At 41.9% G+C, this 144,179-nt stretch overlaps 1 protein-coding gene across 3 annotated transcripts; it reads left to right on the top strand.

Annotated features, from left to right (window-relative positions):
• The first annotated feature begins 24,528 nt into the window (after positions 1-24,528).
• MDFIC (MyoD family inhibitor domain containing) lies at positions 24,529-103,549 on the top strand. 3 transcript variants are annotated; one of them, XM_070754747.1, is made up of 4 exons: positions 24,529-24,929; positions 51,812-51,943; positions 95,571-95,837; positions 96,567-96,756. In XM_070754747.1, the coding sequence occupies exons 1-4, from the start codon at positions 24,839-24,841 to the stop codon at positions 96,575-96,577; spliced, it is 501 nt and encodes a 166-aa protein (XP_070610848.1). In that variant the 5' UTR covers positions 24,529-24,838; the 3' UTR covers positions 96,578-96,756. The 3 variants fall into 3 exon arrangements, with proteins under 3 accessions (XP_070610848.1, XP_070610847.1, XP_070610846.1); XM_070754746.1 differs by lacking the exon at positions 96,567-96,756 and adding an exon at positions 96,244-96,481; XM_070754745.1 differs by lacking the exon at positions 96,567-96,756 and adding an exon at positions 103,001-103,549 and having other exon boundaries at positions 24,530-24,929.
• Positions 103,550-144,179: the final 40,630 nt, after the last annotated feature.

Below are 144,179 nucleotides of genomic sequence, written 5' to 3'. Positions count from 1 at the left end.
TACTCAGGATATCACGCCTACTCTACAACCATTAACTAATCAGCATACCTCAGCTACATCAACGACCCCAATTGTTACCCCACTGACTCACCAGGAAGTTTCTACACAGCAGGCAATTGCTGAGCCATCAAACCACACCCAGCCACCAGTATTTATAGAAGGAAGGCAGCTCAGGTCTCGCAGTGTTCGCCTGAGAACAAGGACAGAAACACCAGCCTGAAGATGACGAGTGAGACCTCGTCGAAACGTCGCCAGAAATTTCCAAATATACGTCATATATATATATATTTGCAGAATCCTAAAATGAATATATTATTTTTCTTATCCTGTTGTAATTTAAATTTGCTAGTTAGAACATTTAAACCAATATATTAAAATGCTCCAAATAAAAACATAAGAAGCAGAATAAGGAAATTGAGAAATTTGTACAATTTGCTTAATACAGTGGAACCCCGACATAAGAGCTGCTCTACTTAAGAGCAACTCGAGATAAGAGCTGGGAGGGGAGAGATATTTTTGTTCTACTTACAAGCCCAAATTCGAGATACAAGCGCCAAGGAGCTGTCTCCTGAAGCCAAACGCTAACTTCCGCGTTCGGCTTCAGGAGACAGCTGCGAAGCGGCGCGCGTGTTTTAAAAGGTTGCAGCCGGCCTGGGGGGCTCGGGGGGGGGGTGCTTGCAGCTTTCTTTCTTGCTCTTTTTCTTTCTCTCTTTTACCTTCCCTTCCTCTATTTCTTCTTTTCTTTCTCCTTCCCACCTTCTTCCCTCCCTCCCTCCTTTCACTCATTCCTCTCTTACTCTCCCCTTTCATAAGTTTCCTTGCTTCCTTCCTCTGTTCCTGTCCCTTCCCCCTTTCTTTCTTTCTTTCTTTCTTTCTCTTTTTCTTTCTCTCTTTTACCTTCCCTTCCTCTATTTCTTATTTTCTTTCTCCTTCCCACCTTCTTCCCTCCCTCCCTCCCTTCACTCATTCCTCTCTTACTCTCCCCTTTCATAAGTTTCCTTGCTTCCTTCCTCTGTTCCTGTCCCTTCCCTCTTTCCTTCCTTCCTTCCCACCCTCCGTCCATTCATTCACCCATTCCTCTCTTGATCGCTTAAAGCCGGTCCCTGGTGCAAAAAGGGTTGGGGACCTCTGTCCTACAGGATTGGGTGGCAGAGAAGTTGAACATATGTAAATTTAAAAGTTTAAGAAAGTTTACAAGTTAAGTGAAAGAAACTTCATTATTCATTTATATGTACATGTACATTTCTTCATTAAAAACATGTCTTTCTGCATAATTTAGACTAACTTTGTGAGTTTTTTGAGGGCTGGAACCAATTAAAATTATTTACATTAATTCCTATGGGGAAAAGTCGTTCGAGATAAGAGCTGCTCGACTTAAGAGCCCAGGTCCGGAACGAATTAAACTCGTATCTCGAGGTACCACTGTATACTAAATTTTACTTGTAACCATTTCTTTTTCTAATTGTGAATTCTGAAAGTTATCTTTCAGATAGCTTTTTCTATATCACTGATAAATGGTTATGCTACCAACATAGTATTTCTAGTAGTATATAATTACTTTTCATTAGGAGAAGACCTTCTTATAATCATAAAACAACAGGTAAATTTATAATTGTACTTATAAATGCTGTTAAGAAAGATTGACACCACTTTATATTTTTCTTTCTTGCTTGCTGTGACTTCTAAGCTGGGAGAGTGGCTCCAGCAGATTCCCCTCCACCCCACCCCAAATATCAGAACTTTCTTTCCAGGAACAGGAACTGCTAGGAACAGCTAAGATTCTGTGAAACTCCCAAGCCTCTGATTGAGGACCCAAGATTGAGGAAGACACATACCACCCATAGGCCTGAGAAGAGAATTTCTATCATTCATCCTTCCTTCCTTCCTTCCTTCCTTCCTTCCTTCCTTCCTTCCTTCCTATCTATGTCTGTCTGTCTGTCTGTCTGTCTGTCTGTCTGTCTGTCATCTATCTGCCTGCCTGCCTGCCTGCCTGCCTGCCTATCTATCTATCTATCTATCTATCTATCTATCTATCTATCTATCTATCTATCTATCTATCTATCTATCATCTTCCTTTCATTAGGTATCTTCCTGTGTCTAGTTACTATATTACAAACCATTAATTCTTTAGACAGCAAGATGTATTTACGGTACTTACCGATTTATAAATGTTAGACTGTTGCTTTTTGCACATTGCCATTAATAAGAGTTCATTTAAGAATTCAGTTAATTTAGTTTCTATGAAGTGACTGCTAAATGCTTTCAAATGATGGTTTTGACAAGTGACAACTTCAATTTGCTCCTTCACTAGTTTTAGAGCCTAGAAGATTTTGGTTATTACGTAATTTTGAATTAGTAAATAATTGCATATAAGTTTTAAGCATGCATTCAGGCCTATAGAAAGAAACAGTATTTAATTTGTTAATTTTCCCCCACTCCTCCTTCTTTAAAACCCAAGAAATTTGGGTCTGAGCCACTTGTCCCACTCATAACCCATTCTGGAATAAGATGTACTTTATTGATCTTTCCCTTGGCTGCATCTCTTTTCTCTATCTTCCAAAATCATCCCCTCATCCCACTATATCTACTCACAAAGTACTGGTATCCTAAACCAGTCTATCGCTGGCCATTATTTACTTGAATAAAAAATTCAATTCTTAGAACTTCTGCAGATTAGGCTCTGGTTCTAATAATTTTAGACACCAGAAACTATAATTCCAGGTTCTGTATTTTATACAAATAAATGAATTAGAAGATGTTTTAATATTAATATTAAAATATTAAAATATTAATATTAATATTAATAATTTATTAGATTTGTATTAGTTAAATTCCTCGGCACTGCCCTTCAAAGGCTCCCCAACTCCCCCCTGATTTAGAAGGGAGCGGATCACCCTAAACAGAGCGGCCTGGCGGGATTCTGCTGATGCAATCAAGGCGGCATGGTATGCGCATCTTGCCACCTTGAGCACCACTTTGTAGGTCTTAATAAAAGCTCTTACAAGTAGCGTTCCCCGTAAGCTGTGCGCTTGTGCACGCGCGTGCACCAAAATACCCCCCTGCACACCCTTTTTCACAGGCGCGCGCTCCCCATCCCCCTGCCAGCCCGTGGGGGGACGGGCGGGGAGGCGCGGGCAGTAGAAGGGAGCCGCGGCCGCCCCTGCCTCTCCATGGTGCCTCTGGCCCCCTCGCGTCCCTGGCCTCTCAGCCCTGCCCCCCGCCCACTCGATCCGCCCCCTCCCCTCTTCCGTCGCCTTCTGCCTTGGGCGAGACTTCTCCCTCGGCGGTGGCTGCAGCTTCTCCTCGTCCTGATCCGCGTTCCTGGCAAGAGGGATGCAATTGGCCAGGACGTGGCAGCCCCACTCTTTGGGAGGGCGGGGCTGGAACAGAGGGGCAGCTGCGATGGGGCTGGTTCGGCAAAAGTGCTCCCAACGAAGGGGCTGTGAAAGGGTTTTCTCCGCGCGCTTCAGGGATGCCCACCCCGCCCCTCTTGTGGCCCCCTCACTGGGAGCACTTTTGTCCCGGACTTTCAGCAAGGGGGCTGCAGTAGAGGCAGGGCAGGCGTTCCCGAAGTGCTCGGAGAAAGCGCTCTCGCAGCCCCCTCGCTGACACAGAGGGAGAGAGAGGGAGAGAGAAAATAAGTGAGAAAGAGAGAGAGAGAGAGAAAGGGGGAAGAGAGAGTTAGCAAGAGAGAGAAGAGAAAGCAAGCAAGAGAAATAGAAAGAGTGAGAGAGAGAGAACGCAATAGAGAGAAAGAAAACAAGAGAGAAAGAGAGAGAGAGAGAGCAAGAGGGGGAGAGAGAGAAAGAGAGGGAGAGAGAAAGTGAGAAAAAGAGAGCGAGAGCAAGAGGGGGAGAGAGAAAGAGAGAGAAATGACTCTTGATTTAAAGCATATAGTGAAAAGCACGCAAATAATAACAGAGAAAAAAAAACCCAGCCTTGTGTGTGTGTGAACTCTTGGACCATTTCCAATAGCTCACCTGTTATTGGAAATGGTTCAAGAGTTCGCACACACACACAGACACACACACAGAGAGACACACACACACACATAAAGGAGGAGGAGACAGGGATGGAAAAAGAGGAGAAGATAGTAATAATAATAATAGATTTTGGTTTTGTTTTATTATTAATTTCTTTTAATAAAAAGGGAATTTTTTTCTTATTTATTTATTTATTTATTTATTTATTTATTTATTTATTTATTTATTTATTTATTTATACTTCTATGCCGCCCAGTCTGAAAGGGACTGCCGCTCAGACACTATACTTTTCCACGCACACCGAAAAAAAATTAGAGGGAACATTGCTTACAAGTGTTTGATCGGATTTGGACTTACTCTTCCTCCATCACTTCTCTAGACGTCTCTTCTGGCGTTTCAACTCCTGGAGTTCCTCATTGAACCATGGAGCTCTATGGGGTCTAGTGCCACAGAGAGTTCACAACGGCGCAATTCGGTAAAGAGCCTCCGCTGCAGCTTTGTTCCAGGCCTCAGCAAGAGACTCTGCCAAGCTGTGGACGAGTGAATCTGGTAAAACCCCAAGTGCCCTCTGAATGCCCTCAGGGTCCATCAGGAGTCTGGGGCGGAACCTCCTAATTGGTTCCACCTCCCTGCGGGGGAGGATTGGAGCCAGAAAATCAAGCCGTAGTAGAAAAAGGTCTGACCATGACAAAGGCAATGCTTTTAAGCCCCTTAGTCTCAGTCTATTACTCAATTGCTCTGAGAGGAATACCATGTCAGGTGTGTGTGTCCCCTCGTGAGTCGGACCCTGAACTACTTGAGTCAGGTCCATGGCTGTCATGGTGTCCATGAACTCCTGTGCTAATCCAGAGGAACCGCCGAGTGCAGGGCCGATAGGCCGGTACTACTGGGACTGGCGTCGGGGCCCGTCCAAATTGAAAAATGGGGGGGCCCGGCGCCCGCCAAAAACTCTCCAACCTCGATTGGGATGGAAAAAGTGCGCCAAGGCGAGTGAAAGGACCAGAGACACCTCACTGAACTCCGCCTCTGCGGAGCTTCTCCAACCGCGGCCCGCACCTTCATCCCACCTCCGCCACGAGGAAAGAAGGCAGGGAGGCTGGCAGATAGGCAGGGAGCCCTGATGGCAGCCGCAGAAGGAGGATTCACCGTGGGGGTGGCTCGGCCCTCCGGAAGCCAAGTCGCGCTGCTGGGGAAATGCAATTGGGGAAGCCGGGAGAAGGCTGAGCCCGGCCGGCTTCTCCGCTGGCCTTGTGTTCCCCCGAGGATTGCGAGGGCAAGAGAGCCGCGCCTTTCGGCTTCCGGAGGTGCTGGGCCGGGGGTTCGGGGCCCCCTGAACACTGCCCGCCGCCCGGCGCCAATGGCTTCTTTTTGGCATGTGCCGGCTTACTCGCTCGCCTTCCTGCTGCTGGTGCTGGGAGCAGGTAAGCGCGCGCGGGCGGCCGGGTGGGAAGGGCGAGGCGCGAGGGGGAGGCAAGTGGAGATCCCGCTCCCTCTTTTCATGCATCCGCTCAGTGAGCCTTTCTTTGGAGTTGCCTTTCTTCCTTCCTTCCTTCCTTCTTTCTTTCCTTCTTTCTTTCCTTCCTTCCTTCTTTCCTTCCTTCTTTCTTTGCTTCCTTCCTTCTTTCTTTGCTTCCTTCCTTCCTTCCCTCCTTCCTTCCTTCTTTTTTCTTTCTTTTTTTCTTTCTTTCTTTCCTTCCTTCTTTCTTTCTCTCTCTCTCGCTCTTTCATTCTTTTTTTCTTTCTCTTTCTTTCTTTTTTTCTCTTTCTTGCTCTTTTTCTTTCTCTCTTTTACCTTCCCTTCCTCTATTTCTTCTTTTCTTTCTCCTTCCTACCTTCTTCCCTCCCTCCCTTCCTTCAGTCCTTCCTCTCTTACTCTCCCCTTTCATAAGTTTCCTTGCTTCCTTCCTCTGTTCCTGTCCCTTCCCTCTTTCTTTTTCTTTCTTTCTTTCTTTCTTTCTTTCATTCCTCCCTTCCCTCCCTCCATTTCTTGCTTTCCTTCTCCTTGCTCCCTTCTTTCCTCCCTCCCTCCCTTCTTTCACTCCTTCCTCTCTTACCCTCCCCTTTCACACCTTTCCTTGCTTTCTTTGCACCCTTCCTCTGTTCCTGTCCCTTCCATCTTTCCTTCCTTCCTTCCCACCCTCCGTCCATTCATTCACCCATTCCTCTCTTGATCGCCCCTTTTACAATTCCTTCCTTTCTTCCTTCCGATCTGGGCCCGGGCCGGCAGAGTAGTTTGCTTTTGCACCCGTCTTGAGCTCCGTTGGTGCCAACCTGGCCCTCCCCACTTCAGAGAGAGGGGGGGAGAAAGAGAGAGAGAGAGAAAGGGATAGAAAGAAAGGGAGAGGGAGGGAGGGGGAGAGAAAGAGAGAGAGAGAAAGAGAGAGATAAAAAGAGAAAGAGAGAGGGAGGGAGAGAAAGAGATAGAAAGAGAGAGAAAAGGAGATAAAAAGAAAAAGAGAGAAAAAGAGATAAAAAGAGGAAGAGAAAGAGAGAGGGGGAGGGAGAGAAAGAGAGAGAAAGAGAAAGAAAGAGAGAGAGGGAGAGAAAGAGATAGAGAAAGTGAAAGAGAGAGGGAGGGAGAGAAAGAGATAGAAAGAGAGAGAGAGGTTGGGAGAGAGAAAAAAGAGAGAAAGAGATATAAAGAGAAAGAGATAGAGAAAGGGAGACAAAAAGAGAAAGAGAGGGAGAGAAAGAGAGAAAGAGAGAAAGAGAGAAAAAGAGAAAAAGAGAGAGAAAAAGAAAGAGAAAAGGAGAGAGAGAGAGAAAGAGATAAAAAGAGAAAGAGAGAGAAAGAGAGAGAGAGATAGAAAAGCAGGTGGGGGGGCACACCTATTTTGCCAGCCCTCGGATGGGCCATAGGGATCCGGTGTATGTGGAGGGAGAGGTCCTCAGCTTCTGTTCTGCAGAGGGGAAGCCAAAGCCCCCGCATGAGTTATGCAGAGTGCCAGTGTTTGGGGCAAGGTGGGGGGTGGGGGTCTTCCTTAACCCCCATTTCTTTGGCGGGGCTAAGAGGCCTGCCCAGCAGGGCTGATGTGTTGCTGAAGGTCTTGTCGAGGGAGACCAGCCCCCCCGCTCCCATCCCCAGGGAAGGGGGTTCTGGCATCACTGCCACTGGCTTTGGAAAGAAGCCCCCGGCCTCTTCAGGGGGTGGAGGGAGGGGTCCGTAGCGCAGGGCTGGACAATGGCTGAAGACAGTTGACTGCAGCTTTCAGAATTCCTCAGCCAGGAATATGGAGAAGACAGTTTGAAAATTTAAAAGGGAAGGAAGGAAGGAAGGAAGGAAGGAGGGAAGGAGGGAAGGAGGGAGGGAGGAAAAGAAAAAGAAGAGAAAAATGAAAGAAAGAAAAAGAAAAAAGAAAGAAAGAATGAAAGAGAGAAAGAAAGAAAAAGGAAGGAAGGAAGGAAGGAAGGAAGGGGATGGGGAGGGAGGGAGGGAGGAAAGAAGGAAGGAAGGAAAAGAAAAACAAAAAGAGAAAAAAGAAAGAAAAAGGGAAGGAAGGAAGGAAGAAGGGAGGGGGCCCCAGACACTTAGGCTGTATGGGGCCCCAAAATTCCTGATGGTGGCCCTGGCCGAGTGATGGCAGATTGAAGTCCCCCAGGACAATGAGTCCGGGGAACTCCACCGCCAACCCAGCCATCTCCTCAAGCAGCACAGGCAGGGCTGTTGACACGCAGCTGGGAGGCAGGTACATGAATAACAAGCCCACCTGAACCTCTAAGTCCAACTTCACAAGGAGTGACTCACAACCTGCAATCTCAGGGGCAACGAGTCTACGCAGGCGAAGGTTCTCCTTGGCTACAATAGCCACTCCTCCCCCCTTTCCCTGGGGTCGAGGCTGATGCCATACCTGAAACCCAGCTGGGCATATTTCTGAGAGAGGAACTCCTCCCTCTGGGCCCAGCCAGGTTTCAGTCACATATGCCAGATTGGCCTCCTCATCCAGGATCAGATCCCGGATGAGGAGAGCTTTGTTTACGACTGATCTGGCATTGAGCAGCAGCAGATTGAGCCCAGAGCCCGGATTACACTCGTCACCAGGACCCCGGGTTGAGCTCACAGGGCCGGAACAAGGGATTGCTTTTAGGCAGCGATCTCTTTTTCCTCCAGAATGACTCGCCCCGTGACTCCCATCATATCTACCTCTCCCCAGCACGACTGGAATGTTCTGGCCCTCTGTCACCCCGGAGATAGATATCCCCATCCCTCCTGTCTCTCTACTGCCAGGTAGGCTGAATTCTACATTCATACTATCTCCATTATTCCCATACATGCCATCCCACCCACCCCACTCATTCATATCATAAAAATTACACCACCCACTCCATTTGGAGAGGAAAGGTGGTTTTCTGAATTTTCTTACTAATTGTTTAGATGGTATAAACTGAATTTCACTGGGTTGCAGAAGCATGACAGAACAACTGCTTTGTGCATGAATAAGAATTTCTTTTTATACTGTTAAAGATTTAACCATGGGTTCAACATAGTGGACTCATAATATGCAAACACATTCTCCTTTTAATTTGTATTCACAGCATACACACTCAAAATTTTCATGAGCTGTTACAAGATATGCACTGAATATATATTAAGAACAGTACATAATATGTAACTAAAAACGTGAGGTATAATGAATCTATCATGTAGAAAATAATAATATGCTATATTAGTTCAGGATGAACTTAATATTATAGATGAATGGATTAAGTATCTCATAGTACAAATCTTGCCTGAATCTTTATAGGTTTCTTTTTCTGATAAGAGTAATTTTTTTCTCCCAAATAATTTATGGTCAGTCATTGTAGAATCTAGGGGTTAATATATACTTGGGGGAGAATAAATAGTCAATTGTTTAATCTATATAATGATACTAAAATAATAATAATAATAATAATAATAATAATAATAATAATAATAATAATAATAATAATAATAATATTTGTATGCTGCCCCTCTCCGAAGACTCGGAGCGGCTCTACATACAGAGATCATAGCTCAACTAATTTGTTTTGAATTTGGTTCTCTCTCTCTCTCTCTCTCTCTCTGTGTGTGTAATGTTTGTAATACTTTTTCTTATACTTGAGCTAAATAACAAATTCTGGTAGCTTAAAATGTTACAAAAGTTTTGTCAATATAATGAAAGGATTGAGGCAGCATATGAAGTAGAAGTCTTTGTATCATACCATTCATTATTTGAAGAACAGAAATATTTACTATGTTAGAAAGCAGTAGAAATTAGGCTTTTATATGGAAATCATTTTTTCATGAAAACATGACAAGAAAACCTATGATATCTCCATCTAACAACAAAATTTATACTTTAATACTGTTGAGCAAATGCAGTGATTGCTTACAACTATCTACAAATATATATAAAATATAGGTTTCAAACAATACTAAGCGGAAATACTACTTACTTACAAAACGGAATGAAATATTGTAATCTGGAAAAATATCATTTTTCTTCTCAGTTGCATATTTCCTATTATATGTACAAATAACACCTGAAATGACAGTAATTGAAATACACTAATGTGATAAAATTGTTTCCATTTATCCAGTTTGTTTACTCTGTATATCTCATAGCACGTTTTGTTCAGCTGATATCACTATTTGCTAATGGTGATTGGTATTTTCCACGTATGATTCCTCTTCCACCAGCAATTTCATGCTGATACCATTCAATCTACTTTGCTGGAAATATACTTATAAACAAAGGTTGGTCAAAATCTCTCTAAACTTATTTCTTTTTCATATGTGTATGTGTATAATCTAGGACAGTATTTTATGTACGTGAGCATTATAATTAGGATTTAGTCCATAATGCTCTTAATTGGAAAAAAAATTAAGCTGCTTTTTTTATGTATTAGACTCTTGAGTTACAATGTGACTCTCAGCAGAGCTGACTCTTTTCATCCTTGTTATTTAATTTGATCTTCATATCTTCAGCTATTATTGTAATATTTAGAGATCATGGGTATTATTTAGGTGGCCTGTGAGCACAGATTATTTTATATTCTGTTTTATATGCCATTTGGATTAAATATTGTACTTCCATGCCTAATTTTATACAGGTAGTATTGCAAAGTATTCTGGCTGTTAAATTAAGTGGGACAAATATTGTCTGCTTTCCTTAGGTCTGTGATGGCAACCTATGCCACGCATGCCACAGGTGGCATGCGGAGCCATTTCGCCAGGCACGCCAGGTGGCGGTCATGAAACTTCTAGGTTTCTGGCATACATGCAATAAAGAGAAAAGGGAGGAGCAGCTGTCAGACCCGCAGAAGCTGCTGACTGGTCTGGCAGCCACATGCACCAATGGAGGAGTCCCGGCACTGGATGAGCAGCTGGAGGAGGTAGGCGCACTCCTGCCACCACCACCCCTGCAGCATGCCCCCACGTTGCCTAACCTGTTTCTGAGGATGGGAGAGAAGTGGGTGAGAGCCCAGGAGAAGCTTCCACCGGTGGACCAGAGCTGTGCAGGAGAGGTGACTGGAGCTCTCTTGTGCAGCTCCAGTCTGTTTTTTAAAAGAAATACTTGAAAAGATAAAGAGCAAAGTGGAGAAGGAACTGACTCACTCTCTTGCCATCTCACAGCACCCGTCTCTCCTTCTCACCTCCTGTATCAAAGACCAAGGAAACTTTTCTGCCTCCCTCCATGCATGCCTTCACACACAGACACACACACATGCAAAGGAATCGGGAAGCTGCCATCTGCATGGGTGGGCCCACGTGGAGGGTGGCAGCAGCTGTGGTGAGGGAGAAAGGAAAGTTTGCTTGGCCTTTGACAGAGGAGGCGAGGAGGAGAGCTGGGCACTGTGAGAGGGCAGGTGAGTGAGTCAATGCCTTTTCCACTTTGCTCTTACCTATTCAAGTATTTATTTAAAAAAAAAAACCAGATTGGAGCCACGCAGGAGAGGCGGCTGGAGCGCTCCTGCACAGCTCCAGTCTGATTTTTAAAATAATTACGGATAAAGGGCAAAACAGAGAAGGCACTCTCCTGCCCCCTCACAGTGCCCAACTCTCCTCCTCGCCTCCTCTGTCAAAGGCCAAGCAAACCTTTCTGCCTTCCTTGCCACAGCTGCTGCTTCTCTCCACGCGTACCTTCACACACACACAAAGGAATTGGGAGGCTGCTGTACTCTGCAGGCATCTTCACACACACAGGCACACAGGCACACATGCAAAAGGAATCAGGAGGCTGCCGTGCACATGGGCATGGTCCTGGCCTCCAGCCGCCTCTCCCATGTGGCTCCGGTCTGCCAGCAAAAGCTTCAGCCAGGCTGTCCTCCACTTCCCTCCCATCCTCAGAAATGGTCTGGTCCCTTTTAGTAATACTTGAACAGCAATTTTTTCCAAATGTTAAAAGTCTAAAATTTGAAGCATGGGGTTTCAAATTATAACAGCTTGCCACAATTGTATGGTTTGATATTTTGATAACTAAAGAAGGCAGTGGGGTTAAGCGTAAGCCATCACTTATTTATACAAATGGCTTTTTCTACCACATTTCCCTTGCAGATAGTACAAATGTAGCAGATGGATGGCAGGGAGGACTTCAGCTCTGGGAAAGGATCCAGTTCTGCATACCCCTTACACAGATCTTGCATGCTGTGTGTGTGTGTGTGTGTGTGTGTGTGTGTGTACAAGCATGTCCACTCCTCTTATTCACTCTCCCTGCCTGCCTTCCTACTTTCCAACTTCTTTCTCCTTCTCTCGCCCCCTTCCCCCTTGCCACCTTGCAGTTATCCTTGGCCCCTTCAATGGTAGCTGATCTTTGTCAATGCATCCTGCTGCAGCACCGAAGATATGGCTGGACTGGTTTGGATGGGGAAGGCAAGTGCACGGCTCCCTTCCCCAGCTTGCCCCAGGATTCCAGCTGCCGTCATCTTCACTGGGAGGCAAGGGGCTGGGAGGAGGGGCAGTTGTTTGCTGACAGAGGTGTAGAAGGAGAAGAGGATGGCATTGCCTAAAGCCACACACTGGCAAGAGAGTGGAATGGTGAGAAAGGTGATCACCTCTCCACACCCAAAGCCACTTAGAGCTACTGGTTGGACAGCAAAGATTTGGCATGGGCAAGAGGGGGAAAGAGGAAAGAAGCTGGCCTTTTCAGGCACTTGCTTTATCTCCTTCCCCACCCCCCACACCCATCCACAAGGTTCCTCCCTCAAGCTGGCTGGCGACAAGAGAAAAAAGTGAGAGGTGGCTGTGGAATTGGGTGGCATAGAAGTCAAATAAATAAAATGAGAGAGGGGCCGGACTCTCCCTTTATGTCATTTTATGTGATGTAAAAACTTTGCTGGATGAGAGATTCTGGGAGTTGAAGTCCTTAAAGTTGCCAAAGTTGGAGACCCATGGGCTAGCCAGTTCCCCTTGAATTCCCCTCAAAAACATCCCCCTCCTCTCTCTGTCTCTGTCTCTTTCCCCTCCCTCCTTCCCTCCATGAATTTATCCAACCCGGTATCCTAAATGAAGCGAGATGTAGGTAGGCTGCCCACCCAGGGCTCCAAATTTAAAAATCCCTGGTGGTTATCTGCTCTAGAAAATGCAACAGACTAAATTTGATTTAAGAGATTTCAAAATGTATTTTTGATGACAGAGGCTGCTGTTCATGCTGTGGAGTGCAGACCACATCTTCTACTCCAAAGGGTCCTATGAAGTAGAGACTTGTTTGCTGAGATGGGTGGTTATAGAAATCAATCAAATAAATTTCCAAATACATATACAAAGATTTGCCCATGACACGAGAGAATTCAAGAGCCACAAGCTAGTGGATGCCAAAAAGTTGACCATGAGCCATTTACCAGTATTTGAGTGGAATGGGAATCTGTGGTCCTGCAGATATTATTGAATTAAAATGCCCAACATGGCATCAACTAGCTGGAGCAGAAGGGACTTGAAATTCAGCAATTTCTGTTGGCCAGTGACTTTCTAGCCCATGTATACCTGCTTGGTAGGCTGCAGCATACTTCATATTTGAAATGTATGACAAACTTGTATGACATTTTCTAAAATTGGCAATGAAAAGAGTTTATTAGTTCAATTGGCAGCCTTTTTAATCAGAAAATGAGATGGAAGGAAATCCCTTTAATCAACTATTATTTGTTAAGCTCATCCTCTAGCCCTGTGATGGCAAACTTATGGCATTGAGTTTTCACAAAAACCGGGATGTTTGTGCCTTCCCTGAGTCCTCAGAAGCATTCTGCAGACCTCCCAAACCCTCTGTGTGCCCCATTTTTCAAAATGGGCGATTTTCACTCATTTTTGTGAATAGCTGGGTGTGCAAAGGGTTTGAAAGGCCTGCAAAGTGCTCTGGGGGGGGGGCAGGAAGTACAAAAACTTTTTTCTTACTTATCTCTTCACAATCTTGGTGTGTTGTATAGTCTGAAAAGTATGGTAAGTAGCCCTATTGGCACTCAGTGATAAATACGTGGGTATTGGATTGTGGTTTCGGCACTTAGTCTCACAAAGGTTCGCCATCACTTCCTTAGGCTCTAACATATCAATATAGTTATAAAATAATTGAATATTGTTATTTTCACTGAGCACATAGCATTCTTGGGATGTTATATTCGCCAAAGATTTTATAAACACTTAGAAATAAATATATTGAAAATTAGAAAAGAACTAATTGGATGTAAACAGATAGATTAAGATCCAATTATGTCTCCGTGGTAAAATGTTAATATAATGAATATTATCTTCTGTTTGATTTTTGTCCTTCAAAGCATCCCAGTGTAAATACCAAATAAATATTTTCATCTGATTGATAGTTTATTTAGGCAATTTACTTGGGATAGTCCATCAAAACCTCCATATCAGGGCTACCTCTGATCAATCCTGAAGAAAGAAAACTTTTGACTTCCTAGAGTCAGAGAAAAGGTAGTTTTACTAGGAAAGAACTGATTGCAGCAAAAGCCAGGCAAGGTCTATAACAAAATGTGGGCAAAGAGACAAATTGAAACTAACCCCAGAACCTACTCCCTCAGTAGCCAAGCAACCATAATTCAATTATCAGCCAGGAAGAGTTTTTTGGGGAACATTTCTGATCCAGGTACATCACTCCTCCATGCATGCCCTTCCCAGGTGGTTGGTCTTGAAGATGTTAGACAACTCAAGCTGGCCTCTCCGCATCCAGGCCTCCCAATAGTTTCTCAGAAATTCAAGTTTCACCTCCTGCATGCTTCTCCCTCCAAATACCCATTGGTTATTCCCCCACTGTTTCCATGGCAACTGGCAGCAAGCTTGAAGGAAAGTGAAGATGTCCAGGCTGACACTTCATTAGCTAAATTGAGAGTACAACTTGAGGTGTTTCTTTGATTCAGCTTTTTTGCAAAAGGGCTTATATTTTATCAGCCATAAGTATAGAATGAAAAGTTAATACAACCTCATCCTTTATGGACCATTTTTGCAAAGTCCTATTTCTTGTTTTTTAATCATGGCAAGTTCTAGCACATGTAGTAGTAAAGGTATTTTATTTCTTGGAGTTCTTGTGATGAGAAATCTTTAGGGCAAAGAGAATAGAATAGAATAGAATTCTTTATTGGCCAAGTGTGATTGCACACACAAGGAATTTGTCTTTGGTGCATATGCTCTCAGTGTACATAAAAGAAAATATACATTTGTCAAGAATCATGAGGTACAACAATTAATGATGTCATAGGGGTCAAATAAGCATTCAGGAAACAATCAATATTAATAAAAATTTTGAGGATACAAGCAACAAGTTACAGTCATTCAGTCATAAGTAGGAGGAAATGGGTGACAGGAATGATGAGGAAAAAACTAGTAGCAATAATACTGTAGACTTAGTAAATAGTTTGACAGTGTTGAGGGAATTATTTGTTAAGCAGAGTGATGGCGTTCAAGAAAAAACTGTTCTTGTGACTAGTTGTCTTGGTGTGCAGTGCTCTGTAGCAACATTTTGAGGGTAGGAGTTGAAACAGTTTATGTCCAGGATGTGAGGGGTCAGTAAATATTTTCACAGCCCTCTTTTTGACTCATGCATTATACTGGTCCTCAATGGAAGGAAGGTTGGCAGCAATTGGTTTTTCTGCAGTTCAGATTATCCTCAGAAATCTGTGTCGGTCTTGTTGGATTGCAGAACCAAACCAGACAGTTATAGAGGTGCAGATGACAGACTCAATTATTCCTTTGTAGAACTGTATCAGCAGCTCCTTGGGCAGTTTGAGCTTCCTGAGCTGGCACACAAAGAACATTCTTTGTTGTGCTTTTTTAATGACATTTATTATGTTAGGTGTCCATTTTAGGCCTTGAGATATGATAGAACATAGAAACCTGAAAGTCTCTATTGTTGATACTGTATTGTCTAATATTGTAAGAGGTGGTAGTATGGGAGGGTTTCTCCTCCCATACTACCTGTGTGACTGTATGACTGTAACTTTTTGAGTGTGTTCAGTTCCAGATTGTTCCGGTCGTACCATGAGATTAATTGTTCAACCTCCCATCTGTATGCAGATTCATATTGTCTTGAATGAGACCAATCAATGTTGTATTGTCTGCAAACTTCAGTAGTTTAACAGGATTAGTTAGTTAAAAGAATGTCCGGTATCATAGTGTTGAATGGTGAACTAAAGTCAACAAAGAGGACCCTGGCGTAGGCCTTTCGAGATTCAAGATGTTGTAGGATGTTGTAGAATGTAATGCAGAGCCATATTAACAGCATCACCTGTCGATCTATTTGCTCGGTATGCAAATTGCAGGGGATCTAACAGTGGATCTGTGATGGTTTTCAAGTGGGATATCACTAGCCTTTCAAAGGTTTTCATAACTACAGATGTTAGAGCAACTGGTCTATAGTCATTCAGTTCCTTGATGGAGGACTTCTTCAGCACTCTAGTAATTTATTGAAGATTTATGTGAAGATGGGGCCAATTAGTCAGCACAGACTTGTAAGCAAGAAGGAATTATCTTTTCTGGGCCTGGTGCTTTTCCAGGCTTCTGTCTGTGAAATAGATCTTGCACTTCTTTTTCTGTGATCACCCGGGGTTTTAAACCCAATGGGATAGGCTTTATTGGTTGGGTTTTGATAATAATACTCATGAACATTTAAGTATTTGGAAAAATTCAAAACATCCCAAATGGCAATATATTCCATATGCTGGGATTTCTGATTTTTACCAATTTATGCAATGCAAAGAATAAGGTAAGGGAGAAGATTGTTTATTTGGTCTTGCAAGTTGTGATGAGTGAATATGTTCTTTCATATAATGTTGTTTCAAATGATTTAAAGCTTCAAAAATAAGTGCCATCAGTTTGAAGTGGACTAAAAAATGTACCTGCAGAGAAAATTGCATATTGGTGATGTTTTTAACCTAAACATCTGAAGACTTCTGTCAATGGTTTTACATAGATGCTGAAAAAACACATGAAGGAATAATATAGGATTTTATTGTCAACATGTGACCTTGTGTCTTGAAACTCTGCGGCATCCTAGAAGTATAATTAAATATTGAATGAAATACTCAAGAGCATATCAAAAAGTGAAGTTGTTTATTTATGCTGTGCAGTGCTGGGCGAACTGGTAGCAGTGGTGGGAGGCTCCATTCACCAGTCTGGACATCATCAAAAATAGTCTGCACATGCACAGGTTCTGCACATGTGCAGAAACATTGTACATGTGCAAAGCATGTGCACATGCATGCTCCCATTTCCGAACCATAGCAAAGGTAAATGAAACCACCACTGGCTCTAGGCCCATAGGCATAGGATATAATTTCCTGAACTGATATTATCATAAAAAAACTGCAAGTACTCTGCCTTCTAAACCTAACACAACCAAGTCAGTCGTGGGTTTGACTTATCTTTACTACTGGTTCAGGAACGGGAGCTTGCGGCTGCGCACTTGTGCTTTGCGTGTTCACAACACTTCTGCGCATGTGCAGAACCTTCTGCACATGCACAAAGCATTTTTGATGATGTAGCAACCCACCACTGAGCCAAATGGTCCAGAAGGGAATGTTGATACTGAAATACACTGACAGAGCTCTCACCATTTCTTTTTAACCGCTTGAAAAGTTAGGGTGGATCCTTCCTTCCTCCGCTCCCCTCCCCTCCCCTAATACCAATATCCTTAGTTATTTTGTTTGGAAGGCTAGGTCGCCATTTTCACAATGATGTAAACTACAAGATTTGATGAGCTTAGCTGTAAAAATACTGAATATCTTAGCCCCTCCCATTTTGTCTTTACTCTGTATATGCAGCAAATAAATAAAAACAGAGACACAGAAAATAGTTATTGGTTTAATAAATTGTAAAATTTATATGGAAATGACAGAGTAGATCTTTGTTCTGTCATATATTAATTTTTCTGAATTCTGTGATGAAGGAATGAATTCAAACAGGCATTTAATTAAGTTACGTTTACTCCCTTAGGATACCAAAGCAGAATACAAGATCAATAGATCTCTTAAAAGGTAAATGGCAGAAAGTAGCTTAGTGGGTAATATGTTAGTAGTATCTGTTTCCTCAAAACAAATATATTTTCTAACCTTTCCTCTTTTCTTACTGAAGATTTCCTACTAATTGTACATAATAGGGAAAAAAACAAAGTAAATAATAAAACGTCAAATCAATATTTGGATCAATGTAATTTTTAACATTCTGATACAATGTCTAACATTCCAGTACAAGTAAAATCTCATTTTTTGAGAACAGGAAGACTTAAATAATCCAAATTATTTTTAGATTTAAAGGTTTTCCCCTCTTTTTTTTCTTCCTGGAGTTCCACTAGTGAACTACAAATACAACCTTTCATTCTCAGTACCTGTCTTAGGGATAGTTGAAGGGATTTTAAAGTTTTTTTTACATTGCTCTGTCAGCAAGGAAATGTTAGGGAAAAAAGCCATGGTGAGGGCAAACCCAAATTTTAAGGAAGAACAGCAGTGTCTGGAATCAATGTTTCCTCTAATGTGCTCAGTGCCCTGGGGCGCAGGCAAAAACCAAGCTCAGTGCAGAGTTTTCCATGCCAGCGCGATCGAGCCGGCGCTCCATGGGCTCTAAGCCCCGCCCGGCTTCTCCGGCTCTGTTGCTGTGCGCCGCTTCCCCGGGTGGCCTTGATGTCAGTGGGCCCCTGTGCCGCAGCGGGGTGGGTGGGGGGAGGCCGCATGCAAGCCCCTTGCCTCCACCACCTCCTCTTCCACCACCCCGCTGCCTGAGCCCATTTACAAGGGGCTGGTGGAAGATTCGATGTCGTTTTTGCTCCTTTTTTTGCCTACCTTTAACAAAAGCGACATCGGGTCTTCCACCAGCCCCTTGGAAATGGGCTCAGGCAGCGGGCGGTGGAAGAGGAGGCGGTGGAGGCAAGGGGTTTGCAAGCGCCCCCCCCCATGGCAGAAGGCGAGCACGGCAGTCAGGGCAGCAGGGACCCCCTGACGTCAAGCCCTGCCACAGCCAGTAAAGCTGCTTCCCTGGGCAGCTGGCTTTGTTCGCCACTGCCGGGCTTGACGTCAGGGGCCCTCTGCTGACAGCAGCCAACCAACTGCTGTGCTTGCTTTGTGCCGGGGGGGGGGGGGTTGGGCCGTCCCCAGGAACTGCGCTTTTTGCTGTGAAGGAGACGCAAAAGCCTCCTGAGAGGGTTTAAAGCAGGGTCTGGAAGATTCCCCCCCCCTATTTTGAAATGGAGAATCCAGCAGTCAAAAGAGACGCGAGCAGTCCATTGTGAGCGCTGAGACAATGGGAGGAGTTGTGAAACTTCGGAGAGGGGGGTGGGGGTTGGAGAGGGAGGGTGAAAAGGCAGGAGGGGCTGGAGCCGAGTGCCTGGCAGCACATCTCTTCCCCAGCCTGTTTCCCTCCAACACGGCCGGGTTCCCCCCCCCCTTTTGGAGCCAATGGAATCTGCTCCGGTATGATCCTGCCTTTATTTCTTTATTGGCCAAGTGTGATTGGACACACAAGGGAGGAGAGAGAAACAAATGAGAGGGTAAAGGGGGGGAGAGAGGGAGAGAACGCAGGAATGAGAGAGACCTGGAAGGAGAGAATGAGAGAGAAGGAAAAGAGAGAGAAAGAAAGAAAAGGGAAAGAGAGGGAGGGAAAGAGAGAAGTAGGGAGGAAGGAGAAATGGAGGGAGGAAGGAGGAAGAATGAAATGAATGGAGGGAAAGATAGTGGAAGGACCTTTTTTGGGGGGTAATTTTTAAAAAAACTTTCTCTCAACAAACATTCAGACAATACAGTGTACCATCTAATTTTCCATGAGTAAAATGCAGTATTTTCTTAGTAACTAATATCAATCATTCCAAAAGTTGCAAAAGTTTTTTTTCTAATTTTGTCAGTTACATACATTTTCTTTTAGTTAAATTCCATCCTTAATGTTCCTTCAAAAAGTACACCATTATACAGTGATCCCCCGTTTATTGCGTCCCCAACCATTGCGAACAGGGTACTTCGCTATTTTTCAACCCGGAAGTCAAAAATACCATCTACGCATGCGTGCCGGGCACGCATGCGTAGATGGCAGCGGCTTCCCTGGGTCTTCCCCCTCTTGCTGGCGTCAGCGAGGAGTTTCCCCACCGCCCACGCAAACTCCTCGCTGCCGCTCGCCCGCCCTTCGCCTGCCCACGCCGTTCGCTCCCCCCTCTTGCTGTCGGGAGGGCGAGAAGCCCTCCCCAGCACCCGCTCGCCCGCCCTTCGCCCTGGCGGAGAAATTCCAGCCCCCACCTGGTCCCGCCCGATCCTCCTCCCTGAGGCAGCTCGCCCTCCCATGGCCGCTTCCTCCACCCTCTATTGCAAGCCCTCGCCACCGCAGCCAACGCGCGCTGCGATCTTCAAGCCCGGCTCCTTTCGGCCCAGCATCCCGGGCCAAGCAGCTGCCTTCCGTGACTGAGCCTGGCTGGCCCGGAAGATCGTAGCGCGCGTTGGCTGCACCGGCGGCGACATTGCTGCCGGCTTGGCTTCGCTCGCTGCTGCAGCCAACGCGCGCTACGATCTTCCGGGCCAGCCAGGCTCAGTCACAGAAGGCAGCTGCTTGGCCCGGGATGCTGGGCCGAAAGGAGCCGGGCTTGAAGATCGCAGCGCGCGTTGGCTGCGGTGGCGAGGGCTTGCAATAGAGGGTGGAGGAAGCGGCCATGGGAGGGCGAGCTGCCTCAGGGAGGAGGATCGGGCGGGACCAGGTGGGGGCCAGATCGTAGCGCGCCGGACGGGGGTCTCCCGGGCTGCCCGATGCGACGGCCGCCCAGAGCGCTTGGCCAAGGGGGCTCCGCTCCTTCCTCTGCCAAACAGCTTCCCCCTTTGCATCCCGGGCCAAGCGGGGTCGCCCGGTAGTTTCCGCGCAATTAGCTCCAGCCGATTAGGCTAACGAGGGGGACGCGCACAGACACGCACCGCGCAGGCAGGTAGCGAAGGAAGGAAGCGAGCGAGCCGGGGGCAGCCCAGCCGGAGCTCCACTTCAGGTGCCGGCGGAAAAGCCCGGCAGCCAAGCCGGCGTCTTGCGATCGCCGCCTGCCCGCTTCGCCCGGCTCCTGCGGGTCACTTCAGGGGCTCTTCCTCCCTCGGGGCGCAAATAAAAAACCCCCAGCCCTGGAAGTTCGCCGCGTCTGTCAACGCTTCTCTTCCCCTTCCAAGCGCCCGATCGCAGCCTGGCAAAGCCGGTGCAGACGGGGATAAAAAACACCCCCCCTAAAAAAGCCCGGGGCGCCACGCGCAACCACCTGCCTGCGTTCGCGGGGGGAAGATCCCCGCTCGCCGCCAAGGATGCCGAGGCCGCCCGGGAGAGGTCAAAGCAAGCCGGGCCCGGCGGGCGCCCTGGAGCCGCCGGCAAACAAAGGAATAAAAAAGGAGGAAGCCGAGCGCGGGGAAGAAGCGAAAGCGCCAATTTGCACAACTCGCAAAAGCGCGTGGAAAGATCACAAACACACACACACAAAAGCCGCGCGGGATCTGCACGCGGGGCTGGGAGGGAAAAAAGCGCCTCTTTGCAAAGCAGCAGCCGCCCGATCCGGGGCGCGGGACCCCAGGCTCAGTGACGGAAGGCAGCCGCTTGGGCCGAGAGGAGCCGGCCTTGATCCGCCAACGCGCGCTACGATCTTCCGGGCCAGCCAGGCTCAGCGGATCAAGGCCGGCTCCTCTCGGCCCAAGCGGCTGCCTTGATCCGCTGAGCCTGGCTCGCCCGGAAGATTGTAGCGCGCGTTGGAGACAGGCTTTGAGTTTTGGCTGCGGGGCGAGGGAGTTAGGAAAGTCCTACTTCTCCCCCCGCAGCCAAAACTCAAAGCCTGTCTCCTGCTGCCCGGTTTAGCCAGGACACGAGCGGCGAAATGACTTGGAGGAATGTGAAGCTGAAACCGGCCGGTTTCATCTTCACATTCCTCCAAGTCATTTCGCTGCTCGTGTCCTGGCTAAACCGGGCAGCAGGAGACAGGCGGTGGGCTGGGAGCCGCAGGCGAAAGGAGCTCGGGCATTGTTCTCCGGACCCCGCCCGCAGCCTGGAGAGGGAAAGGGCCGCCGCGGGGCTGAGCGGGCGGGGTCCGGAGAACAATGCCTGGCGCCGCGCTCCGATGCCCGAGCTCCTTTCGCCTGCGGCTCCCAGCAGCACTTTGAATCCAGCAGCTTCTGCTGGATACGGGCGGTGGGTGGGACGAGCAACGCGGAAGCCAGGGGCTGTGGCAGCTCGCCCCCCCATCGCCCGTATCCAGCAGAAGCGGCGGGATTCAAAGGGATTCAAGGCTAACTTCTGCGCTTGGCTTGAGGACTCAGCTCGGAAGCTGCACGGGTGTTTTAAAAGGTCTCCGCCGGCATGGGGGGCTTCCTACCACCTCCCGAACCCCCAACTCGGGTTTGGGGGGGTGCTAAGAAGCCCCCCATGCCGGCGGAGACCTTTTAAAACACCCGTGCAGCTTCCGAGCTGAGTCCTCAATCTTCGGCTCCTCGCTAGCGCTGCGGAAGTAAAAATACCATCTGCACATGCGCAGATGGTGTTTGTACTTCCGCAGCGCTACTTCGCGAAAACCCGCTCGTTGCGGGGGTTCCTGGAACGGAACCCTCGCAACGAGCGGGGGATCACTGTATTTCTAACTTATTAACCATTATGCCAAAGTGCTAAATTCAATTCCATTTATGCATTAATCCAAATCAGTATCACCTACTGCATATCTTATTATAATCAATACTTCTAACTTTATTAAAACAGATCAGCAATTCCTAAATTCATATATCTAAATATAAAAAATAATTGAAGTTAAAAAAAGAGCAAATAAAACAATACTCCAAGCTTAATCAACCCTTCTCAAACTCCAATTTCTTTAATCTGAGCAGAACTTTGAACCAAACCCTTTTATTTTTTATTTTTTTGTACAGTGATCCCTCGAGTTTCGCGTCCTCGAGCATCGCGAAAGGGCTATATCGCTAGTTTTCAACCCGGAAGTAAACTCCACCATCTGCGCATGCGTGCCTTTTTTCTATGGCCACGCATGCGTAGATGGTGGAGTTTCCCGCTGGGCAGATAAGCTGCTGGGCGGCTTCCCTGGGTCTTCCCCCTCTTGCCCCGGTAAGACCCCAGCGGCGGCGCGAGCAACAGCGTGGGCGGGCGGGCGGTGCGCGCGGGCTTGGGGAAACCCCAGCTCCGCTTCCCAGCTGGGAAGCGGCCCCAGCAATGCGCGCGGGCTTGGGGACATCCCAGCTCCGCTTCCCAGCTGGGAAGCGGCCCCAGCAACGGCGTGGGCGGGCGGGCGGCACGCGCGCGGGGAAACCCCAGACGCGAGCAACGGGGTGGGCGGGCGAAGGGCGGGCGGTGGTGGAAGTAAAAATACCATCTGCGCATGCGCAGATGGTGTTTTTACTTCCGCACCGCTACTTCGCGAAAAATCGATCATCGCTTGGGGTCCTGGAACGGAACCCTCGCGATGATCGAGGGACCACTGTACAGTGATCCCTCGATTAGCACGGTCTCGATTAGCGCGAAACGCTGCAACGCGGTTTTTCAAAAAATATTAATTAAAAAATAAGTTCTCTCTTTCTCTCCCTGTTGCCGGCGTGGTATATGAGAGAGAAAGAGAGAGGCAGAGAAAGAGAGAGGCAGAGGTCGGGCGCATTACCGGGAGGTGGAGGCGGCGTGGGGACGCTGGGTGCCGGGGACACCGAGGAGGGGGTGGACGTGGCCTCTCAGCTGCAGAGCCGAACAAGGGCGGAGGCAACGGCGGAGTCCGGCGCTGGGGCCATGCGGGGCCGCTCATCCAGGGGGGCGTGGACTGGCAAGTCGCCCTCCTTTCTCTTTCTTTCTCTCTCTTATACCACACCGGTAACAGGGGGAGAAAGAGAGAGAGCGGAGGGCACCTTGCCGGTCCACGCCCCCCTAGATGAGCGGCTCCGCATGGCCCCAGCGCCGCCCAGGCAAAGGGGAAACCCCAAGATCGCTTGCCGCTTGCCGTATTGCAGCGAAGGAGGCGAAGCAAGGCTCCAAGCTGCAATACGGCAAGCGGCAAGCGATCTTGGGGTTTCCCCTTTGCCTGGGCGGCGGGAAGACCAAGGGAAGGTTCCTTCAGCCGCCCAACACCTGATCCGCTCCGCAGCGCGGCAGCAGCGAGGAGCCGAAGATGGGGTTTCCCCTTTGCCTTTACCCCATCTTCGGCTCCTCGCTGCTTCCGCGCTGCGGAGCAGATCAGCTGTTGGGCGGCTGAAGGAACCTTCCCTTGGTCTTCCCCGCCGCCCACACGCAAACTCCACCATCTGCGCATGTGCGGCCATGAAAAAAATGGCGCGCATGCGTAGATGGTGTTTTTTACTTCCGCACCACTATAACGCGGAAATCGATTAGCGCGGGAGGTCTTGGAACGTAACCCCCGCGCTAATCGAGAGATCACTGTATTCCCTTTTAATCCCCTTTTCCATTTTATTCTTTCTATTCTTCCTTCTAGGAAGAAAGGATTTTATTAGAAAAATAAAGGGGTTTTATTGAATCAAACTTTGGACACTTGACAAGTTAGTTGTGATGGTGGCCATGTCCCAGGGTTATGTGAACATCTCAGCTGCAGGGATTCACTTAACGACTGTGGCAAGAAAAGTAGTAAAGTGAGGCAGAACTCACTTAATAACCGTCTTACTCAGGAGATAGAAACGTTGGCCTCCATTGTGGTGAGAACAGAAATCGAGGATTATCTGTCTCACCAGTGCACTCTTTTAGAAGCAGATCAGGAGTCCATTTTGAAGCTCCATAGAAAACATCTAGGGCGGGACTTACAAGGGTTCATTTACTGATCGTTCAAAGTCACAACGTCCCTGAAAAAAGTGACTTATGCCCCTTTTTCACACTTAGGACCTTCCGGATTCTACTTATGTTATTTTGGGACAAAGCTAGAGAAATATTAAAGTTGAGAAAAAATTGTAGCGGGGACTTTCCATTCTGCGAGGTTGTGTCTGGGCCCACCCAATTCACCCAAGAGATTGCCTGGAGGAGATGAGGAAGGTTGCTGTACTCGAAGAGTAGCAACAACGGGGCGGCACGGGGGCAGAGAGAACTGCTTCCGCAGTTTTCCTTCCCAAGCTGGTGGGGCGGGAGAAGAGATGAAAAGAGAGAAGGCGGGGGGAGAAGAGACGACTAGACGTCCCAAAGTTTGTCACAGTAAAGATATTTGGGGGAGGCGATGGTTATTTTCAACGTCTATTTTACCTCCTTAGGAGCCTGGTTCTGCGCGTTTGGGATCATTTGAAGTCGGTGACCAACATGCGCCTGCCCTTAAGTTGCCGGGGGCGGAGGGATCTTTTTGGCAACAAATATTTCGCCTCCTGCGAGTAAAACGTGGGTGGCGTGTCAGGGTGCCTGGGACCCATTGGAGACGCACCACTTCGTTATGATTTCGGGATTATGCTCTAGCTTTGCGGAAAGGGAAGGACTCGGCGAAAAGGACTGAGAGATGTCCCAAGCAAGAAAGCTTCCTTCGGGGCCTGATGGGCCAGAGTACGCCGCTTCGGCGGAAAGCAACTGCCTGACTTTGCTCCCTTGCGGTGAGTTCCTGGGATGTTTTCTTAGAAGTACGGCGTCGGCGATCAAAGCGGAACTGCCATGCCCGGGTTTGGATTGGGGGTTTTCTGCTCCTCGGAAACTGGCCTCTCTCTGCCTGTCCCGCAGAAACTGAAGGACGCTTCGAGCACGAGACAGATTAGTGTTCCACGTGTCGCTTCTTCTTCTGCGTGCCTTTTCACTTGCACTTCAAAACACCACACGCACTTACAAAAAACTCGAGTTCCTCCGTCGGTCCTATTTTCCTGACCCCTTTGATTATTGCGATGCCTCCCACATTCCTAGGCGGGCTGAGGAATGCAGAAGTACTTCACTCATCTAATTACTGAACGGGCTGGGTGGAAAATTGTAATAGGCTTGTTTTCTCTCCCTGGCCGCCTTCCTGCAAGTATGTGCTTGGGTAGCTGATCCGGAATGCAGTATCGATGCCTTGAAATAAACGTTAGTGATTGGTTTTCATTCATTGGATTAGATGCTACGTTTGTCTGAAAAATAAATAGTTGAAGCAAGAAGGATTAGAAAAGGTTCCTAATGATAACATTGCCCTGGTGGTAACTTACAAGGTAAGATAGATTTATTGATTTTATCAACAGAAAAGTCTATTAGAATAGAGCAGGAAGGGACCCTATACCAGTGATGGCAAACCTTGTTTTCCTCGGATGCTGAAAGAGTGCATGCATGCGTGCTATCGCACATGCATGAGTGCCCACACCCATAATTCAATGCCTGGGAAGGGCAAAAACAGCCCCCTGCTAGGCTGTCTGGAGGCCAGAAATGGCCTGTTCCCCAACTTCTGGTAGGCCTAGTAGGCTTGTGCTTCGCCCTCCCCAGGCTCCAAAGGCTTCTCTGGAGCCGGGGGAGGGTAAAAATACCCCCCCCATCCCTCAGAAGCTCTCTGGAAGCAAAAACGCACTCCCAGAGCTTCTATATGAACCAAAAATCAATTGGCCGGCACACACATGCACATTGGAGCTGAGCTAGGGCAACTGCAGATATGGCTCTGTGCGCCACCTTTGGCATCATTGCCCTACCATTCAGGTTTCTTCTTAATGAATCACCCACAACATCTGATGCCAAGCTATTCCACTGGTTAATTGTCCTGGTTAATTGTCCTCACTGTTAGGAAGGTTCTCCTTAATTCTAGGTTGCTTCTCTCCTTGATTAGTTTCCAACCATTGTTTCCTGTCCTGCTCTCTGGTGCTTTGGAAAATAAGTTGATTCCCCTCCTCTTTGTGGTAGCCTATCAAATACTGGAATACTACCATTATGTCCCTCCCTAGTCATTCTTTTCTCTAGACTAGCCAAACCCAAATCCTGTAACCCTTCTGCATATGTTTATTCTCCAGTCTCTTAATCATCCTAGTTGCCTTTCTCTGCACTTTCCCAAAGTCTCAACATCTTTTTTGCAAGGTGGTGACCAAACCTAGATGCAGTATTGCAGGTGTGACCTTACTAAGGATTTATGAACCGGTACTAATACTTCATGTGATTTTGATTCTATGTGTCAAACCAAGGGTTGTATTAGCTTTTTTGGTTGCTGCTGTACACTGCTGACTCATATTTAAGTCATTGTCCCTCTCACAATTACTGTTTTTGAGCTAGGTTCCACCTAATCTTTACTTGTACCTTTGGTTTTTCCTGCCTAAGTATAAAACCGTTCTTTCCTCCACATGAAATTTCCTTTTATTGGATAAGGCCCATTGTTCAGGTTTGTCTAGTTCTTTTGGGATTCTGTCTTCTGGGGTATTGGTTATTCCTGCCAGCTTAGGCTATCTTCCTTTTTTAGTTTGATTTTATATTGATTTTCATTATTTTATATGTGGCTTGGATTTAAAAGAGACTTAGTTATGCAACTTACATTTGAATAGAAAAGAAATAGTGCTCTACAACTATAGTGAAAATCTCCTTGGGTGATAGCGATGTAGCAGCAAGATAATAATAGAGAAGAATTAATTAAACTTGAAATGCTTGATGATAATACACTTTCTTCTTTTGTGTTTAACTGGATTATCTTTGCCATCTTGATTTCTGAAGAGCTATTTTGTGAGACCTACTATATAATATGGGTCATCCATACACATTAAGTAAGCATAAACTTAAAGCCTCTTCCTTAATTGGCTTTAAGTTCTATTGAATAAGTTGGACTTATTTCCAAGTAAACCATGCATAGGATCCCATGATTGTTACAGTGAGTGCTGCAGAGGTTAATGCAGCTGGCTTTAACATACATACATAGTAGCATTGATTAAGGGTTATTTTAAAAATTAATCCAAATACAGGGAAATCATCCTGATGAAAATGGCTTCTCTTCCATATTTCAATTAGTGGTACAAAAGAGTTCCTTTTGTCTTGACAAAAACTCTTTGTCTTTCATTAATGGACTTACCATATATACTTGAGTATAAGTTGACCTGATTATAAGCGGAGGCACCTACTTTTGCCACAAAAACTGGGAAAACGTATTGACTTGAGTATAAGCCTAGGGTGGAAAATGCAGTGGCTACTGGTAACTTATAAAAATTGAATATTCTTCTACTGTAGCTTCTTAAAATTGTTTTTGTAGGAGAATAAAAAAAACATATGAAGAATGGTTGCAGGAGCTGGCCATGGCTATTTGAATGAAAAGAAGGACCAGGGGAGACAGGAGAGCAGTCGTCCAATATCTCAGGGTTTGACACAAAGAAAAGAGAGTCAACCTATTATCCAAAGCACCTGAGGGCAGGACAAGAAGCAATGGGTGGAAACTAAACAAGGAGAGAAGCTTGAAACTTAGAACTAAGGAGAAAATTCCTGACAACTAGAACAATGAATCTGTGGAACAGCCTGCCATTCCATTTAAAACATATTTCATAAGTTAAAATCATTACTATCTCAATAGATCAGTAAATAACAATTCGGGGTTTCTCAATATTAATTGTAAAATCTTTCTTCTACATGATATTTATCTTGCATAAGGAGAAACCACACTCTAAAAAAAAGATAAATCTATTCATATTAATTCTGTAGAACAAAATTCATACTATTATATTATCCTAACCTTTGAATTGTTTTAAACAAGTCAGCATTAACAATCCTCCTGGGCATGATAAGTATAGTTGGAAGAAAAAGTTTAATTACAGTTATTCCCAGTTATAAATTGTTTCAATTCCTACACTCGAAAAGACGCTAAAGAGCATTGCACGTAAAAGCAGCTAGACACAAGAACAGTTTTTTCCCGAATGCCATCACTCTGCTAAACAAGTAATTCCCACAATGCTGACAAGCTATTCACTAAGTCTGCCTTACTATTACTATTAATCATCGTTCCTATCATCCCTCTCCTCCCGCTTATGACTGTATGAGTGTAACTTTTGCTTTTATCCTTGCGATTTATATTGATTGTTTCCTAGTATGATTTGATTGCTTATTTGTACCCTATGACTATTATGGTATTTGTATATAGTGTACCACATGATTCTTGATGAATGTACCTTATGTACATTGAGAGCATATGCACCAAAAAAACTTCCCTTGTGTGTTCAATCATACGTGGATAATAAATAACTTTTTAATTATTGGATTTGTACTTTGTATTCTTGTTGTGAGCCGCTCCGAGTCTTTGAAGAGAGGCGGCATACAAATCTAATAAATACATAATAATAATAGAAACATAGAAGACTGATGGCAGAAAAAGACCTCATGATCCATCTAGTCTTCCCTTATACTATTTTTTGTATTTTATCTTAGGATGCATATATGTTTATCCCAGGCAAGTTTAAATTCAGTTACTGTGGATTTACCAACCACATCTGCTGGAAATTTATTCCAAGGAACTACTACTCTTTCAGTAAAATAATATTTTCTCATGTTGCTTTTGATCTTTCCCCCAAATAACTTCAGATTGTGTCCCCTTGTTTTTGTGTTCACTTTCCTATTAAAAACACTTCCCTCCTGAACCATATTTAACCCTTTAACATATTTAAATGTTTTGATCATGTCCCCCCTTTTCCTTCTGTCCTCCAGACTATACAGATTGAATTCATTAAGTCTTTCCTGATACATTTTATGCTTAAGACCTTCCACCATTCTTGTAAGGTCTTAAGCATAAAATGTATCAGGAAAGACTTAATGAACTCAATCTGTATAATAGTAATAGTAATAGTAATATAATGATGATAATAATAATAATAATAATAATAATAATAATAATAACAACAACAACAACAGCTGGCATAGTGAACTGAACTCAAGCAGAGCTGGACAACTTGGACAGGAAAACCAGAAAATTAATGATGATCCATCATGCACTACACCCCTGCAGTGATGTTGACAGGCTGTATTTACCAAGGAAAATAGGCGGCAGAGGACTTTTGCAAGTGAAGCAGACAGTGGAAAAGAGAAGCATGCATTAGGTGACTATGTGAAGGAGAACAGAGTCAGCGTTGATGAAGGTCAACAATAGGAAACTTCTCAAGGTGAAGCAAACTAAGGACCAGTACAGAAAAACTGTAACTCAATGTTGTATGGACAGTTGGCGGAACAAAGCATTGCATGCATAGTTCCCTCTAAGCTGAGCAATGAGCAATCGCTCACTTAAAAATCATAATCAACTCAGAGTTTTCCAAACCTGCCCAGAAACCGAGAGGGAAAGAGTGAGAGGGAAGGAGAGAGAGGGGAAGAGAGGAAGAGAGAGAAACAGATAGAAAAAAGAGAGGAAGGAAAAGAGAAAGAAAAAGAATGGAAGTAAGGAAGAGAGAAAGAAAATCAAAATCTAGTTTGAAACTAGCTCAACTATTTAAGTGGCATTTTGATATTGATAGAGTTGCCCTATTATGAGCTCACTGTTATAGACACACAGTACAGTATTTTATTTTGAAATTATCTTAGGCAAAACAGGGTGGGTTTTTTATTTGTTTGTTTGTTTGTTTTTAAAATTTATTTATTATTTCTGTGCCGCGGCGCCCAGTCCCGAAGGGACTGCCGCTCAGACACTATACTTTTCCGCCCCCCCCCCCCCAAAATTAGAGGGAACACTGATTGCATGGCCAGTTCTTGGAGAAGATTGAAGGCAAAGTGGATAAAGAAAAGATCTGGTCATGGCTTCCAAGTGGAACACTCAAAAAGGAGACAGAAGAACTAATACTGGTGGCACAAGAACAGGCCATTAGAACAAATGCTGTCAAAGCCAGAATTGAAAAATCAACAGACGATCCAAAGTGCAGACTCTGTAAAGAAACAGATGAAACAATCGATCACATACTCAGCTGCTGCAAAAAGATCGCACAGACTGACTACGAGCATAGACATGATGCTGTGGCACAGATGATCCACTGGAACTTGTGCCGGAACTACCATTTACCAGTGGCAAAGAACTGGTGGGATCATAAGCCCGAAAAAGTGGTCGAAAATGAGCAAGCAAAACTACTGTGGGACTTCCGACTTTGGATTGACCGAATTCTGAAACATAACACACCAGACATCCTGATTGTGGAGCTGTGGTGAGGGGGGCGTTTGCCCAGGTTCGCCTTGTGCACCAGTTGCGACCCTACTTGGACCGGGAGTCACTGCTCACAGTCACTCATGCCCTCATCACCTCGAAACTTGACTACTTGTAACGTTCTCTACATGGGGCTACCTTTGAAAAATGTTCGGAAACTTCAGATCGTGCAGAATGCAGCTGCGAGAGCAATCAGGGGCTTTCCCAAATATGCCCATGTTACACCAACACTCTGCAGTCTGCATTGGTTGCCAATCAGTTTCCGGGCACAATTCAAAGTGTTGGTTATGACCTATAAAGCCCTTCATGGCACCAGACCAGATTATCTCAGGGACAGCCTTCTGCTGCACGAATCCCAGCGACCAGTTAGGTCCCACAGAGTGGATCTTCTCCGGGTCCCGTCAACCAAAGAATGTCGCTTGGCGGGACCCAGGGGAAGAGCCTTCTCTGTGGCGGCCCTGACCCTCTGGAACCAACTCCCCCCCAAAGATTAGAATTGCCCCCACCCTCCTTGTCTTTCGTAAGCTGCTTAAAACCCACCTCTGCCGTCAGGCATGGGGGAATTGAGACCCTCTTCCCCCTAGGCCTTTACAATTCTATGCATGGTATGTATGGATGTATGATTTGGTTTTTTTTATATTAATGGGCTTTTAATTATTTCTAATATCAGACTACTATTGTACACTGCTTTATTGTTGCTGTTAGCTGCCCTGAGTCTCCGGAGAGGGGCGGCATACAAATCCAATCAATCAATAAAATAAATAAAAAGTAAGTATGGATCATCGACATCGCAATCCCAGGGGACAGCAGAATTGAGGAGAAGCACCTAGAGAAATTAGTGAAATACGAAGATCTAAAAACCGAGTTGCAACGACTCTGGCATAAGCCAGTGAAAGTGGTCCCAGTGGTACTTGGCACGCTGGGTGCAGTGCCAAAGGATCTCAGTGGACATTTGAAAACCATCGAAATTGACAAAATCTCCATCTGTCAATTGCAAATGCTGGTTCACTGGGATCCGCACACATAATTCGCTGCTACATCACGCAGTCCTAGGTGCTTGGGAAGTGCCCGACTGGTGATGAAATATGAAATCCAGCATAGTGATCTTGTTTGCTGAGTTGTATTGACATAATAATAATAATAATAATAATAATAATAATAATAATAATAATAATAATTTATTAAACTTGTATGCCACCCCTCTCTGGAGACTCAGGGTGGCTATGGAAAAAAGGTATCAAGGTAAATGGAGCCCATCAATGCTTGTAGATTACTGTTGGATAATTGTAAGAGACAATTCTTTCCTTGAATACAAAAGAAAAGTCAAGAGAAGCAAAGAGACACAAATTGAAGGCAAGATTAATGAGGAATTTAAACTTTTGAACATTTTAAACTTGTTTACTAATTTAGTTTTTCTTGACAAACATGTACAATGAACAGTTTACATTTTCCAACTACAGGTAATAGGCAAATAATGCACCAAAACCTAACACGTAAACATAAATCTGTATATTTTTATTAAAATTAAGTGAAATATATTTGCAACAGTGAACACATGTTGTACATGTGTTCACTGTTGCAAATATATTTCACTTAATTTTAATAAAAATATACAGATTTATGTTTACGTGTTAGGTTTTGGTGCATTATTTGCCTATTACCTGTAGTTGGAAAATGTAAACTGTTCATTGCATGAAAACTAACAAATTTTATCATCATATTGAATTCAGCTTTTAGTTTCATTTCTGTTCTGCCGGCGTGTTTCAACCGCCCGTAATTACAGGGTAATTAATCCAGGAAGACACACACCGCACGATAAAAGGAAAACCTAAAAGTTTTTATAAGCAGAAAAACAGAAACAGCTCCCCTTTTAAATGTCAAAGGGATTTTCTGGTTCACACAAGGCACAGGTTAAATGCAATCCATTTGCTCACCCAATAACTGGGAAATTGAGTCCAATTCTAAAGTCCAGAGAGTCCCCACACAATGTTAAAACACCAGGTTGCAGTTTTATCTCTGGCACTAATTACAGCAGCCCCACCCTACCACAGATGGCTTCATTTTCTCTTGTAATAATCCTTCAGTTGTTGTCTCCTATGCATCACTCTACACATGCGTGGATGTGTCATTAATTCTTGTTCAGAATCCAAGGATGATACAGATGACTGATCTCCTCCTGGGCTGTCTGCCAAACTCCCCTCTTCCCTGTCACTCACGCTTCCTTGGTCAGAGGAAGCTTCGTCGGCAGATTCCATCAGGAGCAAAACAGGCCTGCGGCATGTGGGTGTTTCCCCCACATCTACCTGCACATTCCTGGGGGCAGGAGCTGGGCCAGAGCTAACCACAACACATTTCTGAAATTTTTTAAAAAATGAAAATTTGTAGAACAGTGATACATTGTGAACACTGATTATAATTAATGGCTTGTGCTAATCAGGCTCTACTGCTGTTTGCTGCAAGAAAGTAAATTGCTGCCCGGCAGAAATCAAAGAGTGGGGGGTGGCTGGGTGGAGCTACATTCGGTGTATAATTGTACAGGTATCTAATGTGATTCTGCTTTGCTTCATCTGCTGTTTCCGGTTTTGTTAGGAAGCTTATGGTCCACTTACAAATGTGTTCTGGTACTGCTAGCCGATTCAGTTTAGTTATAAGAATGTCTGGAATGATGATATTGAATGCTGAACTAAAGTCTACAAAGAGGACCCTTGTGGAGGTCTTTGGAGATGTTCAAGATGATGTAGTGCAAAGCCATATTAACAGCATCAGCAAGCATGTTCATCTGTTTGCTCGGTGTGCAAATTGCAGAGGGACTATCAGTGGATCCATAATGGTTTTCAAGTGGGACAGCACTAGCCTTTCAAAGATTTTCATAACTACAGATGTTAGAACAACTGGTCTGTAATTCAGTTTCTTAATAGAGGGCTTTTTCAGAACTTGGATGATAGTGGAATATTTGAAGCAAGAAGAACATAGCACATCTCTAGTGATTTACTGAAGATTTGGGTGAAGATGGGGATCAATTGGTCAGCACAGATTTTTAAGCAAGAAGGAGATATCTTGTCTGGGCCTGGAGCTTTTCCTAGCTTTTATCTGTGAAATAGGTCTTGCACTCCCTTTTCTGTTATGGGGGCAGTTGTAAGAGGCTTGGCTGTCGTTGGTGTGTCTGAGATGGGGGTTGTGGAGATAGGTGGCTGTAGTTTCCTTTCAAACCTGCAGTAAAACACATTCAGATAATCTGTCAGTTGCTGATTTCATTCCACCTGGGAAGGTGCTTTTCCATAACCAGTAATTTTGGTTCATTTGTTGAGAACTGATTCTTTAGGTTTTCAGGGTAGCTTTTTTCCTTCTCCCTTGTTAGTACATTTCTAGCCTGATTTTACAGTATTCTATCACCTATTCTGTAGGCTTCCCTTTGCAATGATGTAGCTGCTTAAGTTTAGCTGTGATCCAAGGTTTGTTGTTGCTGTATATTCGCAAGTTCCTGGTTAGTATACATAGGTCTTCACAGAAGGTGGCATACGATATTATTGTGACAGTATCTGAGTTCATCCAGGTCTTCAGAGGAATATTCAGAAATAGATTCACCTTGTAACCAGATACAAGGTGAATCATACAATGAACAGATCTCATAATAAAGACCAATATGCATCTTTTATGTTCTGTAGCAATGGTCTAAACTAAGTATTAATGCTTCTAGTAGGACAATTGACATGCTGAAAGTATTTTTGTAGCTCTTTCCTTAAGTTTGCTTTGTTTAAATATCCCAAAATAATGGCCAGTGAATCGGAGTATTTGGCTTCAGCCTCCACAGTCTGATCAGCTAGCATTATTAATGCCTTGTTTACACAGAATTGGGGATGAATATACATCAAATTAGTAGAAATGAAGTAAACTCTTGAGGAGAATAAAAGGGTTTGCAGTTGATAAGTAAGGAGTTTGTTTTCATCACAGAATTTTTTTTATTACAGTTAGGCCCTGAGACCAACTGTTGTTGATATATAAACATAAGCGTCCTCCTTTTTAGATCAGGGAATCCTGTCTGGTCTAAGTGTCTAAAGCCCTGGTATTTCATCCAGCTTTTCATCCTGACACTAAACTCATTATTAAAGAAAATTAGAGCAAACACAGAGATTACAGGAACCAGCATCAGAAAGGAAGAATATAAACTACAGGCGTTTGCTGATGACCTAGTATTTTTTATTGATGATCCAAAGGAGACAGGGCCTATCTTAATATTGGAAATAGAGAAATATGGAAATGTATCAGGCCTTAAAATTAATTAAACAAAAAAGATAGATAAAAACATAACATTAAAACAGGAAAAAAAATTAGAGGAAGAATTGGATTGCAGAGCAAAAGAAAAAGGAATTTGGTTGACAGAGAGGTGTTCCTCGATAAAAGAAGACAACTATGTGAAATTAATACAACAAATAAAATCCAGTTTGGAAATATGGGCATTACAGCTATCTCGAATTGCAACCATTAAGATGAACATTTTACCCAAATTGCTCTATATTTTCCAAACTATACTGTACCTATAAAATTAAATAATATTTTTAGAGATCTGAATAAAAATACTACTGAGAAGAAATCTCATGGATATTTTGATAGACATAAAAAAAGGGAAGCTTTTATACAAATTTGGCAAGAAATGAAGAGAAGGAATTACTGTATATAATATAATAATGCCCAGATGGGTATCAACAATGGAGGCGATGATCTACCTGAATACCCTGAATATAAGTAAAATAATTCAATACAATGAAATTTTAGACAGCCAAGGAATAAATAAATAAATAAATAATATTTTTTTTTTGAAAAATAAATAAATTTGGAAAAAAAGGCAGGAACTGGAAGAACAGGCCATAACTATAGATTGGTGGCCTTACCTTCAAATATAATTGCGGTATGAAAAAGATAAAAATGAGCATGGATTTGAGATGGCCTGGCTAAAACATTGATTAACAAAACTTTATAATTGCTGTACTTATTAGAATTTGGTAGAGCTCTTCTATGACTTGCGGACTTCAACTCCCAGCATTTCTGAGCCAATCATGATGGCTCAGGAATTCTGGGTGTTAAAGTTATCATGTCATAAAAGAGCCAATTTTGCCTATCCCTAGTCTAGGAGAACCTCAAGTTTCATATCAAATCTAACCCACACACCCATAGCCATTTTGTCTTATTGAGGATTCTTTTTCACTTATAGTTAGTTTATTATAGTTTATTAGATTTGTATGCCGCCCCTCTCCGAAGACTTGCATGATGTATTAATGATGTCAGTTTTTTTTTTTTACAGCCAGCCATTATAATAAAATCTGCTTTTCTCAGGTTGTCATTCCATTTGACCCTCTTGGACCCTGCTCATCCGATGTCTTATGTTTATTTTGGCTACAATATGGGTGACAGTATCATGATTGTCTGTCAATGTTTAGTTTCAATATATATGAAGTTATATGGCACGGTAGCAGAAAATAATATATGTTTGAGAATTTAGCCTTGACCAATAGGTAAATTGATATGAATTATTACTTTGGATTACTCCCATTCAGGATGGAGAGGGGCCATCTGTTCGTCAGGCTAAGATGAGTGTCTTATTTTTGGTCTACATTCATGTTACTAGAATATTATTGTTCTTTTGCTCTAAGATGCTGATTTTGGTCATTCATCAAGTTATTTCCCCGATACAATCTTTATGTTGCCTCACTATTATCTTTCACTACAACATCCTGCTTAACCTTTTTCTTATCCAAGATAGAAATATAGCACCTTTGAATATTCTGGAGATTCAGATTCAATAAATTTCAAATTGTTTATAGACACAGATGAGTCTGTAATTATTAAATTCTGTTAAAAGGCATTTGCAAGTATTTTATGTATGTTTGCATCTGGGAGCTAGACCAATAAATATATTTCAGTCTACTGAAAACAAGTAAGTGACTCAGGGATTATAAAATTGCTGGCATCTCTTACTACTTTAAGCGTGTCCCCAGTAAATAATGGTTTTTAGTTATTTTACAATCTCTGGAATTTTCATGACTTTTGCATGGCAGGGCCTTGTCATTATCTTTTCTGCTTAGCTATATTTTTTCCCCCTCTTGGCATTCTCCTATCTCTTCTTTATACTGGGACAACTCTTGGCTAAATTTTTATATAAAAAGTTCATAGCTATTCTTATCTTTAACTTTTCTATCAATTAATGATTTTTTTCAAAAAGAAAAAATATCATTGTCTCAGTTATGCAAAAGTTTACTTGGTTAATATTTTCATAGTATTTGTTGTATTTCCTATGGACTTTTCTGTTATGTCTGAGAGGTCTTGGAGCATCTCCATTGCCATGACTGAGAGCCTGTTTCATATTTAAACTATTGGACAATTATTTTAAAACAGAGAATCAGCTTATAAGAAATGTCACTACTAAACTCAAAAAGTTTATTTGGGAAAAATTGTATCCACATTTACAAAGTTCATTGGTGTTTTTTAATGCCTATGTGAAAGAGATTTAAATTCTTCCAGCCAAGTCCGTACAATTGTCAATGTAATTTTTTTAAAAAAAGTTAAAAAAAAAAGTTAGATAGACTTGTAGCTTGTGGGTCTGGGATTTTGTCTCTTTTTTCTTATTAAAAGCAAAATTTATTATGGAGCTTTCTGATCAATACTATTACAACAACTTTCTGGGGAGAAATTTGCTAATCACAATACATTATTATTTGTATGAACTGTCCCGGGGCCAATTTCCAAGCTTAATTAAAGATGCTTGTCCTTATCTATAAAACTTACAACATTTTATTTGAGAAACTGTTGCTTCCCTTATGAAATTGCTTAACATTTAAGATCTGTGTTAAAGCTATTTTAAAGCTAGATTAGTCATTAAAAAAGAAATAAATTGCAGGGATCAGAACTTCTCCATGTCAACTCTCCATAGCCGTTTTCTTTGTTTACTTTTTGGTGGATTGTTTAACACATTGCATTCTGCTTAACCAGCTCATCTAACCTTTCAAGATTTTCTCCTGCTTTTTATTTTGGTGGCTGATATATCAGAAGTTTGTTAGATATAGAGACCCATGTTCAGCTGTACTCTCAGCTCTAAGTCATCTTGAGCTCTTGGGATAATTGTGAGATATAAATCTATAATAGTTTTAATTGAGTTGCTTTCTTGGGATTTACCAAAGTTATTATGTAAGTTTGACATGGAAAACAGCACTTTGCTTTATAGCTGAGTGAGTCAAAGGAGAGAATTGCTTTCTTTCTTGAGAGAGAGAAGGTAAGCTACAAGGGTTATCCGGAAAGTAAGGTTACAAGGCACATAGTTCTTGCGGAAAATATTTGCGGGGAAAGTTGGTATTACTATTGTGTAGTGGAAAGCTAGCAGAAGAGAATGAGCAGTGCCAGTGGTCAGTAGATCATTGATTGGTGTTGTGGTGAAAGTTAGGGTTGAGTGTCCTCATTCCGTTTCCCTCCAAGTGCGACCTGAATGCTAAGAGCATGTATGCTGCTGTGATGGCTGCCCAAGATTTGTGTGCGATGGATCCCAATATTTTTTTCGCTGATTGCTGAGTTTTATTTTTTGGCTAAAGGAGAATGGGTATGGTGCTACTGCATTGATGTTTGCTCTCTGGAGTATGGTGATAAGCCCAAGTTTCATCTCCTGTTGAAGATGAGATGAAAAGTTGAGAAGGCTTTACCTTCAATCTCAAAATGGTCAAGAAATTCTCAGATGGCACTGACTGTCAATTTTCTGTGCTTCAATAAGCATCTTGGGCATCCTTCGCAGCAGCATCCATACCCTTAGCATTCAGGTAGCGTATTACATCATGCACTTCGCACTTGGAGGGAAATAGAATGAGGATGCTCATCTCTAACCTTCACCACAATGCCAGATCTACTGACCACTGGCACTGCTCGGTAATACCAACTTCTCCCGTGGACATTTATTTATTTATTTATTATTTGGATTTGTATGCCGCCCCTCTCTGCGAGAGCTATGTGCCTTGAAACCTTACTTTCCGGCTAACCCTCATATATTACCATATAATTTTCACTTTCAAGTCTGAAGTGCTGATTTGAACCTGAGTTGAAAATTAGTCTGGAGAATTGGAACAAAGAAGTGGAAAAACACAACGTTTAACTTTTGATTTCTCTTTCTTACCTATTCTTCCTCTCATCAGAAGGTGTTTCTGTTTCCTCTTGAAAATAGTATGTGGAGAAGGGCGGCATACAAATCTAATTATTAATAATAATAATAATAATAATAATAATAATAATAATAAAAATTGTGTTCCAGATATCAGACATTTATCTTGGAATTTGTAACCTGTTGTCAACTAAAAGTATTCTAAATGATAAATTACTAATTCACCCAGTTTGGGGGGAATTCATATGTAAGTAGATATAAGTTTTTTAAAAGGAAATTTTATTGCAGAGCAACTAATAGCAACTAGGGTAAACAATAATATAACCTGCACATATGTTTGACTTCAGATCTAACCCTTTATACTTTTATAGCCGTGATTGGTGAACTTATGGCATGCATGCCAAAGGTGGCATGCAGAGCCTTCTCTGTAGGCACGCAAGCATCGCCCCAGCTCAGCTTCACTGCACGTGCATGCACACCTCCTGCCAGCCAGCTAGTTTTGGGTCACTTCCATGCATGCACGGGAGTGGGGTACATGCAGGAGATATGCACGCATGCACAGGGGTGGGGCACATGAGTGGGGGGTCATGAATGCATGCACATGGACGGGGCACATGTGGCTGTCACACGTCATGTGCAGGGGTAGGAAGTGTTGTGTTTGGGCCTGGGCCAGCTGTTGCCCCCACAGATGGGGGAGACGCGGCACACAGTGACTGTGAAAGCCTGGCTGACAGCCAGGATGATGCAGCTGACAGCCAGGAAGATGTAGCCAGCAGTCAGGAAGATGGGGCAGAGAGCCAGGACGAATTGGCAGACAGTTCAGGGGAAGGGGCTGGCAATTCGCCAGACAGTTTATCTTCTCTCAGCTCGTCTGCAGGACAATACATCAATTTACGCAGCCGTAGGGCCTTACAAAGAAGGGGTCGCTTTAAGAAGTAGGAGAAACACACCTGGGCTGGGTGTGGTTCCCTTAATGAGGGCTAAACAGCATAAAAAGGGAACTGGGCCAAGGCAAACTGTGGCTGATTATCTGGGTGGTTTGGGGTTTGTTCCTGCTCTGAAGTTCCTGCTCGTGGATTGTACTTCAGCGTTGGGGGAGTTGAACGCTCTGGGACAAGCTGCTGCTTTTGTGCTGTGAATATTCAGAGACTCTTGGACTATTTCTGCTCCGTGACTTTTGTATGGGTTGGCTTTTCACTGAACTTTGTAGCTGATTGAATTTTGCAACGAATCCTCTTGGTTTCTCCTGAAAGTAAGGACCATTTGCTTTAGTCTTTTTTCTTTACTGTTTAAATACAAGTTTGCTGATTAACTATCCACGTGTGTGTTTGACCTTCTTTTCTGGACCATTAATCATTGCTTGAGGCCGGTCAGGCAGAACAGGAAGTACATGGGGTTTGCATGCACATTGCTTTATGGGTACATGCACATGTGCTTTTGGCACTCAGTGCCGATAAGGTTAGCCATCACTGTACTATAGCATGAAAGGAAATACTGTACAAATGTAATATCCTAATTTAAAATAATAATTCTAATTTAACTTATGGGGACACCTTTGTAAAACAGCCAACACATTTCCCTGAAAATAAGACCTATTTCCAAAATAACCCTTAGCATGTATTTATGTGTGTGCCCTACTTAAGAGCCTGTGAAGCCAGCCACCTGCCCATTCCATCTGGTTGCTCATAGTTCTGCGGCCACGAGATGGGATAGTGCCGGAGTTGCCCCATGCACCTGTTACCTCAGGGCCCCTGCAGCCAGCCCATCTATGGCCCAGCACCTGCCTTGTTGCAGCAGCAGTAACAGCAACGATGTACAACAGGAGCCCACATGTCTGCCAGTCCACTTCTTCTGCTTGCTCAATGCTGCAATGTAGCGGTGGTGTGTTGGTGCTGTGGCAACAAAGTGAAGTAGGTGTTGGGGAATGGATGGCCAGGCTGTAGTGGCTCCTGGGGTAAGCTGGACCATAGTATCTGGGCAGGTTCACTCCCCAGCCTCACCTTGTGGCCATGGCACCCACACATCACTTAGTCTCCTACTCCGTTGTGGCCATGAGCAAACAGAAGTGAATGGTGGTCACATAGAGTTCTGCTGGATAGGGCTGTTGGAGTCACCGCTTCCATGAGATGAGCCAGGTGTCAGGCCATAGTTGACCTGGCTGTGGGAACCCTTAGGCAAGCCAATGTGGAGCATGTAGGGCGGCTCCATCCCCTATATCAGTGATGGTGAACCTTTTTTTCTTTGGGTGCCAAAAGAGTATGCGCGCATGCTATCGCCCATGCGTGAGTGCCCACATGCATAATTCAATGCCTGGGGAGGGTGAAAACACCTTTTCCCACCCCCGGAGATCCTCTGGAGGCTGGAAACAGCCTGTTTTCCAACTTTTGGTTGGTCCATTAGGCTCGTGTTTAGCCCTCCCTAGGCTCCAAAGGCTTCCCTGGAGGCGGGAGAGGGTTAAAACACCCTCCCCCTTGAGGCACTCTGGAAGCCACAAACGCCCTCCCAGAGCCTCTGTGTGAGCCAAAAGTCAGCTGGCTGGTACACACATGCACGTTGAAGCTAAGCTAGGGCAACAGCTCGAGTTCTATCGCTGCCCTATACCTTGCAGCGGCAGTATTGGCACGCTGCACAGCCTCCTGCCCCACTGAAGAAGTGGGCCTCCTATACATGGAAAAAAATAAGACACCCCTTGAAAATAAGCTTAGTTTGTAGAGTGCTTTGTGTACATGCTGGCTAGCATTTCTACAAACAGCTTCAAAGCAAATGCAAATAAACTTTATCTTTGCAAAGAATTACACAATGTTGTAGTTTGCAAAGTAGTACAGTACTTAAAAAGAAGCAGAGCAGTTTCCAAACAGTACAGTATTATAGAGTAACAAAAAAGAACATTTTAAAATACAAAAGCAATTTCAGCAGCCCAATTCTCAAGCCCAGGCAGAAGCAGATCCTACACACACCACCAAAAAAGAAAAAAAAAGCTGGGCTGGCTGCAAAGACATGAGATCTTGTTTGGTCATGTGACTGTGAAAAAAAAAAGGCTGGATTCTGGAAATTTCTTTGTAAGCCTGAACAGCCCAGGAAAGACACAGAGTTAAATGGTGGTTGCTGTAGCAGTGACTGAATCCAAGTGACATGGCTACAGAGGCCTGTTTTTGATTGCAGTTTTGAATTTCTAACATAAGTACCTTTTCTGAATACATGCATTCTGGTGAAAATTCGCTGAAGGAACCTCATATCCGGGGGATTACTTGTAGACGATTGCCTTCTGAAAAAGTTGTAGTTTCTTCTTTTTAAGCCTTCATACATTATTTAAGTACATTTTCCTGCTCTTATGGTTTAATAGAAAAATCTATATTGGAAACTATAGCTCAGTGATGGTGAAACATTTTTGGTTTGCGTGCCAAAAGGGGGATCATGGGTGGGTCGCACATGTATGTGCCCACCCATAATTCTATGCGCTCCCTATGCATGTGCACATGACTTCCCCCGCTCCTGGCATGCGATGGCACACTCATTTTTTGCTCTCCGCAGAGCCTTCCTAGGAGCCTGGGGAGGGTGAAAATGGCCTTCCCCCCAGAGGTTTTAATTTAATTTATTAGATTTGTATGCCACCCCTCTCCGGAGACTCGGAGGTCCTTCGAAGACTGGAAATATTCCATTTGCTGACCTGGTTGGACCAGAAGTTCTATTTTTTTGCTCTCCCGGGCTTCAGAGTCTTTCGAGGAGCCTGGGAAGAGCGAAAATTGTCTTCCTGACACCCCCCCCCCGGAGGCCCTCCAGAGGCCAAACATGGCCCGTTTCAAGTTGGGTAACAGGTCATTTCTGGCCTCTGGAGGGCCTCTAGGGGTAGGTGGGAGGCTGTTTTCATCTTCCCTAGGCTCCTAGAAAGGCTTTGAAGCCTGGGAAGAACAAATAAACAGAACTTCCAGTCCAACTGGAAGTCAGCAAACAGAACATTTCCTGCCTCTGGAGGATACCACCGGGGGGGGGGGGGAGGCCATTTTCTCCCTCCCCATGCTCCTAGAAAGAACTTGGGGAGAGCAAAAAGTAGGCCTTCCTCACTACAACCACCACGGAGGCTGGAAACAGCCTGTTTCTGAACTCCCAGTGGGCCCAGAAGGCCTGAAAATCAGCTGAGCCACAAGTTCGCCACCACAGTTCCACAAGTGCCACAAGTTCGCCACCACAGTTCTAGCTCATATCATATTTCCCATGGCTTTAAGTTTGTAAAGTCATGTTGATGATTTTGGAGAGTCAAGTTTGTCTACTGGAATCATTTTAAACATGCACATGCATGCACAAATGACACTTATATTCATGGACAAGAGATCTTGGCATAATTCCACAAGGACCAAAGAACACCAGCCTGAGCATAGACTAATGCATGCAGAATTTTATTTTCATGTACTTTGTTGCGAAGCTAAACAATTGACATATAAGGAACAAAGTAAAAATGACTACTAATTATAGACATATGCTTATATCAGGAATACGTCACAAAATGTATTATTGGCAGTTGGGTTTGAGATAGAAGTCCATTGTTCAGATTTAATTGAGAGACAAATAACAAAGGAAATGAAATTTCTTAAACTATAGTTCCTCAACTGTAAGGCAAACCTGGAAAAGAAAATAATAGGCTGAGTGATGCTGCCTTACAGTGATCCTGCTTACACATGAAAATCACTCTAATGTGAGTACCATCCCATTTGTAGCCCATCCTGAACAACAAGCTTCCATTTTTCTTGCAACTATACCCTAATCTAGAACAGTTGCTGGCTGGTAACAACAGACTTGGGGTATTTTCAGAGAAGTGACTGATGTGTTTCTTGCCAGCTTTTCTCCCTCCCCCCCCCCCCCGTGTTACCAAAAATTGCTCTTTAGAGTGAGAAAGAGATACTTCTGGTAGGTATGGCACATAGATTGTCAATCTCCCCAGTTTTACAAAAGTACTGTAATTCCTTCTCACTTAGTTTCTATTTAGCAAATGGAGACTGTCCAGTGAGCTTGATGAGCTGTGTTGCTAGCAGCAGTTCTTGTGGCTCCAATAAAAGGGGCTGTCAAAAAGCCAGGAAAAGCACCATATTCTTTTAAGTGCCACTTGAAGAAAGCTAGAAGTTTCTAATCAGATCATTTGCAGAATTCCACCAAAGCTATGATTGCCTCCCATTCTAAGTGATCTTGGGCTAAATTACTGTATGCTCTGGTTAAATTAATACAATTAACATACTGGAATAAAATTGAAGATCTCTTTTTGATGGTTTTCTTAAGGAAAGTTATTTTCCAAATGACAACTACAATTCATACATTTGTACTCATAATATTTCTTTTTTGTAGAATGTTTTATTTTCGTACCAGTGAGAATATCAATGTCATGGTAGACTTGCATTTGGTCTTACATGTAATTATTTTTAACCCCAAAGAAATTTAATTTCAAAAGAAATAGACTGCAAGCAAGGAGTTTGAGAATCGTATCTAAAATGAGAACAGTGACAGTGATAATAATAAGTAAATCTCTAATGTTGGAACACCTTAGAAACAACAAGATGGAGACCCTACTTCAGTGGATATTCCGGTCACAGCATTGATATCTAATGCCTTAGTACTGTTGGACATGGCGGACGGCCTGAGGCCTGACGACAAAGGCGGTAAACTTAATTAGAAAATTGCACCAACTATCCGCCTGGTCCTTAAGGGCAGCATCGGCTGCATCCTTCGTAATAGTGCCTCAATACTGTGGCTACAGGATATCCTGCGTAGACTTGGCCCAGAGGACACGCGTCTTTGGCAGGACATCAACAAACTCATTGCTAACACCGAGTTTTCAGCTGACGCCACCTTAGCGGCAGCAAGATTTTCATCCCGAGCAATAGCAACCAATCTTTCTGTTTGCCATCTACTGTGGTTACGTTCGTGGCAGGCAGACACAAAATCGAAGTGGCATCTGGCCACCGCTCCATACCAGGGCTCCAAACTCTTTGGGGAGTCATTGGACACTGTTCCGATCTAATTTTTTTTCAGTGTGGGCAGAAAAGTATAGTGTCTGAGCGGCAGTCCTCTTGGGACTGGGCGGCATAGAAATAAATGAATGAATGAATGAATGAATGAATAAGAAAAAAAATCCCTTCTTTTTTATTAAAAGAAATTAATAATTTAAAAAACCCAAAATCCATTACTATTAAAACTAAAATAACCAGCAAAACCAAAAACATAACTATTAATAAAAACAGGTGAGGACTGGGTTTTTTTCCCCTCTGTTATTATTTAAGTGCTTTTACCATATGCTTTAAATGAAGAGTCACTTCTCTCTCTGTTTCTCTCTCTTTCCTGTCATTCTCTGCCTCAATCATTTTCTCATTTCTCTTTTTTCTCCCTTTTTTTCTATTATTTCTCTCTCTCTTCCTTCCACTCCTCTCTCTCTTGCTTTCTCTGTCTCTCTCTCTTGCTTTCTTCCTCTCTCACTCTCTTCCTTCCTCTCTCATCTCTCTCTCTTTCTTTCGTTCTCTCTCTCCCCCTCTTGCTCTCTTTTTCTCACTTTCTCTTGTTTTCTTTCTCTCTCTCTTGCTTTCTCTCACTCTTTCTCTCTTGTTTTCTTTCTCTCACTCTTTGTCACTCTTGTTCTCTCTCTCTTGCTATCTCTTTCTCTCCCCCCTCTTTCTCTCTCTCTCTCTCTCTCACTTTCTATCTTGCTCCGCCTGTTGCTCTCACTCTCTCTCACTCTCTCTCCATTCTTCTCACAGCGGAGACCGCCGAAGGTTATTTTCAATGTCGGGCGCGCATGCTCCCCATCCCCCTGCCAGCCGAGCGCGCTAGCAGGGGATGGAGAGAGCGCGCGCCAGCACGCCCGACATTGAAAATCACCTTTGCTGGCCTCCGCTGTGAGAACGCCTGCCCCGCCTCTCCTGCAGCCCCCTTGCTGAGAGCCTGGGATGAAAGCACTCTCGGCGAAGAGACTGAGAGAGGGGCGGAGCAGGCGTTCCCACTGCGGGAGGAGCGCCCCAAGGTGGGAAGCAGAGGAGGAGAAAGAGAGGCAGATCGGGCGGGCAGGGGGCAGTGGCGAGAAGCCAGGGGCGCAAGGGGGACGGATGCGCAGGGGGGCGGAGGCAGCTCCTTGTGTGCCCTTGGAAAAAGGTGCAGGGGTGTGTTTTGGGGTGCGCGTGCGCAGACGCGCTCAGCTTAGAGGGAATGGAGGGAGGGACCTTGTGCAGTCCCTGGAGAGATGTGGATTCACAATCAATTATGACAAAAGCCATCTACAACCAACCAGATGTCTACTGCACCTGGGCACCATGATAGACTCATCAACTTGCAAGGTCTATCTCTCAACAGAGCGACAACAGAAAATTATAGTAATGGTAGACTCTATACAACATTGCAGCAAAGTTCCCTTTGCACTCCTATCACAACTGTTAGGAATGTTCATCTCGTACATAAACATCGTACTGTGGGCTCGTCTTCACGCTCGTCCACTACAGTGGCTTTTACTTCCCTTCCAGAGGGCACGGCTCAGCCACTCCAAACAATGAGTGGCTGATAGCAGAGGTCCATCGCTCTCTTCCTTGGTGGACATCTCCAGCCCTAACCAGAGGTTCACCCTTCCTCTATCATCAAGAGGTGGCCATCACCACAGATGCCAGTTTCTCCGGCTGGGGAGCACACTCAAGATCTCGGGTCACCCAAGGCTTATGGTTGACAGAGGACTTGGTAGACCTCAACATCAATCTTCTGGAGCTTTGAGCGGTATTCAGAGCACTTCAGATTTTCACGGACCTGGTCGAAGGCCAACATGTCCTCATCTTGACAGACAACGTAGCGGCACGTGCACACGTGAATCATCAGGGAGGCACGAAGTTGGTCTGCCAGATGCAGGAAGCCCACGCCCTATTTTCATGGGCGGAGTTACACCTGGCTTCGCTTCATGCGGAACACATTTCAAGAGCATCAAACACTCAGGCAGATTGGTTAAGCCGAACAACTATCGACCCCGGGGAATGGTGCCTGAACCTGGAAGTATTCTAGGATATTGTTCGCCGCTACGGCAATCCAGAGGTGGATTTATTCGCATCTCAGTACAACAACCAAGTTCCTCGGTTCTTCTCCCGTTTTCCATCCCCAGGAGCTTAGCGAGTCAACGCACTTCTCTCGTCATGGCCGAGAGGACTACTTTACGCTTTCCCTCCGGTCTGCTTAATCCCCAGAGTAGTCTCCAAGATTATCTTAGAACGAGCAGAGGTACTCCTAGTCGCTCTGTACTGGCCCAGACATCCATGGTTCGCGGACCTGATGGACCTATCAATCTCCCCTCCATGGAACATCCCACACCACCAGCTCTCCCTGACGCAAGGATCAGTAGTCCACCCAGACCCTCAGTGGTGGAGACTTGCCGTGTGGCAATTGAGGGGGACCGCATGAGGAAAGAACATCTTCCTGAGAAGGTCATCCACACCATCCAAGCTGCACGACAGCCATCAACAACTCGCATATATCAAGCAACTTGGGCAGCTTACTGTAGATTTTGTACTCAAGGGATACCACCCCGTTCGTCTTCTGTACTTCATCTTCTAGACTTCCTACAGAAGTGCCTCGACAAAGGGTTGGCTCCCAACACCCTATATAGACAGGTGGCAGCCATAGCCACGGTGCTACGACCAGACCCTCTATGCCCAATTTCACACCACCCATGGGTAAAGGACTTCCTCCGAGGAGCATCGAACCTGTCTCCACCAGTTATCCATCGTTTCCCATCCTGGGATTTGCCCTTGGTCCTACAGGACCTTATAGGACCTCCCTTCTGTTGTGATTCCGTCTGAGGCTCCTCAGGGAATGGCTGAACCTCTGCCGGTTCCATGCTCAGAGGGGGAGGATGAGGAACAGGAGGAGGAGGAGGAGGCCCAGGCAGACGGGGAGGAGGAATATCAGGCCGAGGGAGAGGGAGAACAGCCTGAGTCCCCCGGGGTGGAGCTCTCCCCAGCAAGCAGCCTGGAGTCCTTAGATGAAAATGCACAAGCCATCATCGATCTCAGGCAGAGAAGAGCAGCACAACGAAGGGGACAATTAGCCAGGTATTTCCAGCCCTAAATAGGCAACAGCTGGGTTTGGGTGTGGTTCTCCCCAGAAAGGCTGAAAAGGCAGACCCACCCTTCCTGTATTGTGGAGTATTATCTTTGGGAGTCCTGGGACCTGGCTGTGATCTTTGGCGTCTCTGATTCTGGCTTGTGGCCTTGAAGGCTGAAACCTTGGGGGGAAAGGCATAGGTCTTATTCTCTACAGTGGTGTGTGTGCCAGCAAGAAGTCTGCTGTATTGTCTGGCCGTCAGGACTCTGCTGTGAAGCCTCATAGCCTGCCTGTTGGGAAGAACAGGTTTTTCTCTGTGTTTATTTTTCAAACTATAAAGTGCCTTTGCTTTTACCAGCGTGTCTGGCTGTTTTTTCCAGTTGGTGTTGAAGTCTGGGGGCACCCAGACAGAACACCTTCGAACCACTAAGGGAAGTCTCACTTCGTATCCTATCTATTAAGGTGGCCTTTCTGGTGGCTATAACATCAGCGCGCAGAATCTCAGAGTTATCAGCATTATCAGTCCATCCGGATCTCTGTGTTTTCCACCCAGACAGAGTAACCCTACATTTAGACCCCTGTTTCTTGACCAAAATCAACACAAGATTCCACAGGTCCCAGGACATAGTCCTTCCCGATTTTTGCACCCATGGATCGCACCCGTTGGAGCTCCGATGGCACAAGGTGGACATCCGTAGGGCATTAAAGATATACGTACGCCATACCGAGACTTTTAGGAAATCGGAGGCATTATTTGTCTCATTTCTCTCAGCATCCATGGGCAACAGAGTATCAGCCAAGACAATCAGTAGATGGATCTGCTCCTTCATTATAGAAGCGTACAAGACAAACTCTACAGTATTACTGGCTTGTGTCACAGCCCACACTATTAGGAGTGCGGCCACTACCACTGCTTGGACACACAAGCTCCAATTGAAGACATTTGTTGGGCTGCGATTTGGTCCGCCCCCACAACCTTTATAAGACATTATTGCCTAGATTTGTTTGCTTCAGTGGAAGCAGCCTTTGGCCGTAGAGTGCTGCAAATGGTTTGTGCTCTGGCACCCCGGTCCAGCCTGTGCCGCCCTAATCCAGTTGCTTGGGTGTATCCCACATTGGACTCTCTGAGCAGTGCAGTGGAGAAGGACCGTTGAACCTACCTGAACGGTCTTCTCGATGCACTGCGAGCTTATTTGGCCCAGGGGCTCACTTCCCATTTCTTTTATTGATAGTTTAAAGTTCTTAAAGTTAATAAAGTTTGGTTTCTTTACACTATTCCTTCATTTTTATTGACTGACCCAATGGGGCAGTGGTGGGTGGGACATAATAAATGTTAATTTTTAACTCAGTCCCTGCCAATGAGACTGAAGACTCCTCGCAGTGAATCGAGAAGACCATTCAGGTAGTTCAATGGTCCTTCTGTCAATCACAAGGAGACTGCAATTACCTTATTTGATCTGGAGAAACTTCTAAAAAACGGCAGGAGAAAAAGATGGCCATTACATGGCAGACCGAGGCTGTGACAGCACAAGTGAAGAAGCAATGAAGAAATAATTTGATAACAGGTGTCTGATTTGGGTGAGACCTTTCCAACTTCTGTTGATGAATTTGCTCCTGTATTATTTTTCTATTGAAAGTGGCACTCAAAGAAGAGGAGGTGGAGATTTCTCCCACTCCTCAAGAACAGCAACTATTAAGATAGCAGTGTTCCAATATCTCAGGGGTTGCCACAAAGAAGAGGGAGTCAGGCTACTTTCCAAAGCACCTGAGAGTAGGACAAGATGCAATAGGTGGAAACTAAACCAGGATAGAAGCAATTTAGAACCAAGGAGAAATTTCCTGAACAATTGTTAGAACAATTGACATTTTGTATGTTTCAGAGACCCAGAAGCAAAAGTAGAGACACAGAGTAAGAGCAACAAATACCGGGTGGGGAAGGACTTCAGGAAAGTAAAAGGACCTTGACTGTTTATTGCTGATAAGATTGTGTTTGTTACAAGTAACACCTGCAAATTGTTTATACTGGACATTTGGAAACAGGCAGTAAAAACATTGAAACTTTTTGAACATGGTAACTTTCTGAACCTTTGTGGATTACAAATTTGCTGAGCAGTTTGAAGTTGGGAAGTTGGATTTATTTTGAGACTAAGTAGAAGGGGTTTTTTTAATCTGTGAGACACTGTGGTTTATAGTTGTACATCTCCAACCCATGTCCAGTCAGTGAAGCAGTGGAAGTGATGTGCTGGTGCCTGGAGGCTGTTGGGGTCTGGATGGGTGTCAACAGGCTCAAACTCAACCCTGACAAGACGGAGTGGCTGTGGGTTTTGCCTCCCAAGGACAATTCCATCTGTCCATCCATCACCTGGGGGGGGATTATTGACCCCCTCGGAGAGGGTCTGCAACTTGGGCGTCCTCCTCGATCCACAGCTTACATTAGAGCACCATCTTTCAGCTGTGGTGAGGAGGGCGTTTGCCCAGGTTCGCCTAGTGCACCAGTTGCGGCCCTGTTTGGACAGGGAGTCATTGCTCACAGTCACTCATTCCCTCATCACCTCGAGATTCGACTACTGCAACACTCTTTACATGGGGCTACCTTTGAAAAGTGTTCGGAAACTTCAGATCGTGCAGAATGCGACTGCGAGAGCTATTGTGGGCATTCCCAGATATGCCCATGTTTCGTCAACACTCCGCAGCCTGCACTGGCTGCCGATCAGTTTCCGGTCACAATTCAAAGTGTTGGTTTTGACCTATAAAGCCCTACATGGCATCTTACCAGAATACATCTGGGACCGCCTGCTGCCGCACGAATCCCAGCAACCGATTAGGTCCCACAGAGTTGGCCTTCTCTGGGTCCCATTGACAAAACAATGCCGTCTGGCGGTACCCAGGAGAAGAGCCTTCTCTGTGGCGGCCCCCGGCCCTCTGGAATCAGCTCCCCCTGGAGATTAGAACTGCCCCCACCCTCCTTGCCTTCCGTAAACTTTTGAAAAACCATCTATGTCGCCAGGCATGGAGGAATTGATATATCCTTAGCTGTCTTGACTTTATATATGGTGTGTTTGGGTTGTATGATTGTTTTTTAATAGGTTTTTTTTTTGTATTTGATTTTTTTACTTCATATGAGCTGCGCCGAGTCCTCGGAGAGGGGCGGCATACAAATCTAATAAATTAAACTAAATTAAATTAAATTAAAACATTGGGGGTTTGATGGTCCTGTGGACTACAAATATTATTTGCTAAAAGAAGGAACAACAGCTGTTCTTAAAGAAGCTTTCTGGACTAATTTATAGAATGACTGTGGATTACAATGGGAAAGAACTGTGAAGCTGGCTAGTGTCTGGGGGTGGGCAGGACCCGTTGGTGAATGTATTTTGGTAATGTTCTAAAAGTGGAAAGAGAAATTGACTGGGGATTTTGGGTTTTGGATGTGAATCATTGCTGTTTATTCTTTTTAAATTTACTAATATAGTTTGTAGACAAAAATCAAAGAAAAACACTACCACGTTTTCCCGAAAATAAGACCCTGTCTTATAATTTTTTGGAACTCTGAAATAAATGCTTGGCCTTATTGCCATGCATTAAAAAGCCCGATTGGACTTACTATCAGGAGATGTTTTATTTTTGGGGAAACAGGGTATTTGAAAATACCAGTCTAGATGGAGGTACTGATTTCCATGGTCAAAAATGGTATATCAACTCATTTATAATATTTCTAATTTCTTTTGCATTACATATGGGAAAAAAATTGTAGGAGGTAATTGTGAATAGACTATAGATCTGTTGAGATTCTGAACAGATGTAATAGATTGAATTTTGGTGAAAAACTATTCTTTGTAGAGTGTATCAGTTATAAATTCCTAAAGGTCTATCTGTCCACTAATTGGCAAAACTGATTTATCATAGTAAATGTTTATCTGGATTCTTTTTTCTTAGACTAAAATCCAAAATTTGATATAAAGGACTAATACTAAAGATGTATGGACTATGATTTATATTGTCATTTAGTATATTACACAGCGTGACAGAGTTTTTATCTTTTGGGTCCAAAGTCTATATCTTTTGTGTCACATGGTTTATAATATGTGCTTTACATTGGAATTTCTTAGAGTTTTGAAACACAAATGATAATTGAAAACATTCTTGAAGTAAATTTGAAAATAGAAAAAGAAAATGTTAATTATACCTTAATGTTTTGTGGTTCTTAGAAAACAAGGATGATGACAAAACAGCTGTAGAAGTGCTAAGAGGAGCAGAACCTTCATGTAATCAAAACATACAAGCAAATACACAAGCCCAGCCCATCTGGGGAAATGGCAATGATGGTAATCTTATCAGAAGTAAGTATTTACAAAACAGCAAAGGTACTATTTGAGCGAGGGGGAGAAAATGGTTTTCAATATAAACTGCTGTTTATGTAAAAGGCTGTTATGTTACAAAGTAGTATATGAAATTTCTCCCCAATAATGTTTTCTGTAAATCTTATGCATCAAAGAAGAGAAACTGTGACAAATACATTATATTGGTGTTTTTGTTAGCTTTATATGTGTTGAATTATAAATAGTTTATAAAGTACAATAATATAAAGTATAAAATATAAATAGTATAATATGGTATAAAATAAAAATCATATAAAGTATTCAAATAATATTCTACCCTATTACAAACTACATTGTAATTTAGATTGGTAGATACTGTGTTTTCTTGAAAATAAGACATCCCCCAAAATAAGCCCTTCCCCAAAAATAAACACTCTCCAAAAATATTTCAATGCATGTGTGGTCAGTCCCCGCCATTTCCTCTGGTTAGTGTTAGGGAGACACAGCTGGAAATCAGGTAAGATGGCAAGGTCCACATTCTCCCACATGTCCCAAAATAATAAGAACTCCTCTAAAATGAGGCCAAGTGCTTATTTCTTGCCCTAGCTCAGCTCCAACATGCATGTGTGTGCTGGCCAGCTGATTTTTGGTTCACACAGAGTCTCTGGGACGGCATATTTGGCTTCCAGAGAGCCTCTGGGGAGGGGGGTGGGGGAAGGGCGTTTTACCCTCCCCTGGCTCCAGGGAAGTCTGTGGAGCCTTGGGAGGGTGAAACATGAGTCTACTGGGCCCACCAGAAGTTGGGAAACAGGCCATTTCCAGCCTCCTAAGGGCCTCTGGGGAGCGGTGGAAGCTGTTTTCACCCTTCCCAGGCATTGAATTATGTGTGTGAGCACTCGCGTATGCACGATAATATGTGCATACTCTCTTTCGGCACCTGAGGAAAAAAAGGTTTGCCATCACAGATCCAGTCTTATATTTGCTCATAAAACATAACTAAAACAAACTATGGCTTAGCAGGAAGTATAGCCTTATTGGTTTGTGCAGGAGCATTATCTAGGATAACTAGAATATATTTCAAGAAAGATTTATCGTTTAAGTTTCACGTAAGATGCTGAAAAAAACCAATAGCAGCAATAATACTTTTGAATAATTACTATGGAATTTCATTAAAGGATTGTAACATCTAACAGCCTTTGATATGTAGGCTTTACAGTAGATAGAATAGAACAGAATAGAATAAAAACTTTATTGTCACTTTAAATTTATACTAATCAGCATACATTGAAATGAAATTTTGTTGCATTCATCTCTCAAAAGATAACCATTATGCATATCCCCATATACACACATTTATATGAAACATCACAGTCTACTTGGCAATAAAAATCCTTTGAGTTACAAGACAGATGGCATAAGGAACAAAGTTGTTACAGAATCTAGTAGTCCTGCTTTGAATAATTTGAAACCTCCTCCCTGAAGGGAGCAAGAATTCCTTATAAGCAGTATCCTGAATATCGGGAAGTGAGCTTCCTATAATCTCATTTGTCCTTACACTGTCTGTATGAATCTTCTATCTGAGGCACTGCTACCACCAAACCAAAAAGTGGTGAGTTTGTTAAAACAATCTCAATCTGTAAAAAGTGGCCAGGACAGAAGGAGAAAGATGTGCTCTCCTCATCTGATGCAGGAAATGCAAACACTGGAGATAAAGTATGAAGAGACCAAGTCCGATTGTTAATTATCTACACTCCCAGATACTTAACGGTATTGACCACCTCCACAGTTGCAGCTTTGATATAAAGTGGTGTATGATTATGCTGATTCTTTCTAAAATAAATAATGATCGCCTATATTTTGTTAAAATTCAAAACCACATTATTTTTATTGCACTGGTCCTCCAAAGCATTAACCTCCACCGTATAAGAATCTTCATTGTCATCCCAGATAAGACCCACCACTGCTGTGTCATCAACATACTTCACAATATGATTTGTAACAAACGTGGCACAGCAGTCATGGGTCATCAAGATGAACAGTAACTGATTCAAGACACAGCCCTTGAGGATGTGGGGGAACACATACTTAAGGAGATGGAATTGGAAACATTTCTTCCAACTCACACAAATTGGGGCCTATCAATAAGGAAATCAAGTATTCATTTACATAAAGAACTATTAAAATCTAGTAGACACTGTTTGTTCACCAAATGCTGAGGAATAATTGTGTTGAACGCTGAACTAAAATCAACATACAGCATTTGCACATTAGTATTATTCTCCTCCAGGTATGCCAAACTAAAATGAAGCACACAAAAAATGATATGTAGGCTATATAGTAGATCATATGCATAAACAGAACATGAGAAGAACTTACCGTATTTGTTCAGAGAATCTGCACTAATATAACACCTCTTATAGAAGACAAGGATCTTCCATGTGTAGATTTAATTCTGATTAGGGATTCATTAATTTCTAAAGCAAAAAGTGCAGTAAAAGTGAGTAAAAAGTGCAGAAGTATTTACAAGAAGAGCTTTTGTTCTTCTAAATGCTAAAAACAAATAAAAATTCACAGAATATATTAAACAAGATATGTATTATAATTCATGTTAGTTAGGTTACTTAGAACAATGTAAATGTTTATCACATTCTTATTTAATATATCACATTATTTCATGTAAGATATGTCTATACTATCAAGTAAGTGGTACTATTGAAAAAGTCAAGCAAAGATGGGCTTGATTAATATGTGAATTGAAAATTATGAGGAAATCTCAGGAATGTAGCGTTATACCAGAAAGTTAAAAAACAAAATGGTTTTCAAAACAAAACCATTCTTGGAGAAGATAATAGCAAACTATTTTTAGTTTGTTGCCAAAAAGATTAAAGAAAAATGTCAGAGCTTTAGATTTTTGATCCGTTAAGAAAGCATGTGTAGGAATAGAACTGTTCTTCTAATCTTGCTTTTGTTTATTGATACATTCGTGACTGAATATTCCTTTCTCCTGAATGGATTCTTTATCCATCTAAATAGTTTCAATTATTGCTTTTTTGTTATAAGATCTTTTAAATTTTATGCTGTAATTATTTCTTGATATTTCTTTTTTATTTTTATATTATGGAATCAATCTTACTGGCAAATATCCATGAATGTTATTATCATAGTGTCCAAGGATATAATTTTATTTATTAAAATTAGAGTGCTTTGAGGAGTAGGGTTGTTGGAGGTAATTTCCTCTAGCACCTGTGTAGGTTGCTGTTGTTGTAAATTGCTTTCTGAGTTAACTCTTACTTGCTTTTGGAAAATGCTTCATTTAATATTTTTTGATTGAGATATAGTATATAGCAGTGATGGCTAATCTTTTTATCCTTGGGTGCTGAAGGAGCGTACCTGCACGCTATTGTGCGTGCGTGAGTGCCCACACACATAATCCAATGCCTGGAGAGGGCAAAAACAACTTTCCCTGCTCCCTCGAGGCCCCCTGGAAGCCGGAAATGGCTTGTTTCCCAACTTCTGGTGGGCCCAGTAGACTCGTGTTTCGTTCTCACCAGGCTCCAAAGGTTCCCTGGAGCTGGTGGAGGGTAATAATGTCCTCCTACCCCCAGAGGCTCTCTGGAAGCCAAAAATGCCCTCCCAGAGCCTCTGTGCAAGCCAAAAATCATCTGGCCAGCACACACATGCACGTTGGAGCTGAGCTATGGCAACGGCTCAGGTGCCAGGAGATATGGCTCCATGTGCCACCTATGGCACCCTGCCATAGGTTCACCATCACTGGTATATAGTCTTAGTTTTGATTCTAATGACATTTCATACTTCTTTTGATTTGCTCAGAAATCATACATAAATGGCTTATAAACGATTTTATTTATTTTGTTTATTAAAAATATATGTTGCCCATCTCACTGTCATACAACTCTGGAATTAAGATGCTGATGCAGAGTCCTTTTTTCTTTGTCTCTCTTGATGCAAGAGAAGCAATATTTTCTGTTAGATATTTAATTGACTTGATGAAGATATTTATACGGGGACTATTAGTGAGAAACATTTATACTCATATAGATTGTAATAAAGTTTAATTTTTTATTAGTACAGTACTATTACAATACTTAGCTACAATTAGGAATTAAAAAATTAAAAGTGTAGAACAAATATGAATGCAATTATAAGCATACCCTTGAAAAATACTATCGTGTTCATGAAGAAAATCTCACTATGAAGTTCTAAGAACTGACAATATGTATAGCAGATAATTAAACAACACTTTAGAAATGGTTGTCATCAATTTATATTTACTTAATTTCTGTGATAAAGTGAAGGTGGACATGACCATTTTAAGTATGAAAATGTTGCAGTGTTCATTAAAAAAACAAAGCACATTTACTTCCAAAATGTTAGGTTTACTGCGAAATCAAATTAGATATTCTCTGCTCATATTATCCTTGTTGTAATTAAAATTACTGCAAATATAGGACAATATTCTACAATTCTGTTCATTCTGTAACTTTAAGAAAGGTACAAAAGATGTTATGTTTGTTGTAAAGAAAACAGTTTAAGATATCCTTCCCAGAAAGAAATATTGCACACTACTCTCTTCCCTCATCTGCTTTCATTACCACGCTTCAGTACCTTATGATTACACTCATCTTATAACAATAATTAATTTGGGAACTAATCTAAGTCTTCCTCTCAGGTAAATACTCTAAGTTGAAATAGCAGTAGACATTGAAGATTGTAGTATCTTGTACATTTACTCAGATTTAATCTTTCTGTTGCTCAAACAGGACTTCTGCGTTGTGATATTTAACAAAACAAGAAGCATCTCCCATATATTCAAACTGTCATGAATAATTGATTAATAATAATCCAGTTCTCAAGATTAAATAGCCTATTATATGCTGATGTTTTACAGATAGAAAGGTCACTGCCATCCATCATTTCAACTTCAAATTTATCCTCTTCTTCATTAAACATATACCTTTTTCTTTCTGAAAAGGCATATTTTCATCCATATAGGAAGAAGAAAAGCTTATGATAGACACGTTTTACTATCTTATAAGTCTACTCTTCAGTAAGAGGATAAATTTAAACTATCTGAGTATGTTTAAAATGGATGCCTTTTAAGGTAAAGCATGACATTTTCAAAATTCAAATTCTCTGTAGTACTTGAGAAATTGAAGTGGCTATTTTTGCAGAGTCCCCATTTGCAAGAATTAGTGAATTGTCTTCTGAGAGGTAATCATTTAAGGTTGCTTCACATGATCATCTTTTATCATATGATGATTACAAATATGCTAGTTTGCTTTTGTGAAATCTATTGCAAATCAGCTCTTACTATTCGAGATTCCTTATTGGGACAGTTGACAGAGGCCTCACTAAAAGCTAATTTGTGCTGAAGTTTTTCCAATCAGGCAAAATGGTAGTTAGCAGGAATTGATTTTAATTATGCATAGAATTTTCATTCATAGACAATGTGATGTTTTGAAAGTGACTTTAATTTGGGAATCAACACATGAATGAGAAGGCACTATTAGCATATTTCGATGATGTACTTTTATATCAGTAATTATTTCAATAAGGTCTTCCATGTAAAAGCTAATTTTAAATCTAAGAAGAAACAAGGATTCCAAAGATATTCCCAAAAAAGTAGTGATTACAAAGTAGATTAAATTTTATTACAGAGAATGTATTACATAAACAAAATAACTTTTGTTTTTTGGATAAGATTTGATGTTTTAATTTTGTTGTTATGTTTTATTTAACTAAAATTCGTAATACTGGCTTGGAATAAGCCCCAGCAAAGAAACTGAAATATTCTTTGGAAAAGCATACATAAAATTATGCTACGTCTGTGATAATTGGTCATTATTTGTTTTTTATAGCATGGCACATTTATATCACATTTTGATAAAAACGAGATAAAAATACAAAATGTGAAATCTAAAATATTGTAAGCATAAATCTAGATTACATACACATAAACACACACACACACATTTATATCTATATCTGTCTGTCTGTCTGTCTGTCTCTGTCTCTCTCTCTGTCTCTCTCTCTCTCTATCTATCCAGCATCTCTCTCTCTCTCTCTCTATCGTTACATATTTTTTGATAAGTGAAAAGAAAGGGAGCCTAGTATAGATCTATTTCGAGCTTCTTATGCTCTTGTCAGGATTTACCAGGATTTGGATATGCATCAAAACTGAGGCAGATCATTTCACTGGGATGCAATGTAGCAACAAGCCTGCTCAAGATCTAAGTTCTAGGCATGGAGTGCAAACTGTGGTCATCACCTACTTCAGGGGCACAAGGTGAACTATGGAAGACAGGGGCCCTCAGCTGCGAGATTGCCTGGCCCTGAGGGCAGGGCTGGGGCTGGCAAGAGTGCAGCAGAAACACCTCCATGTGCCCAAAATGACAGAATGAGAGGCAGTTCCTGGTCCTCATTGGGTCAGCTGACCCATGGACCATAATTTAGGAGCCGAGCTACCATGAGATGATGAGGGAAGGGAAGTATTGCCTTCTGTGCTGGTCATGCCCACCCCCTTCGCTAGGGTTTATTTTTGGGGTAGGCCTTATATTAGGCCCACCAAAATAATCAGGTTAGGACTTATTTTCAGGGAAGGATCATATTTTCAGGGAAACACTGTATCATGTCCAGTGCAAATTTAGTCCAGTATTGTCCATATCTCAAAGAGCTAGTCAAATCCAGTTGATTTTCTCAAGATGCAAGGCATCAACATTGTGGGTACAGTTTTATATCCAACATTGTTTCCACATACTATGTTAAAATGATCTTCTACAAGTATTATAGCAGTAGAAACAACAGGATGTCAAGATTTCGACCTTTTTTTACTCCAGGCTATTGGCAACTTACAGGTTGGAAGATGCAGTCAGCTAATGGTTTGTTTAATTGATTTTTATCATTTTGGTACCGTTCCTAATCCCTGAATTTTATTTATTTCCCACGCTCACTACTGAGAGTGTTTTTGAAGTAAATGCTACCTAAAGCAATGCATTTCTGTTGTATATTTTAAAAATCTTCTGAAAAATATTGTTAAAGTCCATGTTTAATTGGATTTCCAATGTTTTTGTTGTGTTGTTAGTTGGATAATATACAAGAAGTAAGAAACTGCCCACACCATACTTTAAATAATGAGTGAGCTGACATTATAGTAGCCTGCAATTTTCTGTGGTGATGATATGTTCAATTATCCATTTTTAGCATTTGAAATATAAAAGTACAGTAATACCTCGTCTTACGAACCTAATTGGTTCCCGGGGGAGGTTCGTAAGACGAAAAGTTCATAAGACGAAACATTGTTTACCATAGGAAACAATGTAAAATCAATTAATCCATGCAACGAACCCCCCCCCCCGCAAAATAACGCCGCCGCCTGGCTGTCACCTTTTGAAACAGCTGGGGGGCTTCTCAGCGGCCTCCTGAATGCCGAACACCAAACCCGAACGTCCTGGTTCGGCGTTTGGGAGGCCGCCAAGAAGCCCCCCGGCTGTTTCAAAAGGTGACAGCCGGGCTGCGGGGCTTCTCAGCGGCCTGCCGAACCCAGAAGTTCGGCAAAAGTTCGGGTTCGGGAGGCCGCTGAGAAGCCCTGCCACCCGGCTGTCGCTTTTTGAAACAGCCGGGAGTCTTTACAGCGTCCTCCTGAGCCCGAACGCCAAACCCGAACTTCCGGGTTTGGCGTTCGGGAGGATGCCGAGATTGTTTCAAAAGATGACAGCTGGGCAGCGGGGCTTCTCAGCGGCCTCCCGAACGCCGAACCCAGAAGTTCAGCAAAAGTTCAGGTTTGGGAGGCCGCTGAGAAGCCCCGCCGCCTGGCTGTCACCTTTTAAAACAGCCAGGGGGCTTCTTGGCGGCCTCCCAAACGCCGAACCCGGAAGTTCGGGTTCGGCATTCGGGTTCAGGAGGACGCTGAGAAGCCCCCCGGCTGTTTCAAAAAGCGACAGCCGGGTGGCGAGGCTTCTCGGTGGCGGCGGCGGGTTCGTAAGAAGGAAAAAGTTCGTAAGAAGAGGCAAAAAATTTCTGAACCCCGGGTTCGTATCTCGGGTTGTTCGTAAGACGAGGGGTTCGTATCATGAGGTACCACTGTAGTTGTTTTGTAAAAACTGTGAGCCACAGGATATACCCCTACCACATCCTGGTTAAGAAAACATTAGCCATCTCTAGAATAAAGAAGATTAACGCAAAACATTTAAACAAAAAATATTTTTAAATGCCTCAAGACTTACAATTTTTATATTCAGATATAAATATGGGAGACACATTATACAAAATGAATTTCATCTAGGCTAATACAGAAAGTTGGCAAATTGATTTCTTTTACAATATTTATGGAAGACACAGTAGTTATTAGAAAATCTGTATTCCAATACCAAGTAATAACTACTGTTAATGAATGCTAAAATTGTTGGATAGTTGTACTTATTACATATGCTAATAAAAGGCACTCAAGATTTTTCAGTCTGGAGTTAAAAAATACATTCAACAAAACTACCACAGGAACAAGTTGGTTTCAGGAGAAGCAGTGGCACCTAGAATCACACTGTACAAGTACACGATTACTAACAGAAAAGGCAAGAGTTCCCAAAATATTTTTGCTTTATCAATTATTAAAAACTAGAAAATTTGTCTACAAAGCATGGATGGCCCTTAAAAGTAATCTCCATTTTGAAAAATGTGAATGCTGATTAGAAAGACAATTTAGAACAGAATATGAATTCACCAAGAAAGTAGTTTTTTGGCTCAAACATCCACAGGTGTGGTGGTTACACTCCTAAAATAAAGTAATATTTGTTTCTTGGGGAAAATGTGAAAAATCTAGACACTGTACCACAGATATTACAGTGTCAGGTAAAATATGCACTGGCTGTGTGATTAGGAAAGCTGGATCATCAGAAAGACTGAACAAATAAAAATATGTGATTTTGAACTGGTACGGGAGAAAATAGTTGAGGTCAGCTTGGAGAGCAAGCTGAATACAATATTGAACTTGCTCCTCTTCAGTTTGGTAGATAGTTTTACTCCCCCTACTATTCACTTGGACATGGAACCAGGTTAGAAAATGGAAGCTGAGTAGAATCAGGAGACTTCGTTATATGTATAATATGGGATTATGACTGTACAGAATATTAGAATGATCACATTCTTATGTGTTCTACAGCCTTGCAAAAAAATCAAGTTTTGTTTAATATAATAGAATACAATGCAATGCAATACAATACAATACAATACAATACAACATAATATAAAAATATAATATTATTTTATAATATTTTGTTTAAAACCTTTAATTAGATAAATTCTGGTGCTAGTAAATGCTTCAGCAATTCATTCTTCTATTAGTAAAAATAAGGCAATTATAGAAGATTTATTATTAAACATTTTCCATAAATATATATAAAAGAATAATATTTTATTTTGAAAATATACAGCAAAGAAATTGGAACAAGATATTTCTGGAAAAAAGCAATGTTCAACTTTTAACTGAAGAAACTTGTCATCTCTAAATTGTTGCATACATATTACAGAATGCCTTAGTTCTTCAAAAATATTGAAGATCAAAGAAAATATATTGGTTCCCATTCAGTTAATTCCATAAGATAAGGACTTTTGAGTACCCCTGCCCTCAGCTATATTGAAACTATGTGAGCAGAATAGAGATTTATATCTTGTCTGAACTGAAAGGAGGAACAAATTTTTAACTTGAAAAAAAATTGCATGGATAATTTCCTCCCATTACAGCAGCCTTTACCATCTCTTCTGTGAATGTTCTATTACAAATGCTCAAGATGAATATGAAAAATTTTGTCCTGTTCACTTTTCTTTTAACATTCCCTATTAGTGATTTGACGTAATCTTATATTCTAGAAGTTAGAATCCTGCAACTATTGGGGAGTTGGAAACTAAAATGACTACTTTTTATGGCATTGTTGTAAAATAAGCGTAATGGCATACCTTTTCAGCAATCCCTGGCCATGTATGTATGTGTGTGTGAGTGTGTGTGTGTGTGTGTATGTATTTAGTCTCTCAAACAACTTTTGATTTGGCTCCTTTCCTCCCCCCCTCCCCGGATTAAATAGACCCCCAAGGTGGTTGTAGACCCCCAAGGTGGTTGTATGGAGAATGAGTGAGTAGCTTGTTCACTCAATGAATTTCTAAAACTAACTTAGTGTCAACCTAACACATTAATTATTACATTGCATGAGTTTCTTCATGCTTTATTGTAATAAAACAGTGATATGAGAGGCAGATGTGATTTACATTAGTACACATTGTCCAGCAAACCTGGAAAACAGGAAAATCAGAATTATCAGGGAAATCGGAAGTTCAGGAAATATCAGGGAATTATCAGGGAATTTGTGAAAAAAACGGAATAAATCAGATAAAGTCAAGGGACATGATTTACAGCAGGGCTTGCATGTGTACCTTTGGAAAGATGGAACCAAAACGCAAATTACTTTCAAAAACACCTGATTAGGAAATCTTTATTAAAAACCTGGTATGAAATTAAAAGAAAATATTACATACAAATCCCTAGATGGCTATCCACCATGGAAGCAATTGTCTACCCAAACCTAATTGATCCTACTAAAACACTAAAATAATAACATTCTACACCCAAATGGAGAATTAAAAACAAGACAAGAACTTTAACTGCAAAATCATAAGTTAGACTGCAAAATCATAAGTTATTTACAAATTAAATCTAGGTATAATAAAGACTGAGAAGCACCTCAGCCCACACATTAGATAAAATTCTGATAGGACAAGATGACAGATTAATCACTAAAATCTATCAACATATGTTAGAACTTGACAGGATGGAAGACATCGTCAAAGATCCCATGATCGCGTGAGCCAAAAATGTTTAACATAATATACACCTAGCAGGTTAGGAGAAATCCTGGAATACCATTTGTAAAATCACACGGTCAGACACTTATAAATAAAAAATTTATAAACTCTTTACAGGTGACACATCACTCTGTCAAGAACCTAGGAGTGCTTATCTGAAATGATCTAAGCCCCAGAGCTCATTATAACAGTATTGCCCAAAAGTCATTAAGAGTTGTTAACTTAATTTTGCAAAACATTTTCTTCGGTTTTGCTAACTAGGGCATACAAAACCTTTGCCAGACAAATTTTTGAATACAGCTCATCCGCCTTGAGTTCACACTGTATATTGGACATTATTATTATTATTATTATTATTATTATTATTATTATTATTATTATTATTATTATTAATTAGATTTGTATGCCGCCCCTCTCGGAGACTCGAAGTGGCTCACAACAACAAATCCATTAATTAAAACAATTTAAAACACTCAATATAAAAAACAATCATATATCTCATACAAACCATACATAAAACGAAAACGGTCCTGGGGAATCAATTTCCCCATGCCTGATGACAGGGATGGGTTTTAAGGAGTTTGCAAAAGGCAAGGACATTGACATTAACATTATTGAGTGAGTCATCACAGTGAAGAAAAGGCGCCGGCTACAAAGCGAGTGAGTGAGAGGAGAGGGGAGCCCTTCAGCATGGGAAGGAAGAGGCAGCAGGTAGCAGCAGCAGCAGCCAGTGTATGGGAGGCAGTCTCGCGCTGGGTGTATTGGAGGCGCGTACTCCTCCTCACCTTTTTTTTTAAGCCTTAAAGTTTGGGATTTTTTTGAGTCCCCTCACCTCACCTTCTTCCTTCAGCAGCAACTCTCTTCCTCCTCTTCTTCCTCCTCCTCCTCCCACCCAAATTCCGAGTTTTTATTTCTTTCCTAATGGGTTTGCACGCATTATTTGCTTTTACATTGATTCCTGAGGGAAAAATTGCTTCCACTTAAGAACGCTTCTACTTAAGAACCTGGTCACGGAACTGTTGTGGTTAGCTCTGGCCCAGCTCCTGCCCCAAGGAATGTGGAGGTGGATGTGGGGGAGACATCCACATGCCGCAGGCCTGTTTTTCTCCCAGTAGAATCTGCCGACGAATTCTCCTCTGACCAAGGAAGCGTGAGTGACAGGGAGGAGGGGAGTTTGGCAGACAGCCCAGGAGGAGATCAGTCATCTATATCATCCCTGGATTCTGAACAAGAATTAATGACACATCCACGCATACGTAGAGTGATGCATAGGAGACAACAACTGAAGGATTATTACAAGAGAAAATGAGGCTACCTGTGGTTGGATGGGGTTGCTGTAATTAGTGCTACAGATAAAAGTGCCGCCTGGTGTTTTAGCCTCATGGCAGTTTATCTGATTCATTGTTTCATCAAGATCGTGGTTTTTGCTGTTCAGGATTGTGTGTGGACTCTCTGGACTTTAGAATTGGACTCAATTTCCCAGTTATTGGGTGAGCAATTGGACTGCATTTAACCTGTGCTTTGTGTGTACCAGAAAATCCCTTTGACATTTAAAAAAGGAGCTGTTTCTGTTTTTCCGTTTATAAAAACTTTTGGGTTTTCCTTTTATCATGTGTGTGTCTTCCTGGACTAATTACCCTGTAATTACGGGCGGTTGAGACACGCCGGCAGAACAGGAACGAATTAAGATCTTAAGTAGAAGTACCACTGTACTTCAGTTGTCTATTCAGAATAGAATTCACTATGCCATCAGGCTTGAAATTTTGGGCTTGGTCCATTTGGAACTATGCTGCCTGCGGTTCAATCTAAGCGTAGTATATAAAATTGATGGTTTTTTCCCGGGTATAAATTTTTTCTTTATTTTTCTTTCAACATACAATAAAACAATATGAGCAATAAAAACACAGAATCAATGCTTAAAATAATAATATTTCTTAGATATGTTAAACATTCGGAGAGAGAAAAAAGCACTAATAATACTTTCAATATGTACTTTTTATCCTCTTCTTTGCTAATTTAATTAAAATTAACCACACGAGATATATTTCATCTACAAATAACAATATCCAGTCCCTTATATTCCCTTTTTCTATTTATAATAAAACATAAACATCTTAACTCAATGTCTAATTTAATCCTTTCATCTCTTTGTTAACTCCTTATCCAATGCTGCCACCAGTCCTTATTTCATCATCTGGGTCTTTAATTGATTAAAATTAAATCATCATGTATTTCTTGAAAAGTAAGTAAAAGAAAATACTTCTCAATTATTTTTAGTTTTCAACCATTCATAAAACTTTCCCCAAATCTTATAGTAATCACACTACTCTTTATCTTTAAGTTTTAAAGTAAGCCTATTCATTTCAGCACATTCTAAAATCTTACGTAATATTTCTCTTCTCCATATTGAGAGAGCGGGTCCAGCAGTCACGTGGGTTGTTCGCTGTCCAATCCATCGAGGACTGAGCCTAGTCTTTAAAAGCCTGCTGGGTCCACCCCTTCCCCAGAATTCACTCGGTCCTGCGATCCAGCAGGACTCGTGGTGGCTCGTTCCTCTCGCAAAACACCTTCCCTTCGTCCTCTTTCTATCCAGATAAGTAAAATTTTAATTCTGTATTTTACTTAGAGCTTGCCTTGGTTTGCGCGCCAACCTAACTGGTCTTGGTGCCGAGGGAGAAGCCGCGGCGCGGCTACAGTGGGTTTTTTCCAAAACGCCCTGCTCACTCTGCTGCCGGATTGTATTTTTTCGTAAATCTAATCGGCCAGGAGATTTACCGGCAAGCTAAAGATTGTACCAAAAAAAGGGGGGCTTTGTTTCCTCCTGCGAGCTTCCCTTGGTTGTCCCCTGGACTTTAGCCTCCCTCCGTTTTGCAAATTTGTCAGAGCGGTTTATTTTGGCGCGAAGGCCCTCAGCACCCAATAACATTTCGGCACTTGCGGGCCGCCTACGCCCTTCCCGCCTGGCACCATTAAGTCCACCGCGTGGCCCTGGAGACCCTCAGGCCTTTTCTCCCTGGCTAGGCCTCCAAACCAGTGTGCCTTGGTTTAGTTTCTTAAGGTTAGCGAGGCCTGCCCCTCTGCACTCCCTTGCACGAACTCTGGTACCAACCAGATTGACTGTGAGTTGCAGACGCTCCTGGGCCTAGGAGCAGGGCCCCCTTCCTCTTGGAATGTTGCCCTAGAAGCTTCTCCCACTAAACTTTGGCTCAAGTCTTGTCCCTGTAGTTTGTTCAGGCCATGACTTCGTTTCCCAAGAGAGGCACATCTAAAGGTCCCAGAGAGGTTAGGCCTACTGCCGATGAAATTGATAATATCCCTCAGGCCTCTTCCTCCTCTTCCTCAGGAGCCCCTATAATGGCTAGACCCACCAAGGCTGAGAAGAGAAGGGACCAAGCTCTGCAGAGAATACATGAGAAATCAGCTAAATGTTTAAAGGTGCAGGCCCAAGTGCACATTAGCCCTGACCCCCCAGAGGCTTCTAACCTGCCTCCCTCCGGGGTCCCTGTGCTTTCTCTGGATGGGCCAAACCTAAACAGACCCCAACCTAACTTATGGGGCTTAGGTTCAGAGAAGCCAGACATTATGGAAGATCCCTCCGAGCCAAATCCATCCCAGGCCTACAGGGAATCTCCATCTTTACCTGCTACCATTACTAACCTGCCTCCAGAGTTTCAATCTCTGTTTTCTGCCTTATCTAAAGCCATTGATGCCCAGCTCTCGGCTATCAATGTGCCTTCTCACTCTCGTCCCGTTCCACGCGCCCCTCGGCCCATGAGTTCTCTCTCATCCTACAGAATTCCAATCAATGAGGATTCGGATTCTTCTCAGGATGAGAACGATGATATGGATGTAGAGGATAAAGGTGACCCGTTCCATTGCCTATCAGAAGATGAGGAATGTCAAATCAAGATTCCAACCCCGGCTGCAATTTTTCCATTTCAACTCTTCAAATCTCTCCTACTCAAGGCAAGAGTTTCCACAGGCTTAGCCGGGCAAGATAAACAATCTGTTCCTTCCACAGATCCTCCTGAAGAAAATCTACCTTACTTCATGGAGGAACAGGAAGATTATTATTATTATTATTATTATTATTATTATTATTATTATTATTATTATTATTTAGATTTGTATGCCGGCCCTCTCCGAAGACTCGGGGCGGCTCACAACACGTGAGGTCATCCCAATGCCCAAATTGTTTAAAGATGCTCTGCTTAAACAGTGGGACCATCCAGCCTTTGGCTTTAACCCCGCAACTAAAGACAATAAATTATATAAACTTTCTCCATCTTATGAAGATCTTCTTGTCTGTCCTAAACCTGATGAACCGGTAAAGACTCTACATTCTGCGGCTGCTATGCCTGGTGAAGCAGAGGAGGTATTAAGACCCGAAGACAAGCGATTACAGCAAATGCTCAAGAGATGCTTCTTCGCGGATACCTAGGCTATTAAGAGTGCAGCAGCAGCATCTTTCTTTTCTAGAGCTATGCTTTTATGGCTTCAACAGCTCCAGCAGCATATCCCCCCTGACAATCTAAGGGGCCAACAGGACTTCAATAAAGTTTTTGCAGCAGCCCAGTATGTAGCTGATGCTACCTTGCAATCATCAAGATTTGCAGCCAGGTCAGCAGCAGCCTCAACGACGGCCAGAAGACTTCTATGGCTCTGCCCTTGGCAGGCGGGAGTGAGACTAAAATGGCAGCTGGCCATGGGCCCTCTAAAGTGTGACCTCCTATTTGGCGACCTTCTGGACCCACTTCTCACTGAAACTGCTGACAAAAAGAAAGTTTTGGGGCCCACCAACAAGAAGGCCATCAAAACTCAACCCTTTCGATGTCCCAACCATCAACAGGGTCAAGGGTTCGCCTTCCAGAGAAACTCAGGTCAGTATTCCCCTCGTTCTCGTTCCCAAGCTGGCAGAAACCCCAGGGGTAGAGGATCCCATTACCAAAGAGGTTCCTCCTCGACCAGAGCTTCCAGAAAGCCCAGATAGTGAGTCTCAGTCCACTCCCATAGGGGGGCTCCTGGCCTGGTTCTCCTCCAGTTGGCACCGTTCCTGTAAGGACCCCTGGGTTATTGCCACTGTGGAATGGGGACTTCAGTTAGAGTTTATTGCCATACCTCCCAAACGTTTCATTTCTTGTCCATCCCCCAGGTCCTCTCCATCCCGTCTCCGGATGGAAGAGGCTATTCAACACCCGTTGTCTATCAGGGCTATCCAACCTATTCCCTCCTCTCAAAGAGGTCTGGGCTTCTACTCCATCCGCTTCATGGTCGCTAAGACGTCTGGAGGATGGAGAGCCATCTTAGATCTTAAAAGATTAAACCAGTTCATTAAATATCAGAAATTTAAGATGCATTCCTTGTCATCCATCTTAGCCACTATGCATCCAGTGGACTTTATGGTCTCCTTGGATCTCATGGAAGCATATCTACATATCCCTATTGCCAAAGGTCACAGAAAATTCCTTCGCTCTGCCTTCCAGGGCAAGCGCTATCAGTATAGGCCCATGCCATTTGGGCTCTCCTCGGCTCCTCGAGTCTTTACTAAGCTCCTAGGAGACCTGGCGGCTCACATCCAAGCCACGCCCATTCATATTTTATGCTACTTGGATGATATATTGATTCACAGTTCATCTAAGGAGGACACCTGTTCAGACCTCAACATTGCCATGTCCACCCTACAGGAGCATGGTTTTTCCATCAATCTCAAGAAAAGTCAGCTCCATCCGTCTACTTCTATTCAACACCTGGGGGCTATTATAAACTCAAATCCCTCTCAAGTTTTTCTCTCTACTGAGAGAAAAGTCAGTATTAGAGGGCTCATTTCCAAGATACGATCTCAGAGAAGGACTTCCATCGTTATCCTGTCTTCCCTACTGGGAAAGATGGTGTCCTGCATTGGCATTATCACCTGAGCCCGTCTTTACGCCAGGGATCTCCTGGCTTCTGTTACTGTTCCAGAGATCGGGGAACAGCAACTCGGTATGCCTCATCACTGTCCCAACCACAGTCTTAAGATCTCTTACGTCCTCCACTCTGGACAAGGGATCTCCCTTCAGGTGTCCAGATCAATTTACCATCACCACGGATGCCAGTTTAACGGGCTGGGGAGCCCATGCCCAGGGCCTAGTAGCCCAAGGCACGTGGTCAGCGGAGGAGGCTTTCAGACCTATCAACTGGCTGGAACTGAGAGCAATGTCCTTGGCCCTCAAACAATTCAAACCACACATCATCAATCAACACGTCCTAATTCTCACGGACAATATAGCTACAAAGAGTCATATTTGCAGACAAGGAGGCACCAGGTCCAAAGCCCTGATGAGAGAAGCCCTGAAGTTGGGTCTTTGGGTAGAGAGGCATCTACAGTCGTTACGGGCCAATCACATATCGGGAGCCCTCAATGTACAGGCGGATTGGCTTTCCCGGTCAACTCTGGATCCAGGGGAGTGGAGCCTTTAGCCAGCTCTGTTTCAGCAAATGTGCCTCAGATTCGGTCACCCACTGCTAGACCTATTTGCGACTGAGGCCAATGTTCAACTCCCTCGATTCTACTCCAGGTTCCCATCCCCGGGAGCGGAGGCAACAAATGCACTAAGAATCCCTTGGCCTCGAGGGCTGCTTTATGCCTTCCCTCCAATTCCAATTCTCCCAGATGTGATCCACAAGATCATCCTCGAGAAGCCCCAGGTGATCCTGATAGCCCCTCACTGGCCACGGTGGCCCTGGTTCACGGACCTACAACGTCTGTCCGTCCAGGACCCCTGGCGACTCCCCGTTTCGGCGGATATGTTGCAGCAGGGGGCCGCTCTCCATCCAGATCCGGAGTGGTTCCACCTCACCACTTGGCTATTATCCGGCGTGACTTAGATCTGTGAGGATACGACCCAGACACTGTAGAAATAATCCTAAGAGCCAGAAGAGTTTCCACTAACAGGATTTATGACCATACCTGGTCCAAATTTCACCAATGGTGCTCACAGGAGGATCTATCCCCCCTGTGTATCCCCATTCACAGGATCGTAGCCTTCCTCATGAAGGGGTTCCATCAAAGCCTCTCATCCAGCACCAGCCATCGTCATCTGGCTGCCCTATCTTCAGTCTTAGCAGGGCCTCGCAGACAACCACTCTGCTCCTTCCAAGACTTCCTAAGAGGTATTTCAAACCTCAGGCCTTCCAAGGTTCACAGATACCCATCCTGGGACTTACCGCAGGTTCTACATTCCCTCAGTCAGGCACCATACGAACCCCTAAGGTCAGCATCCTTCAGGTACCTATCTTACAAGGTAACATTCCTGGTGGCGATAACATCTGCCCAATGCATTTCAGAACTGGCAGCCCTTTCCATTCAGCAGGATTTATGCCAGTTTCATGTGGATAAAGTAGTCCTGCGCCTGGACCCCACCTTTCTACCCAAGGTCAGTTCCATGTTCCACAGATCCCAGGACATTGTGTTGCCTTCCTTTTGTTCCAACTAGAACCATCATTTAGCGGCCAGGTGGCACACCTTAGATCTCACCAGAGCGCTGAGAATCTACATCCAATGGATGAGACCCATTCGAAGGTCTGAAGCCCTATTCGCGGCCTACCATCCCAGATCCCTGGGATCCAAGATATCCTCAACCGTAATAGGTCGTTGGATCCGAGGAACTATCTCAAAGGCCTGTGAGTCAGCTTCCCTCACCATACCTAGAGGTATCACAGCACATTCCACAAGAAGTGCAGCCACATCTGCCACATGGGCAACTCAAGCTCCATTAGAGGAAGTCTGCAAAGCAGCCACTTGGGCCTCTCCAAACTCTTTCATAAGGCATTATAAAATTGACTCTTATGCTTCAGCTTCTCGTACGATGAGCGGGTACAGCAGTCACTTCCCTCCCTATTCTGTTCCTTTCTAAGTATGATTATTCCTTTAACCTGTATCTTTTCCTATCATGAGTGTTGAACACTAAATTGAGCCTAAGTCTACGGATTCGCGAATTCTGGGGAAGGGGCGGATCCAGCAGGCTTTTTAAAGACTAGGCTCGGTCCTCGACGGATTGGACAGTGAGCAACCCACGTGACTGCTGTACCCGCTCATCGTACGAGAAGAGGCGCTCAAGTAAGCAATCAACGTCTATTTCGTCTGGAATTTTATTCAGCTTCCAATTTTGTGCATATGCTATTCTAGCTGCTGTTAAAATATGTATAATCAAACATGTTTCTTCTTTATTAAAATTTTCTGGTAAAATACCTAATAAGAATATTTCTGATTTAAATTCAATAGTCATTTTCAAAATCTTCTGTATCCATTGCTGAATCTCTTTCCAAAATTTCTTAACTTCTGTGCATGTCCATCACATATGATAAAAAGAGCCTGGTAACTGATTACGTTTCCAGCATTTCATTGATCTATTCTTAAACATTTTTGCTAATCTTTCTGGTGTCATGTACCATCTATAAAACATCTTATATATATTCTCCTTATACGCTGTTGACATTGACATTTTATAATTTCTTTCCGAAATTTGTTGCCACTTCTCTCTATCTATTGAATATCCTATATTCTTCACTTTATCATTGTATCTTTAACTTGTTCAAATTCTAAATCAATAGATAAAAAATAACCATAAAACTTTTTATCATATGCTCATCTGAGCCAAACAAAATTTCATCTAGTTTAGATTTATATCTTCTTCTTTATTATCTTCATTATATCTTGCCTGTAATTGTATATACATGTACCAATCGGTTTATACCTTGTTTTTCTAATTATATCACTGTTTTCAACCTTTTTTACTGTCCTATTAAATCTTTATATCTTGAAATTTTATTCCACTGTACTCTGCTGGGGTGTATCTGAGCTTCCAAAGGTGCAGTCCAATAAGGTACTCTAGAATAATGTTTGTTTTTAATGTTTTCCCAAGTTTCAATTAAAGAGTTTCAAATGCTATGTGTTTGAAAGTACCTATGTATAGTCTGTTTTCCATACCATACAAATGAATGCCATCCTATCTGTTTCTGAGCATTGTCCATTCTTTAATGCATGTCATTGCCGCTGCTTGATAATACAAATGCCAGTTTGGAAGTCCAAATCCTCCTCTTATTTGTACATCTTGTAAACATTTTAAACTACTCCTTGGTCTTTTTCCTTGCCAAATAAATTTAGTTGTTGTCTTATTCATGTCATTAAAAAAGGTTTTATTATTTTTTAATGACATGAATAAGACAACAACTAATTAAAAATAATATTAGAACTGTAATAAATATACTAGAGTACTATGAACAACACCCAGACAAGATGGCATCTTTAATGTTTTTGGACGCTCAAAAAGCCTTCGACAACGTTAATTGGATATTTATAAAAATGCAATTAAATAAAATGAGATTTGGCCCAAAATTTGTTAACCTAATAGATACCATATACTCAAAACAAACAACGAATATAATATTGAATAACAGTCAATTACCAATACTTGACATAAATAAGGGAGTTCGCCAAGGATGTCCTATATCACCATTGCTATTTATTATGACCCTTGAAACCTTATTAATTAAAATAAGAGCGGACCCCAAAATAAAAGGTTTAACCGTAGGAGATGAAACCTACAAACTCCAGGCCTTTGCAGACGATCTAATGTTTATAATTGAAGAGCCGACTACAACAGTTCCTACCTTACTACAAACCATTGAACAATATGGAAACGTAGCAGGTTTAAAGATAAACAAAAGCAAAACACATTACTTGACCAAAAATATGAATAAAACACTAGAAACTAAATTAGAAAGTATTTCTGGAATAAAGACTGTAAAAAAGGTAAAATATTTAGGAATAAATTTAACAGCGAAAACAATAACATTAAAAAATGATAATTATATGAAATTACTAGCAGAAATTAAAAAAGACTTAGCAATGTGGAATAATTTGAAAATATCTTTCTTAGGAAGAATTGCAACAATTAAGATGAACATTCTACCCAAGGTCTTATTTCTTTTTCAGACAATACCAATAAACCCAGGGGGTATCTTTTTAAAAACTTTAACAAACTTAGTTAAAAAATTTATATGGCAAGGTAAAAAAGCAAGGATAAAAATGAATTGTTTAGAAGATATTAAAGAAAGAGGTGGATTTGGCCTTCCAAATTGGAAACTATATTATCAGGCCGCTGCATTAACATGGCTTAGAGATTGGATAATTTTAGATAACAAAAGAACACTTGACCTAGAAGGACATGATTTAATGCTTGGATGGCACGCATTTTTATGGTATGATAAGGACAAAAACCATTCATATTTTAAAAGGCATACATTAAGGAAATACTTATTAGAAGTATGGAAAGACATAAAGAAAAATCATTTTTTAAGTATACCAGACTGGCTAGCTCCTTTAGAAGCAATAACACATCCAAAGTCTATAAAGGATAAGAAAATAACTTATAGATATAAAGAACTATTAAATGATCAGATGAAGCTTAAATCTAGAATTGAATTACAAGAAGAAGGGATAATAATAGATTGGTGGCACTACGCCCAGATCCGATCTAGATATCAGAAGGATAAAACTCTTTATATTTTTAATAAAAGTAAGAATCCTTTAACTACTTTAATTACCACTAATTCAACAAAAATGATAGGGAAAATATATAAACTACTTATCGCTCATAAAAATATAGAGTTGACTTTAAAAGATACTATGATAAGATGGTGTAGAAATATTGGCAAGGAAATAGATATAGACACATGGGAGAAAGTATGGATTAACAATTGGAAAATGACTAAATCAGTTTCCTTAAAAGAAAATCAAATCAAAATGTTTTATAGATGGCATCTCCCACCAAATAGGATAGCAAAAATGTTTCCCAAAACATCCCCAATATGTTGGAAATGTAAGAAGGATATAGGAACTTATTATCATCAATGGTGGACATGTGGTAAAGCAAAAATATATTGGAAAATGATTGAAAAAATATTACAAGAAATAATAAAGCAAGATATAGATAATACCCCGGAATTTTACTTACTAGGTGTTACAAATCAGACCTACAAGAAAGAATTTTTTTATTTAATTATACACATATTAACTGCGGCTAGAATAATATATGCGCAAAATTGGAAAGGGGAGGAAATCCCCAAGGAAGAAGAGGTCATAGCTAAAATATTAGATTGCGCTGAAATGGATATGATGACAAGAAGATTAAACGATCAAGAGGATACTAAATTTTATGAAACATGGAACAATGTCTATAAATGGATAGATAAGAAAAAATAAGATATATCTTTAGTTGTTTTTTTTTTGTATTAGTTTTTACCTAGGTGATAATAATATTAATATTAGTTTAAAAGGACTTTTTGACGATTATGATATAGTAGTGTATGTATGTATAAGTATAAGCAACATACCAAGATCTTCGATGTATAATAGTTGAATTTAGCTTTATTGTTTGGATTGAAGGTTTGACACTATTTTACTATAGTAATTAGGATTATATTAAAGGTATTTTTTGGTAATTATGTTATACTAACCCTACTTAACACTCACATCAAGATCTGTAAAACTTTAACTCAAATTTATTAACTTTTTTCACTATAATAGTTAACATATATTTAATTATGTATTCTTTTTCTATATTTGAATGTATACTTTCATAAGAAGCGGGGGAAATATACCCCCACTTTATGTTTATTGTTTGTATGTATTTGTCTGTTTTTATGAAAAAAATAATAAAAAAAATTGAAAAAAAAAAAAAAGGTTTTATTAACTTTAATTGGTATGTTTGAAAATAGGAAAAGCAATGTGGTAAGATATTTATCTTAATTAGTGCAATCCTGCCCATCAATAACAACTGCAAGTTTTTCCACTTTTGCAAATCAGTTTCAATTTGTTTCTTCAATTTAATAGTTTCTTCCATTAATGTCGAACATCTTGCTGTTAATTGAATTCCCAAATATTTTACTCCCTTCACTATCTGTATGTTTAAAAGTATCTTTAAATTATTTTTTTGGTTTTCTGTCATATTTTTTACAATCATATTTGTCTTCTCTTTATTGATTTTAAGTCCTGCTACTTCTCTATAATTCTCAATTTTAGTTAGAAGTTTTGGGCCTGAAGTAAGTGGTTCTTCCAAAATGAAAATTAAATCATCCGCAAATGCTTGCAGCTTATATTGTTCATCTTGAATTTTGAGTCCCAAAATCTCTTTGTCTGCTCTTATAGCTCTGGTCAATACTTCTAATGTCAAAATAAATAACAGTGGTAATAACGGGCAGCCTTGTCTTGTACCTTTAGTGATTTTTACTTTATCGGTCATCTCTCCATTCACAATTATTCTTGCTGACTGTTTATTATAAATTGCTTCTATAATATGTAAGAACCTCACTCCAAAATTCATATATTGTAATTGCCTATATAGAAATTGCCAGTTTAAATTGTCAAAAGCCTTTTGTGCATCCAGAAACATCAGTGCCATCTGATAAAATGACCAGGTCTACCTCTTATAAAGAAAACACAATTAAATTTAAAGAAGATAGGTGGCACATGCCCCCAGCTAGGTTAGCCAAGATGTATACTAACCTCAAACCTAATTGCTGGAAATGTACGGAAAAACACGGCTCCTGCTTCCATATGTGGTGGACGTGTCCATGAGTTAAGGAAATTTGGCAGAAAGTACAAAAATTGATAAAAGAAATAATCAATATTAAATTAGAAATTAAACTGGAAATATTTTTACTTGGTATTATTGAAAAAATATGAAAAAAGAACAATATTATTTGACCCAACACTTAATTACAGCAACAAGAATAGCCATAGCAAAGTTTTGGAAAAACAAATCATTGCCTGATAAAAAAAATGCTAGACTGAGCAGAAGCAGACAAATTAACATTGGAGCTAAAAGAGCAAGAAAACAAAATATTACCAGATGTGGAAAGATTTTTATAAATGGCTGAACCAAAGAACAAACACTAACAGTGCTGCGTGATAAGAAACAAATTAAGTTAAAATTTCTTAAAGGTTTAAATGTAACTTTTTCTCTATTTGATATATTTCTATAACTATAGATTAAGAATTTATAATTTATTAATATTGATTATATACTACTAACAAATCACAGGTAACATTACCGTAAAAGAGTATTAAAGGAGGCTGTCAATGAGACAGCCGAAGGGGGGAGGGGATGTATATTGTCTGTTTTTTCTGTATATAATTTGGGTGTTTGTGTCATTTACATGTAAATAATTTTTTAAAAAAAATTGTTCTTGGAGAGGGGTGGCATACAAATCTAATAAATTATTATTATTATTATTATTATTATTATTATTATTATTATGTTTGAAATATTATTTGCTGTTTTTCTGTCAGAAATGATTCATTCTATTTAATCATTTATCCAATTCCAATAATTTTTTACTAGTAATAATACTGTAAAATATTGAACAAAATCCACTAGTTTATAATATCATAAGAACAATTTAATAATGGAAGTACAGTTTCTTTTTAAATATATGATATGTAATATTTTAGCATTCAACATTGTTTTGGGTTTTAAAAAAATGTTTGTCCATTGCTATCCTGGATTTAAGTTGCCGAATGTTCTTAAATCTAATATTGGAATTCTGATAGACCTTGCATTAGTTATTGAATGGGAAGAATAATATTTTGCTCATGCATAGTGGAAAATGGAGTCTTTTGTAGCGGCACATGGTCTGTTTGGAATGATATAATAGACACTGCATGTTCACATATCAAACAAAATGCCATCTTACTATAGAAAAGAGGTGTCAAAAAGTTTCTTTGTACCTTTAACGCATGTGATTATGTAGTACAAAATGCAGAGTTTGTAAAAAAAAATTCAATATACAGGCAAAAAATGAATAATTCAAAACAACTCATAAGTTCTACATTCTACTGTATCTTTTATAACACAGGCAGAAGATAGCATTGTGTTCCCAGTAGGGCTGAATTTGCACAAGTTACACCTCTGAAAATACCAGATGGTCTATGGTCTACTTTTGAGAGCTGTCATATATGTAAAGATTTTTTAAAAAAGAAAGACAGCTGAATGAGAGTAGTGGATCATTAAAGAGAGAGCGAGAGTCCCTTGGTATCACTATGTTTTAAGAAAGCATTGTGCCGTTTCCGCATATTATGCTTTTCATTATTTTTTCCTTTTTTAAGCTGTATATAGCCTTTAAAAATAAGTGATAACGTTTCTATTTTAATTTGTATTATTGTGGCTTAATCATAAAAACTTTTGGTTTTTGGTTCTGTATATTAGAATTTAGGTATATAGATTCTAATTGGTTTCAAATGCGTTTTAAGCATAAGATTCAAGTATCTTTAGTGAAAAATGACCAATAAAGTTAAAATAAATTTAAATTGCTATTATTAATACATTTGGGGGAGTTTTATTCATTTTTTATTTGACCTGTATTTCATTTCTGAATACTCCAAAACCATTCAGCTAAAAAGATATATGCTAATGTTGAAAAAAATAGTCTACTTGGGAACAGAATGTATTTCTTTATCCTAATAGAAATCATGAAATTAAACTAAAAAATTGAACAGGATTTGTTTTTTGTGGAGATTTCATATTGCACATTAATTGCAATATGAAGCTAGTAAATATATACCATATATTACAATAAGTTATTGAAAAATAAATAGTTGCAAACATTCACTTCCAATCTTGCAATAGTCTAAAGCAGGAGTGTCAAACTGGCTGCCATTGGATTGAATGCGTCACATACTGTACAGGCCACTCTCATCCCAGCTCCTATGTCATGTGATGTCAACGTGATGCCACAAGTTTGACCCCTGGTCTAAAGCATCACTGTCAATTCTATTAACTCTGTCTTTCAGATTCAGAGTCTGAAAGGGTTCAGGGTTCCACAATGAAAGAAAACTCAGTTTCCTCAAAGTTCCATTTTATTTAGGTTTATTGACTTTTTCCTATATTCTTGCCATTTACTTATTGGATGAAGGATTAGAGCTTTTCCAACAGATGCCCAGAATCTGAATTGAAATGAGATGGACAGCAAATAAATTTAAAAACACAAACAAACAAAATAAACAAACACTGAAGCACTGAACATTGAAAGGATATGATTTTATATCCAGAAATTCTAGGAAATATACCTCTCTGTTAGACTACTAAATGATAAGAGGCTTACATCATCATCATCATCATCATCATCATCATCATCATCATCATCTTCGTCATCGTCATCGTCATCGTTATTATTATTATTATTATTATTATTATTATTATTATTATTATTATTATTATTATTATTTAGATTTGAATGTACTGACTTAGGATGGAAATGGAAATAGGTCAAGTTATTCTTCCATAGGAAAATAAATGTTGAGTTCTAATCTGAGCTTGTGATTGATTAAGTTGTGTCTGCTTACCCATGTAAATGGAGTCTTCTGCATAAAAGCAATCATATTTTAATATCTTTGGAGATTTTCTTTTGTTGGTGAATTGCCAGTATACTTCTATTCACTGAAGATGCTTGTTGGAAATTTATTGTCTTTGTGACTGAGTGAGACTTTCCTGTTGTGTTTTTAGAATTTGAATTAAATTGTTAGTTATCAGTCTTGCAAATAAGACCGCAAAAGAACATTTCCTCCCCTTAAAATATCCTGCTTGTCCATACATAAGCAAAGTTTGCCATAAGACTTAAATTAACACAAGGAACAAAGTTTTTTTTCTTCTTTTTTTGCAGAACTACTGTTTGTCTGCCTAGAGGCATTTCATGCTCCTGGGAAGACCATCAGACATGTCTGACTGTTTTGACAAATATTTTTCTTTATTTTAAACAAAGATATTTTAGATAAGATGCTTTTACAAATGAGAATTATGTTTTCTGTGAGTGAATGATTTTGAATTGTCTGCACATATTAGAACTGAAGGTGATTGATCCCCCCCCCTTTATGAGAGTTAGTATAAATGTTTTAATGTATGAGACTCCTGTCAAAAATAGATTTCAATACCTAAGGTTTCCTTCTCTACATGGTTAAATTTATGCTTCAAAAATAATATTAATATATTATCTCCTGCCAATAAATTTTCAGTGCTTCAGCTTTATATTTTCCCTGAACTTGCCTTATTATGCCTTATTAAAGGACATAATTATTATTTAATTTTTTTAACTTGCTGTAGCTTGATTCTATCATCCTGAAACCAGAGGGGCGAACCAGTAATGGCAACTGGGTGGCCACTCATGGATATAAGGATTTCCATTTATTCACATTTTTGAGGCTCTGCAAACCGGTAGAGAAAGTAAGTGAATACCACCCCTGCCTGAAACCTATAATAGTAGTCATCTTTCAGTAACTCTCAGGAAATCTTCCCATTGTAAATAATTTGCAATGTAAATGGTTAATATGCTATGTTATGAAGATAGATTTGAGCTGATGTTGTGAAGATTCTCAAGTAACTAATATTTAGGTTCCTATTCCAAGTAACCATCACCAATACATTGTTCTGGATTTTTTGCCCAACCATGAAAATCATCTGTTATAATATAGGTTGAAGCTATGACATTTTGTGAGTCTATGATGTGAATATCTGTAGCTCAGGTGTTGGATAAGGGTCCTCTGAGCTCCTTGATTGGTTTCTGAATGTTTCATTATGAAATAAACAGAGAGTACCACGAGGTTCTGTCCTAGGCCCATTACTCTTCAATATCTTCATAAATGACTTAAATGAGGGGCTAGAAAGGGAACTCATCAAATTTGCAGGTGATACTAAGTTGTCAGGAATAGCCAATACCCCAGAAGACAAGCTCAGGATCCGAAAAGATCTTGAATGACTTGAACAATGGACCCTATCCAAAAAATGAAATTTAATGTGGAAAAAAGCAAAACAATTAGGCAGAAAAAAACAAAAGTACAAACCTGGCTATAAAAATACCTGTGAGAGGATCTTGGAATCCAAATGTACTATCACTTAAATATGAGCCAGCAGGCAGCAGGCAAAAAACTAATACAATTCTTGGTTATATAAACAGAGACATAGAATCAAAATCAAATTAAGTATTACTACCCTTTTATAAAATCTTAGTAAGAACCTGGAATACTGCATCCAGTTTTAGTCATCACATTACAAAAATATATTGAGACTTTAGAAAAAGTGCAAAGAAGAGCAACTAAAAAGATTAAAGGCCTGGAGACAAAAACATATGAAGAGGAGTTGCAGGATTTGGGTCTGGCTAGTTTAGAGGAAAGAAGGACTAGGACATTATAGTAGTATTCCAGTATTTGAGAGGTTGCCACAAAGAGGAAGGAATCAGCTTATTTTTGAAAACATCAAAGGGCAGGACAAGAAACAATGAATGGAAACTAATGAAGGAGAGATGTAATCATTGGAATTAAGGAGACACTTCCTAACTATTAACCTGTAATGGCCATCAGATGTTGTGAGTGCTTCATCACTAGAAGTTTTTAAGAAGAGATTGGATAGTTATTTGTCTGAAATGATATGGGGTCTCCTGCTCGAGCAGGAGGTTGTAGTAGAAAATCTTGAAGATCTCTTCCAGCTCTATTCTGATTGATTGATTGATTGATTGATGGTTGATTGATTGAGATTTCAAATTATTGCCTACTTTGTCCCTAGATGTTATAAGAGGTTCTTTCAGGTCCTACAGGGATAAAAAAAGTCTCAGTGAAGAATGAACTTCATATTTTTGTGCTTGTTTCATTCAATTAATAAAGTTAATCAATGTTAATATACCAGTGTGAAAATTTTATCTTAGTTCAAAAGACTGATTTTAAAAACTCAGGGATGATTTGAGACAGTCCCGCCCAACCTCTCAATATTTCTGGCTTTCTTATCTACAATGAAGTTCTTACCATCCAGTTTAGATATGCCTCACTTAAGTACATTTCTGAATAACTCCATAGAATGAACATTAAACCCTCAAAAAGGGTTTAATGTTTTCCCTAACAATCAATAGAAAGGGATTTTTAAACTTGAAATTGACAAAATTGGAAAACTTGTAAAGCAATTGTCCTGTCATTTTCTTTTTAATAACTTGGAGATACAGTAATACCTCGTCTTACGAACTTAATTGGTTCTGGGACGAGGTTCATAAGGTGAAAAGTTTGTAAGATGAAACAACGTTTCCCATAGGAATCAATGGAAAAGCCAATAATGCGTGCAAGCCCATTAGGAAAATCCAAAACATTAAGGCTTTTTAAAAAAGCGCGGGGGGGGGGGGCAGACTAAGCTGAGGCGAATGGAGTGGGGAGAGGGACAGCGAGAGGTGGCAAGAGGTGGCAGTCCCAATGAAGCAAGGCGAAAAGAGCCTCTCTTGAGCTCCATGGGTCTTTCCCTCCTGTTTTTGCCCACCCCGTTCTGCTCATTTTCCCCACACCTTTCTCCTCTCTTGAGCTCCATGGATCCCTCCTGTTTTTGCCCACCCTATCCTGCTCATTTTCCCCACACCTTTCTCCTCTTGAGCTCCATGGGTCCCTCCCGTTTTTGCCCACCCCGTTCTCCCCTGCACTGTTCGGAGAGTCCAATGTGGGTTGTTCTTCAGCCTCATTGGCAGGGACTGAGTTAAAAATTAACATAATTATGTCCCGCCCCCCTCTACCTCCTCAGGTTCAGTCTTAAAAACTCAGTCATAGTGTAGGGACTATGAGTTTTCTTCTCACAGTATGTGAGATTTATAGGATGTTTACTAACAATAATTTTTTCTCCTTTTTTTCCCTTTCTCTATAGGAGGAAGACCTGGATCTCGAGAACCACTGCCCTCCGGGGTATTGTTCTCCGTCTCTTCAATCCCTGAGAGGCCACTGCTCTCCGGAGTATTGCCTTGCTGAAAGGGATCGCTGGATTGGGGTCCCTGACGCCCGCGATCAGACCCCCCCCCCCAACCACTCTTCCAGCGCAACGAGTCTCCGAGTATCGGTTCTTACCGATCAGAGGAGCAATCAGTACACAGAATTTCCCCATGGGGGGAAATCAGCTGTAAGGCGATCCCAGCAGCTCCCAGACAGCGTTCCTGCCGATCGGCAATGGAAAAAGAAAAAAAGATCAGCTGTTCGGAGGCCCTTTGCAGCCACCTTGTTCCCGATCGCTCAGAGGAGCAGAGATCGAAGGAATTGAAGGGGGGGGGGTGCAGAAGGTGATTGCCGAGCTGCCCGAAGTTGCGCCCGCCATTTTGGCGCAGGGCCAAAGCCTCTGAGTCCCCCTCCGGCCGTTTGAGAAGCAGAGCTTTTCCCGCCTGATGTCACGGCCGCCATCTTGTTTGCTAAGGGGTCAGAGTGACTAGGCTCTTTTCAGCCTATCCCAGGGCCGCCATCTTGCTTCAGGGCGTTGCCAGGACAACGAAGCTATTATGGGCTTCTACCTAGTATCCAGCCAATCACGAGCAGGAAAAACAGATGACATGTTATTTAGGGGACACCAGCTTCCCTAGTCCACCATTTTACTTGCTTTTAAGCAGTAACCTCGTGTTTTTGGCTCGGTGTTGTTACAAACATGTCTCAATCCAGTCCCAGCGCTCCTGTGCCCTCCTCCTCCAAGAATAAAAGTAAGGACAAGGGGCCCAGCTCAAAATCTAAGGGGAAAAGCTCTCAGTCCTCCAATGCACTAAAGGAGGCTGAGAAGAAAATAAAGGCCCTCGAGGCCCAGCTGGACAAAGCAAAACCAAGACAAGGGCCTAGCCCCTCAGCCATGGTTATTCCACCCGTTTATCAAAGCCCGCTGGGTCCTCCTCCCCTGTCATCGGCCACCTTCGAGGGGCCTCCCTTTCAAAGCGCTGGGGGTCTTTCACCAGACCGCCCATTAAGTGCCCCCCCACCATCTGAGGGATTTCAGAGATCAGAATGGAGCAGGCCTGCCTCTCAACCTCCAGCAGCTACAGCCACATTCACGCCCACAGCAGCAGGGCTCAGGGGCTCTACAGATAACTGGCAAGCCATGTCTCCCTCGGTACAAGACATGATTGCTTCAGCTTATGCACAGGGCATAGCAATTGGGGCCCAACAACAACATCAATCCCCACTGCCACCTCGCCCCAGCAGGCAGGATATCTGGTCAGCTCCTGCACCTGCACCTTCCCTGCATGACTCTTTTCAGGAGGAGCAAGAGTTCAGAGAGGCCTTTTCAGACCCAGAGAATGAGCTGTCGGGGGATGAAGCCACCTTACCAGAACAGCCTGTATTAGCAGGCTTATTCAAGGCACCCCTTTTCAGGGTTCTCCTAAACAAGGCCAGAACCACACTAACTTTGACCAGTGCCCAAAAGACGGCTGACCAGGATGTGGGCACATTACCCGCTTCCAGACTCATTAATGAGCCTCAAAGGGACTCAGAAACTATCCCTGCAGTGCCCATATTTGCAGAAAACATAAAGAGGCCCTGGCAGCAACCAGCAGCAGCTCTGGGTCCCTCAGCTCTGGACAAGAAGCTTTACTCCTTCGATCCAGAAATAGAGGATTTGCTCCAATACCCGGCTGTGGATACCCCGGTTACCTCGCTAATTTCCAATGCCCTGGTTCCATCGGAGATGGCGGATGGTTTGCGGCCCGATGATAGGAAGGCCGAGAACCTGATCCGGAGAATGCACCAGCTATGTGCCTGGTCCTTGAGAGCTGCTATGGCAGCCTCCTTCTTCAACCGGGCCTCAATCCTTTGGCTTCGAGACATCCTCCCCAGGTTGGGCCCGGAGGACGCTCGCCTTCGCCAAGACATTAATAAATTGATCGCCTCCACGGAGTTCTCCGCCGATGCCACCTTGGCTGCTTCTAGGTTTTCATCCAGGGCGATGGCTACCAACCTTTCCACTCGACGCCTAATATGGCTCCGCTCTTGGCAAGCGGACGCCAAATCGAAATGGCGTCTTGCAACCGCGCCCTACCAAGGGACCACACTTTTTGGAGAATCACTAGATAAAGTCTTGATCGAGGATAAAGACAAGAAAAAGGTGCTGCCAAGGTCGGCGAGGAGGCAAGACAGGCGGGCGGCCCCATACTACAGAAGGCAGCCCTTTCGAGCGGACACGGCCGCGCCTGCGGCCTCAAACACCAGGCCATATGGACAGAGCTCCTACACGCAGCCATCCTTCAGGTCCGACAGAACAGGTTATGGAGACAGGAACCGACAGTTCCAACAGCCCCGCAGATCCTTTCGGGGCGGGAACAGAGGAGGGTACCGAAAACAAAAATGACTTACCCATCCAGGTACCCATCGGTGGACGCCTGCAGTCCTTCTCAGGCTCTTGGGCGGCTATTTCCACCGACATTTGGGCGCTAGATACCGTGAAAAATGGTCTGCGCATCAACTTCCTACAGACTCCTCCGGACAGATTCCTACAATGCCCGTCGCTATCTCAACCAAGATGTTCCCTGATTGCCAGGGAAGTACAACACCTGTTGGACATTGGGGCAATAGAACCGGTGCCAGTACATCAACAAGGACAGGGGTTCTACTCTATCGTGTTCTTGGTCCCCAAGACGTCCGGCGGCTACCGCCTGATTCTCAACCTCAAGCAGCTGAACATCTATGTTCGCTACCAACGTTTCAAGATGCATTCCTTACAGTCAATCCTGGCATCCATCCGACACACGACTGGATGACCTCCATCGACCTCAAAGAGGCGTACCTGCACGTACCAGTTCATCCACATCATCGACGTTTCCTCCGCTTTTGTATACAGGACCATCATTTCCAGTACAGGGCAATGCCCTTCGGACTTTCATCGGCCCCCAGAGCTTTCACCAAGCTTCTGGATGTACTGACAGCCGACCTGAGAACCAGATCCATTCGTCTCATGGCCTATCTGGACGACGTAATCATCTTGTCCAGCAGCCCTCAACAGGCCAGACTAGATCTACAACGGACAATACGTTCTCTAGAGACCTGTGGTTTCACGATCAACTATGTGAAAAGCCACCTGAATCCAACCAAACAGCTCTTACATTTGGGAACTCTGATAGACTCTGCAGCCGGAATCGTTTACCTGTCATCAGAGAGGCAGCAGAGGGTGAGGACGCTGATAGCTTCTATTCAGCACCGCACCAGGGTCCCCTTGGCCCTTCTATCCCAGCTGCTAGGAGTCTTCATCTCCTGCATCAGCATCGTCCCATGGGCGCGGCTGCATGCCCGCCCGCTTCAATGGCTCCTCCTCCCCTTCCAAAGAGCACGCATGAGCCACTCCAAACACCAGGTACGTCTCACGTTACCCGTCCGTCACTCTCTGCCCTGGTGGACGTCCCAAGCGCTGACCAGAGGCTCTCCCTTCCTACACCATCGGGAGGTGACGATCACTACAGATGCGAGCCTCTCCGGCTGGGGAGCACATTGCGGCTCCAGAGTGGCCCAGGGTCTCTGGACAGCAGACGACCTGAGGGACCCCAATATCAACTTACTAGAACTAAGGGCAGTCTTCAAGGCACTCCACTCCTTCAAAGACCGGGTAGAGGGACAGCATGTCCTCGTCATGACGGACAACGTAGCAACAAGGGCCCATATAAATCATCAGGGAGGTACGAGGTCGGGCCGTTTGATGGAGGAGGCTCACTCCCTGATGTCTTGGGCGGAAACACACCTGGTCTCGATCCAAGCAGAACACATCTCAGGATCAGACAACACCCAGGCGGATTGGTTGAGCCGCACAACCATCGACCCGGGGGAATGGTCATTGAACCCGGAGGTTTTCCAGGACATTATACACCGTTATGGGGAACCGGTAGTGGACCTGTTCGCGACCCACCTCAACAACCAAGTGGTCCGATTCTACTCCCGGTTCCCGTGCCCGGGAGCCGACCGTATCAATGCGCTCCTCTCCCCATGGCCAAGGGGTCTACTCTACGCCTTCCCTCCGACTTGCCTTCTACCCAGGGTAGTCTCCAAGATACTCTCGGAGCAGGCGGAGGTGATTCTCGTCGCCCCCTTTTGGCCCAGACGACCATGGTTCGCGGACTTGATGGACCTCTCAACCTCCCCGCCATGGAGGATCCCATACCACAGACTCTCCCTCACCCAGGGGTCGTTGGTGCACCCAGAGCCTCAGTGGTGGAGGCTTGCCGTGTGGAGATTGAGGGGGACCGCTTGAGGGCGGAATCCCTGTCGGAAAAGGTCATCCATACCATCCAATCGGCTCGACGCCCGTCAACGACTCGCATTTACCAAGCGACATGGGCAGCGTTTTGTAGATTCTGCAGAGCTCGAGAGATCCCCCCTCGCTCAGCCTCCATCTTACATCTATTAGACTTCCTACAGAAGGGGCTGGACGAAGGGCTGACCCCAAACACCCTTCGCAGGCAGGTGGCAGCTATCGCCACGGTCTTAAGACCAGACCCCCTTCGACCGATTTCCCATCATCCATGGGTTAAAGACTTTCTCCGAGGAGCCTCGAATCTTTCTCCTCCAGTTATCCATCACTTCCCATCCTGGGATTTGACTTTGGTCTTACAGGCCCTTACAGGACCTCCTTTTGAACCACTGAGAGAAATCACGCTTCGCCTTCTATCAATCAAAGTAGCGTTCTTAGTGGCCATCACATCTGCTCGCAGGGTGTCGGAACTCGCGGCATTGTCAGTCCGGCCGGACCTTTGCGTGTTCCACCCAGATCGGGTTACTCTTCGGTTAGATCCCAGCTTTCTGCCGAAGGTCAACACAAGATTTCATAGATCCCAGGACATAATATTACCGGACTTCTGTACCCACGGTTCACACCCGTCAGTCTTACGCTGGCACAAAGTGGACGTCCGTAGAGCTCTAAAGATTTACATTCGACGGACCAGCTCTTTCAGGAAATCAGAAGCATTATTCGTTTCCTTCTTCCCAGGATCCATGGGCAACAAGGTGTCCTCTAAAACTATCAGCCGATGGATCCGGTCCTGCATTATGGAGGCATACAGGACACGTGGGACACCTTTGCCAAGGACAATCAAGGCTCACTCTACCAGAAGTGCAGCCACCACTGCCGCCTGGAACACACAGGCGTCAATCGATGACATCTGTCGGGCCGCAACCTGGGCGGCCCCCACGACTTTCATCAGACACTACCGTATAGACTCATTCGCTTCATCGGAAGCGGCATTCGGTCGCAGAGTGCTGCAACGGGTTTGTGTTCAGACACCCCTGGTCCAGCCTATCCCGCCCTAGTTGGTTTGCTTGGGTATATCCCACATTGGACTCTCCGAACAGTGCAGGGGAGAAGGACCGTTGAACTTACCTGAACGGTCTTCTCGCTGCACTGTGAGGAGAGTCCAAACCCTCCCGGCTTCTTGGCCCAGGGGTTCAGTTCGTTACCAGTTTAACTTCTTAGTTAATAAAATTGGTTTGTTTACACTATTCCTTCGTTTTTCTTGACTGAACCTGAGGAGGTAGAGGGGGGCGGGACATAATTATGTTAATTTTTAACTCAGTCCCTGCCAATGAGGCTGAAGAACAACCCACATTGGACTCTCCTCACAGTGCAGCGAGAAGACCGTTCAGGTAAGTTCAACGGTCCTTCTGCTCAATTTCCCCACACCTTTCTCCTCTTGAGCTCCATGGGTCCCTCCCGTTTTTGCCCACCCTGTCCTGCTCATTTTCCCCACATCTTTCTCCTCTCTTGAGCTCCATGGGTCCCTCCCATTTTTGCCCACCCTGTCCTGCTCATTTTCCCCACACCTTTCTCCTCTTGAGCTCCATGAGTCCCTCCCGTTTTTGCCCACCCCGTTCTGCTCATTTTCCCCACACCTTTCTCCTCTCTTGAGCTCCATCAGTCTTTCCCTCCCGTTTTTGCCCACCCCATTCAGCTCATTTCTCCCACACCTTTCTCCTATTGAGCTCCATGGGCCCCTCCCATTTTTGTCCACCCTGTCCTGCTCATTTTCCCCATATCTTTCTCCTCTTGAGCTCCATGACCCTCCCGTTTTTGCCCACCCTGTCCTGCTCATTTTTCCCACACCTTTCTCCTCTTGAGCTCCATGGGTCCCTCCCGTTTTTGCCCACCCCGTTCTGCTCATTTTCCCCACACCTTTCTCCTCTTGAGCTCCATGGGTCCCTCCCGTTTTTGCCCACCCTGTCCTGCTCATTTTCCCCACATGTTTCTCCTCTCTTGAGCTCCATGGGTCCCTCCTGTTTTTGCCCACCCCGTTCTGCTCATTTTCCCCACACCTTTTTTCTCTCTTGAGCACCATTAGTCCCTCCCATTTTTGCCCACCCTGTCCTGCTCATTTTCCCCACACCTTTCTCCTCTTTTGAGCTCCATGAGTCTTTTCCCCATGCAGTTTGGAAGGGGGGAGTTTGTCGCTGGGATTGAAAGCAGCGCCGGCAAAAATGAAGGGAATCGAGGAGCCTCAGGGAAATCCCGGCGGCTGCTCCAGTTTGGAAGGTGAAAATAGTTCAGAATAAGAGGCAAAAAAATCTTAAACACTGGGTTCGTATCATGAAAAGTTCCTATGAAGAGGGGTTCCTAAGATGAGGTATCACTGTACATCTGCAACATATGCAAAGATTACTTTGTGTATAATTGGTTCCAGTGGGGAGCAAGGAGGGGGGTGGAATTGCTGCTCAGCTAGACTACGGGCGATAACACCAAGAAATGTATGGAAATTGTGGTTTCATTTAGCACTGGACTTACAATTCACAGAGGTAAGCAGTTGCTGTCCAAGAAGATCCTCATTCTCTGTCTTTCCATGCTGTTTTGCTCTTTTCTGCTTAGTTTTTCGTCCTGAGCCTGTAATCAGCTGGGCTTCACAAAATGGTGACCTCGATCGTGACAGTGAGACGAAACTGATCCGCCTGTCATCTGCGGCACTACAGTTTGGAGAGGTGAGCAGCTGCTGGCCAAGAAGACCCTCGCTCCCTGTTCCTTGTGTTGTTTCTGCTCCTTTCTTCGCCTCAGAGTCTGTAACTTAATCAGCTGGGCTTCGGAAAATGGCAACCGCGACACGAAATTGAACCGCCTTTCACCTGTGGCATTGCAGTACGCTGCCTGCTGCCTCCATTCGTACATCTACACTGGGGAGGACAGAGAGGGGATCAGGAACTCCCAGAAAAAAGTTCTCCTTTGCATCCAGTCCATGAAGATCCCAATGCTCCCTGCTCCATGGTGTTTGGTTTAATTACTTTTGCCATGGAGATATTGCTGAGTAATCAGCTGGGGCTCGGAAAATGGTGGCCACCAGCTAAAATAGAGCTGCCTGTTGTTTTCTGCCTGTCATTCTCCCTGTCTACTCGGCTGCTTGTCATTTTCTGTTACTCGCTACCTTTTGAGACATCTGCTTGCCGTGCTATTCTGAGTAGATTTAACATTAAGAGAACTGAGCAAGACAGCTGGATCTTCGCCATAGAATTGGATGGTCCTGGGATGCCAGAGCGCCAGACGGTGGGGGCGCCCAGAGTCGGAGGGGCCATTAGAAAAAGGTGGATTTACAAGATCGAATCTGGAGTGAGTACCTATGAGACAGCAAACACATGGAATGGGGAGGATTATCTAGAGAACTGGAGATGTCTCTTGAGAAGAGCAGCGGACATTGGGGAATGACTAGAGGGACTGATAGGAGCCAGGAGAGATATGCTGGCAGCGGCCAGCATTACAATGGTCATCTTACCCAGAAATGTGGACATTTGGGGACCTGGACTCCTATTTGGACTTTTATACAGGACTTTTTCTGGAACTTAATTGCTTCAGAACACAGCGCCATCTGCTTGCTGTTGTTAAGAACTGCTGATTGACTACTTTCCCATATATTTCTTATTGCTCACTTTCCTTGTTTTTAATGCTTTTTAGTTGTTTTTTAGCTAACTTATTGGGGTTTTTTAGTGATGGATGTCTATGATTATTGGAATGAATGGGGCTATATGTATAGGATGGATGGTTATGGAATGAACGGGAGAGTGGGTTGGATGGGATGGATGGGATTATGGTGTGAATGAGGGGAATGAGCGTGATACGAATGATATATTTGGCCCACCTGACGATGGAGAGGCAGGAGGGGAGGGGGCATCTATCTTGGTCCTGCTGGGGAGACGCAGATATGGCGGGGGCCACGGAACTGACCGTTCCAGGGGAAGAAGAGATTGCTGCTTAATAACAATCCCTTGTTCCGGTTCTGTGAGCTCAACCCAGGGTGCTGGTGACGAGTGTAATCCTGGCCCTGGGCTCAGGCTGCTGCTACTCAATGCCAGGTCGGTGGTAAATAAAGCTCTCATAATCCGAGATTTGATCTTGGATGAGGAGGCCGACCTGGCATGTGTGACTGAAACCTGGCTGGGCCTGGAGGGAGGAGTTCCTCTCTCCGAAATTTGCCCAGCTGGGTTTCAGGTGTGGCATCAGCCTCGACCCCGGGAAGAGGGGTAAGAGTGGCTATTGCAGTCAGGGAGAGCCTTTGCCTGCGTAGACTTGTTTCTCCAGAGATTGCGGGTTGTGAGTCCCTCCTGGTGAAGTTGGACTTAGGGATTCAGGTGGGCTTGTTGCTCATGTACCTGCCTCCCAGCTGCGTGTCAACAGCCCTGCCTGTGCTGCTCGAGGAGGTAGCCGGGCTGGCGGTAGGATTCCCCAGACTTATTGTCTTGGGGGATTTTAACCTGCCAGCGCTCGGTGAAACCTCTGGGTTAGCGCAGGAGTTCATGGCCACCATGACAGCCATGGATCTGACTCAAGAAGTACAGGGTCCGACTCACGAGGGGGGTCACGCACCCGACATGGTATTTCTCTCTGGGCAATTGAGTAATGGTCTGAGCCTAAGGGGCTTAGAAGTGTTGCCTTTGTTATGGTCAGACCATTTTCTATTGCGGCTTGACTTCCTGGCTCCAATCCTTCCCCGCAGGGAGGCTGAACCGATTAGGCAGTTCCGCCCCAGACGCCTGATGGACCCAGAGGGCTTTCAGAGGGCGCTTGGGGTTATTCCAGATGCACTCGTCCACAGTTCGGAGGAGTTTCTTGCTGAGGCCTGGAACAAAGCTGCCGCGGAGGCTCTTGACTGGATTGCGCCGTTGCGACCTATCCGCGACACTAGACCCCATAGAGCTCCATGGTTGAACAAGGAGCTCCGTGAGTTGAAACGCCAGAAGAGACGTCTAGAGAAGCAATTGAGGAAGAGTACGTCCGAATCCGATCGAACACTTGTAAGAGCTTATATTAAGACTTACGAGTCTACGGAGAGGGGCGGCATACAAATCCAATAAAATGAAAATGAAAAAGAAGACTTACAAAGTGGCGCTCAAGGTGGCAATATGCGCGTATCATGTCGCCTTGATTGCATCAGCAGAATACCGCCTGGATGCTCAGTTTAGGGTGACCCGCTCCCTTCTTAATCAGAGGGGAGTTGGGAACCCTTACAGAGTAGTGCCGAGGATTTTAACACGTTTTTCGCTGATAAAATCGCTTGGATCCGGGCGGACCTTGACTCCGATTGGATAACAGAGTCGACTGACAACGAGTCAGATGAGGTGACTGGGGCCCATACTTGTCCACCTGTCTGGGAAGAGTTTGATCTGGTGACACTTGATGAAGTGGACAAGGCCATTGGAGCTATGAGTTCTGCCACCTGCTTACTGGATCTGTGTCCCTCCTGGCTGGTCTCGGCCAGCAGGGAGGTGACACAGAGCTGGGTCCAAGAGATTGTCAATGCTTCCTTGAGGAGGGGGTCCTTTCCGGATCCCTACAAGGAGGCACTTGTGCGCCCCCTCCTCAAGAAGCCTTCCCTGGACCTAGCCATTCTTAACAACTATCAGCCAGTCTCCAACCTTCCCTTTATGGGGAAGGTTGTTGAGAATGTGGTGGCACTCCAACTCCAGCGGTCCTTGGAAGAAGCTGATTATCTAGGCCCTCAATAGTCAGGATTCAGACCCAGCTACAGCACAGAAACTGCTTTGGTTGCGTTGATGGATGATCTCTGGTGGGTCCAGGACAGGGGTTTATCCTCTGTCCTGGTGCTGCTTGACCTCTCAGCGGCTTTCAATACCATCGACCATGGTATCCTTCTGCGCCGACTGGAGGGGTTGGGAGTGGGAGGCACTGTTCTTCAGTGGTTCTCCTTCGACCTTTCCGGTTGGTCACAGTCAGTGTTAGTGGGTGTCAGAGGTCGACTTCAAGTTCACTCCCTTGTGGGGTGCCTCAGGGGTCGGTCCTCTCCCCCCTGCTATTTAATATCTACATGAAACCACTGGGTGAGATCATCCAGGGGCACAGGGTGAGGTACCATCAGTATGCTGATGATACCCAGCTGTACATCTCTACCCCATGTCCAGTCAACGAAGCAGTGGAAGTGATGTGCCGGTGCCTGGAGGCTGTTGAGGTCTGGATGGGTGTCAACAGACTCAAACTCAGCCCGGATAAGATGGAGTGGCTGTGGGTTCTGCCTCTCAGGGACAATTCCATTTGTCTGTCCATAACCCTGGGGGGGAATTATTGATCCCCTCAGAGGGGGTCCACAACTTTGGCATCCTCCTTGATACACAGCTCACATTAGAGAACCATCTTTCAGCTGTGGCGAGGGGGCCATTTGCCCAGGTTCGCCTGGTGCACCAGTTGTGGCCCTATCTGGACCGGGACTCACTACTCACGGTCACTCATGCCCTCATCACCTCGACATGGGGCTACCTTTGAAAAGTGTTCGGAAACTTCAGATCGTGCAAAATGCAGCTGCGAGAGCAATATGGGCTTCCCTAGGTATGCCCATGTTACACCAACACTCCGCAGTCTGCATTGGTTGCCGATCAGTTTCCGGTCACAATTCAAAGTGTTGGTTATGACCTATAAAGACCTTCATGGCATCGGACCAGAATATCTCCGGGACCGCCTTCTGCCGCTCGAATCCCAGTGACCGATTAGGTCCCACAGATTGGCCTTCTCTGGGTCCCGTCGACTAAACAATGCCATTTGGTGGGATCCAGGGGAAGAGCCTCCTCTGGAACCAGCTCCCCCTGGAGATTAGAACTGCCACCACCCTCCTTGCCTTTCGTAAACTCCTTAAAACCCACCTCTGCCGTCAGGCATGGGAGTATTGAAACATCTTCCCCGGGCCTATACAGTTTATTCATGGTATGTTTGTGTATATGTTTGTTTTTAATAATGGGGTTTTTAGTGTTTTTTTTCTTAAATTATTGTTTGTTGTACATTGTTTTTATTATTGCTGTGAGCCGCCCCGAGTCTACGGAGAGGGGCGGCATACAAATCAAATCAAATAAATAAATAAATAAATAAATAAATAAATAAATAAATAATCCAAAAATGTGTGAATATATTCCACTACTACCATGTCCCCCCAAAAAAGACACTGTTATATTTTTTGAACCCTAAAATAAGCGCTTGGCCTTACTGCCATGCACCCAAAAGCCTGATTAGGTTTATTACTCAGGGGATGTCTTATTTTGAGGGCAAGCAGAGTATATGAAACATTTTAAAATATTTTCATCAGAACCTCCTTGTTTATTGAAAATCCAAAGGATTTCTACCCTAGTTGTTTTAGAAGGTGTATTCTATGATGTGTATGCATAAACCAATAGAAAAACATTTCCTAAAATAGATTTTCTATAATAAAAAATAAGTTTCAAAGGGAATCAAAATATATTTTTTCTGGATTACCCTGGAAATATATATAATTATGTATTATGTGTTATTTAAAGGGGAGGTGGGGGAAAGATTGGCTTACTTTTTTTGTTTTTGTTATTATATTCTGCCTTTATATAGTGTGCTTTTTATTTTTATTTTTGCGCTTTTAGCAATATTGTCTTAATGATTTTTTAAAATTCTAATTTTAGTTTAACAGCCATCGGAACTTGTTGCCTACAGATAGTTTAATTTTTAATATATTCATAGAGAAACTTGATTTGATTCAGAATATTTAACAATCTCTGAGGTTTTAAATCCTTAAAGTATTAATTTCTTACAGTAAATAAGTAAATATCTTACCATGGTTTCACTGGGAGACCAAAATTAAACCCTTAGTTTGCATTTAAAGCAGTGTTTCTCAAATAATGGCAACTTACAGTAAGATGTGTGGAATTTGTTTGGATTTCTATGCCGCCCTTCTCCATAGACTCAGGCTATAGGCTCCATAGACTCAGGAATGAATTACCCTGGGGATTTTATTTTTATTTGTTTATTTATTTGTCAAACATGTATAGTATTATAGTACATACAGTAGAACCCCGACTTACGAGACTAATTGGTTCCGGAAGGAGGCTCGTAAGTCGGAACGCTCGTATGACGAAACATTGTTTCCCATAGGGGAACGTGGCAGCCGGCCTGGGGGGCTAGGGGGCTTCCCCCCGAGCCCCCCAGGCCGGCTGCCACGTTTTAAAACACGCGCGCCGCTTTGCAGCTGTCTCCTGAAGCCGGAACGCTAACTTCCGCGTTCGGCTTCAGGAGACAGCTGCAAAGCGGCGCGCGTGTTTTAAAAGGTTGCAGCCAGCCTGGGGGGCTTGCCAGCACCCCCCCGAGCCCCCCAGGCCGGCTGCAACCTTTTAAAACACGCGGGATACGAGCGCCAAGGAGCTGTCTCCTGAAGCCGAACGCGGAAGTTGGCGCTCGTATCCCGAATGTGAGCTCGGGAGGCGAACAAAAATGTCGCTCCCCTCCCAGCTCTTATCTCGAGTAGCTTGTAAGTAGAGCTGCTCGTATGTCGAGGTTCCACTGTATTAACATAACATAAGTAGAACGTAGTAATAGAAAGGATAATAAGACAGTAGGACAGGGACATTAGGCCCATAAGTACACTTATGCATGCCCCTTACAGACCTCTTAGAAAAGGGGAGAGGTCAATTGTAGATAATGTAAGGTTGAAGATTTTGGGGTTGGGGGAAGCAACAACAGAGTCAGGTAATGAGTTCCAGGCGGTGACCACTCTATTGCTGAAATCGTATTTTCTGCAGTCAGGTTTGGAGCGATTTACATTCAGTTTGTATCTATTATGTGCTCTTGTGTTGTTGTTAAAATGAAGTAGTCACTGACAGGGAGTACATTATGATGTATGATTTTATGAACAACAGTTAAATTAGTTCGGAGATGACATAGTTGTAAATTTTCTAGATTTAGTATTTGAAGTCTGGAGGAGTAGGGTAATTTGTTCCGTGAGGAGGAGTGAAGGACTCTTCTTGTGAAGTGTGGATTCCACACAGGTGAGCTATATTCTAGAATAGGTCTGACGAATGTTTTATATGTTCTGGTTAATAAATCAGTGTTTCTAGAGAAGAAGCTACGTAAGATTAGGTTTACAATTCTTAATGCTTCTTTGGCAATGCTGTTTTAGGACGTTGAAGTTTACACAACTGAAAACTAGAATGTCATCATTGGTATATAGTAGCAATTTACCTCAAACTCCAGCCGGTTATTATACCTAAATAAATTTATGTAATATGGCAGACCATTTGCTCCAATACCAAGTTAAAAATAAAAAGGTTTTGAGGAACTTCAACAGAAAGTATATTAGACATATTGATCAAATTAAAGTAGGAGAAATACATATTCACAGAAGTTCCACAAATTTTCATTGCACTATATAAAATATTTTTTTCTGCATTGAGTGACACTGCTACAGTGATCTCAAGTTTTTAAAATATATATTCAGATTGTTCATTAGTAATCAAATATTAGCAGACACTTGATGACTTTATCAGTCCTGCATAATGTGATTTTATAATCAAAGATAATAAAACATATTAGTTACAGCAATTTATAGTCTAATCTATTGCAATCAGTATTTTTAATCTGATGAACTTTCATAGTCATCAGGGTCTTTGTCAGTGTTCCAGGTCATAGTTATGTAAACGTGATGGAACGTTGGAAAACTTTGTTTAAATAGACATTGTTAACTGCTCTAATTCTTTCTTCTTTTTTACATATTTTTAAAGCACAACCTCAGCATTTGCCTCAGCCAAATGCTTTGCCACTTGACAAGTATAAGGAAGGAACCAGCAAAAAACAAAATAGCCCCAGAAGTCTGAATAGTGAAAGTGGATTTTGCAGTAGAGTCAAAGCTGTTGCACCAGATAACCGAACATTTTCTGCACCTGTTTCCCAAAAGATACACAGAAAAATTCATTCCAGTCTGTCTGTCAACATTGAAAACAGTAAGAAAAGCTCTGCTTGTTCTCATAAACTTGGTCATTTTCCTGAAGGTAAGTTGATAACAAAGGTCATTCCTGATAATAATTAAGCAAGAGTCTTGAGTCATGTTTCTCAAAGAAGTATAAATCATTACTATAAAATAAAATCTATTTTCCCCAAAGGAAAATGTTTGGTGGAAATTGCAGCAAGTATTTGAAAGAAATGAGAAGTATTTCCTCCTTTCAGATATTTGTTTATGTCACTACTGATTATGGAGTTTTTTAAAATTGCAAACTGGCAGTATCATTACAGAGACAAAATAGAAATGCTTTGTATTTAGGAGACAGGCAAATATTTTAAAATGTGTAATAAGTTGCTAAATGAATGGTTTTTTAGTAGAGGACCATATAGTTCGCAGTTACAATGATGCTGAAAAATGTCATTTACAACTAGTCCTTCCACTTACAACTCTTTCAGCTTGCCTGTGGCCACATGATCAACATTTGAGTTCTTGGCAGTTGGCATGTATTTATGATGACTGCATTGTCTCGGGATCAGATGATTGTGATTTGTGATTTTCCTAGCTGGATTCTAAGGACCAAAGTCAATGAGGGAAGTTGGATTCACTTAACAACATATGATTTGCTTAAAGTCTCACCAAAAATTTGGGCAAGACTTACTGAGCGACTTAGCAATGAAAGTTCCAAAGCCAGTTGTTGTAAATCAAGGATTATCTGTAAATGCTTATTTATTTCCATACCTTCAATATATAAATAAATTTTATTTTGGCTTCTTTGGAGGATATGATTGATCTATTGATCCAACTGCCATAGAAAGAGCAGCAGAAATTTAAAAAGAAAAGGAGAACAAGGCAAAATATCATTTTAGCCCCTTTCATAATCTTCTCTCAACATTATTGTGAATGTGCAAGAAACAATTGTTCTGGAAGATTGGTCATCTTGACAGTTTCCTCTATTTCCTCCATTTCAAATGTACCTTGCCTAATTTTATAAACTTTATTTTATATATTACTAGTTGAAGCAGTTTTTATTAATTGGTTTAAGTGCAAGGATCCACACAATTCTCATTATAACCCATCCACACATACATATCTCTACTATGTATTGAGAACCACTTTGGTGTACCGGTTAAGGCATCAAGCTACAAAACAGAAACCATGAATTCTAGTTCATCTTTAGGCATAAACTGGGTAAATTACCCAGCTTTAGTAATTTTGCTTGATCTCTCTTAGCCCTAGGAAGCAGGCAATGGTAAACCACTCCTGAAATATAGTCAAGAAGACTGCAGGGACTAGTAGGCAGTTGCTAAGAATTAACACTGACCTTAAGGTACAAAATAAATAAAATATGTACTGTATGCTATAGAATCATGTTATATAGATATATTTAAATTGGCTGCCTCACAATCAGTTGGTTATATATATGTAACAAGATCTTATGGAATTATTCAATACTGTAGTGAGGGAAGGGCTTGTCCTTTAAAATGTTAGGAAAAACTAACCTAAGAAAGAGTAAAATAAATCTTATGCAAATTATAAATGTAACGCAAATGATTTTCAAAACAATTATCAATCAACAGCGATAAATCAGAGAGAATGTTTCAAGGTATTAAAAAGCAAAGAGAAATATAAGAATACAATTTTATATGCACGATCATCAAATGTATGTAGCATCTTGTTTGTTTAGAAATGAATGTTTTCAGCTCTTGACATCTTGTCAAGAGGAGTCCTTGTTTACTTGTGAGAATTATGTCATCTCACATCTCCTGTCACCTTTCTGATCTTTCAGGTTCTATATGTAGCTTTTATTATATGCCAGTGTCTTAACCTCTTGTTTTTAGCCTCTTGCAAATTTGTACTTACATACTCTGTTGCTTCCCACCATTCACTGAAGTAATTTAAATGTCACTTTTCTGCTTCTCTCATAGTAGTCTCACGGTCTCACGCAAGATTTGTATCACTTTACCTTCTGCTGCTATAGTGCAATAATCATGTCTGATTTAAATTGGAAAGTATAGTGTACAATGCATTTTCTAAAACAAAAAGTATATGTTGACTTCCTGTATTGTTTAGGGATGCCAATCCCTGTATTCCCAATTGTCATTGTTAACTGAATCCCACTGTTGTTAGTTAAAGCAAGTTCTTGCCGGCTTTCCACAACCAAAGATAATGGGGAATCTGGCAGGAAGTTGCAAGTTACAGGTCTCTAGGTAAGTAAGAGACTACTGCTGGTGGGGGAGGACGTGAACAGGTATGGAGGAAGACAGGGTGGATGCACAATAATTTCTACACAGATTGAGGTGGGAGTAGGAGAGTATAAGTCGGTATTTTATTTATTTATTTATTTATTAAATTTGTATGCCGCCCCTCTCCGCAGACTCAATAGGACCATTGTGGGTTGGGTGAGAGTTGTGCAGGTGTTGGAAGGGATGTCCAAGAGGCACAGTGTGAGTCAGGGAGTGTTCAGAAGTAACCCTCCCTGTGTCACAGAGGGGAGATAAGGGAATGAGGGAGGATCAAGAGGATCCCCTGACATTCTGGGGAAGCTAGTTGGGAAATTTTCAAAAGGCAACTGTGATCACAGGGCATATGGCAATTGGTTATACGTTCTGAGATGGCCAGAACTCTAAAGACTCATAATTTTGTCCAACACCATTGTAACTACAATAACTGATGGAATGGTCATAAATTGAAGATAGCATATCCAAGAACCTTTAAAAAAGCTAAACTAGGCACCTTAAACTATACCAATCAGTAGGCGATATGTTAGGCAAGCAACACTACTCTTCCACTTTTTAGTCATCGGCCCTCCCTCAGATTGCCACTTCTACCTATGGAAATTTCCTGAGGATTATTTCCTCAGATCAGTAGCAGGTTCCTACCGATATAGTTGACGCCATCGCACCAGTAGCGAAAATTGAGCTGCACGCACAATTCTGTGTCTCTGATGTGCGTGTCCGAGTGATATTTTGCTTCTGCATGTGCAGGAAACAAAATATTGCGAGGGGACATGCATGTGTGTGAGATTTTGGTGATTTTTTTGCTTCTGCGCATGTAAAAGAAAAATCACCAAAATCTCTCACGCACGTCCCCTCATGAGATATTGCTTCCTGCACATGCACAAAAGCAAAATCTCACTTGACCGCACGTGTGTGCATGCTGGATACACAGAGATTTATGATATGAACAAGGTGACTTAAGATCCTGGGCCTAGAAAGCTTAGAACTACGATGCCTTAAAAATGATCTAAGTATTGCCCACAAGATTATATGCTGCAATGTCCTGCCTGTCAACGACTACTTCAGCTTCAACCACAACAACACAAGAGCACATAACAGATTCAAGCTCAATATTAACCGCTCCAAACTTGACTGTAAAAAATATGACTTTAGTAATAGAGTTGTTGAAGTGTGGAACTCATTACCGGACTCCGTAGTATCATCCCCTAACCCCCAACATTTTACCCTTAGACTGTCCAGATTCCTAAGAGGTCAGTAAGGGGCATAAGTGCACTAGAGTGCCTTCCGACCCCTGTCCTATTGTCTCTCCTATATCCCATATATCTTCTCTTCTATCCCTATATCTTTCTTCTATTCTCTCATTGATTATTTTATCCTATACTCTCTCTTCTATTCTTTCTCTAATTCTATTTCCTCAAAGGTGTCCTCTATTACCTTCAATGTGTATTATTGTGTATTGGACAAAATAAATAAATAAATATATCATTGAGAAGACCCACATTCTCTGTTTCCTCTGATAGTATTGCTTAATTAATGCTGAATCTGATTGACTAATTATATATACTGGGCAAGAACTAGGTAAGATATGTGTATCCTCAAGTAACCAGGCCAGATGCTATGAGAGACTTTAGTAGTGAAATGAGCCTCTTAAAATTCCATCTGGAATGTTCTTAATTGGTATGCTCAGAGGGGAAAGCAGGGGTATTACTTTGGGATATTTCTTTTTCTCTTTAGAAACAAAATAATCCTTTGCCCAGGTGCCTCCTCTCTTCAAAACCCATCTTTGCATCACATTTAGGACAACACATAATGCTTCTCCCCCCCCCCTTTTTTTACAAACATCTCAGTACTGATCAAGGGGCCACTAAATTTCCTTGACTCTCAAAGAGGGCTTTCTTTCTATTCTTTCTGAATAGTAGAGTATCAGAGAGGCTTATGTCTGCTTTTAATCTTTCAAGATCATCAAAAAAGTTATTGTACCTTCTTGAGCTTTGTCTTGACACTTATTTATTCAGAAAAGATTTGGATTCATAGATTCGTATAATCTATAAATAGACATGAACAAAAAATGGTCAAATAGATAAACTGTTTAGAATTATTATTTAAGTGACACTGATAGGATTGTGTTAACAACAGGATACAAAAGTGTTATGGCATACACTGCCATCTGTTTAGATGATTTTTAATGGAGTTTTGCAAATAATAGATGAAAAATGTATAGGTACCAGGAGTTCTTACTCAATTTTGATAATCAGAATCAACAACTTTGTTGCTGATTTTGGTGAATTCCTCTCCATTTTTTTAGAAAAATAAAAACTACAAGTGGTCCTCAATTTAGGAATCACAGTTGAGCCCAAAATTTGTATTGCTAAGAAAGATAACTTTAAGTGAATTTTGCCCCGTTTGATTAACTTTCTTGCCACAGTTGTTAAGTGAATCACTGTAGTTGTTAAGTTAGTAATACAGTTGTTAAGTGAATCTGTGTCAAGCTGCCAGTCAGAATTCAGACAAATAAAACTCAGAGTCCTTTTATAAAGGTTCAAAAAGTGTATTTATCAAAATCAGAACTTGAAGCATCGAAAGAAAAGCAAAGTCTGAGGAAAATGGTGCGATGCAGCTTATATCAAACCCTCCCTTCCCACCCCCTGTTTGGCTTTTGCCCAATCTCCGTTGTCCAGATTCATCAGGTGGCACATGTTGCCCCTCCCGTCACTCTTCAGGAATTTTCCATCTAACGGTCTCCTTCTGGCACATAGGGAATCGAAACTTAATTCTCCTCCTGCACGCTTCCCAACCCACCCTTGATCTCTAACCCCACCCTGTCTCTGACAACCAAGCAAAAGAATGCAGCAGCATAGCGAAGGTTGACATTCTGGTTTCTCCATTAAATTTGCTTATAAAAAAAAATCACAAAAGATGAATACATGACCTGGGACATTGCAACAATATATGCCAGTTACCAACAGCCAAATTTTGATCATGGACATGATTTAATCATGATCAAATTTTCACCAAGGTCATAAGTGTGAAAAACAGTCATAAATCACTTTTTTCAATGCCATTATAACTTTGCATGATCATTAAACAAATGGTTGTAAGTCAAGGACTACCCATGTTTTGGTATAATTTTTGTCCACAATAATTATCCTGCACCTGAGCTAATGTATTATTGGGTCCCTCCTGTGCATGTATTTTATTGTAATGGCTGTTTTTGTTGATTTTTAAAAATATTCTGTTATGTTATTAATTGTTTTAAATTTTATTCTGGATGTTGTATGCTACAGAGTTTGGAATGTAGTGACTTTAAAAAATTAAAATACTAATATGATGACAATGATATAATTATTTGTTGTTTTATTTTCACAATCATTGCTCTGCATGTAGTGTCATTGCTATTAATTAATTAATCTTAAATTATCAATACTAATGCACCTATTTCTTCTTAACAATTCCTTGTTTACATTATTTAAAAAAAAACATAAGAGGAAATTGTTAGTTTTATTCCATGACTGTCTCCATGACAACAGTCTAATTAATCCCCATCAATCTGGCTTTGGTTCTCTTCACTGAACCTGTACTCCCCAACTTCATTTCATGTGTTATATCTGCTAAGCACTGGATGAAGGTCACTTGTAGATATGGTTATTCTTCATGAAAAACACCATTTAATATATGTAAGCATTCTTCTTAACTAGCTAATTCTTTTCTTTTTTTGTTACCAATGAACATTTTCTATTCATCATATTTATGTAATACTGCCCATTATTTATAGAAATGAGCTAATAGATAAATAACAATTTAAACAAAAATGCTTATGTAACACCAGCAATTAATTTCTTTTGATTGTGGATGAATCAAACATGCATCTCTCCCAACATTTGCATTAAAGGTAGTCTTCGACTTATGACCACAATTGAGCTTAACATTTCTGTTGCTAGGAATATAACATTGTTTGTCTGAAGGTCACAAAAGGGAATCACATCCAGTGATGGGCTCCTACGGGTTTGGTTTTTTCTTATTTTTTTCCCTTTAGGGCTCTGGGTATATTTTTCCTATTGTAGTAAATAAGGCTAATGTGTATAATTTTAGAAGAGCTGTAGTGCATGTGTGTGTGTACATACACATACAGTTTATATAGTAGATACTGTATATTTTTGTGTGCCTGTGTGTAATATGTATGTACCCATTTGGCAAATATACATAGAATTTTGGGTGTTCAGTAATAGTAAACAGATAGGGAAATTGTATCTCTTTGTGCCGAGGAGAGGCCAGGCACCCTAACCCTAAGGGGGTTGATAAGGGAAAGATTATTTAAAATAATTTCTATTGTTTCTGTTATGGAGAATGAATAATTGGCATGTCCAAAATGATAAAATGATATGAATTTGGTGACACAACAATGTGTTCTTTAGGAGATTAATAGCAATAGCATGTAGACTTATATATTACTTCACAATGCTTTACAGCCCTCTCTAAGCGGTTTACAGAGTCAGCATATTGCCCCCAACAATCTGGGTCCTCATTTTACTGACTTCGGAAAGATGGAAGGCTGAATGAAACTTGAGTCTGGTAATATTCGAAGTGCTAAATTGCTGGCACTGGCAGTCAGCAGAAGTACTGTATTCCAACCACTGGGCTACTGCACTCTACTGATTTCTCTAAAATCATCAGGAAAAAATAAATACAAAATTTCAAAGATTTCTACAAAATGAAATCAAACTAATTAATATAGACATATCTTAATCAGCAAAAGTAATCCAAAAAAGGTTTTAACTAAGAGGAGGGGTATTTTTCTTTCTGGCTGGCATGCAAAAATGCGCCTAATATTACACATGCATAAGATGTAATGTGGAAAAAAAGAAAATGGTTCTGTTTATTCTTAAGATGTTTTGTTTTCTCCAGAATGGTCATTCAGAATGTAGTATGAAATTTATGTTCTTCTCTTTATTCCCTCCTCCCTATTTACTTCCTCAAGATTGCTGTGTACACTGCATTTTGGCCTGCTTATTCTGTGAATTCGTCACCCTCTGTGGCCTCATCCTGGAGCAAACCTCATGTAGAATCTGCCCAGGGGTGTGCTGCTGTGGGGAAGAAATGGGAGATGACTGCAATTGCCCATGTGACATGGACTGTGGCATTATGGATGCCTGTTGTGAATCGGCAGACTGTTTAGAAATCTGTATGGAATGTTGTGGGATTTGTTTCCCATTATAAGTTTGTATTGATTCTGATTTTTGTTGTTAATTGAGTTTGAAAAACTAGAAAGGGCTGTTCTCTGATTCTCTCTATTTCTAAGACATTCTTCTAAAAGTCGCTATTAAATGTCCTCACAACAACCCGGTACACACTATTAATCTCTGCGAAAAATTGAAGAGAATTTTTGAATAGTAGACCATAAAGAATAAATGCAAGACAAATGAAAGAACAATTTGATAGCTGTATCTGAAAAAAGAAAGAAGGGATGATGTTGTTATTTCATATTTTTTTATATAGTTGGAAAATCAAGCAAGAACATTTATTTTAATGATTCTTACTCAGATAAAGTTTTCAAGCAAATACAATTTGTTATATCTTAAATATATTTATATTAATTAATGTAAATTAATTTATCTGATCTAGTCATATTAAGGTCTTGTTCATATTTTATAGTATAGTCTTGCTCATGTCTATTCTAAGTAATAACTGCAGCTTTAAAATACAGTACTATTTCTATAATTTTTGCATATCATATGTAATATTGTAAAGAGAGCAGCATAGTGACTTAGTGGTAAAGACACTTGCTTCCAACTTAGAAAATTGAAAGTTCAATCCTAAGTAGTGGCAGATGTTTCTGTCCAAGGATACAACATATCTACTGCGAACTCCACATAGTTGTCACGCTCAATTCCATCCAGTTAGTCTAACTCTACCCCAAATTATGAGACCACAGGGTCACAAAGAGGGAGTATGTAATATTATAAAGAGTTAGGTTGGTTCTTCCTTTTTCTCCCTCATCTGGATGATAAACAGTCAATAAATATAAGTAAATAATCAAGAATGAGGGAGCAAACAGATTACAGTAATACCTCATGATACGAACTTAATTGGTGAAAGGAGGAGGTTCGTAAGGTGAAAAGTTCGTAACATGAAACAAAGTTTCCCATAGGAATCAATGGAAAAGCGATTAATCCGTGCAAGCCCAAAATTCACCCCTTTTGCCTCATTTCCGCCGGCATTCGGATTTTGTTCGGGTGTGGGTGGAGGGGGGGAGACGGGGGGAGACAGCGCAGGCTGCCTGGAGGGAGCCTCGTGGGTGGATTAACGGAAAAGTCAACAGTTACTGTCCGGCTTGCAATGACTGGAAGAGAAGGGAGGGAAACGCACGGGCGGTTTGTACGTGCGTCTTCTCTGATTTCCTCCCTCCCTCCTTCCCCCTCTCCCTCCTGGCCTCCCTCCTCCTCCTCCTCCTGTATTCCGCCTCCCTCCCAGCCTCCGAGCCACATTCTCCGTGCCGCCGGCCGGCTGTCATCTTCTAAAGAAGCAAGAAGAGGAGGAGGAGCTGGGCGCCTTCCTCCACCACCACCACCGGCGCCCAGCTCCTCCTCCTCTTCTTGCTTCTTTAGAAGATGACAGCCGGCCGCGCGGAGACTGGGGATGGTGTGCGTGTGTGAAAAGGGTCAGCGGGAGAACTAGGGGGGGAGCCGTGGCCACTGCCCCGTGGAAGGGACCCGGCTGGGAAGCTCCCGAAGGTGTGGGCTGGGGTCTTTCTGGGAGAGCAAGCAGCCCAAAGCCGAAAGAAACGCGTGGAGGCTTGTAAACAAAAGGCAGAATTTTCGGCTTCTGGGTGGATGGGAGGAGCTACAGCCCAGCGGCGTTTTACATTGATTCCTCCGGCCGCTTAGCTCCTCCCATCCACCCAAAAGCTGAAAGTTCTGCTCTTATTTACCAGCGTTTCTTTCAGCTTTGGGAGAAACTAAGCAGCAGGGAGATTTTACCAGCCCAGCCACTTAACTCCTCCCATCCACCCAGAAGCTGAAAGTTCTGCCTTTTATTTACCAGCGTTTCTTTCAGCTTTGGGAGAAACTAAGCAGCAGGGAGATTTTACCAGCCCAGCCACTTAACTCCTCCCATCCACCCAGAAGCTGAAAGTTCTGCTTTTATTTACCAGCGTTTCTTTCAGCTTTGGGAGAAACTAAGCAGCAGGGAGATTTTACCAGCCCAGCCACTTAACTCCTCCCATCCACCCAGAAGCTGAAAGTTCTGCTCTTATTTACCAGCGTTTCTTTCAGCTTTGGGAGAAACTAAGCAGCAGGGAGATTTTACCAGCCCAGCCACTTAACTCCTCCCATCCACCCAGAAGCTGAAAGTTCTGCCTTTTATTTACCAGCGTTTCTTTCAGCTTTGGGAGAAACTAAGCAGCAGGGAGATTTTACCAGCCCAGCCACTTAACTCCTCCCATCCACCCAGAAGCTGAAAGTTCTGCTCTTATTTACCAGCGTTTCTTTCAGCTTTGGGAGAAACTAAGCAGCAGGGAGATTTTACCAGCCCAGCCACTTAACTCCTCCCATCCACCCAGAAGCTGAAAGTTCTGCTTTTATTTACCAGCGTTTCTTTCAGCTTTGGGAGAAATTAAGCAGCACGGAGATTTTGCTAGCCCAGCCACTTAACTCCTCCCATCCACCCAGAAGCTGAAAGTTCTGCCTTAGGTGCCTCTTCCACACACCCTCGCCGCCCCCAGCCTCTGCGCCGCCGCCCGACTTTCAACTTGTAAAGAAATGAGAAGACAAGGAGGAGCTGGGTGCCGATGGCGGCGGAGGAAGGCGAATGCTGCCCGAAGGCTGGGAGGGAGGCGGAATACAGGAGGAGGAATAGGAGGGAGGCAGGGAGGAAATTCCGGAAATGACAGTCACAAGGCAGGGAAATCCCTGCTGCAGTAAGAGAGCACAAGGTAGAGCGCATGCGCAGTAGGAGAGCCCACGCCCCCGGCTCGGGTTCGTAAGGTGAAAATGGTTCTTAAGACAAGGCAAACAAATCATGAACCCCGGGTTCGTATCACGAAATGTTCGTAAGACGAGGGGTTCGTATCATGAGGTACCACTGTATTTTGAAAGAAAATAAAGCTAGATGTATAAAAAATGCTTTTTCATGTAAAGAATAAAAAAGGTCTAAATATATTTTTAGAAAATTTCCAATAGTATATGAAACCATTACTCAAGAGATTTAAAAACCATATTTTGATTTCATACATTATTTGAAGTTGTTTAATGGAGAATGAATATATTTAGAAAAAGATAATGCATGTCTTGATTTAAATATTCCTGAATTTTTCTCATGGAGTAATTAAATTCTAGTCCAATATTTTAAATCTATAACAGAATTTTCCGTATCTTGGAATATTATGTGTATTTTGTCTCTTGGAATTTTTATTGTAATTAATAACTTATATAGAGATCCTTTTAGCTGTTCTCATTTATGTCAGTAGTTTCTTCATGCTAATCAATTATTTCCACTTAAGGAATAATTCATTTTATGATAAATAAAAATTACCGTAAATAGAAATAGATTTATGAATAGTAACTGCTAAGTTTTTAGTGCAAGAAAATTTCAAGTCTTCTCAATGTACCTGCTTACATATGTTCAAAATTAAGTTAACTCTTCTTATTTCATATTTATTGATGCTAAAACAATTGTTTCATTCCCAGGAGGGGCTTCTGTTTGATTTTTCATGATCTTCACTTATTTTTTGGTCTTTCGTAGAAATACCTTTTGATAAAATTCTTTGATCTTGAGTTTTAGTGCATTGGCAAATGAATTAGGGGGAGAGCAGGAGTAACTTCTGCCCAAACCTTTGATTCTGAAAATTGTGGGTGGATGCAGTGCCATTTATAGTGACGGAATTGTATGACCAACATTTTGAACAAAGTTTACATTAAGTAAACAAGACCAATCTGTATGTTCTTAATTATAAATTTGGAAAGGTTGAAGCACATTTGTAAATGAGAGAGGCATTCTTTTCCTTGGGTTATTGGTTTCTTAAGCATATCTCTCTATTATTATAGCAAGAAAGAGAGATTTGTTACATATTGGAAGATTTTTCCTATAACGAAATAAACAGGTGGACATAATCTTTGGTTAAAGGAGATTATACTGTGCCCTGAGCATGCTTTCAGCCATCTATTTAATGCCATACTAGTTGTACTCGGCCACGCATTTCTGTGGCTGAGTCTGATTAAGTGGAAAAGAAAGAAATGAGAAAGTGCATGTTTACATTTTTTAACCCCCTGCTCAATTTATTCAGAATAACAGAGTTGGAAGGGATGTTGGAGGTGTTGTAGTCCAACCCCTATTCAATTATATTATAGAGTTTGAAGGGATTAACATTAGAGACAGAGCAATGTACACATCTCTCCCTCCCTGTCCCCCCTTCCCCCCCTCGGTTTAAGAAACTGGCCTGACCCATCTGCCAAAATAAGATAAGACCGGCCTACCTCACATGATTCTCGGTCCCACCCAAGTATTCAATACTTAGGAGACAAATCCCATGGTTTGTAGCCAAACCTATTTTTAGAGCAATTTTTAAAGCAATTGGTGAGGAATCAGAGATTTTAGGTCATGAGCAAATGAACATTTGCATTTGTATTTATATAGATTGCTACATCTACAGAATTATTCAGCCAGTAGATGGCAGTGTTCAGTTTGCCTCTATGCTTGTAATCTATGATTCCCTTTATTTTCTGAGGTGATTTTTCTGTGGCAGTTAAAAACATAAACAGACTTGGAAGTGACCTTGGAGATGTTCTAGTCCAACCCCTTCTCAATTTATTCAGAATAACAGAGTTTGAAGAGATTAACATTAGAGAGTAAGTTGACATTTGTACATCTGTCTCTCTCTCTCTCTCTCTCTCTCTCTCCCTCACTCACTCCGTTCCTCCCTCTGTCCTTCCCTGTTCCCTGTGCTTTAAGAGACTGGCCCGACCCATCTGCCAAAATACAGTAAGACCGGCGTACCTCACAGGGTTCTTGGTTCCACCTAAGCTTGGGTGGCAAACCCCACAGTCTGCAGCCAAACCCAGTTCCTTCATGTTACAAGGAGACTTTCCTATGGCAGTTGATCAGCAGCCAATCAAAACGCACCTACTATGTTTATCACCAGTCGGCATGCAAAGCAACTACCTGTCTTTTTCACCAGCCAATCAAAACATGCGTATATTTTTTTCCAGGCAATCCTATGTTTTTGACCACTTTTTACCTGTCACAGATATGACATCTATATAATATAGGTATATCAAAAAGGCTGTGTTTGACTAGAACACTGTGTCAAAATTTCAAAACAATCGGTGGTGTACTTTTCAAGATTTGATGTCCCTAACAAAGATACATTTACATTTTTATTAATACAGATTTAAAATAGATTAGCATTGCCAAATAAACATTACAGGTCATTAGATGAAGGAACAAATGCACATATTTTGTATTTTCATTGTATTTATGATACCTTTAGCATTGCATAACTTTGCCTTTTTAGAATGGTATATCAACTGTCTACTAATTCAGACATACAAATAATTTTTATAGCTAGTCTAAATTTATCTGCCAAGATTACCTTTTGACTTTCTTATTGCTGGGGCATTTGTCATTTCTTCCTCAGTTGAGTATTTCAAAATTGCAACATACCATAAAATATTATGTTATTTTGAAATTAAAAATATATACTAAATAGAAATTGATTTCAATTTTTTTAAGCAAATGCAATGCAATGAAATTTATATACTATTCTAAAATGTCAACTACTTAAATATAATGATTCCACATGTATTCTTCAAATGGGTATTTTTTATTACTACTTACTTCATCTATAAAAGTAGAAGTCTTTAGCTGAAACAGGAAGTTTTCATTAAGTTTAATTCTTTGTGGACTTTCTAGTCATGTTTGTTTGTTTTTGTATTTACTCTATATTTGTGATGGTGGAAGAAAGCAAACTCTTTGTTGCTGTCAATTTTCTGCTTCCTTTATTGGCATAAGAGAGCTGCGTCTCCGGACCGGCTGTAGGGGTGGTCTCCTCGACTTCGGTCTCCCTTGCACTCCGCCTTGCCTCCACAGGTGCTCAGGAAGTTTCCTCTTCTGGTTGCACATCATTCGAAAAAGCCGAAAAGCAGAAAGCTGCCCCAGAGCTCTCCGAAGGCTGCCCTGCTGCGCCGCTGCTCCAAACCAGAAGTCTCAATTTCCTTTCCTAAATTTACATCCCTTACAATTGAATCACCAAGGTGGCTTCTCTTTTTGGATACCTTGCTGCTCCTGTGTGATTATTGTGTAATACCTGGTTTACACTTTCCCCTTTCAAATGTAAGTTCTTCATCTTGGACGAGGATCTCCTGCTTATTTCCATTATCATTATCACAACTACCTTGGTCTGTCACTTTAGTGTCCTTATTAAGGTCTGTAAGGTCATTAAATCTGTTATGCCGAAGCACAGCAAAAGATTTTTGTTTATGATTCACAGCTCTCACCCTGCCTGACCCCACGGTTTTCCGTACTGCCCGTCTCCCACAGGATCTTTGTGGTAAAGGGGGCTGATAGCATGGCATCTCATTAGAGTTGAATGGCTAAATTAAGCACGTAATTTCTGCTTGGGAAGCAGAAATTAGAGATTCTAGATAGGCAATCTGTCCATATAGATTAGTAATTTATTTACAAAGAGGATGGTATTCAAATTTGAGAAGAGTACTTCGAAACACAACAAAACAAGTATTACACTGAACTAAGCCAGTCATTTTGAAATAAAATAAAATCACAATCTGAAGTGCATTAACCCTGAATGTATTATTGCTTTTTTTGGTTTGTTGTTATATGATTCGCAGACCATTAGGCGCGCGGGCCGCTACCTTAACCTCTGTACTCTCAGTCTCTTCCACTCACAGGCAGCTTCTCCCCCACCATTCGTACAGCAGAAGACGGTCTCTGAGATAGTCTGGTCCTATGCCATGTAGGGCTTTATAGATCCTAACCAACACTTTGAATTGTGTCCAGAAACAGATCGGCAGCCAATACAGTCCGCATTGGATTGATTAAGTAATTCCATTAAAATTGATTAAGTTATGGGAATCCTGATTTTCTAGAGAAAAGTGCGTGTAAAAGGTGGTCTATGACTCTTTGGTGATAACCAGTCTGATTAAAGCACCAAGCTGTAAACCAAGACGCTGAGTTCTAGCTCTGCCTTAGGCTTAAGTTGGGAGTTTGTCATTTAGCCAGCAAGCAATGACAAACCATTTATGGGTGGGGGGAAAAAAACTTGCCCAAAATACTGTAAAGACTAATGCTGAAAGTTAACAGAAATCAACACTGGGTCAAAGGCATCAAAATAAATAAAAACTCTCTGATCTACTTATCTTTGGAGAGGGGCGGCATACAAATCTAATAAATTATTGTTAATTATTATTATTATCAGAATGCTTGAGCATATAAAAGATTTAGTTACATATCATACATCATTGTTTACAAATGAAGATCACTGAAGAAATTATACCAAGTTGAAACAAACCAAATTATTAGGACAATATCAATCTTTGGGACTTCAATTTCCAGAACTAAAGTCCACATAGTTTAAGGTATGAAAGGTTGATATACACTGGGTTGGAGTGATGTGTGACCTGGATTTTGTCTGTAATGCCATTTTCAGTTCATGCCAATCTTCCTCAGCAAATTTCACTATGACTGAACTTTCCATACTTGTCTACCATGCTGTGGACTAATATCACTGTTCCACTCTCAAATTTTGGTATACTGTAGTTCTAAAGTATTAAAAGTTGTTACACTCCAAACTTTCTCTAAATGAATGTTATTTTTGCACTGAGATGTTTCCACATAAAACTATACAATTAAAAACTAAGCAAGAACCTATATTGTATGTTTAATACTTTACTTCCAGCTTCTGTACCAAGGCTAACCTTTATTTATTTAGAAGTAAACATTCTCATAGGGGTAAAATATAACATGTACTTAGAAGCCTTTAAATGAAATGCAAAATCAGTTTAACATAAAGTGTTTTGGGGTGAGAGCCTTTGTGCCCTGTAATACTTGTTTTCAAATCACTCTGTCAACCTTTTGTTGCTTTGCTTACAACTGAGTCCTTGATTTGAAAAAAGATGAAGTAGGCTTCAGCTGCATTTATGAGAAAATCATTGATTACTTCATTAAAAGGTATTTTTAAATCATTCTAAGGTCAACCATGCACATTCCATTTATAATCGTAAATTGCATACATTTACATCACAAACATCTACCATCCCTCTATTACCCATGTATTTTCTTACAGTTTTATGTGTTTACTAACTAGCTGAACTGGATAGTATCTACCCTAGGACAGTAATTACATTTTTCCATTTATCATGGCAGTGATCCCACTGTCTACACACTCAATTAGAGAAAGTCATAGATTAAATTCCAGTGTTTGATTTTTTTAACGTGCATTTTTCCAATATATTTATATACTATATTTTCCAATATAGTATTTTTTATTTTGTTGTGTTTTATTATAATGTAGCATTTATCGAGCTGTTATGTGTTAAGAGCAACTTTTGTCAACCTTTGAAATATAATTTTAACCCCCTAAATTAAGAGCAGCCCTGTGATAACTTTACACTTGTTTCTTTCTTTACACAAGGTGAATGGATTATCATATTATTTATAAGCTGCCCAGGGTCCAGAAGGAATTAGGCAGCTTATAAATCAATCAATCAACCAACCAATCAATCAAGATTTAATCTTAGAGATGTCTTGGCTGACCACTCTGCACATAAAATAGGAAGGCGTTTGTACAATCTATTTTCAAAGATAAGCATATCATTTAGTAACAATGTGCCTTATTTTAACTCTATTTTAACTTTTCCCTTAGAAAGTTTTTGTTTATTAGTGACTGATATGTCTAATATGAGATAATTTTTAAACATTAACCTGTCTGGTATATGCTGTATTGTTAAACTCTTTTTGAGTTAATCAAGAATAATCGTATTTTAGTAAATAGATGCTATGAATATCTCTATTTTTCATTTGTTAAAATGCCTTGGGACAATTCAACTGCTGTAATCCAATCAAACAAATAAATAAAAGTAAAGTGGATATAAACTGTAAAAGGAGTAGATAAGATGGGGATAAGCCAGGGATGTATATGAGGGGTGAAGGTGGACAAGGTAGAGTTTGAAACCATGTGAATGAAGCCTTATCCCTTTTTACACATATCATACATGAATCATATCCTGGTGGTTAAATGAAACTGGATTCCCCACTAACTTTGCTTTTCAGAAGGTCGCAGAAGGTGTTCACATGATCCAGGGATATTGCAACCATCATAAATATGAACCAGATGCCAAATATCCAAATTTTGACCATGTGACCATGAAGATGCTACAATGGTCGTAACTATGAAAAATAGTCATAAGTCACTTTTTTCAGTAATATTGTAACTTTGAACAGTTAGTGGACTGTTGTAAGTTGAGGAGTGCTGTAGTATATCATACAGTGAAAAAAATATTGCAATTACTTTCAGCTCATTTAAAACGACAATATGTGAATGGTGTAGATTTCCAATGTTATTTGCAGAATCACAGAAAGTCCTGTTTGTTTAACTTTCAGACTTTGAATTATATTTAGATGGCACAGATTAAATTGTAGAGGTTCAAAACAATTTTACAATAACATTGACATTGTAGTGGGAAGAAAACTGAAAACTGAACCCCAGAGTTCTTAAAGAACTCAGATTTGTCATTGCTACCCCCCCTGACTGATTTGTTTAACCAATCCCTGTTAACAGGAGATGTTCCTGAGGATTGGAGAATGGCCAGTGTTGTGCCTATCCGCAAGAAGGGCAGTAGAGAAGAAGCTGGTAACTACAGGCCAGTTAGCTTGACATCAGTTATAGTTAAAATGATGGAGACTCTACTCAAAAATAGGATAAATCAGCACATAAAAACAATAACTTATTGGACCCAAATCAGCATGGCTTTACTTAAGGCAAATCATGTCAGACTAATCTCATTGATTTCTTTGACTATGTCACAAAGGTGTTGGATCAAGCTGGTGCCGTGGATATTGCCTATCTGGACTTCAGCAAAGCCTTTGATACGGTTCCACATAAAGAGCTGATAGATAAATTAGTGAAAATTTGACTTAATCCCTGGATAGTTCAGTGGATTTCAAGCTGGCTGAAGCATAGACATCAGAGAGTTATTGTTAATGGTGAGTATTCTGAGCAGAGACAGGTTACAAGTGGTGTGCCACACGGTCTGTTCTGGGTCCTATTCTTTTTAATATGTTTGTGAGTGACATAGGGGAAGGTTTGGTAGGGAAGGTTTGCCTATTTTCCAATGACTCTAAAGTGTGCAATAGGGTTGATATTCATGGAGGGGTCTGTAATATGGTAAATGATTTAGCTTTACTAGATAAGTGGTCAAAGCAATGTAAACTGCAGTTTAATGTTTCCAAATGTAAAATAATGCACTTGGGGGAAAGGAATCCTTGATCTGAGTATTGTATTGGCAGTTCTGTGTTAGCAAAAACTTCAGAAGAGAAGGATTTAGGGGTTGTGATTTCTGACAGTCTCAAAATGGGTGGGCAGTGTGGTCGGGCGGTAGGAAAGGCAAGTAGGATGCTTGGCTGCATAGCTAGAGGTATAAAAAGAGGGAGATTGTGATCCCACTATATAGAGCGCTGGTGAGACCACATTTGGAATACTGTGTTCAGTTCTGGAGACCTCACCTACAAAAAGATATGGACAAAATTGAATGAGTCCAAAGACAGGCTACAAGAATGGTGGAAGGTCTTAAGCATAAAACATATCAGGAAAGACTTAATGAACTCAATCTGTATAGTCTGGAGGACAGAAGGAAAAGGGGGGACATGATCGAAACATTTAAATATGTCAAAGGGTTAAATACGGTTCAGGAGGGAAGTGTTTTTAATAGGAAAGTGAACACAAGAACAAGGGGACACAATCTGAAGTTAGTTGTGGAAAGATCAAAAGCAGCATAAGAAAATATTATTTTACTGAAAGAGTAGTAGATCCTTGGAACAAACTTCCAGCAGACGTGGTTGGTAAATCCACAATAACTGAATTTAAACATGCCTGGGATAAACATAGATCCATCCTAAGATGAAGTACAAAAATAGTATAAGGGCAGACTAGATGGACCATGAGGTCTTTTTCTGCCGTCAGTCTTTTATGTTTCTATGTTTTTATGTTTTGCAATTATGGGCAAATTCTCATCTTAGGACGGTTTGGATGAAGAAAACTATATCCACAAAAAGTTTCATTTCTAAAAGAAATGAAAACAAATCTTTTATGCAAAGCTTAACAGTATGCAAATTTTGTCTGTGTGGAGGTGCCTTCAACAGCCTTGACTTGTGCCTGCCTAGACCAGCTTTCTTGACAGGATTTCAGCCATTGCCTGCTTGCTAAGACTGAGAGAAAGTGGCTGGCCCAAGGTCACTCAGTTGGTTTTATGCCTAAGGCAAGGGTCGTGGGAATAATCAGGGCTCTGGTTTCAAGCTGCCAGGTCGGTTGTCAGCAAGGCCCCCTTGGTCTGAGATTTACTCTTGGAGGAGGGGGCCGACCTGGCTTGTGTGACCGAAAGCTGGTTGGGACCTGAGGGAGGAGCACCTCTCTCGGAAATGTGCCCAGATAAGGTCACACAGCTGGTCTTGAATCAGACACAACACCAGGGAAGGGGCAGGGAAGTGGCAATCATTGTCCAGGAGACTCTAAGCCCTCGCAGGGTCCCTGCCTCCGAGATTGCCGGGTGTGAGCCTCTCCTCTTGAGATTGGACTTAGGGGTTCGGGTGGGCTTGCTGTTAACATACTTGCCTCCCAGCTATGTTGCAACAGCCCTGCCTGTGCTACTCAAGGTGGTAGCTGGGATGGCGGTGAAGTTCCCTAGGCTTGTGGTCCTGGGGGACTTCAACCTACCATCGCTCTGTGAAACCTTGGATGTGGCGCAGGAGTTCATGCCTTCCTTGGCAACCATGGACCTGACCCAAGTAATTCAGTGTCCAACTCATGGGGGGGACATATACTCGATTTAGTACTTCTCTCAGGGCAGTGGAGAAATGATCTGGTTTTAAGGGGTATAATCATAACACCCTTGTCATGGTTAAATCACTCCCTACTGAGGCTGGACTTTGATTGATCAATCCCCCACCGCAGGGAGGCAGAACCAACTAGGTGTTTCCACTCCAGGTGCCTAATGGAGCCTGATGTGTTTCAGAGGGAGCATGGGGTAATTCCTGACTTGTTTGTCCATAGTTCGACCGAGTCCCTGGTGACGGCATGGAATAAGGCCATGTTGGGGGCTCTGGATTGGATTGTGCCTTTGCAGCCTCTCTGAGGTAGTGGACCCTGGAGATCTTCTTGGTTTATTGAGGAATTCTGGGGGATGAAACACCAAAAGAGACGCCTAGAGCAAGCATGGAGCACCAGTAACTCTGACTCAGACCGAACACAGGTAAAAGGCTGTATTAGGACTTACCTTGTAGTGAGAGAGGCGGCAAAGTCAGCTTATGTTACCGCCCTTAATGTGTCTGCAGATTCTAGCTGCCCTGTTTAGGATGACCCATTCCCTCCTGGATAGGGAGGAAATGCTGAAGCCCTTATGGGGTAGAGCTGAGGAATTTGTTCAGTTTCTTGCAGATAAAATCACTCAGATCAGAATGATATGGACTGCAATTAGGCAATGCAGATCAAGATGACAGAATTAGGTCTTAGTCCTGTTATTTGGGATGAGTTTGACCTGGTAACTTCTGATGAAGTGGACAAGGCCATGGGACCTTTTACTGGACCTGTGCCCCTCCTGGCTGGTTTTGGCCAGCCGGGAGGTGACACGAGGCTGGATTCAGGCATTGATTAATGCTTCTTTGAGAGAGGGGTTGTTTCCGCAGCCGCTGAAGCAAGCAGTTGTGCGATCTCTCCTCAAGAAACTATCCCTAGATCCAGCCAAACTGAAAAACTTCAGGCCAGTCTCCAACCTGCTCTTTTTGGGTAAGGTTGTTGAGAAGGTAGTTCGGCAGTCCTTGAATGAAGCCGATTATCTGGATTCTTTTCAATCTGGTTTCAGGACCAATCACAGCACAGAAACCACTTTGGTCACACTGATGGATGATCTCTGGCGGACCTGAGATAGGGGTCATTCCTCTAGTCTGGTGCTTCTTGACCTCTCAGCGGCCTTCAATACCATTGACCATGTTATCCTTCTGCGACAGCTGGAGGGGTTAGGAGTGGGAGGCATCATTTTACGGTGGTTCTCCTATCTCTCTGATCATTCGCAATTGGTGTTAGTGGGGTGTGTGTGTGTGCAGAGGTCCACCCCTTGGCCCCTACTTTGTGAGGTGCCACAGGGGTCTGTCCTCTCTCCCCTACTATTTAACATTTACATGAAGGCGCTGAGTGAGATCATCTGACAGCATGGGTATGCTGACGATACCCAGCTATATATCTATATATCTATCTATTATGTATTTAACGGTAAAACACATTCTTATTAAAAGTCCCCTTCAAAAGCAAATTAGTTGTTGGAAGTCTTTATTTTAATGCAATTATATTAATATTATATATACTCAAATTAATGAAGAAATTTAAATTCCAATCACCTGGAGAAGAATTAAGCATTGGTGAAAATCAGAATTACAGATTGCTTAAAGCAAAGCTGTGAATTGCATAATAGAATTAAAACAATCCTTTATTCAAATTCACTGCTTAAAAAGGAACAAGTCCATCATCTGGAAATTTGACTTGTAGCTTGACATTAAAAATAATATGAGTAGAATTTTCAGTGGGGTAAGCACAAAACTAGTTCAAGTAGTGTCACTCTCAATTAATGTACTCAGGTGGTATGCCCATTAAAATTCCCACTTGTGGGTTCTGTTCTGTATGCAAATGGGGTCATTACTCTGAGAATTTAATTGGTTATGACACAGGCAGTAGGAATTTTGCTTTTAAGATGAACTTACTTGCACATATTTTCACTAAGAATTTTATGATTATACATCTTTTTATTGTTTGGCTTTACAAATATTTACCAAAAATCTAGATTGTCTTTATTTTTAAAAGGTGATTCATAATGCATCAAAATGGTTTTAGATTATTATGAATTCCTGCGCTTACAAAACTTACTAAAATAAACTTGATATGTAGGTGTATGCTTTGTTTCACATAGTATTGCCCTTTGGTCATTTTTAAGGCAATTCAGTGGTGTTTTCTGTGAAAAATGCAATAAAAACAAGTTTTGAAAGTTAGGAAACCAAAGGCATATACAGAAGGTGTCATATTTGTAGTACTAATTTGTTACATATTAATTTTGGGCATCAAAACCTGTGAAGTTTATTTTTTTCTTTGGAAGCAGATTTTTAAAATATGTTTTGTATATATACAGTAATACCTCATCTTACGAACTTAATTGGTTTCGAGATGAGGTTCGTAAGATGAAAAGTTTGTAAGATGAAACAATGTTTCTCATAGGAATCAACGGAAAAGCAAATAATGCGTGCAAGCCCAAAACTCACCCCTTTTGCCCATTACTGCCAGCATTCAGATCCTTGTTTGGGGGCAGGGGCAGCGGGGGGGATGTGACATTCCCGGCTCTGCTGCTGCATCTCAAAGGGAAACTGCTGCCACCGCCACAGTCCTCTTGTCCTGGCCAGAGGGATGGAATCCACTAGGACGTAGCAGCCCTACCCTTTGGGAGGGTGGGGCTGGAGCAGAGGAGCGGCTGTGGGAGGCCCCCTGCATCGTTTGGAGGCTCAGTGCCAGGGCTGTCAGCGAAAGGGCTGGCTCGGAGAAAGCGCTCTCAGCAAAGGAGCTGCAAGAGGGGCGGGGCGGGCATTCCCGAAGCGCACGGCAAAAGCGCTCCCAGCAAAGGGGCTGTGAGAGGGCTTTCTCTGAGCACTTCAGGAATGCCTGCCCCGCCCCTCTCGCAGCCCCTTCGCTGGGAGCATATTCGTCCAGGGTTGTCAGCGAAGGGGCTACGAGACAGGAACCACCTCTCCTGCAGCCCCTTCACTGACAGCCCTGGATGAAAGCGCTTCCAGCGAAGGCGCTGCAAGAGGGGCGGGGCAGGTATTCCCAAAGTGCACGGAGAAAGCACTCTCGCAGCCGCTTCACTGGGAGCGAAGGAGAAGCCTTCAGAGCTGCCGCCTGCTCGGAGAAGCTGCAGCCACCACCACAGCTGCAGCCACCGCTGCGGGAGGAGCCGTATCAGGCTCCAAAGTTTACAAAAGTTTCCGCGCCTCCTCTGCGGCGGGAGGCTCGGTGAGGGAGGTCATGTTTGGGCGCGGGAATCCGGGGCCCTCACCTGCCTCCGCCCCCTCGTGCTCCTAGCCTCCCGCCGCTACCCCCCCCCCCACCCGATCTGCCCCTCTCTGGCTTTCTCCTCCACTTCCCGCAGCGGTGGCTGCAGCAGCGGTGGCAGCTGCAGCTTCTCCTCCTCCTCCTTCAGCTGCTAGTGAGGATCCTGGTGGGCAGCTTCAAGCGGCCCTCTCTCAGCCCCTTCACTGACAGCGCTCCCAGTGAAGGGGCTGCGAGGGGGGCGGGGCAGCCGCTTCACTGGGAGCGCTTTCTCCGAGTGCTTTGGGAATGCCTGCCCTGCCTCTCCTGCAGCCCCTTCGCTGACAGACCTGGACAAAAGCGCTCCCAGCGAAGGGGCTGCGAGAGGGGAGGGGCGGGCATTCCCGAAGCGCTTGGAGAAAGCACTCTTGCAGCCGCTTTGCTGGGAGCGCTTTCACCGAGCGCTTTGGGACATTGATGACTTCGAGTCTGATTTTCTGATCTTTGCAGTCGCCCCCAAACGCATCCCCACTGAAAACATCATATGTGGAGTTGAAGCCACCCTAACCAAAATCAACCAAGATGAAGCCAACAAAATCAGACTCGAAGTCACCAATGTCCTCTGCTCCAGCATTCCACCCAGAAGCAACTTACATAAAGATGAACAAAAGCACTCACCAACTTGAGGAAAGACAATAACATAATCATCCTCCCAGCAGACAAAGGCAATGCCACTGTGGTGATGAACACATCTGACTACCAAGACAAGCTATCCAACCTACTCCAAGACCCCGCTTACAAACCTCTAAGCACAGATCCTGCCACCTACCTGGAAAAAGCCACCAAATCCAAAATAAAAGCTCCCATCAGTGAAGAAATCCAGCAAAGAATCATCCCCAGAGAAAAATCATCCAGATGCCCCAAGCTCTATGGCCTCCCCAAGATACACCAAGAAGGAACACCACTCAGACCCATAGTCAGCTCCATAGGCTCACCCCTACAGAATCTTGCCAAATTTCTTGCCAAACAACTCCAGCCCTATGCAGAATCCATCATGTCTCATGTACAAAACTCATTCCACTTCATAGAAATCATAAAGGAACAAAACCTACAACCCAGTGACCTTCTCGTAAGCTTCGATGTCATATCTCTCTTCACCCAAGTGCCTATTAAAGAAGCCCTAACAGCCATCCAAAACAAATACAACCCCCCGAAGCACATCTTAGATCTGACCAACCACTGCCTGATGAATACATACTTCATCCACAATGGACAAAGATACAAACAGATAGAAGGAGCCCCCATGGAATCACCCCTGTCACCCGCCATCGCAAACTTATACATGGAATATTTTGAAACCAATGCCTTGGACAAATCTGAACACAAACCCAAACTCTGGCTTAGATATATAGATGATACCTTCGTAATTTGGCCAGAAAAACTGGACAGCTTCCTCACACATCTCAACAGCCTACACCCCAAAATACAATTCACCATGGAAATAGAAACCAACAACAAACTTCCCTTCCTGGATGTCCTAATCTACAAAAAACCCAATGGCTCCCTAGGACATACCGTCTACCAGAAGAAGACACACACCAACCGCTACTTGAATGCAAAATCCCACCACCACCCTGCACAGATCAATTCCATAGCCAAGACCCTCATTTCCAGAACCAAACGCCTAGCCGACAAAGACCTCCTGGAACCTGAATTACACAGTCTCACAAATGTATTAATTTCCAATGGATTCCAAAGAGAGGCAATCACCAACTTATTCCAAAAAGAGACACCCCCCAAGAACCAAGACACAGAACAGGACAATGGCATCGCCCTCCTCCCTTACATCAAAGGCACCACAGATAAAATCAGCAAAAGTCTCTGCAAACACATCAAGACAGCCTTTGGTACAGATAAAAAAATAGCCAACATCCTAAGAAACCCCAAAGACAATATCCAGCTGGAAAACCAGGGAGTTTATCAAATACCGTGTAAAATCTGCCCAGCCACATATATTGGACAAACTAACAGGAGAGTAAATGCACGTGTTGCAGAACATAAGAATGCATTAAAGAAAAAAGAAAAAACCTCCTCCCCTTTTCAACACTTCAAAACTACAGGACATGAAATTGATTTTGACAGTACTAAATTAATTTCCAAAACAGAACACTACAGCAAAAGAATAATCATGGAAGCCATCGAGATAGAAAAACACCCCCAAAATATGAACAAGCAGGATGATACCTCCCGCCTACCAGACATCTGGAAACCAGCCCTCATTAACAAACGTATCCCAGCCATAGAAACTGAAACCAGACTCAGAACACACATTTCAAAACAATCAAGTAGCCTGCAAGCTCCAACTACTCAGGATATCACGCTTAATCCACAATCATTAACTAATCAGCATACCTCAGTTACGTCAACGACCCCAGCTGTTACCCCACTGACTCACCGGGAAGTTTCTACAAAGCAGGCAATTGCTGAGCCATCAAACCACACCCAGCCACCAGTATTTATAGAAGAAAGGCAGCTCAGGTCTCGCTGTGTTCGCCCTAGAACAAGGACAGAAGCAGCAGCCTGAAGATGACGAGTGGGACCTCGTCGAAACGTCGCCAGAAATTTCCAAATCCTACACGGGAAGAAACCCGAATATGCCAAGACCGTCATATGTATATATTCAATACACCAGGGTGATTCGACACAAAAATATGTAACCTTTCCCTGGTGCAGAGCTGAAGGGATTGGATACTGTAGCTTAGAGGATAATTCTCTGCCTTACAAGGCAAAGGTTGCAGGTTCAAGTCCCAGTGGGTATGGCTAGCTGATGAGACCCAAAAAAGGCCGAAATAGATCTATCCTAGTCTCTCTTAATTTTCAAATTCAGCAAAAAAAATAAAAAAAACTGGTGACATATATATATACAAAAGCTGAATTAAACAAAGTATAATAAATTTAAAATATGAGTTTACTTGTAACATGCTCTCTTTTTATATCCTTATCCAAACAAAAATGTATTTTCTCTATTGAATTGTGCTATTATTTATTTATATAAGTTGGAGACATGTATATGTAAACACTGAGTTAAAAATTTGATACTCAGTTTATAAAACTAGGCATTTTAATTGTCAAAAATGACATGAATATAGTACAGTGATCCCTCGATTTTCGCGATCTCGTTCTTCGCGAAACGCTATATCACGATTTTTCCCACCTGATGACGTCACTCTCTTCCTTCCTTTCTCATCTTTCTTTCTCTCTCTCTTTCTCTATCTTGCTTCTTCCTCTCTCACACTCTCTTCCTCCCTCTCTCATCTCTTTCTTTCCTTCTCTCTCTTTCTCTATCTCTCCCCCTCTTGCTGGCGGGCGGGCGAGCGGGGGCATCAGCGAGGAAGACCCAGGGAAGGTTCCTTCGGCCGCCCAGCAGCTGATCTGCTCAGCAGCGCGGCAGCAGCGAGGAGCCGAATCGGGGTTTCCCCTTTGCGTGGGCGGCGGGGAAACCCCGATCTTCATCTGCTCGCTGCTGCTGCGGCCGCCCAGCAGCTGATCTGCTCGGCAGCGCAGCAGCAGTGAGCAGACGAAGATCGGGGTTTCCCCGCCGCCCACGCAAAGGGGAAACCCCAATTCGGCTCCTCGCTGCTGCCGTGCTGCCGAGCAGATCAGCTGCTGGGCGGCCGAAGGAACCTTCCCTGGGTCTTCCTCGCTGATGCCCCCGCCCGCCCGCCGCCCACCCGCCGCCCGCCGCCCGCCAGCAAGAGGGGGAGAGATAGAGAAAGAGAGAGAAGGAAAGAAAGAGATGAGAGAGGGAGGAAGAGAGTGTGAGAGAGGAAGAAACAAGATAGAGAAAGAGAGAGAGAAAGAAAGATGAGAAAGGAAGGAAGAGAGTGACGTCATCGGGTGGGAAAAATCGCGATATAGCGTTTCGCGAAGAACGAGATCGCAAAAATCGAGGGATCACTGTATACATTAAATGATTGCTGATATCATGTAATTTTTTCATTCATTTCATGTTTTAATTTTTAATTTTTTTCTAATAAAACTTCAAAATAGGTTATCTTTAGGCATAGAATTAAATCAGTGATTGACATTGATTATTTATAAATCATCCAAAAAGTTTTTATAAATTCACCACTGCTTCTATCCACTATAAGTGTAAAAAACTGAAACTGCGACTGCAACTAGTTAAGTTTGTAATGACAGCATAAATACTTGCTTTCTAATGAATAGAGAAATTCAGAATTTTACCTTTGCCATATGACATCTCTTTTATATCAGTTGTTAACAGTATAAATTCTCATTCTAATAATCCATATATATAGACATAGTTCCTGTTCATAAGAGATATACAATAATTATATTTTAATCAATTCTTTTTAAAAAAAATTCTATATGTTGTGATTGGGAGACTGTATATCGTCATACCTGATTTGTATTTCAACAATCATTTCAGTATGTTCCTTCTCTCATTTTCCTGTTGTGTTTCCACTTTTTGTTATTTTCTGTTGTTTGACAATAAGACAAATGCTTATTTGGAACTTTTATTTGACAATTCTATAACTGTTAAATGTGTATTTCGTTGTGTACTTTTCATTCTGGTAGAGCTGTTGCTGCCACCTTCACAAAACTCCCTCTCTCCTTCCTTGCCTGCCTGCCTGCCTGCCTGCCTGCCTGCCTGCCTACCTACCTACCTACCTACCTACCTACCTACATACATACATACATACATACATACATACATACATACATACCAGTCTCTAAGCAGCTTACAGAATAATATAAACATTAGAGTAAAATCATGAGTAAAAGAAAACACAGGACCCCAAGGAAGTATCCATAACAGGAGAAGCTTTTCATCTGAAATCTATTCCCCTGATTCTGTGGAATACTCAGGTTTGAATGGCTTTCTAAAAGCAGAATAATCCATTGGGTATCAGGCACCCAGAGTTGAGCAATGAGGTTAGAAAATCCTTCCTGCAAGATCATATCTGTAGAAAAATTAGAGTAATCTCACGGTGGCAAATTCAGCTGTTAATAGCCTTGACTTTCAAATAAAGTTGTGTGTATTCTGAAAAAAAAACACCCCAGGCCTAATACAAGGATACTCACATGAAACAGGATCAGAATGATGTCAGAGCATGCGTGAACCTCTAGATTGCTTCCAAACTCACCTCAGGGATGTTAAATTGAAAGCCATCAAAACTCCAAAATAGTATTGTCAACCAGCTCTCTGCCAAGCATACCTTTATGGCCAGATACACATTAGGCTGCCTATATGATTTAGAAGAAATTGCTTCAGAATGCATGGAAATGTAAGTGCAGCACATCATTAAAAACAGCAAGGTTTTTTTTCTCCAGGTTTTTCTGTGAGCATGAAAAAAGAGGCATCTGCCTTAATGAGTTACTGACCTGTCAGCTTTGAAGAAATGCTAGGCTTGTGGTTCCTTATGATCCAAAGAACCTGTTCAAAATCATGTTTGATCCATGCATAACCTACAGAGTACTTTTCATTTCTTGGTGTATGAACATTTTCTTAAATATTTCAATTACAGTCAGCAACCAACATACTCTGAAGCAGCCTTATTTTAGATTCTTGTAAAATCTTGTAAAGGACTTGAAAGATTGCAGTTATATTGAAAGGACAGCTTTGCCCATCCCCAAAGGAATAAGGACATTTTATAAGGACTAGGATAGCAAATGGAAAAGAGAATGGCTTCAAACTGGTAGGATGAACAATCCGTTGGGGCCTAATTGTTTGAGTAACACTTAATTTTTACTGCAGGAGGTTAAAATATGTGTTAGGTTAATTTGAAAGACAAAGCTAAATTGAACTCCCTAAGAAAATAGTTTAAATAGATGAACTTCCTGGAAAAATAAACATCATAAGTAAAAAGTGAATTTGCTTAATATAAGAAGTTATTAAAAGGGGAGGGGGTTAAACCTTAATGCTTCAGGTGATGAGAGGGTCCTTTCATAGAGTAATAAAATATTAAAGTTCAAATATCCCACAGGGACTGATTGAAAATTTATACGCTATTTTTTTTTTTTTGTATAATAAAGGAACTTCTGGTTTTAGCCCCTGCAACTACTCTGATTCCATGTATTATTTGAAAAGAGGTTAGTATGTTGGAGGCATTCAAGACCAGTTTTTATAATACTTTTTTTTCTAGGAGCATTTCTTTTGGAGGCTTAATTTGTACATGCAATATCAATTGAAATGTAGCAGTAAACTATATCCCACCCTACTTCCCAGAGTTACATTGTGACAATGTATTATGGTGGGTGAATTTTTTTGATAGTTCATTCTCCAAATTACAGATACTGTACTCGTACTATATAAAATTCATTGCTAAAATATTCCAGCTGAACCAGGGTTTTTTCATAGTCTCTCTTTCTAGGACAGGATCAGCCCTGTGGACATAAGAAATTGTAGGAACATCAAAAATTCACCTTTCAGGCCCAGCTGCCAAGAATGGACCCTGCTCATCTGTATATTTTTAGTAGCATTATCTTGATGTCTTTAAAGTTAACTTAATGACAAATTTCTAAAATTGATCTAGTCTTTGAAATATTTAGTACTCACCTCGACATCACACACTACGTAGCTCTAAATTATCCACATCAGTTATCTTAGAATAATCATGTTTTGTCACTCACCACTGCTGTTACAAACATGGTGTGGACGGTGTTCAGTCTTCCTTAGTTTCTTATCTTGTAGCATTGCTTTTAAACAATTAAAGCTGAGCAATGCCACAATTGTTCTTTAAAGATTCCAAATAGAAAATGTGCACAATTGGATGTAACCTTTGATGTTTTACATTTGTAAAATAAAATTGTATGATTTTACTGGAGTTTATTATATTTATTTTAACTTGCTATAAATTGGTATCATGTTCCCAAGCACTTCTTCAATAGCAAGTGTAAACAAATATGTGTTCCATTTTGATAGAGTGATTCTTACATAGAATGCATTATTTTTTTAAGCTTTATTTAAATTTTCAATTACAGTAAAAAAGAAAAATATCTCATTATTCACATGCAGATCATTTTTTTTAAAGCCTGTCAATTATTTCCAGTTGTGTTTACCATTCTGATCCTTGTTTAAAATTGGGTATGCCTGAACTCATTGATCTCTATTTTCAAATACAGTGGTACCTCTATTTACAAACATAATTCATTCGATGACCAGGTTCGTAAGTAGAAAAGTTTGTAAGTAGAAGCAATTTTTCCCATAGGAATTGATGTGAAAGCAAATAATGCATGCAAACCCATTAGGAAAATCCAAGCTTTAAGCCTTAAAAAAAAAGTGGTGGCGGACAAAGTGAAGGCTAACGGAGTGAAGACGGACAGCGAGGAGAAGCGAGGAATAGAGGTCCTAACAAAGGCTAATGCCGCCCCAAATCGCTTCCCAAATCACCCCTCCAGATGCTTCCTATGCCACCCCAAATCGCTCCTCAAATCACCCCTCCAAAAGCTTCCTACGCTGCCCCAAATCGCCTCCAAAATCACCCCTCCAGATGCTTCCTATGCCACCCCAAATCACTCCCAAAATCACCCCTCCAAAAGCTTCCTATGCCAATCCAAATCACTTCCAAAGTCTTCCAAAATCACCTCTCCTTTCAAAATGCCTTGATTCTCATGGCTGCCTTTCTTCACTCAGTTAGCCTTCGTTAGGACCTCGATTTGGGGTGGCATAGGAAGCTTTTGGAGGGGTGATTTTGGGAGTGATTTGGGGCGGCATAAGAAGTTTTTGGAGGGGTGAGTTTGGGGTGACATAGGAAGCTTTTGGAGGGGTGATTTTGGAGGCGATTTGGGGTGGCACAGGAAGGGTTTGGAGGTGATTTTGGAGGCGATTTGGGATGGCGTAGGAAGCATCTGGAGGGGTGATTTTGGCAGCAAGATGGGGCAAAGGAAGCAGGCTAGGGGTGATTTTGGCAGTGGGATGGGGTGGCTGCAGGAAGCGGAGGGAGCGGAGGACTAGAGGGGAAAGTGGCAGGGATATGGTGCGGCTGCAGAGAGCTCCTCTGACACACACCGTTTTGGCCGCTGCTCGCAGTAGCAGCAGCAGCAGAGAGAGAAGTGAGGGTTTGTAAGTAGAAAATGGTTCGTGAGTAGAGGCAAAAAAATCTTGAACACATGGTTCATATCTCGAAAAGTTCGTAGGTAGAGGCTTTCATAAGTAGAAGTACCACTGTAGTTCTATTTTTTAAAACAAATTATTCTCAATAGAATTCTATGAAGTCTCGGTTTGACATACACTTGCATCAATCCAGCAGATAAAACAAGAAAAGGGATCAGAGAAAAACAGTCTAGTTGCCAAGGTACTATCCTCACAGGCTCTCCAGCTCTGACTGTAGAGTGGGAGGCCAGTGAACGAGAGAGTTTCTTCCCATCTCCCCAGGAGTATGAGACTTCTCGCAACCAGGCCCTGATGCCAAGTGTATCGGTGGTTATTGAAATGAATGTCCATGTGCTGCCTCTATGTTGGCTGAGGCAGGCAGGATTCCCTTGAGTACCATTGGTTGGCGGTCAAGAGAAAGGAAGGGTTTTGCCTTCTCTTTCTGCTCAAGATCCCCATGTACAATTGGTGGGCCACTGTGTGACACAGAATGCTGGACTCGATGGGCTTTGGCCTGATTCAGCATGGCTCTTCTTATGTTCTTATGAGCTCCCCTGCACTTTGTTCTGCTGCTGAAGGATGGGTGGCAGTGGCCCCACACCAGTCACCCATGCCAGGATTACTGCAGAGATTTGGGTTCTTTATGTGCAGGTCAGAGGGAACAGAAATTCTGCCTTGGAAATGGGGTCTGCTCCTCGTGCGGAGTTTTGGGTGAAGGCTGGAGGGAAGCGCTGCTGGTGGTGAAGAGCTGCAGGGTCTCATTCCAATGGGACTGCATCATGGCCTATCATCTCAGCCCACTGAGCCTTCAGGTGTCAGCACCTGGCCTTGCATTACCATAGGTCTTCCCTCTGCTTGGAAAGCCTATGCTTGTAATCCTCACATGCTTCTGCTTCAACCATATCCAATTTGAACTGAGACAGCTGTTTTGCCAAGTTTTTCTTGTGGTGGCTGCTTAGCTCCAACAACTATTTCCTGTTGGGCCCTAAGGAGCCCATGCGGTAAGGTGAGTGGCTGGGATAGGAGGGGCAAAGAGTGACCAGATAAGGTGAGGCTCCTTGATATGAGTGATGCTGAGTTGGCCATGCCCACCCAGCCACACTCATCCAGCTAGTCATTAGGATAGAGAACCAGTTGTTAAATTATTTGAATCCCAGCACTGCAACTTTATTTTTTTTATAAATAACTCAAGGCGGCAAATATAGCTAATACTCCTGCCTCCTATTTTCCCCAAAACAACAGTCCTATGAGATGGTTTGGGCTGAGAGAGTGGTACTGATCTAAAGCCACTTGGCTGGCTTTTATGCCTAAAATGAGACTAGAACACAGTCTCCTAATTTCTGACTTGGTTCTCTAACCACTGCACTAAACTGAATAATGTTCTATTTACTTGTATTCATTTCTTTGTTCTGATCTATTTTATACTGCTGCTCTTATGCAACTGATTGTATTATTATTTGATTTGTGTAAAAATTATTAAATTAAAGTGAAACATAAAATTAAGCAAAACCTATAGTGCTGGTATCCAGTATGGCTATCATCAAAGGAAGCCAGTGGCCAGCAACCAAAAGGTAGGGACTGTGCCTCTAATAACCTAAAGTGACAATAAGAGTCAGTCATATTCTAATTCTTTGCTCCTTTAGCAACCAAATGGTCAGTTATGCAAAATCACAACTGTATCAGGAGAAAGGGCCAAATCTACTTTAAAATTGCAATAACTGAGCACAAGTTTAAGCTGCCAGAAGTTTGGGCTGGGGATAGCAACAGAATGAGGACATGTGAGAATAAGTGGTTACACAAAGCAGAGCCTTTGAGATAAAATTAGGGGCAATTGAAAAAGACCCATTGATACGGTATTAGATACTGTGGGCAGAAGTACTTAAAAATATTTCTAGGAGTGGTATAAACAAGTTGGCTGTCAAGTCTGTAGAGCATAAGAAATTCAGAGATACCTAAAATAAATACTAGGTGTATTGGGTATTCAAAGTTCATATTCATGTCTCATTTAATAATTCTCCCTTGACTGCCCCATAGACAAAGTCAAGATAAGTCATCCTTACTTTTCAACAATTGAATTAGAGCTGGTACACATGTTAAATACCCTTCAGCCTGACAGGTTAAATCTACTTTAAGTGCACTTTATCCTGTCCAGGAGAATTGAGAAACTAGGGCATCAAGTTGAATTAACAGGCAAAGTAGAGTTTGCTCTGTAGACTTTCAGTGTACTGGGATTCTTATTCCGCATTAAAAAAACTTGGTGGAAGAAGAGCTAATGCATCTGAAGGAGCACCAAGTGTGTACAATATATTGATAGCTAAAGCTTGTGTGGGAAGAAATATCCATCTAGTTTAGTTCCAAGCTGGGAGAAAGACCCTTGAAAAATGGAGGCTGATGGGAAAGATGTCTTATTGATGAAGCAGAATCACATGTGATTCTGGGCAACAGATAAAATGGATGTCAAGCCAGTGCAGAAGTTGGTGATAAATCAACTATCTGTAGAAGGCCTGATGTTTATGGGAACTTGGGAGATTTTCATGAGGGAGCAGATGTAGCCATAAAGTATTATTTCAAGACGTTTAAGGCCATTTTATGTCCACCAACTGGGCAGAAGTGGAAGGAGAAGTTGCCACGCTGGCAAAACCTGAGTGGGCATCTTGACACATTTGTGGGTGTGGGGCAAGGCATGTGAACTTTCAGCTGGGTGCGAAGCTCAGATTTGGGTTTCCCAGTGTAAGTGCCAGGATGGCACATGCTGTTTTTTATCATTGTTGTTAGCCGCCCTGAGTCTGGGGAGAGGGGCGGCATACAAATCCAATAAATGAATGAATGAATGAATGAATGAATGAATGAATGAATGAATGAATGAATGGTTCCGGCAATAAATTGGAACATTGAGGAATACTTTGACTTGGATTCTGATTTAAGTTGGATGCTACCTGGAACCTTGACAATGGAATTGAGAATGGGCGAGGTGCTTATACTTTCTTTGGGATTTGTCTTTGAGCTTCCTGTTCCTGTTTTGACCCAGGCTTTCTGAATGTATTACCAAATCTGCCTTTCTAAAAGCTGGCCTCTTCAGTTTCTGTTTGGAGCAGGGAAAGTGGGGCTGGTTTCTGAATCAGTTGGACTGTTCTACCAACCTATCTTTCTTAAATGATCTAAGTGCCAGAACCCACTTGCCAAAAAGCACTAAGGGTTGTTAACCTAATCTTGCGTAGCAACATTACACTGCTAACCAGAGTATACAAAATTTTGCCAAACCACTTCTCAAAAACACTTCACCTGTCTGGAATTTGCACTTCATATCAGACATTAATACAATTGAGAGAGTCCAGAAATGTTTCACGAGAAGAGTCCTCCACTCTTCTGCTTGCAACAAAATACAGTACCTTATACCACCAGACTTGAAATTTTGGTCTAGAAAATTTAGAACTACGCTGCCTTTGGTATGATCTAAGTTCATAAAATTATCTGCAACAATGAGTACTTAACCTTCAACTGCAACAATACGTGAGAACACAATAAATATAAATGTAATGTAAACCACTCCATACTTGATTGTGAAAATACGACTTCAGCGACAGAGTGATCAATGCCTGGAATGCACTACCTGACTGTAGTTTCATCCCCAAACCCCAAAAATGTTAACCTCAGATTGTCAACTGTCAACCTCACCCCATTCCTAAGAGGTCTGTAAGAGGTGTGTATAAGCACACAGTGGTGCCTACCATTCCTGTCTTACTCTCCTCATTTATCTGTACTAACTTTGTATATGTTTATGTTTATACATATACCTGCTATCTTGTACATGTTTGACAAACAAATAAATAAAAATTAATGGACAGAAAATATCTGCTGGGAGCTATTAAGAAAGACTGAGTTTGCTTTCAGTCTTTAAGAGCATGTTTCTCCATTTCTCCTTTAGGGAAATATATTTTGCCTTTTTAATATTTCCCAAAATATTTCATATTTCTGAACTTTGAAGATTTTTATTTCAGTCCGCATTTTATGAATTACATTCCAGTGAATATTTTTGTAGTATATTTGAAGATGTCTGTATAGTGTGTGTGTGTGTGTGTATGTGTGTGTGTATTCATAGGTATATATTGACAAAAATTATTCTTGGACAAAATTGACATGAAAGGAAAAGAAATGGAAGCAACTAGAATGGAGGTGGAATTGTTATAGGAAGGGGATTATAAAGTATAGTATAAACTATGGTAACACAATTCATGAAATACAGTGATCCCTCGATTAGCACGGTCTCGATTAGCGCGAAACGCTGCAACGCGGTTTTTCAAAAAATATTAATTAAAAAATAAGTTCTCTCTCTCTTTCTCTCCCTGTTGCCGGCGTGGTATATGAGAGAGAAAGAGAGAGAGAAAGAGAGAGGCAGAGAAAGAGAGAGGCAGAGAAAGAGAGAGGCAGAGGTCGGGCGCATTACCGGGAGGTGGAGGCGGCGTGGGGACGCTGGGTGCCGGGGACACCGAGGAGGGGGTGGACGTGGCCTCTCAGCTGCAGAGCCGAACAAGGGCGGAGGCAACGGCGGAGTCCGGCGCTGGGGCCATGCGGGGCCGCTCATCCAGGGGGGCGTGGACTGGCAAGTCGCCCTCCTTTCTCTTTCTTTCTCTCTCTTATACCACACCGGTAACAGGGGGAGAAAGAGAGAGAGCGGAGGGCACCTTGCCGGTCCACGCCCCCCTAGATGAGCGGCTCCGCATGGCCCCAGCGCCGCCCAGGCAAAGGGGAAACCCCAAGATCGCTTGCCGCTTGCCGTATTGCAGCGAAGGAGGCGAAGCAAGGCTCCAAGCTGCAATACGGCAAGCGGCAAGCGGCAAGCGATCTTGGGGTTTCCCCTTTGCCTGGGCGGCGGGAAGACCAAGGGAAGGTTCCTTCAGCCGCCCAACACCTGATCCGCTCCGCAGCGCGGCAGCAGCGAGGAGCCGAAGATGGGGTTTTCCCTTTGCCTTTACCCCATCTTCGGCTCCTCACTGCTTCCGCGCTGCGGAGCAGATCAGCTGTTGGGCGGCTGAAGGAACCTTCCCTTGGTCTTCCCCGCCGCCCACACGCAAACTCCACCATCTGCGCATGTGCGGCCATGAAAAAAATGGCACGCATGCGTAGATGGTGTTTTTTACTTCCGCACCACTATAACGCGGAAATCGATTAGCGCGGGAGGTCTTGGAACGTAACCCCTGCGCTAATCGAGAGATCACTGTAATTAATATCAGACCTACTCACATCTGATCCCTTAGGAAAAAAAAGCCTTCAACTCCATTTGGTTAAAGCAAATATTATTTTATTAAGAATGTTGGTTGCAGTAAAGCAAGCTTTGAAATCTCCTGCACTCGCTAGATACAAAAGTAAGGTGTAGGTTGGACCCTGCCCATCCCATCTCATCTCATGAGTAATCTGTTTCCAGCTAACGAGCATCTCTAAGATGTTTTCAGAACTTTGAGATGTTTGGGGGTAATCCACATATTTTTCAGAGTTCCTGGCCATGAGATGTTGGTCCTTATCACTATCATTCCCCGCTCCCAATTTCCTATCACATGCACACAAAACTTTATTCCCTTTCCTCCTTCCATTTTCCGGCTTTTGATGGCAGGATGCTTGTGAGGCACCAAGCTGAATCAGGCAGATCTGACATTGTGCCTCCATTGATAGAGAAGCACAGTTGAGAGGGCTATTTGGGCAAACAAGGTAATGAACTGGTGATAAAAGTTCACAAATTCCAGGAAGCTTTGTATTTGCTTCTGGGTGTGGGGAGAAGCTCACTCATAATGTTAGTACCTTTTCAGGGATCCATTTTTCCTTGTGGGAGATGCAATAGCCCAGATAGTCAATTTTACTGTGATAAAATTCAAATTCGCATTTGAAAAACTTGGCATATAGTTCATATAGTTTAGCTGCTCAAAGTTTCTTGAGTACAGCTCTAGCTGGTTTTATGTGTTATGAAATTGTCTCAGTACAAATTGAAATGTCATCCAGATAAACTAATATTTGCTTATATAAAAAATACTTGCAATGCTTTGGAGAGGGAGTCCTCTTGCTTCTTGACCTCTCAGCAGCTTTCAATACCATCGACCATGGTATCCTGTGCCGGCTGGAGGGGTTGGGAGTGGGAGGCACTGTCCTTCAGTGGTTCTCCTTCTACCTCTCCGGTTGGTCGCAGTTGGTGTTAGTGGGGGGTCAGAGGTCGACTTCTAGGTTACTCCCTTGTGGGGTGCCTCAGGGGTCGGTCCTCTCCCCCCGGCTATTCAATATCTACATGAAACCGCTGGGTGAGATCATCCAGGGGCATGGGGTGAGGTATCATCAGTATGCCGATGATACCCAGCTGTACATCTCCACCCCATGTCCAGTCAACGAAGCAGTGGAAGTGATATGCCGGTGCCTGGAGGCTGTTGGGGTCTGGATGGGTGTCAAGAGACTCAAACTCAACCCTGATAAGACGGAGTGGCAGTGGGTTTTGCCTCCCAGGGACAATTCCATATGTCCATCCATAACCCTGGGGGGGATTATTGATCCCCTCAGAGAGGGTCCGCAACTTGGGTGTCCTCCTCGATCCACAGCTTACATTAGAGAACCATCTTTCAGCTGTGGCGAGGGGGGCGTTTGCCCAGGTTTGCCTGGTGCACCAGTTGCGGCCCTATCTGGACCGGGACTCACTGTTCACAGTCACTTATGCCCTCATCACCTCGAGGTTCGACTACTGTAATGCTCTTTACATGGGGCTACCTCTGAAGAATGTTCGGAAACTTCAGATCGTGCAGAATGCAGCTACGAGAGCAATCATGGGCTTCCCTAGGTATGCCCATGTTACACCAACACTCCACAGTCTACATTGGTTGCTGGTCACAATTCAAAGTGTTGGTTATGACCTATAAAGCCCCTTCAGGGCATCGGACCAGAATATCTCCGGGACCACCTTCTGCCACACGAATCCCAGCGACCGATTAGGTCCACAGAGTTGGCCTTCTCTGGGTCCCGTTGATTAAACAATGCTGTTTGGCGGGACCCAGGGGAAGAGCCTTCTCTGTGGCGGCCCCGACCCTCTGCAACCAGCTCCCCCCCACCCTCCTTGCCTTTCGGAAACTCCTTAAAACCCACCTCTGCCATCAGGCATGGGGGAATTGAGACATCTCCCCTGGGCCTATACAGTTTATGCATGGTATGTTTGTGTGTATGTTTTTGCTGTTTAATAAGGGTTTTTTAGTGATTTTTAAATTATTAGATTATTTGTACATTGTTTTATTGTTGTTGTGAGCCGCCCCGAGTCTGCGGAGAGGGACGGCATACAAATCTTAATAATAATAATAATAATAATAATAATAATAATAATAATAATAATAATAATAATAATAATGGTTCTGTGTGTAGAAACATGATAGGAAATGTTAGAAATAATTCAAAAATTCTATTCACAGCTGTAGAAAGATCAAGATCACTCAAAAGAGGAAATGCCAGATGTCCCAGTGGTGGAATTAAAAAGTGCCATAAAAGTCACAAATGAAAGATGACAAAGTTTGAGGAAATGATTGTTAAAGTTGAAAATGCTAAATATTAGATATACTGTCCTTAATCTATTCTTAAATTCTGTTCAAATAAAGCATCTTTTCAAGTCATCATTTCTGGGAATTAATTGGAGATGCTACTTCTTATAGCTTGAAATTAAATTTAAGAACCCTTATGTATGCAGGCATACATAGTCAACATATTTTTCTTTGCATTTTTAAAATCCTAATAATTCTCTTTATTTTCAGGGCATCTGAGGACCTGATTTAATGTTTATTTTAGGGCTTTTCAATGAAATACACCTTGCATCATTGGAATAAATCTCTTTATTTACATCAAAAATTCCCTTTATAATCAATGACCTCCTTATATAAAATCATGATTCAAGGACAGAATTATTTCCTTTGTTGGTCTTGGAATCTATTTTTCTTTTTGGTTGTCTAATATCAAAGTATCTTAGTAAACATTTCTTCACTTCATAGCAGTCAGTATGTATTGGGGTCATTTGACACAATTGAAAATAGCAATTAGTGTGTAATGTTTAATTTTAGAGAGAATTTCTGTAAACCACCTTTTCTATTTTTTCTGCCAAGTATTTATATGATTTAACCAAGTTTAACAGATTTTAAAAATATTTACCCATTAAATGGTATCTTCTGAGGTTGGGGCATTTTCAGCAGTTTTTGCTCCTCTTCCTAGTGCACACTATCGAGATAGATATGGGACAGGCAATATTTGCAACTTTCATGAAAATTCTGTTGTTGATTACATATTTTAAAACTTTGTAAAGGAATTCAGCTCTAATGAAGTGGGATTTTCTTTCTTTATATAATTGGATTAACAATTTTCATGGAATCAATTACAGAGGTATAACTGCCAGTTTCCAAACAGGTGATTCAATCTTCTGCAGCAAACAATTCCAGATACTGAGATTCAGAAACAGTTAAGTGATCTTGATGTATTTTAGCTCAAGTTGAAAAGTCAGACCTGTCCCTATCTGATCCCTTAGAAAAGAAAAACTCTCAACCAGTGTTCCCTCTAATTTTTTTTTTTGGGGGGGGGGGGGGGCGGAAAAGTATAGTGTCTGAGCGGCAGTCCCTTCGGGTCTGGACAGCACAGAAATATTAAATAAATAAATAAACAAATAAACAAACAAATAAAAAACCCACCCTGTTTTGCCTCCGAGAATTTCAAAATAAAATACTGTGCTGTGTGTCTATAACAGTGAGCTCATAATAGGGCAACTCTATCAATATCAAAATGCCACTTAAATAGTTGAGCTAGTTTCAAACTAGATTTTTATTTTCTTTCTCTCTTCCTTACTCCCATTCTTTTTCTTTCTCTTTTCCTTCCTCTCTTTTTTCTATCTGTTTCTCTCTCTTCCTCTCTCTCTCCTTCCCTCTCACTCTTTCCCTCTCGGCTTCTGGGCAGGTTTGGAAAACTCTGAGTTGATGATGATTTTTAAGTGAGCGATTGCTCGCTGCTCAGCTTAGAGGGAACTATGCTCTCAACTCTATTTAGTTGAAGTGAAAAGTACTTTTACCTAAGAGATGTTGATTGCAGTAGGGTTGATAAGAATTTAAAATCCCTGCATGTCAATACAGAACTAACTCCTTGGTTCTCCCAACCAGGGGGAACAAACCCAAATCTATTTATTGTCTACCTATGGTCTGTCCATGAGTAGTCAATTCAACACCACTGAGATGTTTCGGGAAATGCTGAGGTATTTAGGCTGGTAAAATTCCAGTATTAGAGTAAATGGCCTTGAAGATGCCAGCATGAACCAGATTCCAAAACGCTCTTCTTCCTCAACTGTCAATGCCCTCTTCTCAATTTCCACCATATTATACAGTTGTATTGCTTATTTGTCCCTGCTCCCTTTCCTGGTTCATTTATGGCAGGAGGCCAGTGAGATGCCAAGCTGAAGTCTGACATGGGTTTGACATGCTTTTCCCCCTTTACAGGGACATTAGACCTGCAAAACAAATGAAGAGACAAATGAGAGATAGAGAGAGGGAGGGTGGAGAGAGAAACAGAAGCAGATGCTTGGTTAGATAAGTGGTTTGTTTTGGTTTATCAGATTATTGGTTGTGAAATTGTTGAATTTATCTGCTTTAATGTGCTAAAGGATTACCCATTCAGTTTCAGAGGGAGGAAAGTCTTTCTATTCAACTAATTATTGCAGCTTTCCCTGGTGTTTAAGAGAATCTAAAATATATTTAATCTCAAAGTGTTCTCCCTTAATCATGAGTAGTTCTGGCAGTAGTGGAGGTGTCAGGTGCAGTTGGGACAGATTTTCTGATTTTAGAAAGTTGTAATGGAAAATCAGAGATTTGGGCAGTTTGAGTTCAAAACTGACTGGATAAATAATCCTTTTAATGGGGAATGTGCCAATATATTTTGGTTTTAATTTTTTGGAAGGTTGTCAACTGCAGATATTTTGTGGAAAGGTAAACATGGCTCCCTACTTCAAAGTCTTTGGTCTTCATTTGGTTTTTTTTATCTGCGAGTTTTTATAAGTCTCTCTTGCCTCCTCCAGTGATTTTCTAGCCACTGGCCAGGTATTCTGTAATTGAATAACCCAGTCCTTCAGAGACTATGCATAGAGTTGTTGTAATATGTCAACATGTAATATATCAATATATCAAGAAAGTGCTGCACACCTATCTTTATAAGGGTGTGATTGTTTATTTAGATGATATCTATATATACAGTGAAAATTTAGAAAAACACACAAAGCTGGTATGGCAAGTGTTAAAGAGATTACTGGCAGCCAAACTCTAAATGTGAATTTCACTAAATTTCAATAGACTAATTAGGATATCACATTTCAAAGGAGGGGATAGAGATGGAGTCTTTGAAAGTGAAAACAGTAATTGACTGGCAACCTCCCCGCACACAGAAACAGCTTCAGAATTTCTTAAGCTTTGGAATTTTTTATAGACAATTCATCCTAGCTTTTGCTAAAGTAGCTTTGCCCGACTTAGCTATTAATAATAGGACCATCCACTTCTAAGCCAAAGCCATCTCAATCAATTAGATGGACAGTAGAATGCCAGAAGGCATTTGAAAGGCTCAAGAGACTCTTTTCAAAAGAGACTATCCTGCAACATCCTGATCCGGAACACAAGTTCATGATCCAGTCAGAACACCAGGTATGTAGCAATGGCAGTTGTGTTGTTGCAAGACAATGGAAAGGGGCAACTCCTACCATGTGCATATATCTCCAAAAAATTCAACCCGACTGAGCGGAGGTAATTGATTTGGGAGAAAGAAGCCTTTGCGGTCTAGGTGGCACTGCTAACTTGGAGACAATTCTTAGAAGGGGAAAAATATCCTTTTGAAGTGTGGACCGATCATAAAAAACATTGACGCATTAAAGACCCCTAGGAAACTTTCTTCTAAGCAAGTTCGTTGGGCCCAATAGTAAAGATGTTTCAGTTTCAAACTGAAACATTCAGTGGGGAAAATCTCCTGGCTGACACTTTATCACGGAAGCCCCAATATGGCACTCAAAGGAGGAAGAGTTCCACCCAATCATTTCTTCTTTCCTGATGCGGTCCATGGAAGGAGGAAAGGCAGCTCCAGTCCTCACTAGAGGCCAATCCAGAAGACCAACCATACTAGGCCAAAGCAAGTGGGGGGACAAGTTGAAAGCAGATTTGCCTAATGACCCCTGGTTCAACAACCACAAGGAGATCCTAATTCTGAAAGAAGGGCTGGCATGGAAGGGACCAAATTATATGTGCCTCGGTTTGATTACAGTTCGTGCCTTGGTTTGACTACAGTTCGTAATCCACATGGCTCTGTTAATAAATTGGAACTTGTAAGAAGGCTAAGGTTTGGATTATTTCTTGGATGGTTATTGGGATGCTGACACAGAGTACTAACAAATTTCATTTCATTTTACGACCTTTTTTGCCTTAGTTGTTCAATTTTAATACTTTATTATCAAGATTGTTATGTGAATCTGGCTTCCCTATTGACTTTTCTCATCAGAAGATCACAAAAGATTTAGTTTAATTTATTGATTAGACCTTGGTCCATATCAAAGTGCAGAATTCCAGTCACAAATTATTACTAAAATCTGATAAAAACAATTTAAAATGGAATTGTAATAACATAAGATTTAAAATCAAATTTGAATAAAATACAGCGGTACTTCTACCTAAGAACACCTCTACTTAAGAACTTTTCTAGATAAGAACCAGGTGTTCAAGATGTTTTGGCCTCTTAAGAACCATTTTCTACTTAAGAACCCAAGCTCAGAAAGATTTCTCAGGGAATTTGAGAGCGGCATGAAGGCCTAGCCAGTTTCCTGCCATTCCCCCTTTAATCCCGGCCATCTTGGGCTTTTCTGTGCTTCCAGAGGAGCCTCTCGGTGGCTTAAGGAGGCTTTGACAGTCCAGAGCGAATGAAGCATTTTCCTTTCTCTGGATCCTTGGAGAGGGAATAAACCACTTCGCTGTGGCGGCTCCTTCACACTGCCTCCCATTTACCCGCGAGGTTGCCTCCCGGAGTGTCTGGGCACGGAAAGGCAAAAGGGGGTGCTTCGCTTTGGCCAGATCAACTCGGCTTCAGCCAAACTGAAAAGTCACCACAGTGAAGGAAATGCGCCGGCTACAAAGTGAGCGAGCGAGAGAAGAGGGGTGCCCTTCAGCATGGGAAGCAGGTAGCAGCAGCAGTAGCCACCTTTCGTTCAAAGGAATGGGAGGTTCCCCCCTCTCGCCTGCCTGGGTTTCTCTCTCTGGCACAGTGTATGGGAGACAACCTTGCGCCGGGTGTATGGGAGGCGCGTACTCGCCACCTCAGAGTCCCTCTTTTTTTTAAGCCTTAAAATTTTGGATTTTTTTGATTCCCCTCATCTCACTTTCTTCCTTCTGCAACAACTGTCCTCCTCCTCTTCTTCGTCCTCTCCCTCTGACCCAAATTCTGAGCTTTTATTTCTTCCCTAATGGATTTGCATGCATTATTTGCTTTTACATTGATTCCTATGGAAAAAATTGCTTCTACTTACAAACTTTTCTAGTAAAGAACCTGGTCACGGAATGAATTAAGTTCTTAAGTAGAGGTACCACTATACCGTCTAAAATAAATTGGAATAAAATACAATAATTTAATATATAGATAATGTATGATAAAATCATAAAGTATGATAAAATCACATTTCCCTACAATCTACCCCAATCATTTCCACATATGGCGATCTCAACCAAAGCATTTTGCTTAAATACTGTGCTGCGTTAAATGTTATTTTTAGATTCTGAACACACATAAGGTAACCTGTTTTTCTTTGGGAATCCCAATGGGTCATTCATTTAGTATATAGACCTAAGTACCTGTCTCTCACCCTCTTATACAGTCAACAATCAAATAGGATGTGAGTTCGGTCTACCTCTGCCACTCTGCAAATGCAGAGATGTTCACTGTAGGGTATAGAATGAAATCTCCCATATCTGTTCAAATCTGTCTCACGTAAATATCCCCCTAAGATGTTTTTGCAGTTGTAACTTTAAATAGCTGTCTATTTTAAAAGTATGTTTGCATTTGTTCAATCATTTCAAGTTATGCACCTTATTAATGATAGCTATATCATTGTGTGCTTCTATACCCTTAATTATTTGGGCAGTGCTTTTTAAAAATTGTTCTCCTGTTATGTAAGAGACAGGAAGCCAACAGCGTCTTACAAAATTTGTTAGTTTGGTGATCCAGGAGATTCGTGATTGTGATTTTATTTCCTCTAGTAAACATAATTTTGGGAGTCTATCAGTCTCCATTTCATTGACTTCATTCCAGTAGTTATATGTTCTAATTTTGGATAGGGCATGAATTGTATGAATTCCCAATTCAACTCTCACTGCTGCAGGAGATTTTCTTAGATTTGCACCCAAAATAGATCTCAAATGCTGGGATTGTGTTGGTTGTAATACTGTAGTTGAGTATAGATCCCAAACATTTGTTCCATACAAGAGCATAGAAGTAACCTTAGCTTTATAAACTTTAATTAATGGGCCCACGGGCCTTGGTCACTATGAGTGTTTAATTTAAGCAGTAAATTCAAACAAATGTTTGCAAAAGATGACCTTGGAACACTGCAACCATATAAATATGAGTCAGTTGCCAAGCATCTGAATTTTGATCACATTACCATGATGATGCAATAACTGTCAATAAGTGTCAAAATGATCATAAGTCACTTTTTAGTGCAGTTGTAACTTTCAATGGTCACTAAACGAAGTGTTATAAGTTGAGAACTATTTATATTGCTTAGTGTCTTCTTCATGCTTTCTTGTGATTAGCAGAAGTTTTAAAGCAGAGAGTGGCAAGGACTTTTACTTCCTATATAATTTCCTTGCCCATACATGCCTTCCCCATGCCATGACCTCAATTCCAAATCTTTTGTAGATTTAGATTTAGATTTAATTGGACTCAGGGCGGCTCACAGCATGTACAGAAAAACAAGAAACAATAATAATATATAGCATTTTCTATTTTTAACCCTTATATATGCTTCTGAATTCATTGTCATGAATGCTACTGCTTTGGGTTATGCTCTTCATGAGGTTCTGAGCTGGTTTTGAGCTGGCTTAGAGGTTTAGCTCTTGCAGGGCAAATGTTGAACAGTGTTACTCAGAAGCAAATCCTAAATTGTTTAGAACACATAAAAACATGAGCAGTATATAATTTTATTTAAGGTAAATGGTGGGTTTTAAACATTTTTTAGCTAAGAATTAAGAAGAGTGAGATACAATTGCTTAAATAAATGAGTTTCATGAGTCAATATGGCACCAAAGTCATCTATGTTTATTGGGAAAAACTGAGCTTTTTCTTCTGTTATTTATCATGCTCTTAGTATTTTTCGTTTTACCCATCTTTGCTTTCCATTGCATAAGGGCATCACTTTCTATTTGTGTCATAATTTTAATTAACTTGCAAATTGAATTAACTTCTATGCCCTTTCTTTAAATTCCTCTGGTTTTTACTTGATGCTCAATGTCCCTGTTCAGTTGTTTAGTTTTTAACTGAATAATCTGGATTTCATGTAAGAATTCTGGTAGTTTCTCAAAAGGACACGTCTCTGATTTAAAAGCTTTCCAATATCATGTTTGCTTCTTCACATGCTCTTGTGGAAAAAACCCACTATTATTTCAAGTCCTTGTTTGAAAATCCTGAAGGTGTAGCTACGCCCCCCCTCAAACACTCTTTCCAGATTTACATTTTAAAGCCAACTGCTTCTTGTTATCATCTTGTCTACTTTCCTATTATAGTTATACATTATGATATAGAAAAAGCTTTTGATCATTTTGTACTTTGCTTAGGTTCTTGTGTAATACTCTCCCTCACTTGTTTGGGAGCATGTTCACATGCTTTGCTAGAAGATTGTGTGTCAGGGAGGGAAAAAGTGATATCAGTCTAAACTTGTCAAATGATTAAAAATTAGACATGTTTTGTCTGGTGTACCCTATCTGTTTTTCTTCTGTGTTTTTACTGACTTGATAATTAATATATCTATACTAGGGACAATAATTAATGTACTCCATTCCTTTTCCATCTTCGTTCTTTGATGCTGCAAAATAAAACCCATAATTATTTTGGTATTCTTTTCTTCCCACAATACCATTATGTTTCTGAAGTGAGCCCAAAGCATCAGCAATTCATTTTGATGTAATATAAATTGAAGCATTTTGGGGATTTTAGCTTTCCTTGTGTTGGTGTTTACCTTATATTTCAATAGTAAAACACTGAATATATTTATTTCTGTTTCAGAATACTGTATTTGATATTGTTTATGGTAGCAATTGTAGTGCATTTCACTGTACAGAATGTATTCAAAGTTTGAACCGATTCTAACCTGAGACACTGACTGGGTTCAAATATAATGCTAAATCTTTGTGTAGCTTTAAATGCTTCTTGCTCCTTTAATATATCTTTCACTAACCAATTCAGCGTTAGAGATAGTACACATTGATGATGTGTACTATGAAAAAATAACTTTCTGATCAATTCTAGCATTTACAGTCTTTGTAGGTCTTTAAAGTAATGAAAAACTGAAGTAAGACTATAAGCAGAATCATAGCTTTACTTAACAACTGCTTTGCTTAGTAGTCCAGAGGGCAATCCCAACTTTATTTTTAATTGATTTTTATACTGCCTTTACTAGTTTATAAATAACTCAAAGTGGCCAACATTCTTCTTCCGATTTTGTCCACAAGAATAATGGGGTTGGGGTTGGGAGAGTTAGCGACTGGCCCAAAGGCATCAATCTGTCTTTCATGGAACTCAATCATCTCTGGGTTTCTAGGCCAGCACCTTAACCATTACTCCAAACTGGTTGCTGAAAAAGAGCTACCTGTGCACTTGAATCCCAACATTAATTGAAATTATTTAATTATTAAAGTAGACTAGCTTCATATACATAGTATGATGCTTATTTAATTTAATTTGTATCCCTTTAGTATTTTTACAAATAACACAGTAAACATTGTCCAACACACTTTCCTCTTATTTTCCCCACAATAATAACTCTATGAAATGGGTAATGGAAAGTCTTCCCAGAGCCTCCACATGAGCAGAAAATCATCTGGCCACCTTGCACATATATGCTGGAGTTGAGCTAGAGCAACGGCTCATCTGCCAGCAGCTATAGCTCCAAGTGCCACCTGTGGATACATGTGCCATAGGTTCGCCCTCAAGGAACTATAGTTAATAAAAAATGAAAATAACTGTTCCAGCCACCCTAACAAAGGAAAGTACAGGCAGTTCTTCCTCTTAATGATAAATTATAGTTTAAGATTGGGGGTGAGCAAAACCATTAAATAATGGTATTTTTTGTGAGCTAGAAGTGGGGTGAAAAGAAACTCCAAAACATGCCCCCTAGCTGAACTGGGCTATAATTTGAGGCTTTCATTGATAATATCCAGCCATTCAAGTACCAATACCAGTCTGTTATTGATAAGATGAAAATATGATTTTACAGTTTTAAAATATTTGATATCAACTGTGAGCATTTTATGCAAGCAAATTCAAGTGCATTTTTTCCCAACCGTTTTAAGGTCCAAGAATAATGTGATCTAACTGTTCTACTGAATGCACTTTTGAGATTGCATGAGTTACAAATGAATGCAATGCTAACGTTCCATGATTTCAATAGTACAAAATATATTAAGATAACTTGCATCTCAAGAGCAATGAACTTTGAAAAATAATTTGAGTTATTTCTATGATGGCTTCCAGATCACCTGCAGGGAATTCTTTATGTGCTGCTCTTTCCTGTTGGAGTATTTACTACAACAAGCATAGCAGGATTCTGTTTAGTTTAATATAAAAATCTGAGTTAAAAATTACGAATTATGTCATGCTGTTGCATCTCTTAAATTATTTTAATGAGATGGGTCTCTCTTAAAATTAAGCTATTTATTATTTCCTAGAGAGCTGCTATGGGACCCATTAATGCATCTAAGTGATGTAATTAGAAACGTAGGGTAGCAATAATATTATGCAGTTGCACTTTATAAACTACAATGGGAGTATTTTCTGCCTTGATAAATGATTTATACTTATTTAGTTTATGTATCATGATATTTTAAGCAGTTGTGTTGCTGGATAATACTAATGTTTCATATTAATAATATGTATACTTTTTCAGGTCAATATCTCCCCATTAGAACATTTTATTTCTTTATTTACAAAGCACTCTGCAAAACTAAAACATGTCTGGCATGCAGACATACCTCACTGCTGGTTTGCTTCCTCTTGTACCATGTGGCTGTGATTTGTGGGTACACGCGCCCACAAATGTCTTATTGTATTGGCTAGTGTCTCTATTGCCATTACAAACAACATTAGAAATAGTGGGCAGCCCTGCTTAGTCCTATTTTGAATTTTAAAACTGTGCGTTCTTTGCCCATTCAGTCTTATATAGTGCATTCTCACTATATAATCTCATAAAATGTATCTCCCATGTTTAACTCCTTACATAATTTATATAAATAACTATGGTTAACTTTATCATATGTTTTATATACATCTAATTTCAAAATTCCCAATTTCCTCTTAGTCACAGTAGTATGGTGTATCACATTTACAACAGTTCTTATTGGTTCACTTAGCTTCCTTCTCTTTACAAACCCATATTGATCTTCTTCAATGATTTTCAACATAATTGTTATGTCTGGAAGATTCTGTTACTTGGGAAAAGTTAAACTATGGAGTTGTCAAGCAGAATAAGCGGTATGT

This window comes from Erythrolamprus reginae, chromosome 6 (assembly GCF_031021105.1).
Source record: "Erythrolamprus reginae isolate rEryReg1 chromosome 6, rEryReg1.hap1, whole genome shotgun sequence".
Lineage (NCBI taxonomy): Eukaryota > Metazoa > Chordata > Lepidosauria > Squamata > Dipsadidae > Erythrolamprus > Erythrolamprus reginae.
Note: the sequence above shows the minus strand (reverse complement) of the source record. Positions and strands in the feature narration are given on the sequence as shown.

Excerpts from the sequence above, each read along its gene's own strand:
- MDFIC (XM_070754745.1), top strand. The coding sequence starts at position 24,839 with ATGTCCCAAGCAAGAAAGCTTCCTTCGGGGCCTGATGGGCCAGAGTAC. Across the intron at positions 51,944-95,570 it reads TGATGGTAATCTTATCAGAA|CACAACCTCAGCATTTGCCT; the intron begins GTAAGTATTTAC and ends ATATTTTTAAAG. Across the intron at positions 95,838-103,000 it reads ACTTGGTCATTTTCCTGAAG|ATTGCTGTGTACACTGCATT; the intron begins GTAAGTTGATAA and ends TACTTCCTCAAG.